Source organism: Balaenoptera physalus, assembly GCF_965194825.1.
Source record: "Balaenoptera physalus genome assembly, chromosome: 11".
Taxonomy (NCBI): domain Eukaryota; kingdom Metazoa; phylum Chordata; class Mammalia; order Artiodactyla; family Balaenopteridae; genus Balaenoptera; species Balaenoptera physalus.
This window is the reverse complement of record NC_138896.1, coordinates 8,710,794-8,854,972: the sequence shown is the minus strand read 5'-3', so window position 1 is coordinate 8,854,972 and position 144,179 is coordinate 8,710,794. Positions and strand designations below refer to the sequence as shown.

The 144,179-nt window shown below is 40.2% G+C and overlaps 1 protein-coding gene and 1 long non-coding RNA gene across 5 annotated transcripts; one reads left to right on the top strand and one right to left on the bottom strand.

Moving 5' to 3' along the window:
* Nucleotides 1-40,739: 40,739 nt before the first annotated feature.
* TMEM170B (transmembrane protein 170B) lies at nucleotides 40,740-99,902 on the bottom strand. Of its 4 annotated transcripts, none has more exons than XM_082413421.1 (4): nucleotides 99,234-99,902; nucleotides 80,507-80,677; nucleotides 69,782-69,913; nucleotides 40,740-42,904 (listed from the first exon to the last, which is right to left on the bottom strand). In XM_082413421.1, exons 1-3 carry the CDS (start codon nucleotides 99,547-99,549, stop codon nucleotides 69,783-69,785), a joined length of 618 nt encoding a protein of 205 aa, XP_082269547.1. In that variant the 5' UTR covers nucleotides 99,550-99,902; the 3' UTR covers nucleotides 40,740-42,904; nucleotide 69,782. The 4 variants fall into 4 exon arrangements, 3 of the variants coding, with proteins under 3 accessions (XP_082269547.1, XP_082269546.1, XP_082269545.1); XR_014250883.1 differs by lacking the exon at nucleotides 40,740-42,904 and adding an exon at nucleotides 62,079-62,838 and having other exon boundaries at nucleotides 69,516-69,913; nucleotides 99,234-99,897; XM_082413420.1 differs by lacking the exon at nucleotides 40,740-42,904 and adding an exon at nucleotides 62,079-62,838.
* Nucleotides 54,525-62,928, top strand: LOC309638015. The gene is made up of 2 exons (XR_014250954.1): nucleotides 54,525-56,147; nucleotides 56,470-62,928. It is a non-coding gene; the product is annotated as an uncharacterized lncRNA (long non-coding RNA).
* Nucleotides 99,903-144,179: the final 44,277 nt, after the last annotated feature.

Sequence of the window (144,179 nt, the reverse complement as noted above, 5' to 3'; positions counted from 1 at the left end):
AAATTAAAAAAAAAATCATTGTCCCTTATATCTAGCTGAAACTACCTCATATAGATCAATACACTGTATGTTCTTTAGCACATATTTAATTACCACATGTATAATAAAGTCTATATGTAAATGACCCAAAGACAGAGAAAATATAATCCACCATTTAAAAGCCTATGAAGTTATCAAATTTTGAAACTTATGTGCCTTAAAAGACACCATCAAGAGAGTGAAAAATCAACCCACAGAATGGGAGAAAAGTTTTGTACATCATATATCTGATAAGGGATTTGGATCTAGAATATACAGTACAGGGAGCTGTTAGGACTCAAGACAAATAACACAATTAAAAGTGGGAAAGAATCTGAATAGACATTTCTCCAAAGAAGATATACAAGTGGCCAAAAAGCACATAAAAGATGCTTAATATTGCTAGCCATCAGAGAAACACAAATCAAAACTACTGCACATCCTCTAAGATGCCTATAATAAAGAAGACAGATAACAAATGTTGGTGAGAATGTGGAGAACTTGGAAGCCTCAGACACTGCTAGTGGGAATGTAAAATGGTGCTGATACTTTGGAAAACAATCTGGCGGTTCCTTAAACAGTTAAATGTAGAGTTACCATATAATTCAGCAATTCTACTCCCAGGTATATACCAAAGAGAAATAAAAACATATATCCACACAAAAACTTGTACATTAATGTGTATAACAGCATTATTCATAGTAGCCCAAAAGTGGAAACAGCCCAGTGTCCAACAACTGATGAATGGATAAATAAATTGCAATAAAGTCATACTACGGATTATTATTCAGCAATAAAATGAAATGAAGCACGGGTACATGCAGCAACACAGGTGAACCTTGAAAACATACTAAGTGAAAGAAGCCATCTGCAAAAGACCACATATTTTATGACTTCATTTTATGAAATGTCCAGAACTGACCAGCAATAGAGATAGAAAGTAGATTAGTAGTTGTGCAGGGCTGAGGGGGCAACATATCTGAATAGAAATTTCTCCGAAGAAAATGCAGAAATGGCCAAATAAGGGTATTTGGGACTGACAGCTAAGAGGCGTGGGGTTTCTTTTTAGGGTAATGAAAACATTCTAAAATTGATTGTGGTGATGGATGCACAACCCAGTGAGTATATTAAAGGCAATCTGTACAGTTTAAATGAGTGTGTTAGGTGAATTGTATTTCAACACAATATTAAAAATAACAACTGTGAGCTTTCTAAATACTCATAATTTGCCGACAAATTTCATTGAAAGAGCATGAATCTTTGCTGTCTTGTCCTAACATTGACCCTACTCTAAACAGCTAAGTAACCAGGCATGTCCCTTTAGTCTCCGACCTGTGTCCTCACCTTTGAGGTGAGGTGAACAAATGCTTTCTGAGGACCATCTCACTTCTAATTCTTTCCAAAAACAGTGACATCCAAACAATTGTGCTGATAAAATGGTCTGACTGTTCTTTGAACTCTCTAAAGTTATAATATTCTTTTCCTTGGTTTTTAAAATTCCACCAAGAACTCCAGTGGGTAGTTAAAAATAGTAAGTTAATTGTGTTTGATTTCAATGAAAGCAAAGCGTTTTAAATTAGCATGATTTGTTTACATGCTGATAACAGCCTTTTTCTGTGTGCTGGGCTGGGGGTGAACTAGCAAAATCTGCTTACTTAGAACCAGGCTCTGGGGCACCCAGCTGAGGACCTGGGAGGCCCCTTCGTGCGCACTCTAAGTAGGACCCACGAGTCCTTCTTGTTTCTCCCATGCTCATTCTTATGTCTCAGGGCCTTTCCTATATGGTTTTGAGACTATTAGGTTGCTAGCCCAGCAACACATAGACCTGCAGATTAATCCTTGCCTGTGGGTGAATCATATCATGGTCTAACATTTTTTGGACATGAGTTTTGTTATAGTTTTGCCTTTTTTTTTTTTTACTTAACAGTGGTGGCACAGGGTGCTCTGTCTGCTAAGCTGCCACATAAATCACTGGCCAGATGCCTGCTTGACACAGTGTAATTCAGCCGAGACTGGCTGCATAGAGGAGGGGACGGGGCCCTTGTCTCCCAAGCCCTCGGGTTTACGGGTGACTCGGCTGCACTGATGTAGAGGACTGTTTGCTTTCCCTCTTCCCCATGCCCAGCCCCTTGGCTCTGTTCCAAAGATTCCATAGTCCCCATCAAAACAAATGTTTTTAAACTACAGCTTCATTTCAAATCCTATCTTCTTTTTAGAGCCTTCTTGTCTACCTACACTGATCTCCTTTCGCTAAATTCCATTGCAATAATGACCGTGAGCACAAAATGCACAGAATAGGTCGCTAGTTATTTAATGCCTGTGAAATGGGCATCTTCAACCAGCTCTTGAGGCCAGAACTGAGTCTAGTGTTTCACCACTGTCCCCCTCAGTGCCTACATAGTCATAATAGACATTAAATAAACATTTAATTCATTTTGCTAAACATGGAACTCGGAACACCTACAAAGATGTGGTCCATGCCAACATCGTGAGACAAGTAAAACGCTCACAGTTCACAGATTTCTGAAAACGGAAGTAGGAAGTTTTCAGTAATGCTATGATCGTGCCCTACTTATAATCCAGTTAGAACTTTTCTCGAGGTACATTTAAGCATTTTCTAGAAACAGCAAAGTCATCATTTTCCTTCTCTAACTTTTCTGTTGGGATCAGGGAGAGAGGCGGTGCTTCTGCTCATTGTTTCCATTCATTCCATCCAGAGATGAGGTCTCCATCCCTCCATGTCTCCACCTGTCTTCCCTGGTGCTTAGAGCAGATCTTCACCTATACTCTGAAGACCTCCCCTAAGCTGTCTTCTTATACTTGCCTTTTTACACCTTCTTCCTCATCTCACTAAATCCTCTTCAACAGTAGCCTTTTTTCCTCACACTATTTTTGGAGTAATAAAAATGTTCCAAATCTGTGTAGGTAAACTCTACATTACATATACAATTTGCAACCCTCTGAAAAATAGAATTATTGGAAATAACTTAATTCACTTGGCTCATGGACAACTTTTGGAGTTTGGTTTAGTTTGCTTTGGTTTGGTAGATCACAGTAGCCTTCAAAAATATTTGAATGGGCAATAATTAACTTTCCTCTGCAACCTCATTAACAAGTCATTATGAGAGCAAGTCTCAGGCCAGATCTCATACACAAACAGACACCTATTTGATAAACATTCATTAATAAAGCAGGCTCAGAACAGTTCATTAGCTGGTTCTCTAAATTTGACCAAATCCCAACTCTCTGTTCCTTTAGGTACTCTAAACATGTCCTGTAAAATGTTTGCTCATAGCAGATACAGCAATATTCCTAGGTAAGAGTCAAAACATTGTAATTGACACCATCTCATCTCTTAAACCAATGACTGGATGTAGCACCCAATAGGGCTCAAGCTAAGAAAGTATCCCCAAGGGGACTGGGTCCATTGTTGAGTCAATTCTTAGGTACTGTTCATTCACAGAGAACGAGCACCTCTGAGCTCTAATTTACACATTTTGAATCCCTTTAAATTCACCAATGAGAAGTAATTAACAAGACTCTAGTTTCATCAGTGAAAACCCATTGTTGATACCTAATATAAGAATTATCAAAGCAATGGTAATTGAACAAGGAGGCTTTGTAAAAGATGGGAATGGCCTTTCTGATTTAACCCTGGCTGGCCACCTCCTAACTAGGCCTTCTTGATTAGCACCTGAGATTGACCAAAAATAACACACACAGTTGCCAAGTATTTCTAAGAAACTTGTAGGTATCACAACAAGCCTATAAATTAACATTTTATAAATTGAACCTCTCTTACATGTGACAAAATGCTGGTACTATACCAGGATCACTGTACCTGTGAGCATTTGGAGGGTCTTCTGAATAAGTAATGAAGATGGAAGATGAATGCCCACCTAGTGACATTGCCTGCTGCCCAAGGAAAGGTCTTTTAAGCAATGTTGGAAGACCATCAGCACCATCAGCACCATCATCACCATCACCACCACCACAGTCACCACCATCACCACCATCACCATCACCATCATCACCACCATCATCATCACCATCACCATCACCACCACCACCACCACCACCATCATCACCACCATCATCACCATCATCATCACCACCACCACAGTCACCACCATCACCATGATCATCATTACCATCATCACCACCACCACCACCACCATCATCACCATCACCACCACCACAGTCTCCACCATCACCATCATCATCATCACCATCATCATCACCACAATCACCACCATCATCACCATCACCACCACCAACAACAACAACAACACCAGCTTCATCCTCCAATTTTCCAGGAATCCCACTAAGGTTTTCAATAGATCACCTCTGGTATTATGACATCAGGAAAACCAGTTAACCTCCCTGAGCCTCTGAGTTTCATCTTCTCCATAATCTTCTGTCACAGTGCTTCATCCTACTCCATCACAATACTCTGAGGAGGAAGTGAAGTATCAATTATGGAAGCACACTGGAACTGCAGATTACTGTGTAAATACATGGTGATTCTCTTAATGAAAGTACAACCCACAGTGAGGATAGGCTTTAGTCCTCTGTGCCTTTCCCTGGACATGTAGGATATTACCTGGCACCAAGTCTGCTCATGCTCTTCTGTGTTTTATCAGAAGCAGACAAGCAACACTGTTTTCCAGGACTGCCCTCTGCAGTAAGTAAACCTTACCTTGGGTTTCTTCTCCCCTCTCAAAACATTGCCCCATGCTTTTAACCTCTCAGTTTTCCTTCCTCACCCATCGTCACTCAGAGCTGACACAGGGCCCTGAACTGCTGAGTTAATTCACACTGATGTCATGTGCAGTGTTTACCCCAACAGTATTTCGCATTTTAAAGGCAAGCTGCACTGTTAGGGTTACAGTCAATGCTAAAGAATGACTCTCTAATATTGGAATTCCAATAGCTATTGCACTGGTCTGGGGTAACTAGTTTTTAAGTCAATCATGTAGGCTATCACATATTCCTCATAAGCTGAAAGACTAAGTTTGCCATTTGCTTGAAATTTTTAGGGAGATAAGATCCTCCTGTATCTAGGCAGGAGTATTTCAAAAGAGATAGTGAAGAGTTCGACTCATTTTTCTGTAAGAGCACAGCTTTTCCCTAAAAGGAAGGGGAGAATCAGGTCTATGTCAATATTTGTGGTATCAGAACCCAAGTTGGATGACATTGGTTATCGCAAGAGCTTCCATTTCCACTAGTCCTGGGGTAAGCTAGCACTCCTGGCCCCCCTGAGCTCATGGCATGTGTTCTGGGTAGGTGTAGGAGGATCACTAAGGGACTGCTCTGGGATGGAAGACCCACGCCCTCACCCCACCTCTTACCTCAAAAGCACTTGAAGATTCAAGGTCAAGAGCCCCATTTACCTGCTCCCACCTGGCCCTTTCCCACCAGGAGCAAATCTGGGCATAGACCCCTCTGTGACAGTTCTTGCCCTACTCAATTATTTTGTCTTACGTCAAACCAACATCCCGGCCCTTGCTGTTCTTCCTCCCATACTGCATTTTCCCCATCCATGACCTCTCCCTGCCCAGGATCCTGCTTGCCTAATCAAGTCCTGGCTTGAATCTATTTGAGAGCCTCTAGGTCCAACTCATGCCCCTTAACAATTCTAGGCCACCCCAGTCCTGCAGGGCAGAAACAAGGCTCTCCCTGGCTCGGGTTGCCCAATCCTCTAAGCATACAACCAGCTCTGCCAGTTTTTAACCAGAAACTTACATTCCAAAGGAGAAACTTGTAAGTTCATATGCTTTCCTAGAAACCAATGATGATGGTGCAGAGTCTTCTAATGCAATCATGTCATTTAAAGAAAACCTGAGTCTTCATTAACTTCATTTTTCATGTAATCCATACAAGAATCCTGGACCCTGTATTTCCTATCCACCTTCTATTTCCATCTTCTGTTGCTTCTCTGTCCAAGTTTTAATGGCTTAGCTGGAATTGAGGCCATATTTGCTCCTCATGTTTGTTTGAACACTTAGGTTCTGTAAAAATATTTGCCTCCCAAATTCCAAATGACAGACAGATGTCCTAGCTCATTGCTGTTGTTAAGTATCTTGGCAGGGAGAGAATTGGCTTCATATTTCAAAGAATCCCTTTTCTACTAGAAAGTTTTGGTAGCACCACACAAAAGCTCTTATAACATGCACTCACAAAGTGGAGCTATCAGGACCCTCTTAAAAAGAAAAGGCAATGCTTCATTTTCTCTCAAGCCCCACTAATTAGGTTAGTGACCTCACGCTTAACCTCTCCAGGCCTTGGTTTCCTCATTTGTAAATGGGGGATTTGTTTGATTTTCAAGGTTTCTTCCAGCCATGACCTTCTATGATTCTATCAAAATAGGTCATAGGCAAAGGAAACTATAATTTTATTCTGGGCACAGGGATTTTCAGGAGAATATTACGAATCTACAAATAGAGTTTAAGATGACATCAATCTCCGTTTGCTAACAACATGCATTTCCATTTGCTCCTGCTGTACTCTTTCACTGAGTAATTGGAAATGGCCTTGAAGGGTAAAGATGTGATGGGCCTCTAGGACAGCAGGGTTCATTCTCCTGCCTTTAGATTCCAAAGTTCAAAAACTATTGATACCAGTTCCTCTCACCAGGCAGATCCAGCAGCAGCTATCTCAGTTGGATCCATCTCAATGTCAAATGAAATGAATACGAACACATGTTTTCATAAATGGGACAAATGTGAGAAAGACCCTAGCTCGCCTTATTCATTCCTTGTTTGTTTCACTGACAAGGCAAGCTTCCCCCTTCTGGAATCAAAAGTAGAAGAGAAAATCCATGATCTGTTGCAGCTACCTTTGACATGTGTCCCCCCAATCATTTGTTCATTGAGTCAGGGCTGCACTGGGCCCCTTAAGTTCTTAATGTGAGGATGTAGGCGAGTGGGGGAGACACAGTCAGTCATCTGATGATTTCTCCTGAGCCAGGCTGTTAGTTGATTAACAGAGCTACAACTGCCACTTTGTTCCTACAGCCCCTGACTTCCCAGCACGTTTCTAAAATGTCTCTGCATAGGAAAGGGCAACTCAGCGAAAATGTCCCTGATCACTTTAACTGCATCATGAGTCTAATAAAGGCCGAGGGGTGAGCTATAAAGTAGTTAGCTACAGAAACTTGGCCTGTTTCCTGGAGGTTATTTGGCCTTTTCTCTCCCCTAATTCCCTGGATACTGTGTCTGTCACTCTGCTGTTCCTTTGGGCTCTTATTCAAACCCACAGGCTGTGTTTCTATGAACAAGTACTAAATGGAGATCTAAGGTGTCAGTTCCGTGCACCAATCAAAACAAATTGCCAATTTTAGCCCTGTCCTCTTACAGAGTTACAGTCACATAGGAATATTTTTGGCTCACAATTCAGTCTTCAACCTCCACTCCTCCACATACCTCTTTTCTAATGAAAAACAGTCTGGGGGGAAAAAATACACATACACAACTAGCTGCATCTTCATTTTGTTTATTGTTTTCTGTGAACAAAAATATAGCTTTTCATTTCTTTCCACTAAGCACATGGTTATGTGTAAGGGGAATGGCTTGGAAGAGGTATATTATGTTCAAGATTTCATATTTCTTTAAAAATATTTGCTGTTATGTTTTAGAATCCTTTCTACCAACTATGGGTTCAGAGAGGTCAGGGAAAATATTCACTGCCAATGATTCAGTTTATAAAGGTCTAGGGAAACATTCCATATGGAGAAAAATAAGACCAAGCAAAGAGGAAAAATGGAAGCTTCCTCTACCAGAATAGAGAAAGGGCCCTGCAAGAAACCAGGTGACAAGAACAGCTCAAAGGGAAAGCATTCCCAGGTAGCAAAGGCACACGTGCATACACAGACACACACGTATACACATATATATATGGGCACATAAACACACACTTATACACATAGATCTGGACCCAATGGGTGGGTGCAACTATGCTCATGTTTCATGGGCTTCTTTTGTGCTTTGTCCATGATAAACCAGTAAATTGTAAATTCTGCTACAGACACAGAGCTCTGTAAAGGTGAAACAATGACTCTGTAGTTGTTTTTTAAAAGCATAGTAACTCCTGACTGTATCTCTTTTGGCTTTCTACCAGAGATGACTATTCATTTACTCAACAAATATATTTTGTGGTGAACCTCTACCATACTGTAGGCACTATGCATCCTAGAACACTGGCCTTGACTTAGGGCACTTCTGTCTGGTGAGTGAGATGGTCGCAAAAAGAGATAATTAGAATAAAAATGTTTGGTGTGAAGGAGTGTATACACCACATGTGAAAACACAGATAAAGGATTGACTAACTCTGCGTAGAGAAACATTTGTGCTGAGTCTAGGAGAATGAGGAGGGTCTCACTAAGGAAGCAGGAAGGGCATGATGAGCAAAGGGGAGAGCATGGGTAACAAGAGGAGAGAAGGAGTGTGGAGTGTTCAGTAGACAGCAGGAGATCCCACGTGGTTGCACTTTACGAGGTGATTCAGATTTTGAAAGTCACTGACCACCACGCTAAGAGATTTTAGCTTTATAGCATAAGCAATGTGGCAGCATAAAGGGATCCCCTTTCCCTCTCTTTCTGTCTGTCTGTCTCGCTCCCTCTCTCTCTTCCACCCCTGACAAGCGTCACTGTTAATTTAGGGATTTGGTGAGATTTTTGCTGCTGTTGGATAACTTTGGCCATAGTGAGAAGAAAGCTCAGGAGGTAGGTAAGACAGGGAAGTTAGTTAGGAGGCTATTGCAGTACTCCTCGTAAGAGCTGATGAAAGAAGCCCTGAGTTGGAAAGTGGGAAGAGAGAGGAGGATTCATAGATGTAGGCCGGGAATGAGCCAGACCATCCTGTGTCCTTCGTCTCCTAGATTCATCTCCCCTGGGGGCATCTGTTCTTGCAGCCCCGTGACTGCAGCGTCCTCCGTGACGCTTCTAGGAACAGCTGCCAAGCCGCATTGCAGAGGGGCGGAAGCACCCAGCTCTTACTTTCACTCAGGCCCCTCATAGGATCAGAACTCCTGCCAGCTTCAGAGCGTGGGGAACGCGGGCGTCCTTCTCACAAACAACCTTCAATCTGGCTCATTATGAGGATAAAGCTGGCAGTTTGACTCACCTTTGAAATCAGTTTGAAAAATAAAGAATCCGTTTCCTGGGTTATCGGAAGCAGCTTAGTACTGAGGATGAGACGCGAACATACTTTTTTGTAGCTCTGTCATTACACACCAGGATCTCCCTCGCCTTGAACACTGTCAATTCACAGTTTCCAACAAGGTGACCCAGTTATGAACAGATGAGAAGATACCCAGACAGGTTGTCCCACAATTAGAAATGGGGCGGCAATGGGGACGAGGGAGGCTTCTGCGAGAATGAGCGTGAGGTAGGGTTGCGGTTCATCAAACTTCTGAAGGCAGATTCAGAAGAGGAAGGTGCATGGTGAAAGTCACACGCCCTCACTTCATCCACACAGAGCCCTCACCATCCGCAGCAGCCTTCAAACGGGGAAGCACAGTTAACGAGACATCAAGAAGGATGGCTGACTTCCCATATTTACTTTTTCTTTTAAGCCCCAATCATGGCATATTATTGGTGCTCAATAAATGCCTTTGAGTGAATAAGAAGGTTCGACTACACAAGTGGTTTTCAAACTGGTCTTTACCAAGGCCTCAGGTTTTCCCAGAGAAGTTATGGGACCTGCGATAGGGAAAGGTGTGCTGGGGCCCAGCAGAGCAGCTTCATCTGTGTTCCTGTGGCTGTCTGTATCTTCTCTGATTTCAAGAAAAGTCTCCGCAGTAAGACTAGGTGGTTGCTGAAATCCTCCCCTTCCTAAAATATCCTTCGGATCCTATGCAGCAGCCAGACCTCAATGAACTGATTGCCCGTGCTCAGTGTACTCTAGCAAGTCATGGTTAACATATTTTTGATTCAGTGATGACAAATAAAAACCAGCTCTCTTCCCTCACATTTGGGGGAAAAGGATTTCTAGAAATAGCCTGGTTTAGGAGGAATGAGGCTGCCATCATGGGGTTTGCCCAGCTTGCTTTATACATATTATTCTACCCTGTTCTCCAGTTCTTCAAACAGTTGGGGATACAACTGTGGCTTAAGATGACCAGCTCTTGCCTGCTCTCTGGCCCTCACTAGTTCCCCCCAAACATTTCTAGAGAAGCTGGACTTCCAACCCAGAATGACTTCATCACCACCAAGCAATGGGACCTGGATTTTTCTCTTCTTAGGATATCTTGCTAACTCGTTATTTCCATAATTAACTTTAATGACCCTCCTCTTCTCTTTCTTTCCAAACAACACACATTCTCATTCTTGGTGGGGGTGGCAGGCCTCCAAGCTTTTGGCAACTCTCTGTTTGACCGAGATCCCAGGGGATCAGCCGATCAGCTGAGGGCGCCTGGGACAGCTGTGAGAAGAATGAGGCTTGGATGAGGGGGAGGGGGTTAGGGAGGAGGCACAGAGGGAGAACGTAACATTACAGGGGAGAAAGGGCTCAGAGAACGTTTATTCCAATCCCCATTTCACAGATAGGAAAGCTGAGACCTAGCGAGGTGAAGCAGCTCACAAGGTTGCCATGGGGAGGTCTTGGCATACATCAACCTATCAAAGCTGGGGCAGGGTTGAAACTGAGACTGTCCTTTGTTGGCTTAGGTGGTGATCTGAACTTTTTGTACTTTTCCAAGTGAAATATGGGGCAGCAGGGTCCAGATTTTTCTGGAAGCTACAGTTCATGTCTCAACATATAAGGCCTTTAGCTGGTGAGGCCCCTTTCGTAGATACAGCCACATGTTCCTGCTGGCTCTTCCTCAGCTCTCTCTGCCAGGGTGCTCGGGGTCTCCATGGCACCAGGCCCAGGGCAGAAGGAGATGGGGAACCCCCTCATGTAGAGAAGGGGGTTCACCAGCAGAGCAGACGGCTCCCCGCTCTTCTCCCATGGTCTCCTCCCCTCCATGTGCTTAAGCCTACCGTGTTTCACACGTGTGATTTTGAACATCATCTCTCATACACTCATTTGTGAGTCTTAAATTACCGGGACATACAAGCACCGTTCCCTGTGCACTGCCCAGAGGTTCTGTTCCCTCACGGCCTCCGGCCTGGGACGCGTGCCCAGCCTAGGCCTGCTGAGGGAAGGCAGCAGGACATGTTCCCTCAGGCTACAGGGCCGGAACTGCTGCACCCGAAGCGCTCCAAGAGGAAAAGACTGAAGGAGGCAGAGCAGTGGGCAGAGAGGGTCCAGGGGAGGAGAAAGAAGGACTTTGTTACATGGGTTTAGTTGACACAGTAAGTTCATAACTGGGTAATAAAGAGACGGAAGCCAGTGAGAGCCTCTGCAATTTCCCCAGAGAATAGAAAGGTGACTTGAGGTCTGGAAATTTAGAAAGAAGAATTTAGAAAGCATGACTACATAAAACTAAAGATACGGGAAGGGAAGGAATGAAGTAATTTGTGTGCTGGGAGCAGACAGCCCTGACAAGGGACACTGGGGAGCATGTTGTCCAGGGAGCCAAGGAGTCCAGCGCCAAGATGAAGCCTGACGTGGGGTGACTGCCCAGGGCAACCAAGTCTCAGAGAGCAGCGCTCGCAAATTCCCCGTCAGCAAAGGCAGCCATGCTTTCCTCGGATAGCACACTGGACTGCATGCGACATAGAAGAAAGAACGACGTGGAAGGTTCACAGTACATTGGGCTCTGTATTTATTACAAAGTAATAATCAATACCATACAAATAATTTATTATAAAGTAATAAATACAGCATGAACCCATTTTGTTAAAAGTAAGCACACATATACACACTCACACACACACATGCACACATACACGCACACAAAACACCCACATTTCCCTAAACCACCTGGGCCTCTGGGAAGAAATGGAGTCACTTTAATGACAGTTACTGAAATTTCTGACCTTGTGCTCCCTTTGCTAATACGGAACTCCCAGCCCTCTGAAGGCACCTCCAAGTGGTTCTGGAGTCCCTTGCGGGTATCTTTCATCTGGCTCATCCCTATGTCTCGGCGCCGGTTCTGCCCTGCTTCAGTGAGGTCTAAGCAGCATGAGAACAGTGAGGGCAGAGGAAGAGGCAAACCGAGCACGGGTGGGTGGACACGAGGCCCGGCAGCACCCACCTCAGTATGAGTGAGTCAGATCACGTCTGGGCCGGTCCTCCCCCTGATGAGCACTCGGCCCACACCTGTTTTGTTCCTCATGCAAACAGGCATCTGGTAAACCCCTCTCACCTAGCTCAGCCAGTTCCTCTTAGACTCAACCTGAGGCCCCAGAAAAATAGACACAGACACAGGCCGGGCCACAGGCTCACACACATACAAAGACATCACAGAGAAAACTAGAGAACAGCAGGGAAGGATTGCTTTGTGTGTTTTTTTGGCTGCTGTAGTTTCTTCTCTTGGTTTATGTCTCTTCCTAAATTTTTCTCGAGTTCTTTTGAATTACTAATTCAATTTAAATACTTAATAACAAAAATAAATATAAGTTATTTATAAAACTCCTATGAAAAATGAGTTAAATAGGCACAGTCTCTCCTGCATTATGCTTCATTCATTCATTCAACAAACATTGGTTTTTACCTCGTTTGCACTTAATGCTAAGGATTAGAAGGGGATTCAGAGGTTATTTCTGTTCTCAGTCTATCACTTACCAAGGAAAGAAAGATACATTGAAGACATGGGTGAAATAAATTGTGTATACTCAACCCTGATATTAAAATATGATCACAAAAGATTTCTTAGCATCAGTGATCAGTGTGGAACATTATCTCCCAAAAGAAATTTCCAGCTCAACCAAAGAGTCCCTCAGGGCACAAAGATAATGGGGTTTGACTGTGTGACTGTTTAGGTAAGGAGGCTCAGCTTTTGTTTGCTCACCAGCGCACCAGAACTGCTGTCTCCAAATAAATGCTGTCCTTCAAAGTAATCACCATGGAAAGCTGTGCACTCATTCTAACCATGTTGTTGTTGCTCAGATTATTTTTGGAGCTATTCTTTTGCATCCTTGTTTATAACCAGTATATCAGCCAGAAAAGTGGTTACTTTTTCTGTGGTCTGCTTTAGAATTCATATTAAAAGAAAGCAGGGAGAAAAGGTGTCGGGAGTGTCACTGGGGGAATCAGGACACACAAGATGCCAAATGTAATGGAGGAAACAGCCCAGACCGTGAGCTCTCTGAGGGCAGCCGCAGGGCCTCCCCTGGTGCCTCGCACAGTGCCTGGCAGACAGTTGGAAATTAATAGATACAGCTCGAAAGAAAAAAAATAAAGGCAGGAAGAAATGAGGCAGCATGATGACAATATTATGGTCAAATTGGTAATCCCAATATGCCGTGCTCACCAGGTGTCTGGACCAGCCAGGACTCCTCCCTGTGGAGATGGGCCGCCACTGTTGAAATTCAAAGGAAAATTCTCCTCTTTTCATCTTCATTTCTAAAGAAGGCACAGCGTCAGGCTTTAACTAAAGATGTTCTCAGTCTCAACGTTCAGAACCACATGTTTGACACAGAGGGTAAGGAATGTCAGAATTGTCTTAATAGCCAAAGTCAGACAGGTTCAAAACCAGACATTTCACACTCAGGCCAAAATGCCCACAGGTCCAGACAGCCTCTTGTGGTGGCTGGAGGCCTTGCTGGCCATGCCTTTCATCCTGCCCCTCCCTCAGGTTTTGAGGTGGTGTCAGTGACAGCTAGGTCACGGTGCCCTGCCCTCCCGGCAAGGCAGCCACCGGTCTGCGGAGGGGCCCCATTTTGCTCCTGCCTGACCGTCCGTGAATTTAGCTCTCTAGGCTTGGGGCTACCAGCCAGGGCCAGCAGGAGCCAACAGCTCTTTCTGGCTTTTTCTCTAAAAGAAAAGGTGTTTCACAAGATACCCCTCCCTGGGATGGAGTCAGGAGTGCTGGGAATGGATAAGAGGCTGAGCTTTGTCCAGGCAATCGAGATCCACCACTATATTTCAGTTTCCCCAGAACATGAAAAAGGAATGCATTTTTCCCCCCTCCATTCAAACTGCAAACACCTTAAAATAAAACAATGACCTGTAAGTACGTCATCCAGTAGCCAGCTGACTTTTGTACCCCAGGAAATCCCTGGAATGAGCAAGCCCGTCCTATCTGGCTCCATCAAGGAAATCTTACATGGGCTCAGAAGTTCCCTGAGTGACCCTCTCCTCCACTGAGCCCTCCTTTGGGCATATTATAATTTTTATTAGTAATCAGACCAAATAACATTATTAATTACATTATTGCCTAATCCTATTAATGGTTTACAATATGACTAGCCCTGTGCTTAAAGTCAATTATCTCATCTAATCCTCACAGAAATGCTATGGAATGAGGTTTATTCCAATTTTATAGAAATAAAAATAAGGTGTGTAGGTGACACCCCAAATAGAGTAACAAATCCACAACATGATGGTGTTACCGATGTGACTGTTGCATATTGTTACAGGTTATTTTTCAGAGTTCCCTGGGAATCATTTTTTCTCTGTGTTGTGATAGTTGAAAGACAATAATGCCACCTGAGCAGAAACTAAGACCTGTGCAGGCACAGAGTATACAGTCGTGATCAGATAAACTTCAGAAACCAGGTTAATCTGACACGTGAAGCCAGTCATGGCCAGAGCTTGGCTGCAAGGTACTTGAGTGTGAACTGTATAGGAAGGGAGTAGCCACACGTAAACTTCCCCTACTTAAACGCTGGCCCCTTCTGGCCTCCAGCCTCTCACTTTCCAGCCCAGCTTCTCAATGTTGGCTTCTCTGAGTCTGGCCTGCCTCAGGCTGACTCTGAGGCATCCCGTGATCTAGAAAGTTGTAAGACCAAAAGAAAGTGATATTTACAGTCCAATTAACTAGGACCTAGCTTATGCCTCACACATAATAGATGCTCAACAAATACTTGCTGAATTACTGACTCTTTGCCAGAAAATTTTATTGGCCAAGTGAGAGCGGCCCCACTCCACCCCACTGTGGTCCTGAGTTGGGCTTCTTCAAAGAGACCCATGGTGCTGTGGATGTCAGATTATTGCCAAAGTGACATCTCCAGCTGGGTCCACCAGAAAAGCGAAGCATGGTGCATGTGGGTCCATGTGCTGACCTCTACTGGCTTTTCCCACCCCCAGGCCTGATCTCAGGCATGCAGGACTGAAGGGTTTTTTTGCCAGGGCTGGAGGCTTTCAGGGCCCCCGAAAGCTGAGAAGCCACTCAGGACTGGTCCTGGACATTCGTGGAGCAAGCCTTCGTCTTTGCTGCTGCCTGCTCTCCTCTCTGTTCCTAATCTTCTTGGTGTCCAGTCTCCCATTCCTCTAAATATCCCACTAAAGCATTAATTGATAACTAAGGTAGAATATTTACATTTTAAAAGCAGACTCATATTGGGAAACTCTCACACCCAAAGGAAGACAGTCCTGATGAGGTAATCAGTGAGGATGGGATAGGTGAGGGCAGGAATCCTTGCCTGATTCCCCTAAAAATCATACACCGGCAGTTATTACTGGGAACAGCTATTCAAAAGGCTGCTGCTGCTGCCCACACTCTGCAAAGGTCTGTGTACAAGGAGGTCCCCATTATAACAGCCTCACCTGAGAGATACCGGGCTGTGTCAGCATCATTTTTTATAAACCATCTGTTTGAGGAGAAGAGAGAGAGGGAGAAGGAGAAAGAGAGAGGTGTTCAGCAAATAGTTTCAAGACCTGCTGTTTACCAGCCACTCTGCTAGCCCTGGTCCTGGGCGCAGAGAAGATAAAAGATTAATGCCGTCAAGGAGCTCATGAAATATAAGCAGATACTGTCAACATCACGTACCAGGTCTTGTGAAACCAATAGGATCAGGGAACACATGGACAGATAACCCACCCCTAGCCTGGGATTTCAAAGAAGTTTCCCCAGAGAGACTTCACTCACATTAAAAGATACATGTTTGGCTTGGTTCCCGATCATTTAATGCTGGAGATTTCCCCCACCTGGCTCTCCTCCATCAGTACTCTTCATAGAGCAGCTGTCTGTGCGTCAAACACCTCTAGCTGGAAAGCACCCCAGTTCAGCCGTGGAGGACTGACTGCCTATCCTGCCTGGCCCGCAAGCTTCAGACCTGTGAAGGAGAGGGATGCCAAGTGTCGTGGGCCAAAGGTGTAAGGGGTAGAAAAAGCAAAAGTTTGCTGAATCTCAGGAAATGCTTGTCAACAATGTCATCAGACAGACCCAGGTTTTGTGGATCCTGAAGTTCAGACAGTTTAGGGGACCTCTTTAAGAAAAAGAATTTGAAAAGATTCCTTCCACAAATTGTCAAAAGCCTATTACTTATGAACACATTGCCTGGGTCCTTTGCAGAAAGGAGCACCTTTGCAAATGAGGGACCCCAGAGCTCAAGCTTCACGGACTTCATGGCAAACCCACCTTTGCTCAGAAGCCAAGACATGGTCTTTCTCCAGAGGAAAGAATTGGGATCCACCCCACCTCCAATAACTTAACCATCATTGAACTGCAAAGGCAGAGCGGCAGGTTGTCTAGGACAGTGAGAGGACTCCCTCTGCCTGTTCCCATGGGTCTCTAGAAAGATGCCATGCTATTTTTGGAGCCCAAACTTTCTTCAGCCTTTCAGTTTGGCCTCTTGAAATTTTCACAGCAAAGCAAATTAAAGGACTGGGTGGAAACAAAATAGCTTTCATATTGCTTTTTGTTGTTGTTATTCTAATGAGCCAAGGACAGAGATACTAATTTTTAAACAACATATCAAAAATATTTGCCCTTAATCCTTTTCTTTCTTTCTTTTTTTTTCTTGGAGATTAAAAAGGTCAGCGGTTCAAACACCTTGTATTAATGGCAGCACCATACTTGTTTGTTTTCCTCTAACGGACGGCATTGCTTAACGTTAAGAAAAAGGAGTCTCCTGAGCAGGTGGATATTGATAACTCTTATCTTCATCTTTATTATTGTTACCGTGCCTATTACTAATACTAGCTAATAATAGTAACTAGCTCTTTCCCTAGGAGTTCACAAGTGAAATGAATAATGAATGGAATCATCAAATACCCACCTAAGCAGAGTTTAGGAAACGAAGAGTACTGGAAATGCTGGCCCAGTTGAGTTTTTCACTTCAGATCCCCACCCATGAGGCCTCCCATGATATTCCAGGCCTTGAAGCACCCTTCCTCTTCTAAATTCAGCCCAACGCTTGGAATAGGGCCAAGGCAGCAGGCTAACTCTTTAGCAAAATTCATCCCTCCTTCCCCAACTTTCCTCCTTAAGGAAGCCATCTGCCATGTGACACAGTCCTGGCTGGTGACATGCAGGCAGAAGCCACTGGGGAGGAAGAGGCTGCTAAGAGGAAGCTCTTCATTCTGTGGGCCCCTTTACCTTCCTGTGCTCCCTCTTCGTCTCCCTGCGGTACAGCCTGGAGGTGCAGCTGCCATACTGGAAGACAAGGGATGGCAAGTATGACGAAGGGCCCTATGTGCTAAGCATAACACAGTGGAAAGACGAAGGTCCCAGCCCCTGGGGCATGGGGAGCCACCCATCAGCCCTGGCCTGGCCTCCTCAGACTATTATTATTATTTTGTAAGATGAACAAATCCTCATCTCTCGAAGCCACCACTAGTCAATATTTTTGATACTTGTTGCCAAATACATTTCTAATCGATGCAATAGAAAGAAGTGACCTGGTCCCCTCTGATTCCATCGTAAATGTATTAGCAAATAATAGAATAAATATAATAGTTCTGTGTTCTCTAGGCTTTAGTCTTCTCCGGGGTAAAATAGGTAACTATCCTTGGCCTCCATCCTCGCTGAGCTCCTCTGAGGGCAAAATAATATACAGGCAGACCTTGGAGATATTGCAGGTTCCATTCGAGACTACCACAATAAAGTGAGTCACAAATTTTTTGGTTTCCCAGTGTATATAAAACCAATATCACTGGCATTGGTTTACACTATAGTGTATTGGTTTACACTGTACTGTAGTCCATTAACTGTGCAATAGCATTATGTCTAAAAAAATATACATACCTTAATTTAAAAAGTACTTTATTGTTAAAAAATGCTGACCATCATCTGAGCCTTCAGCAAGTCGTAATTTTTTGCAATAGTAACATCAGAGATCACTGATCACAGATCACCATCACAAATACAACAATAATGAAAAGGTTTGCAATATTGCATGAATTACCAACATGTGGCACAGAGACACGAAGTGAGCAGGTGCTGTTGGAAAAACGACACTGAAGACTCGCTCAAAGCAGTGTTGCCACGTAAACCTTCAATTTATTAAAAAAAAAAAAAAAGCAGTATCCAAGAAGCACAGAGAAGCGAAGCAGAATAAAACCAGGTATGCTTGTATGTGAGAACACTATGAAAAGTGTTTATTGTACAGCATTAACTGTAGCAGGCACCATGCTAGGAGCCTCGTTTGGGAGCCTGCCTCCCATAGGGTTTTAGGGTCAGCGAACAAGAGACCTGTTTTGTAAGTCTTCCTATTGCTGCACTGGAGAGAGTAAAGGATCAGCTAATAAGACCTATAGAAAGCAGCAATAAAAATTAGAGTGGGAGTCATAGTGCCCCATTAGCAATGCCAGAAGCAGCGCAGACGCATGGATGACCAGGATTTTTCAGGTACAAGCGTGCATTAACTTGCTGGAGCTTCTGCAACAAATTACCGCAAATTGCGTAGCTTAAGCCAACAGAAATTTATTTCTCACATAGCTCTGGAGGCCAGATGTCTGCAACCAAAGTGTCTAGCAGAGTCGTTTGCTTCCGAAGCCTCCAAGGGAGAATCCGTTTCATGCCTCTCTCCCAGTTTCTGGTGGCTTCCAGCAATCCTTGATTTGTAAGTTGCATTATTGCAGTCTCTTGGTGTTCTCCTCTCTGTGTTTCTCTGTCTCCTTCTTTTCTAACTCTTGTAATAACACTCTGCATTGGATTTAGGGACCACCCTAAATCAATATGATCTCATTTTGAGTTCTTTACCTTAATTACATTACCTTAATTATCTTAATTACCGTAAGATACTTATTCCAAATGAGGTCACTTTGTAAAGTTCCACTGGGCATGTCTTTTGGGGACCACAATATAAACTGCAGTAGTGTCACCTAAATGCTCTTTGACCAGGGTCCTGGGTAACTGGCCCACATTCTTGCAGAAAGGGGAGTCCGAGATCCCGGCTTTGAAAGTGAAGACTTTAGTGCCCAGTGCTCTTGGTCCCCTTTGGGAATTAACTTTGCTAAGGGAGTCACCCACCAGAGGTCACTCCTCCTCCTGGAACAGCCACCTCCAGTAGGTGGCTGACTCCGTATAAATGCCGGGTCCCTCTCGCCAGCTCAGGACATCTCTGAGGGGCCGTCCCTGCTTCAGAGCCCCTCCCACCCTTGGGGTCAGCTGAGACCTTGTGATGAGGCTGCATTGTTGCCCAGCTTCTGCCTCTGCCCCCACAGGCCTCGATCCTGAGAGCACTCCCCGGTCAAATCCCTACAGGCACATCTCCATCTCAGAGCCTGCTTCCCTGCAAGCCAACGGGCAGAGTTGTCCTAATTACAAGATGTAAGAAGGAGAAATCTCAGCCTGCACTTAGCAGTCTAAAGTGCTCGCATTAAGGCATCCTCATTTTTACAAGAAAATAACTTTTTTCCCTTTTAAACAATCACGTTACAAAACAGTTTTGTAAAAAGAGCGTTAACACCAAGCCAGGTCTTATGTAGCATCCCATACTGGCTTAACAAGGGCCTGAAGTGACTTCTTAGCTTACCATGGGTTCTTTTAACTTTTTAACACTTGGCATAAATGTTAACAACCTATTGTCTGATTTTTATGGACTTTTAAACACTGCTGCCAACCCTCCTGGAAAAGATCTGGTTTTGTCAGCAATTCAGGCATGAATATTAGAATTTGAAAACAAATAAAAAAGATCTAGTAAGCTCATGGGACTTACACTTAAAATAGTTCCCATGTATAAAAACTCTCCTCCTGCAAAGCCATGTGTGCTCACCCTTCTGCAATCATAGGTGTATTCGTGACCAGATGCATTCTGTTTAGGACTGGAGTAATCACGTATAATTTAGATAACATGACTTTGTGCCAACATCTGTCTGAGTTATGGAGCCATGGATTTGAATTCCATGCCACCCAGGTGGGCTAGTCGTAGGAAAGAATTGTAAAGATACTTAAGAATTTTACAGAGAACTGTGGCTTGGAGAAAACTGTATAGTGAGTTCAGTACAAAGGACCTGAGCATTGGAAATGATCAGAGGAGGACTGAGTTTGGTTCAGGGAAATTTCATGAGCTAAGTCCTAAGAAGTCACTGAGTTTCAGTTTGGGCAACTGCAACACAGAGAAGGCAATCTACAAGAAAGTTCTTGGTCTCAGAACGGAGTGTAGAAAAGGTCTCAGAAAGATTTTGTTGTCATAATAAAGAGAACTGGAAACAGCTATGAAAGTTAGATTTCCTAGCCAGTCTTGAGATTTACCTCATGTTACGTTGAATAGCAGAGTGTCTTGGCTGAAGTGGACACAGTGGGCAAGTGGTATGGCAGTGGCAGACGGGAAAGAGCAAGGCCTCAGGCACCTGGGCAGAGGCAGAGAAGCCCTTAAGACCCCAGGTGGGGATCGCTCCTCCAAGTGTCCCTGGAGTTGGAGAGAGGGCCAGAGGGATAGATGTCCTGGCCTACCTGATGTCAGTGGTTCTTCCCTTTCACACACATCACCACATCACACAAATCACTCCATTGGTGTGAACAAAAAGCCCAGTTCTGTCCACAGAGTTCAAGAGACAGGGAGCACAGATCCCTGTGCAGAGGGATGGGCCTGTGCATGCCACAGATGCTTTTTCTTTTTGGTCAGAGCTAGCTCAGACATGCTGGCTTCCCCATGCCCATGAGGTGGCCTTCCCCAAAACTAGCAGGCAGGCTGGGGCTGTTGATTATACAGAATCTTACAGAATAATCCTTGGCAAGGCAGGCATTCCGGGAACAACCTGTTATAAGCTGAATTGTGTCCCCCTAAAATTCATATGGTGAAGTCCTAACCCCCAGCATCTCAGAATGTGACTGCATTTGGACATAGGGCCTTTAAAAAGGTGTGTAAGGTAAAATGAGGTCATATAGTGAGCCTTACGTGAGTATGACTGGTATCCTCATAAGAAGAGGAGATTAGGACACAGACACATGTAAGATGATGTGAGGACACAGGGAGAAGACAGCCTTCTACAAAACAAGGAGGGAGGCCTCAGGAGAAGCCAATACTGCCGACACCCTAATCTTGGACTTCCAGCCTCCAGAACCGTGAAGAAAATAAATTTCTGTTGTGTAAGCCACCCAGTCTGTGGTACTTTGTTATGGAGCACTAGCAGACTAATACACCATCTCAAGACCAAAGTTTTAAGACACACCTGAGTGTGCTCATGGTGGTGGGACCACATCTATCTGGCTTACCATGTCTTCCCAGGGCCAAGCCCAGTGCTTGTCCTACAGGATACTCACTCAGTGTTTGTGGAATAAATGAATGACTCAGGATAAACTTCTCTGGAATTGAAACTTTCCAGGTGGTCTCACTTGGCAAGCAAGTTATATCTGAGTGGCTGCCAGGAATCTTGCTCTGTCCCAAGAGGCTGTAAATGCATAGCAGTAGTGACCTGTCAAGGATAACAACCCTCTGGGGAGAGGAGAGGCTAACCCTTTGTAGTTTGCTCTCTTCAGCCCTCAGCACAACTGCCTTAGGCAGGTCAGTGCTTAATTAGTATTGCTTTTGATAGTATTGTCCCATGGGCTGGTACCACAAAATCCATGTTTACTAATACTAGTGCTATCTAAGAATTTTTCCCTTATGTACACATTGCTCCAGGACTGATCCCATTTGATTCCTCCTCCCATCTGTCAATGGTATCCCCATTCTCCCATGGCTCAGACTCAAGCCCTTGGAGTCAGAGTTGATTCTTCCTAATGCTTGAAGCTCTAAATCCCATCAGGAACAATATCTTTTCCATTTTTGCCTTTCACTTGCCTCTTCTGTCTCTCCCTGTCCAGGCTCATCACCATCATAGCCCGGCCCACGCCTTGTGGCAGGGGAATCCTCACTGATCCCCCTTGCACGCCATTGCATGATGTGTTCTGTGGCCAGACTCACCTTTGTCAAGCCTCAGAAACTCTTTCAAGGGGCCCTGGATAGACAGTAAAGAAGGTTAATCCTAGTCATTTTATGCCTGGCAGCAGTAGCTAAGAAGTTTGAAGAAGTGGGGAGTGGGAGGCTAGTAAAATTGCTGGAAATATCTGCTACACTAATCTACAGCCATTGCTGTGGGGTGTCCTGGAATCAGAAACCCCATTTCCAGAGGCTACTATATAAAATGCACATAACCAGATTCACCTTAGGTTGTTGGATACAAGAACTCAGCTTTTACAACCTACCAGAGTTCATATGCAAACTTAATTATACGATCTTTCCTGTTTGTTTATTTTTGCAAGAATTGTTATACGATGGGGCGGAGTTAGGGGTTGGGAGGTGGCATGTGGAGGCCAGAGGGACACAGGGAGAAAAGACTGCTCCCAGGAACACAGAGTAATCGCCAAGAACTATAATTCTAACCTTCGCCCTACATGGTTCAGTGGCTTGTGGGCTGGAAGAAGGAAAATGACATCTGTGATGGAGTCCATATGAGATGCTTGACCTCCCCAGCTTCACGCTTCAGCAGGCTCAGTGTGGGGCTGAGGCCAGCAAACAGAGCAGGAAGTACAGAGCAGGGGAATGTTGACAGAAGAAACATTCATATGTTCTCTGGATGCTAATTACCGAAAGCCTATCCTCCTACAGGCTGTTTCGTGGTAAATTTTCTACTTATGTAAATTTTTATAACAAATCAATCCATTTGGTTTGGTTAGCCATGGAAGGATGACTTCCTGAACACTGACACAATTAAAACACCTGCCTCTGTCCTGAATTTTTCCTGAGACCACGTTCCTGCATGTGTCACTGAAGTTTCTGTAGCTGAGAGTCCCATAATGGCCCATGGCTGACCCCAGCTCTGGGCCTAGGATCTCCATGCTTGACATGCAGAGGTGGTTTGGAATTAATAAAGGACTTGGGAAAAACAGGAATTGTTTTTCTTGTTAATTGTGACAAGTTTAGGCGGAGGCCAATCATCCCTGATATGTCCACCAAAATCCCTGAATCCTGGATTTACTGCCTCACTCTGCCTCCCCTGCCCTCCCCCCAACGAAGCTTTGACCACCCTGTCTCTGTGGATACCCTAAGAGCTGAAGCTTTGAGGGAAACACACAGAAAGGCATCTCCAGGAGGATCTGGCTTGGATCATCCAAGAAGAAGGATTCAGAGCTCTTCTTATTGGGTCAATTCTGCTTCCTCGTCTGGCAAATGGAAAAATATTCTGGCTGGTGTAGGACCTCTTCCAGCACACAGATCTATGATTTTAAAATATTGCTCTCTTAAGCATTATTAAACTAATGCTAACACATATTAACATTTATTCATATAATTAATTGATTACCTATTTTAACTGACTCTGGTAAACACACAAAATGTATGTGTTGGTGAGTGATGTGCTGGCAAACTGGGTCTTCAGCTGGCGGCAGCTCCATTTCCATCAAACTCTTACTGAGCTATGTGCCAGGAACCCAGCTCAACCCATGGCCCACGAAAGATATTCAATAAAAGTAAATCAAATATGAATGCATTCTATAACAGGGTCTTGAATTACAACCATTAGGACACTTTACAATTTCTGTTTTCATCAAAGTTAAGCAGATACAACAGGCTGTTGGCCAGTTAAGTGGGGAAAGAAAGTAATGAGTGATACACCAGAAAGCAAGATAAACACTGTTCTCTCCAATGATGCCTGGACTTATTCTGCTGATGCTCTAGGCTAGACCAAGTTTACCAACAGCAGAGAGTTTCTGGAAAATCTATAAATATACTTTCTTCAGGGAATGTAACTCTAGTTATTAAAAACCGCATGCAGAAATAGCATCTCTACTAACAAGTTCCTGAACACCGACCTAAAATGGAAGATGTGCAAATAGCCCATAATACTTGCACAGTCAGTTTTTTCCTCTTTAAAGCAGGCACCAATGCTTGCTTTTCTGACCAGTTGTGCAGATTAAATGAGATAATATGTGCAGAATGCCTAGAATATGCTAGAAGTTCAGTAAGTATGTTTGATGATTATTACATTCTTTTAAGCCTCCACAGCCCTTTTTTATGCTTTCTTAGTTTTTCATATTGACTTTATCCCAGTAAAAACACATCCCTAAGGTCTGTCAAAAGTATGGTTCTGCCTCCCCCTCTCTGAGGCATTGTTACGTGGTATGACTCCAAGCAGCTCGAGGTATAGGCAATAAGTAAAATTCCACCTTAGCTGGTGGAACACGCTGAAAGGTCACAATTTCAGTATTTTTGTCTTTTAGGCTGTGGTAGACAGAATAAAGGGCCCCTAAAGATGTCCACATCCTAATCCTCAGAACCATGACTATGTGATCTTACCCATGGCAAAAGGGACTTTGCAGATGTGATTAAGTTAAGGTTGTAATCACCAAGGTTCTTATGAGAGAGAGACAGGAGGTCAGAATCAGAGGAGATGTAATGATGGAAGCAGAGGTTAGAGTGATGCAGCTGTGAGCCAAGGAATGCTGGCAGCCCCTAGAAGCTGGAAGAAGCAAGGAATGGATTCTCCCCTAGGAAGTCCAGGAGGGACCAGCCCTGCTGACACTTGGACTTCAGCCCAGTGAGACATATTTGGACTTCTGATCTCCAGAACTATAAGATAACAAATTGTTGCTCTAAGTCTCTACATTTGTGTTAATTTGTTACAGCAGCAAGAGGAAACAAGTACATAGACAAACTAAGAAACATGGGTCATGAGTCCCAGAAGGGGAACAATCCCTTCTCTCCAAACCCCACATGTAAGAAGAAAAGATACAGTCTCCTTGACATATGACTGTGTCACTTTCTCAGATGAGATTTCTTCAGAGCAGGAAAGTACTGGTCACCAACAGGCCCTGAACCCTCCAAGAACATAAAAGAAATATAACTTAAGTCAGGGAATATAAAATGAAGAAGGCAAGCAGTTAGAGGTGTAGTGTGTAAAAAAGTTATAAGCCATCAGGATTGTTGAACTCAGGTGGTATGAGTATATATGTTTGGTGTTTTTTTTTAATTTTAGAAAGGTTCAGAGCAATGACATTGTAAGTGGATCAAGGAAACTAAGTGAAAGATTTTCCGAGTAAATATTTGAGGAGAATTGGAAAACGATGACCTCAACTGGATTATGGCCTAGTCTTCCACGAAGGAATAAAAGCTCCAGTTTAGAACAGATTAAGGATGTTGTAAAGCAATTGGAAACTATTTGTTAAGAAACAATCCCCTCCTTGCAGGAGTCCTGGAGCTCTTTCATGACCTCATGGGGAGTGTAGCCTGAGTCGCTAGTCTTTGCTGGCCCCATCCACTGACTGTGAGCCACAATTGTAAACTCCAGAAGGACACAGGTCATTGGCGAGTGTCCTACGTATTCTGTGGGCTTGGCAGAGAGACCTGAAGAAAACAGAAAGGAAGGCAGAGGTTGCTGGCCATCTGGCTGACACCCTGGACTACCATTTGGTTTGCATTGTCCTACTTTGCAGAAGGCCCCTGCTGTTTTCTCTTTCAGCAAAATGCTTTTCACACAGAGCTGCTACTTTAAATGGAAGGCTTTTCAGTGGGTTCCATCTAATATGTTTTCATTGTGCTAGCTCAGAAAGCATATGGAAAAGGAATCATTAAGAAAGATGTTCATTATATATATATTGTCAAACATAGAAGCACAGGAGTATCTTGGGTAGGATACAAGTGAAATTGGTTAACAGTATGTACTTTTGTGGGTGGGATTAGAAAAGCAGTAGGGGGACTTCCATTTATTTGTTCATGTTGTTAAATGGTGATATTAAGGGTGTTTTTCCTTTTTTTGGTTTCATTTCAGCTTTTTTTCCCCAAATACATTTCTTTTAACAGAAAATAAAATTTTCCTTTTGGCTGAAAGGTGGTAACACAACAGAGCAGAACACAGGTAAAGTTCTGATTGTGCCCACTGAGTTTCCTGAATTCAGTCCTTTCTTCTTAAAACAGGACTATCCTGGACTAGTGCAGTGAATGGCTGACCTGTCTCATGGACATATAGGACAGTGGACGTGTAGGACGTATAGACAATAACCTCTATTTCAGGAATTCTAGCACAGAGCTTCTCAACCTGAAATGTGCAAGTGAATCACCACAGGATCTTATTAAAGTGCAGGTCTGATGCGGTAATTCCAAGGTGGGGCTGAGATTCTGCATTTCTAACCCGCTCCCAGGGGATGCTGATGCCGCTGGTCCGTGAACCAACTGTGTGTTGCAAGGGCCCAGACCATTGTCAGACCAAGTGTCAAGTCATGTGTTCTGATTTAGGGATCAGAACACAGAGCAAACCAGCAAGTGAGAAGCTTCCCAAAGCTTGGACCAAGGAATGCCCAAGATCAGACAGTGGATTCCAAAGCCAGGTAGATAACTGGTGGCTGGAGGCAGTTGCTTGAGGCCCACTGATCTCAACACTGGACGCCTAGGAAGCGCTACCATAGCACAAACTGTCTAGGTTTAAACGTCAGCTCTCCATTTCTTTACTGACTTTTACCGTAAATGGAAAGGCTTTCCCTGGGAGCTCCCCAGGGATCTTAGGCTGCAGTGTGGGCACTATTGTTATCGCCAATGTTACAGTAAGGACTGTGATGGCGATACGCTGGAATGTTTGTTCCGAACGCCAGGATGTCGAGTTCTTTGTGATTACCCTGCAACGAGAACCTCTGGTACTTGGAAACTGACACACTTATGAAAAAAATTAAATACTAGGTGATCAGCCAGGATCTGAGGGAATTTCCCACCCTGAATTGCACATGCCAAAACTAACCAAAACACTTGGTGGTGTTTTCCTTTTTTATTGCTGGCACGCAAGCAATACAAGCATTGTAGTTTATGTGGGAGATACGGTATAACCGCTAACCAACAAAAGATCAAAACAGGCTTTGTTCTAGGACTCTCTGTTCTGTGGCTGAGGAGTTCATGAAGGATTTCTACTGGCAGGTCCTTGGAGTGCAAATTGGATTCCTTTAAGCCCCAGTAGGCTCTTTCCTATAACCAAGACATTAATAAGGACATGGCTGCCTGACATTGTCTGTGCCATTGCTTCTCTGCAGTTCCAGCCATAAAAAGGCATTGCCCACAGTGGGGGTTTCCCTTCTTGCTGAGAGGACAGGGGGCCAATCTTTGCCTCCACATGTCTCTGGCTTCCTTACCAGTCTCTTAGGGCCATTTGGATTCAGAATCATAGAATCCGATTTTTAACAAATTTCGGAAATCATCAAGCATAATCTCTTCAATTTAAAGATGAGAGACCCAGGGCCAAAAGGAGTGAAGTGCCCAAGGTCATCTAGCCAGTTCGTGGCAGAGCCAGATCCAGAACTCTGTCTTCTGACCCCAAATCCATGAGTCCACTGCCCTCCCACTGCCCTCAGATCATGGCTGACACCGAGGGGGTCTCCCACCCCACACATCCCAAAACCTCCTTCAAAGTCAAATCCACCCACAGTGCATGGACACCATCTCCAGAGTCACTAACTAAGAATCTGAATATCTAAACAGTATCTAATTATCAGATTAATAGTCTAAAAAAAAAACCCTCATGGGGTCCAAAAACTGAGTTTACTTCTAACATTGAGTACGTACATGGATGATTCAGTAGTTCCCAGGTCCTCTTCTGATTCCCAAGGTTATTAGAAAGGTCACTGGGAGGAGGCATTATTCTAACCATCATTGCATAGTTAGGTTTGATGTCCACATACCTGAGTTGGATTCTTGCTTACTGCCAGCAGGCTTTGAACAAGTTCTTTAACTACTCTAGCCATCAGTTTTCACATCTTTAAAAATGAGGTGAAGACTTTTATCTCATAACTTTGTGGAGGAATAAAATGAGATAGACATTACATCGAGTGCATTACACAGTGCCTGAAACATAGTAAGCATTCAAAGATGCAACCTACTACTTCTCCCTCATCATCGTCGTTGTGTATCTGGTTTTCCTTAATGAGACTTCGACTTCCCCACAGATTTGGTTCGTTGAAGTGAAAGGCTGACACATAGGAGACATTCCATAAATGCTTTCAGTTCACTTCAAAAGCAGAAGAGAACATGATGCTGGCCCTTGAGGAGCTTTTACTGTCTGCAGAAAAAACAGGAAGATGAGCTAACATGTCGAGCATGTAACGTGCTAAGTACTTTGCATGAGTTCTTTCATTTAATCCTGTCGTATCTCTATAACACACATGCTATCACGAAGCTCATTTTACACTTGCAGATACGTAGGCCCCAAGAGATTATTTTACCCAAGATCACAAATCTACTGAGTGACGGAGCTGACCTTGAGAACTCTTCCCACCTGGAGCCAGGTGCATAGACTTGCCACCTTTCATGCCCTCAGACTCTGATCCCACATCATTTCTTCCAGGGTCCACTCTAGCAAGGAACTGTGTTTCACAGTTTTCTTATGGAATTTTTTCTAACCATGTGTAGTTGTTTGCCCAAGCCGCCATAACAAAGTACCACAGACTTGGTGGCTTGAACAGCAGAAATTCACTCCCTCTTAGTCCTGGAGGCTGAAGTCCAAGATCAAAGTGCTGGCAGGTTTGGTTTCTCCTGAGGCCTCTCTCCTTGGCTTGTAGATGGCTGTCTTCTTGCTGTGTCCTCACAGCAATGGTCCTCCTTCAGTCTGAATTTTCTGTGTCCTAATCTCCTCTTCTTATAAGGACACTGGTCATATGGGATTAAGGCCCACCCTAGAGACCTCATTTTAATTTATTTACCTCTTTAAAGGCCCTCGCTCCAAATACGTTCTGTGATGCTGGGGGTTAGGACTTCAACATATGAAATTTGGGTGGACACAATTCAGCCTATAACACCATGATTAGCATCACACATGTGTCTCCTCTTAGCTCCTGAAATCCATGGTGTAGAAATGATGGACAAAGGTGAGGGGTGGGAGAAGCAGGGGGTCTAGTCTCTGCTTAGAAAGAACACAGATTTCTCTTGCAATACCTTTCTATAACCCCTTCTACCTCCTTGAATGATTTTACTACTTCATCACTCCCCGCACCATGCATACGCACTTTATACTATTTGTCTCTGCTCAGCACCACCATGTACCCACTCCATAGGTTGTGCTCTGCCCAAAGATGCTTGGGTCAAGGGTGAATGATGGCTGAATCCAGCCCTGAGTCCCCTTTCCAAGGCAGGGGACACAGGACTGCATCTTCCTAAGAGTGGGATCTTTTTCTTGACACAAAAAAACACATTTTTCATCTTTAACATTCATCATTTGTGGCTCAATGCTAGAATTTCTTCCCTGTCTGTGGGTACGGAGAGAGACAGATAAAGACAGAAAGGGAACAAGTGGGGTAAGAGGGAGGGGGAGTATTTGATCTCTTTAAGTGTATCTTTGAGGGCAGATTCCTCTTCCTTTACATCTTTGGGTGTTTAATAACTCCTAAAACAGTTACTCAAAGAGAGAGAGAAATTTGCATAAATTTATTTTTAGGAAGGTAAACCTGGGCCAGCCAGGAATGGCAGTGGAGGTTTCAACTTGAGGGTCTAGAATTTAGATTCCTATCTGTGCTTCCCCATACCTCTAAGATTCTTCCTTTTCTCCTGCTGACCCCTAATATGCCAAGTCAAATTTTTAAGTAAACTCTAAACTCTGTATGTTGTTAAATTCCTCCCATTCATTATCACTTTCTTCTGTTATTTAGAATCTCAATAAAGGAAGGAACTGTAAGAGTCTCTCAGAAGCAAGCACACAAAGGAGCTTTAATCCTCTGCCACTGGCCAAAAAGGAAGGGCTGCCTTCCTCTAGAGTCTCACTTCCTTAGCATCCTTGTCTCCAAATCCCACCACCATCACTAGTATCTTTCTTCTTCCTTTGGTCCTACAGCACAAATAAAATGTATTTCTTGCTCACATCATGGTGCTGAGGATCAAGTGCTTTCCTGGGCATTTTTTTTCTATGTGGAGACTGGAATCTGGAGAGGAGCTATTGGGAGGAACTGATGTCATGGGTGAGGGGACATTGCTGATGCTCTTCATTCCTTTGTGTAGACCCAGCTTTTTATCTGGTATCATTTTCCTTCTGCTTGCAGAATTTCCTTTAATATTTCTAATGGAGCAGGTCTTCCAGTGACAAATTTTTTCAACTCTCAGATGTCTGAAAGAGTCTCTATTTTACCTTTGTTTTTGAAAGTTAATTTTGCTGGGTATAGAATTTAGGTTGATAGTTGTTTGTTTTTTCTTTCAGCACTTTAAAATGTTGCTCCACTGTCTTTTAACTTGCATTGTTTCCAAAGAGAAGTCTTCTAAAATTCTTATCTTTGTTCCTTTGTATATAGTGTGTATTTTTTCCTCTGGTTATTTTTAAGATTTTTCTCCTTATAATGACTTTTTAAAATTTAAGTCTAATTTTTTTTTTTCATGGACTTTATCCCCACCACCATTTTTACCCCAGGTTGAATCTGATTATGATATGCCTTGGAGTCATTTTCTTTACATTTTGTCTGCTTGATTTTTGTTGAGTTTCTTGGATCTGTGAGTTTATAGTTTTCTACAATTTTAGGAAATTTTCAGCTATTACTTCTTCAAATATTTTTTTCTGTCCCCACCTTTTACAACTCCATTTACACGCAAATAGGGCCACTGACGGTTGTCCCACAGTTCACTGATACTCTGTTGAAGTCTGTTAGTCTTTTTTCCTCTGTGTGTTTCATTTTGAACAGTTTCTATTGCTAAAGTCCTCAAATTCACCAATATTTTCCTCCACAATGTCTAATCTGCTGTCAGTGCCATCCAGTGTAATTTTATCTCAGACATTGTATTTTCATATCGAAATAGTTGACTCAGGTCTTTTTATTTTAAACTAGATTCCATGTTTTCCCTCAATAAGTTTATGATTTCTTCTATCTTCTTAAATTTATAGATTGTACTTGAGAGGGCATGATAGGGTTCCTTGGTCATTTGTGTTTCTTAAAAAATCACTGCCTTCCTTCTGCATTCCAAGTGCATTCTGGTTCCAGTGGGAAGTGTGCTCTCCTGGGAAGGAAGTGCCCCTCCTCCTTCCCCACCCCCACCTTACTCAGTAATAGACATGCTTACCTTGTGTTTGCTTGGAGTCTTCCCTACACTCTGTTACATCATGGGTCCTGTGGAATTCTGTGCTCACGGGGCATCATGAATACTACACGTGAATGGGCAGCAAGGACCAGTGGACACCCGTATTTCTCCTGACTACTCAGGTCACATGCATGCCCTGCTGACCCAATGGACTTCGTTTACAAAACATGAGTTCAAAGATAACATTATTAAGGTTTTCTGAATGGCGACAGCAGACTGTTAAACCAAGTGTGGGTCCCTTCTGTCAACTGCACAGCTCACCGGCTAGCCCTCATCCCCAGGCGACAGAGAGAGGGGAATGCAGGCACACTGAGTACCGTGAGGTGGGAATCACAATTCTGCATCACAACCATGCTTTACCCAATGGGATGACCAGGGGCAAGGCTCTGAACTCTTTGGCCATCAGAGTCCTTATGAAACGAGTGTCTTGTATATGATATTTACAAAGGTTCATTTCTAAAATGGTATCATCCTACCAGAGTGAGAGGGCTCCTTAAAGTTCTTTGCCGCGTTTGAGCAGGTCTTACTGAAGACCTAGAAAGAATTTAAAGGACACGCCTGCCCCTTTCTTTGGGGTTCCCCTGCTCCCACTGGTGCCACTTAGAAAAGTGAAAAAAAACCCCACAGCTTTAGAACATATTTGGCAACAGCAGAATTCTTTCTAGACATTAAGATAAATTCCATGCCTATTTTTCTCTTAAATGCTAAAGGTTTTGCAGGCTTTCCATAGAGTGGGTTTTAAGCCTGAGTGTAGCCATGGACACACACGCCTTTGGCTTCATCTCAGCACCCACATCCGCATGGTGTGGTCACTAAGGCTGCTGTGCCCCTGGACCTGCGGCCTGTCGTGTTCCCTGGTTTCCAGCTGTGTTCCCTGGGCCTGCCTTCACCTCTGTTCTGCACGTTGCTGGTTTTTCCATATCAGGTCTGTGGAAGAACATAAACATTTCTCCTTTTCTGAACGAGACTTCCAGTGAGTGTGTGTATGTGCGTGTGTGTCTAACTTCCTAGAAACCAGGGCTGTTTTCTCTTGCCAGGCGCCACAGCGGGCCTTCCTGTGCAGGAGGTCATTTCAGTAAGGACTCGGAGCTTAGTAAACGGAGAAAAGAAGGTCATTCTCAGACAGGATGTTGGGAAGACGCCCTGAATGAGCCTTGCTGGGCAAGAGACGCCAACAGGACCAAGAATGTGGGCCAGTCCCCCAGGAAGTTATTCATGAGCCTGCACTGTATGATAAACAGGCAACCAAAGCCTTTTCTAAACAACAAAAATCACAATGCTCCAAATTCCAGAAAATCCTCAAACAATGACTGGACATTCCTTATCCCCCATTTGCTTATTTGTGCACCAGGTACTTTCAAATAAACCAGAAACTGGAGTCCTGACTTGGGTTTTGGAGCAGGAATGAAGTGTGCGAGAAAGGTGCTGGCAATGGCCGTGCTCCCCAGTGTCATTCCTCCTTTCAGGAGAGCGTGAGCCTCGCTCACTGTGCCAGCCCTGTTGTCCGGAATCCCTTCTGCTCCCAGTAGCCACCTTGGGCTGAAGGCCAGCATGAAGCAGCTTTAAGCCTGATCAGCAGGACAGGGTCAAAAGGCAGGGAGATGCTTTTGTGGTTCATGTTACCACGAGATGTAAATTGGTCAGCTTTGAAAGTTCTTCCTGAATAAACGAACAGGCTATTTGGAGAACTAGAAATTTCCTATATATATATCTACCTGACTTGAAAGAGTTATCAAAGCTCCTTGAAGGTACATATTTTTCAATTAAATTGTAATGTACATATGATTATATATATTAGATATAATTATAAAATAATATTCTGAATATTATTTCATAATTATTTTATATTCTGAATATTATTTTATAAATAAATGAAAATATTTGCAGAAAATAAAATGTGATTCCACAGATAGCGATATGTTTGTTTATTGGCAAGACCAATTCTTCACAAGAAGGAATGGTCATTTTTCTCACTCGTTCAGTAAAGTTGCACTTGAAAATTTTATTACAATCTTCCCTTCCCCACTCCACCTGCACACCAGATGTCCCTTTACCTGCTCTATTTTTTCTACAGTATTTATAACTTCTAATATACCACGCAATTTATTGTTTATTGTTTACCATCTGCTTCCACACTTCTTTCCCACCCTTATAACGTAAGCTTTCAAGACAACCATTTTTGTTGTTGTTTCCTTATGTATCCCAAGTACACAGAACAGTGATTGGCATACACGAGACACTCAAAATTAATTTTTGAATGAATGAATGAGTGAATGACTACATCTGCCTTACCTCCAAAAATCAAAAGCATCGGATATTTACGCAGAACCAACAAACACTTCTGCTCAGTGTGAATCTAAATGGAAGGCTGGGTAGGTATTGGGGTGGAGGGTACACTCTGGAGGATGGATGACTCAAACTCACAGGCACATAATTAAGATGTGACAAAAGATGTGTCCGGGTGGGTATAGAACAAACAGGATAGATTTTAAAGGACCAATGCAAGAACCTGAGACCACCGGGAACAAAACACAGAAATGAGCCCCCAGAAAGCCTGTGGGAGCCCCACTCTCAGATATCTTTGAAACCAGTTATCTGAAGGGGTCAGTTTCCAGAGTGCCTGCTTGTAGGACACAGGTTGCACAGAAAGAGTCTTTCTAAGCTTCCCATGCTCTCTTTTTCTGAGATTCTGTGAATTTCTCAGTCCATCCCAGTGGCAGGAATTCACACCACATCAAACCCCCTGACAATGCTGGCAACATTGGTGTGAAACATTGGTGATGGGTGTGAAAGGGACTCCAGGCTTGGATCAAGGAGAGATAGAAGAGGGTGAGGTTGAGGTCAGAAACCAAGCTGAACAGTCTGGGGAAAGAGCTGGGGGAGGGCTGGCTTTTGCTCTGCTCACTTGCTCTGGATTCTACCAGACGCACATTAATTCTGCCGGGCTTTCAGCAAGTCTTGCCCTGGCAGCACTCAGATTATCTCTGAAATCAACACAATGCATTTTACAGCTCCTTCCACAGACTGGGATATAGGGATGGAGGTCTTGGGGAGCCACAGGGCTCAGGAGCTGGAGCCAGGTCATGAGGTTGAGTCCCTGAGGAGTAAAACAGGGTGTCTTTCCGGTTGACACCTTAATTCCATCCATTTTACTAAAGCCCTCTCCCGCTCGTCCAGCTGCCCAGCCCATAACTGATGCAAACTGTGTTATCTAGTCTCTCTTCTCTGCATTCCTTAGGTGTCTATTTTAATAAGGCCAGTGAGATCCTGAAACTACCTTGGGGTTCTCTGAATAAGATGTACCTCTGTGGGGTTGTGGATGTGGATTCGTTTCGTGTCACAAAGACGCACGTGAGGGCCTCTTTTGGCGTGGCTGAGCGGAGCAGAGCATGCTATATATTTCACGTCTTTGAGACAGTAATCTTGTTAAGAATGAGGACCATTCTTAATTAAATCATAAATCACCATCCCACCAACAGCAACAAAACTCAATACAAATCGCCTTATAGGCAGAGATAGCTTGGAATTAAACTTGGAATTGAATTTGGGGAGGAGGCTCATTTCTGGCTTTCAAGGCAAACTCAGAATGAGGCAGTCCCACTTCCTGTTGGGGGCACTTTCCACCTCGAAAGTGAACATTAAGCAGGTAGATGACAGTTGTTTAAAATTTAAACCATTTTGATCTTAAACCGTTTTGATCCCCTCATTCAGCCCTGGCAACTGATGACGAGGCACTGAGCTTGGGTCAGTAGCTGAGGGGGACTTTTGTTTGAAAAAGTTAGCAGCAGCCCAAAGACCCTCCTACAGACCTAATGGCTTAATTCTTACTTTAATCAGAAGGCTGAGGTTTCTTAAAAGGCCTCTTCCTTTCCTTCATTTTTTGACCCAACTGGCTGCACTCATAGCTGAGGGTTCTCAGCGCAGTTCAGTGGCTGCCTCTGTCCTGACAGGGCAAGTGGCCAACTGGATCTTAAACCAGCCGGTAAACAAGATGTCCTGGAATTGACGGAGGGTTGGTGGAAGTGCCGGCCAGGGGGAGGAAGCCGACCACGGGTGCAGAGTCGTTAACTCCGAGGTTAACTACCCATTGAAATGCAGTCTAAACCGAGCCCTGCCCTTTCTTCAGCAGGTTTTCATTAGCTGCTTGATCTGCAAAGGAATAGAGATACTGCACAAGATAAGGGCTGGGGACAGCCTGCCTTGGTTCACTGGGTTCTAGCAAGCTTGCCAAAAAGCTGAAGGGGGTTGGGGAGAGCATCTGCTTTTTAAAAAGAGTCTTAAATATAAAATTAACGTACCATATCTTGTTTTAGAAACACACACGCCGCAGCAGCTCTGCTGCCATATTTCTATTTGAACTGTTAGTGTGGCTCATGTCAAAGGCCTACCCCACCCTTCCATTGGCCCGGCTACACTGCATTCAACCGGGGCAGCTTCCCAATAAGCCCATTGCCCGAGGCCGGGGTGCCTTGCTCAGAGCAAACACTCCAAAGCGGTGGCTTCACTCCACTCCATCCGATGGCGTTACTCAACGTGGATTTTCAAGTTTCACTTTCACACCGATTCTACCCACGGTTTGTTTTCCTGGGAGGCTCAGGATTTCTTTGCAGATGATTCCCCAGGAGGCCTCCACTGTTTCCCCAGTTCTGATTGCTTTATATTCTATTTTCAGCCTCTGCACACAGATAACTCTTTTGTTCTGTTCGGAGCTGTCATGCTGACACGGCGTCCTTTCTCCTTTATAATGTCTGTCTTTCTGTATATTTATCTCTGCAGGCATGTAGCTCCGAAGAAAGAAAAGTCAGCTACGCGTTGATTCCCTGAAGCCTACTTGGCTGTTTATGTCTCTACAAAGCACTCGCCCCAAAAAAGAACGTGTACAGCGCTAAACATCCCAGAAAACAAACCATCCCAACATCAGGTAACCGAGTCAGGCACACAGGGAACTCACAACAAATCTATTTTTTCCTTTGTATGAGAACAAATGGTGCCCAGGAGTGCCCACACTCAAGTGGGAAAAGGCGGGTGTTAGGAGAAACAAGACAAGTGGTGTTGCAATCAGGATTTCTTCCTTTCCCAGAGCTCCTTCACCCGCCCCCAGGGCAGCCAGGCCAAGAACAGGAGTGGATTCTCCAGTGGAAAGCTCCAAATGAGACTCCTGAAGGTTCTGCCCTGGAGTTCCTGGAGGTGGTGGTTTGTGTAGATCTGGAAGTCCTATCTGGCTTCCGATGAGTCCCTTGTAGTTATGCTACCCATTCCAAGTTCCTAAAATAAAGGTGATTAACAGATGATTCCAAAAGGAAACTTCTGGAAGCTGACAAAAATGGGCTGCTTTAGGCTCTGCGGAAGAATGGGGTTTTATGCTGTTGTATTCTTCCACAGGGCCTTTTACATAGACATGATGAAATTTTAAAAGGCAAGGCACAGTCTAGGTAGTGTAGTTGTGAAAGATGCTGGGGCCCTCGTGCCTTGAACCACTCTAACCACAACAGAAATCAAGTGAAGAACCAAAGCACTGATGCTCAGCCAGGTGTCCTCCCCTCCCGACACCTCCTTTCCCTCTCTTTCCCACTTTCCCAGCCAACTTAAATCATCCCGGTGTTATTGCTGTCTCCAGGGGTTAAGGTCTCTCTCTCAGGGCTACTGTTTTGGGTTGGTCTCAGCCTATCAGTAGAGATGCTATCAGCTAGGAATGCCTGGGAGTGCTCACCTGGGCCCCTGCTATGCTAGGAGCCCCCGCAGACATTTCCCCACTGAAGCAGCAGTTGAGACTGGACCAGCCCTTGTGGTTCTTGTTATGATTGCAGGGCACACCTCACTGACAACCATCAGGGAACTTTGAAAAGCCAAGGTACCTAACTCACGAGTCCTTGGGGCCAACAGCGAGGTCGTGGGGACAGAGAGAGAGAGAGAACACAACCTGGGGTTCTGCCTTTATCGGGGTCGAGGGTGGGGTGCCTAGGGTTTCGTGGGTTCACTCTTTATTGGTGAATTTAAAACATGAGTGGGAATTAAAGCACAGGAAGGGGGAAGCATGGTGACTCAAATGGCCAGCAGTGTAGGTCACCCAGGGCTTTCTACCAGGGGAACTTCACGGGGGGTGTGGCCTGGCTCTGATCTAGCTGTGTAGCTGGCAAAGTGTTTATTCCAGATGAATGTCTTTGAAATGGACGCCTCCGTAATCAAAAGGTTAATGTCATGCACTTACGAAACAATAAAAACACTGATCGTCTGGCACTCACACCACAGCTACCCTGTGAGAAAGCATCGCTTCAACCGAAGGCCAGTCCCTGCCGCCTGAGCACCGTCCTGAAGCTGAGCATCGCCTGTCTCGTGTAGGCAGTCTGCTCACCCCCAGACAGTGTCCTACACATTCAGTTCTACCAACATACGTGACAGGTCGTTCGTCCGGCCACTGTCTTCATCCAGGAGGGCAAATTCTTGATTATTCTGTTGCTTTTCTCTGTCACTTCATGCTCTGCAATCTTGATTAGCTGATAATGTGCTCTGGCCCAGCTCTCCCGGGTAGGATCCAGGGGTGACCCTTATCTCTATGTCTCTTAGACAACTCCCAGCTTGGATGGGGGCAGCCCAAGAGTTTGGGAAATTCACAGCCTGGCCCCAAACAACCCGAGTGTCACTGTGGGTGAGTGGTCCTGGGCTGGAACGTCCTCAGGACTTTGAATTTCAGCCAGGATTCTTGAGCCTCAGCCTGCGTGAGGCCTTTGGGATGGAGCTTGACGAGAATGGTCTCAGGAGGGAACCAATGTCATTTTCTCTCCTGGCATGAGAGCTTCTCCCCAACCCTGACTCCGTGGGCTCCCTCGCAGGAAGGGTCAGTCCCAGGTGGCAGAGAGACCCCAAGAATCAGCCCTTGGTGTCATTTCTAAGCCGCGGTCCAGACTCAGGGTCCCATCAGCCTCTCTGGCACTGGCAAAGACATCGTTAGCTGCCTGGCCGTTGCTAGTGGAACTCACACAGGAGTCCCCAGAGGAGCTCAGCACTGCGCGTGTGTTCAGATAAGTGCAGCAGTGATGTGGTCAAGGTCTCCCACAGCTACAGTCCTGACGCAGTTGCATGTGGCAGCATTTATCTGATGCCTGTTACAGGCAAGATGGTTTGGCCATCCCTAAAGGGAGTGAAAAACCAACTGTTCCAGTAATGAAGATTGATACCATACACAAATAACTATAATAAAAAGCAGAGTGTTTAGGAATAAGAATGTGTGATTACAGACCCCAATAAAGTGCTGTGGGAGCGCAAAGAAGGCAGCAGTGACTTCCACTGGGCGGGGGAAGTAAGGAGAGGGAGAGGAGCGAGGCTTCCTTCATCTGGGCATTGCAGGCAGCACCTTGAAAGGATTCTTACCAAGTGAGACCAATAAAAAGTCCTTCGGGGTAGCTGTTTCCCCTGGTTGAGTCAAATGGTAGAAGTTCATGACACCAGAGTTGCATATGTTATTTTATGGTGATTTGACAGTTTTTGAGGAAAGAGTGATATTCAGAATACTTCAGGAAAATATCTAAAAGTGGAAGTCTGTGGATTGATTGAATGAGGGTGAGACTGGAGGTCTCGGCTAAGAAAAAGAAGGGCTATAAGAACAAGGGATTTTTTTTTAAATTTATTTATTTTCATTTTATTTATTTTTGGCTGCATCAGGTCTTAGTTGCGACACGCGGGATCTTCGTTGTGGTGTGCAGGCTTCTCTGTAGTTGTGGTGCGGGTTCCAGGCGCGCACGGGCTCTGTAGTTTGAGGCACGTGGGGTCTCTCGTTGAGGCGCGCAAGCTCAGTAGTTGTGGAGCACGGGCTTAGTTGCCCCACAGCATTTGGGATCCTAGTTCCCTGACCAGGGATCAGATCTGCATTCCCTGCGTTGTAAGGCAGATTCTTTACCACTGGACCACCAGGGAAGTACACAAGAGCAAGGGATTTTTGAATGAGAATGACAGAAGGAGAAGAAGGGACAGATGGTGGAGCCGATGTGAGGGGGGAGCAAACTAGAGGAGTCAGGTGTGACATTATGGAAACTTAGGGAAACAATACTGGCGTGGCTTCTGCTGACACAGCAGCACTGAAAGAACAGGAAGAGATAATCCGTTCAGTTTGAAACCTGTCCAGTATGAAGTGTCTGTCACCAGGGGATGCCTAGTAAGGTGGGGATATGATTGCAAGAAGGAATGAGAGGGGAGAGGCGGCAGAAGTCACCAGACTTTCCCCCAAAACTCGCCCTGCCCTTCCTCACAAGGAAGGCTCTCCCTCCTCACATCTCCTCCTAAACACAACTTCCTTAGGGAAAGCCTTTCCTCACCCTCCCTACTCGCATTCTGATTTAGGTGTCTCTGCTGGGTGTTCCCATAATATCCTGTACCTCCCACCTCACAGCACTTACCACGTTTTATTGTGATCGCTGTTTTAATTTTATGGTACAGAACTTGGCCCACAGAAGATGCTTGGTAAATATCTACTGAATAGATGAGAGGAAAGAAGGGAGGGAGAGAGGAGGAAGGAAGGAAGGGTGGGAGGGAGGGAGGGAGGAGGGACGGAAGGAGGGAGGTATGGAGGGAGGGTGGGAGGGAGGGAGGAGGGAGGGATGGAGGGAGGGCGGGAGGGAGTGAGAGAGGGAGGGAGGAAGGGCAGGAGGAAGGAAGGAAGGGAGGGAGGGAGGATGGGAGGGAGGGAGGAAAATCTGAAGTTCAGAAAAGAGGTAACTCCCAAAAGTGCCAACTTACATGTTATTCACAGATGAAGTCAGAATAAAGGGGAAAAAAGACAAAAGAGTGTATGTGGAGAAGATGGACTCTAAGCCAGGACAGAACCTGTACATTTGGAAAGGAGGAGGATGGGGAGAGGGGACGAAAGGAGGAGAGACACACACAGTAAAGGAAACACGGTGATTTCAAGGGTTAGAGAAGAATCAGGACGGCGAAGGGCCACTGCGAGGGGGAAACAGGAGGCTTCAGGCCTCGGCCGGGGGGCGTTAAGTGGAGCATAGAGGTTGCGCATAGTGACCACAGGGAGAGAGGGTTTTGGACTCGACCTCCAGGAGGCCTGCGGTGGGAGTCGGGGAGACAGTGAGGATGGACCCATGCACAGCCGGGCTGAGAGTGAAGGTTCAAAGAGGAGGCACCGGCGGGGGGAGGAGGATGTGACGGCAGCTCAGAGGAGAACGGGGCACAGACCTCGTCTCCACTCGAGGAGACTGGGGACTGTTCATAACCTATGGGGAGAGAGCGCTGGACCAGAAAGAGAAGACACATGGTAGAAGAAAGCCAGTGGGTTTGTAGGAGGACTCCAAGTCAAGGTCAGAGACAAAGGGCATTGGCCTTGGAGAGGAAGAGGGGGCAGGAAGGAGGGAAGGACAGGCAGGTGAGAGAAGCAGAGGGCCCCCCTCGGCTGAGCCAAGGTCATTTGCTGACTGAGGGAGTCAGGTAGGAGGGGCAGCAGAGGTGGGACTGGGTCTTGGCAGGAGTGAAAAGGGTGTGGAAATCCCTCTCTGGCTAAATAGGAAAGAATGTTGATGCGCAGGAGGCCTGGACCCCACAGAGCCCTTAAAATAGCAGCACGCAGGCTCTGGAGGTGCGCTCCTCTCCAGCAGCCCTCAGGTGTCCAGGGGAGAGTGAGCTCAACAAGATTTTCCGGGAAAAGGAAAAGGCTTTGCATCCATTCCAGGAATGGTGCCGAGCAGTGACGTCAGACTAGTAGAGCAGCTGGGACGACCAAGTCGCTGCCCGCAGGGGTGGCCGGCCCGCTCCGCCACCTCCGCCTGGTGACCTGCCTAGTTTTCGCCCCTGCAGCTGCTCCCTCTGTCCAGCACTGAGCACCCTGGGAGTCATGACCCCGGTCGCATCTGGGGCCAGCCCAACCGCAAGAAAGAGCAGGGAGCTCCCTGCAGGAAGGCACGACTGGGTGTGCCCTGGAAATACCTTACTACTTTGGAATTGCTGCCTATTTCACTGTTGGAGATGAGCCTTTGAAATCACAGTGAGGAGACAAACACAGTAAAGAGAGAGGCCATTCATTGTGGTCACCTGTGGACTGGCTTAGACTCATGCTGACTCCTAAAAATTAGCCGCTATCAGCTATCCCAGGAAATGAGAGTGGCGCAAGGTCACTGGGACAGGCTATTTCGGAAGATAAGAAAGAGGGCAGAAGTGGACAGGTGCTGCAGTGAACTAGACAGCAAGACCCCTTGGGATTTTAGGGTGAAGAGAAGGAAATGGAGATGCAGAGCCTACAGAAAGAGGAGGTAGACTGGAACAAAAGGAAAACAAAACCCTGTATGCTCCGTAATTTTACTTGGAGTTGACTCTTTGGGGGGCAGTGGAGTATTTTGAGAAAAAAAAACCTATTATCAGAGAATTTTGCAGAACACAGAGTGGGATTAGCTCAGTTTCTTCTGTCAAAATAATCCATGCAGGTACAACGGAATAAAGTCAGGGAGTACTGGAGTGAAAACAGGAAATACAAAAATCAAAGGAGGTCTGGATTGGGCATCCAGACCTGCTGGCTTATCCTGCACTCACGTCCCCTTGGGCAGACAGTCAGCAGGTTTCTGCAAGCCCCTCCCTTTCTCCTGAGAACTCAGATTTATTGAGCACATTACATGTGCTCTCTCATTTAATTATCCCAACCACCCTGCAAAGCAGGTACTGTTGTTCCTCTCATCACAGAGATGCGGAAACTGAGGCCCAGAGAAATTTAGTAACTTGTCCAGGGTCACTCACAGAGTAAGTAGCAGAGTCCAGACTCAGATTCAGGCCAATATGACTGAAGTCTGCGCTCTTAAGTGGAAGCTTCATCACCTCCCAGGTGCTGCCTTTTCCTGGAGACAGTAAGGAAAATAAGAAGGAAGAAAGGATCAAGGAAGGAAGGAGGAAAGAGGGGGAAGGAGGGAGGCTGTATGGGAACATTTTGAGAATTGAGAAATGGTTCTGCAGACACATTCCAATAGGCAAGGGATGCAGTTACACCAGATGCAAGAGCAAAGCTCCAGTACCAACCGGTCCAGAAAGATGAGCTTCTGGGCACGCAGGCCCCCAAAGTGTACACCACAGACTTGGATATTTTTACCCCTGGCTTATCCCCCCCACCTTCTTGCCTCCCTTCCAAGTATTAGTAACATAACATTCTTTGATAATTTTTCCTTTTAAAGGAGATACTACTCTTACTAAAAGGTCAACCACCTAAAAATACTTTGCTCTGATTTTCCATGAGCTTTTCTGCATGACTTCTTTGCTTCAAGTCTTGCCTGGGGGAAACAACTGGAACATTTTCCACCCACAGAGAGCCATTTTCCAGGCACTGGTGCCACGGTTTCTCTTCTCCTTGTTCCTTCCCTGCTTTACCCCCTTTGGTCTTATCAGTAACTTTCAGAAGAACGGAAAGAAAGATTTTATTTTTAAAGAGAGAAACATTGCTTTGACATTTAAAGGCAAAGGCCCTGCATTCCTTTTTAGTAAATCCCTTTACAAAAGCAAAGGCAGGGTGCAGTTGCGCGTGAGTTATTGAAATGAGAGTTTTCCTTGGGGCAGGCCCTCCAGGTGCCACGGAGCACCTACCTGTGGACAGCTCAGCAGCTGTGCGCCAGATAGAGAGCTTTGAGAGGTGCAGGTTTCCCCTGCAATCCACAAGTAGAGCGTTCTTATGAAACCTTTCGTAAGCTGAAATGGCATAAAGCAAAGAAGAAATGACCTTAAGACACATCTTGCAAATAGATGCACAAAATAAATCGAGATAAAGCATCAATGTTATTTTTGCTTTTTGCCTTTATTCTTAAAATTAAAAATCGTCTTCAAATTTCTTTCAGTTTGCAAAAACAGGTACAGGCATATCTCAGAGATATTCTAGGTTCAGTTCCAGACCATCACAATAAAGCAAGTCACATGGTATTTTTGGTTTTCCAGTGCATGTAAAAGTAATGTTTACACTATACATAGTCTAGTCTATTAAGTGTGCAATAGCATTATGTCTAAAAAACAATGTGCATACCTTGATTTAATAATACTTTCTTGGGACTTCCTGGTGGCGCAGTGGTTAAGAATCTGCCTGCCAATGCAGGGGGCACGGGTGCTGCAACTACTGAAGCCCACGTGCCTAGAGCCCGTGCTCCACAACAAGAGAAGCCACCGCAATGAGAAGCCCGTGCACCGCAACAAAGAGTAGCCCCCACTCGCCACAACTAGAGCAAGCCCATGCGCAGCAGCGGAGACCCAATGCAACCAAAAAAAACCAAAAAAGTGTATTGCAGTGCTTGCTTCAGCAGCACATATACTAAAATTGGGACGATAGATAGAAAATCCGCACAGCTTCTGCACAAAGGATAACACACAAATTCATGAAGCAGTCCATTTTTTTGAAAAAAAAATTTAATCCTTTGAGCAGTAAAAAAATTTTTTAAATACTTTCTTGCTAAAAAATACTAACCATCATCTTTCAGTGAGTCGTAGCAGTAACATCAAAGATCACTGATCACAGATCACCATGGCAAATATAATAGTGAAAAAGTTTGAAATAGTGTGAGAATTAGCAAAATGTGACACAAAGACATGAAGCAAGCAGATGCTGTTGGAAAAATGCTGCCACTAGACTTCCTCCTCCAGTGTAGTCATCCCTACACCATGGTGCTGGTTCCCTCCTGAACAGAGTCAGCCTAACGTTTTTCACCAGTGTCATGAGTAATTTTTCATTAACACATTCTTTCACCAGACCCAGGGCACTGACAGGGGGCTGGGGGCGGGGACCTGGCTGGGGTGCTCTGGCCAGGCAACCCGAGGCCACGGGCCCTGAGGGGAGGTTGGGGTCCCTAAATACCATGTTCACCTCCATCCCAGGTGTGCCTGCAGCAAACTCTTGCCCTCAAGGTGTCAAATTCTCCTCATGTCCTATTAAACTTTCAACCTGTTACTACTTCCCAATCAAGGAGGGTTTTTGGTTTTGGTGGTATTTTTTTTTTTCTGCCATTAAAAAGTTTTCAGTTTAAGTATGAAAAGTAGTCTGCCTTTTTTTGGTTCAAGATTTTTGATGTTTTGAGGGTATCTTTCAGGCCAAAAACAGTCCTCATGGGAAATTCTTGTAAGACTTAGGAACTTAGGAGGCCAGGAGTGAACAGTAGAAAGTAGAGGTGCCCAGGGGAGGGTGAAAGTAAAAGATGAGTTCTATTAGTTTTTAGCCTTTTTCCCTCAGGATCATCTCCTCCCATAAGGAGCTTCCTTTTAGCACAATACTCTCCTGAGTTTTTAGAACTGGGTAAAGATCATCTGATCTATCCCGGACACACCAATGCTCTTTACAAGCAAGAAGAAAAAAGGCCACAGAGGCTGAGATAGAGGTGAAAGTACTTGCTGAAAGTCCCAACACTTTCCAGGAACAGGATCAGGATGGGAATCTCCAGGTCTTAACTCTCAGCTCCTGGCAGAGCTCAGCGGAGCAGAGCACAGAGCTCTGACTTAAAAGAAGCTGTTAACTTGTCCAAGGACATTTTCAAAGAGTTCTTTATTTTATTTATTTGTTTTTTTATAATTAAAAAAAAATTTTTATTCGAGTATAGTTGATTTACAATGTTGGGTTAGTTTCAGGTGTACAGCAAAGTGAATCAGTTATACATATACATATATCCACTCTTTTTTAGATTCTTTTCCCATATAGGCCGTTACAGAGTATTGAGAAGAGTTCCCTGTGCTATACAATAGGTCCTTATTAGTTATCTATTTTATATATAGTAGTGTGTATATGTCAATCCCAGTCTCCCAATTTATCCCTCCAATCCCCTTTCCCCCTGGTAACCATAGTTTATTTTCTATATCTGGGACTCTATTTCTGTTTTGTAAGTTTATTTGTATCATTTTATTAGATTCCACATATAAGCGATATCATATGGTATTTGTCTTTCTCTGTCTGACACTTCACTTAGTATGATAATCTCTAGGTCCATCTATGTTGCTGCAAATGGCATTATTTCATTCTTTTTTTTTTGGCTGAATAGTATTCCATTGTATACATATACTGCATCTACTTCATCCATTCCTCTGTCAGTGGACATTTACGTTGCTTCCATGTCTTGGCTATTGTAAATAGTGCTGCAACGAACATTGGGGTGCATGTATCTTTTCGACTTATGGTTTTCTCCAGATATATGCACAGGAGTGGGATTGCTGGATCATATGGTACTTCTATTTTTAGTTTTTTAAGGAACCTCCATACTGTTCTCCGTAGTGGTTGTACCAATTTACATTCCCACCAACAGTGTAGGAGGGTTCCCTTTTCTCCAGCATTTATTGTTTGTAGACTTTTTGATGATGGCCATTCTGACTGGTGTGAGGTAATACCTCATTGTAGTTTTGATTTGCATTTCTCTAATAATTAGTGATGTTGAGCATCTTTTCATGTGCTTTTTGGCTGTCTGGATGCCAAGGACTTTTTTTTTAAGCTGAAGTATAGTTGATTTACAATACTGTGTTAGTTTCAGATGTACAGCATAGTGATTCAGTTATTTTTTTTCAGATAATATTTCATTATAGGTTATTACAAGATATTGAATACAGTTCCCTGTGCTATACAGTAAATCCTTATTGCTTATCTATTTTATGTACAGTAGTTTTATCTGTTAATCCCTGGACTTTTTCATTAGTTCACCTCATTTGAGTCCTGACGTTCTGAAGATTTGCTTACACAGGAATTTTTGTGTAGAAATAACCTAGTAGTTGTATTTGGCAATTTGCAAATAAGCCACTTAACTGGCATTTTATAGCTGCTGGGAAAGGAGCTCCTGCTACTTCGCTCTCTGTGATAATCAGGGAACACAGTGAACCGGGGAAACCAAACGTCAGCTCACAACGGGAAACGCAGGGAACTCACTCTCAGGGCTCCTGCACTTTACTGGCATGCCTGGTGTGGAGGCAGCCACCGAATAGACACTGCAGTTTGCAAATACACCCTAAACCAGAATCACCTGACTCAGCTTATTTCATGAAAATATCAGCTGGAGCCATCTCAGTCTAAAGGTTCATTTCAAAATGTGGATATATTATATATGTGTAATATAAATATATACATATATATACAGTCGTCCCTCTGTGTCCTCAGGCTCTGCATCCTGGAATTCAACCAACAGTGGATGGGAAATATTCAGGAAAAAAATTCCAGAAAGTTCCAAAACGCAAAACTTGAATTTGCTGCACATTGACAACTATATACATACCACTTACATGGTATTTACAACTATTTACACAGCATTTACATTTTATTAGGTATTGCAAGTAATCTGGAGAGGATTTAAAGTATATGGGAGGAGCATCATCCACCAGAGGGCAGACAGAGGAAGCAAGAAGAACTACAATCCTGTAACCTGGATTGGAACGAAAACCACATTCACAGAAAGATAGACAAAATGAAAAGGCAGAGGACTATGTACCAGATGAAGGAACAAGATAAAACCCCAGAAAAACAACTAAATGAAGTGGAGATAGGCAACCTTCCAGAAAAAGAATTCAGAATAATGGTAGTGAAGATGATCCAGGACCTCAGAAAAAGAATAGAGGCAAAGATTGAGAAGATGCAAGAAATGTTTAACAAAGACCTAGAAGAATTAAAGAACAAACAAACAGAGATGAACAACACAATAACTGAAATGAAAACTACACTAGAAGGAATCAATAGCAGAATAACTGAGGCAGAAGAACAGATAAGTGACCTGGAAGACAGAATGGTGGAATTCACTGCCATGGAACAGAATAAAGAAAAAAGAATGAAAAGAAATGAAGACAGCCTAAGAGACCTCTGGGACAACATTAAACACAACAACATTCACGTTATAGGGGTCCCAGAAGGAGAAGAGAGAGAGAGAAAGGACCCAAGAAAATATTTGAAGAGATTATAGTCAAAAACTTCCCTAACATGGGAAAGGAAATAGCCACCCAAGTCCAGGAAGCTCAGAGAGTCCCAGGCAGGATAAACCCAAGGAGAAACATGCCAAGACACATAGTAATCAAACTGACAAAAATTAAAGACAAAGTATTAAAAGCAACAAGGGAAAAATGACAAGTAACATAAAAGGGAACTCCCATAAGGTTAACAGCTGATTTCTCAGCAGAAACTTTGCAAGCCAGAAGGGAGTGGCACGATATATTTAAAGTGATGAAAGGGAAGAACCTACAACCAAGATTACTCTACCCGGCAAGCATCTCATTCAGATTCGATGGAGAAATCAAAAGCTTTACAGACAAGCAAAAGCTAAGAGACTTCAGCACCACCAAACCAGCTCTACAACAAATGCTGAAGGAGCTTCTCTAAGTGGGAAACACAAGAGAAGAAAAGGACCTACAAGAACAAACCCAAAACAATTAAGAAAATGGTAATAGGAACATACATATCAATAATTACCTTAAATGTGAGTGGATAAATGCTCCAACCAAAAGACACAGACTGGCTGAATGGATGCAAAAACAAGACCCATATATATGCTGTCTACAAGAGACCTACTTCAGACCTAGGGACACATACAGACTGAGAGTGAGGGGTTGGAAAAAGACATTCTATGCAAATGGACATCAAAAGAAAGCTGGAATAGCAATACTCATATCAGATAAAATAGACTTTAAAATAAAGAATGTTACAAGAGACAAGGAAGGACACTACATAATGATCAAGGGATCAATCCAAGAAGAAGATATAACAATTATAAATATATATGCACCCAACATAGGAGCACCTCAATATATAAGGCAAATGCTAACAGCTATAAAAGAGGAAATTGACAGTAACACAATAATAGTGGGGGACTTTAACACCTCACTTATACGAATGGACAGATTATCCAGACAGAAAATTAATAAGGAAACACAAGCTTTAAATGACACAATAGACCAGATAGATTTAATTGATATTTATAGGACATTCCATCCAAAAACAGCAGATTACACTTTTCTCAAGTGCATACGGAACATTCTCCAGGATAGATCACATCTTGGGTCACAAATCAAGCCTCAGTAAATTTAAGAAAATTAAAATCATATCAAGCATCTTTTCCGACCACAACGCTATGAGATTAGAAATAAACTACATGGAAAAAAAATGTGAAAAGCACAAACACATGGAGCCTAAACAGTACGTTACTAAGTAACCAAGAGATCACTGAAGAAATCAAAGAGGAAATCAGAAAATACCTAGAGACAAATGACAATGAAAACACGATGATCCAAAACCTATGGGATGCAGCAAAAGCAGTTTTAAGAGGGAAGTTTATAGCAATACAATCCTACCTCAAGAAACAAGAAAAATCTCAAATAAACAATCTAACCTTACACCTAACTAGAGAAAGAAGAAGAAACAAAACCCAAAGTAAGAAGAAGGAAAGAAATCATAAAGATTAGAGCAGAAATAAATGAAATAGAAACAAAGAAAACAATAACAAAGATCAATAAAACTAAAAGCTGGTTCTTTGAGAAGATAAACAAAATTGATAAACCTTTAGCCAGACTCATCAAGAAAAAGAGAGAGGGACTCCCTTGGTGGCACAGTGGTTAAGAATCCGCCTGCCAATGCAGGGGACGTGGGTTCGAGCCCTGGTCTGGGAAGATCCCACATGCTGCAGAGCAGTTAAGCCCGTTTGCCGCAACTATGAGCCTGCGCTCTAGAGCCCAGAAGTGACAACTACTGAGCCTGCGTGCCACAACTACTGAAGCCTGCACACCTAGAGTCAGTGTCCTGCAATAAGAGAAGCCACCACAGTGAGAAGCCCGCGCGCCACAACGAAGAGTAGCCCCCGCTTGCTGCAACTGGAGAAATCATGTGTGCAGCACAAAGACCCAATGCAGCAAAAAAATAATTAATTAAAAAAGGAAAAGAGGGAGAGGACTCAAATCAATAAAATTAGAAATGAAAAAGGAGAAGTTACAACAGACACCACAAAAATACAAAGTATCATAAGAGACTACTACAAGCAACTCTATGCCAAAATAATGGACAACCTGGAAGAAATGGACAAATTCTTAAGAAGGTATAACCTTCCAAGACTGAACCAGGAAGAAACAAAAAATATAAACAGACCAATCACAAATAATGAAATTGAAACTGTGATTAAAATCTTCCAACAGGACTTCCCTGGTGGCGCAGTGGTTAAGAATATGCCTGCCGGGGCTTCCCTGGTGGCGCAGTGGTTGAGAATCTGCCTGCCAATGCAGGGGACACGGGTTCGAGCCCTGGTCTGGGAAGATCCCACATGCCACGGAGCAACTGACCCCGTGAGCCACAATTGCTGAGCCTGCGCGTCTGGAGCCTGTGCTCCGCAACAAGAGAGGCCGCGATGGTGAGAGGCCCGCGCACCGCGATGAGGGGTGGCACCCGCTTGCCACAGCTGGAGAGAGCCCTCGCACAGAAACGAAGACCCAACACAGCCATAAATAAAAATAAATAAATAAATAAAATTTAAAAAAAAAAAAAAAAAAAAGAATATGCCTGCCAATGCAGAGGACACGGGTTCGAGCCCTGGTCCGGGAAGATCCCACATGCCGCAGAGCAACTAAGCCCATACACCACAACTACTGAGCCTGTGCTCTAGAGCCCACGAGCCACAACTACTGAGCCCACGTGCCACAACTACTGAAGCCCGCGCTCCTAGAGCCTGTGCTCTGCAACAAGAGAAGCCACCGCAATGAGAAGCCCATGCACTGCAATGAAGAGTAGCCCGCACTTGCCGCAACTAGAGAAAACCTGCGTGCAGCAATGAAGACCCAACACTGCCAAAAATAAATAAATAAATAAATTTATTAAAAGAAAAAAAGAAAGAAATCTTCCAACAGACAAATTCCAGGACCAGATGGCTTCACAGGTGAATTCTATCAAACATTTACAGAAGAGCTAACACCCATCCTTCTCAAACTCTTCCAAAAAATTGCAGTGGAAGGAACACTCCCAAACTCATTCTAGGAGGCCACCATCACCCTGATACCAAAACCTGACAAAGATACTACAAAAAAAGAAAATTACAGGTCAATATCACTGGTGAATATAGATGCAAAAATCCTCAACAAAATACTAGCAAACAGAATCCAACACCACATTAAAAGGATCATACACTATGATCAAGTGGGATTTATCCCAGGGATGCAAGGATTCTTCAATATACGCAAATCAATCAATGTGATACACCATATTAACAAACTGAAGAATAAAAACCATATGATCATCTCAATAGATGCAGAAAAAACTTTTGACAAAATTCAACACCCATTTATGATAAAAACTCTCCAGAAAATGGGCATAGAGGGAAGCTACCTCAACATAATAAAGGCCATATTTGACAAACCCACAGTAAACATCATTCTCAATGGTGAAAAACTGAAAGCATTTCCTCTAAGATCAGGAACAAAACAAGGATGTCCACTCTCGCCACTATTATTCACCATAGTTTTGGAGGTCCTAGCCGTGGCAGTCAGAGAAGAAAAAGAAATAAAAGGAATCCAAATTGGAAAAGAAGAAGTAAAGCTGTCACTGTTTGCAGATGACATGATACTATGCATAGATAATCCTAAAGATGCCACCAGAATACTACTAGAGCTCATCAATGAATTTGGTAAAGTTGCAGGATACAAAATTAATGCACAGAAATCTCTTGCATTCCTATACACTAACAATGAAAAATCAGAAAGAGAAATTAAGGAAACAATCCCATTCACATTTGCAACAAAAAGAATAAAATACCTAGGAATAAACCTACCTAAGGAGGTAAAAGACCTGTACTCAGAAAACTATAAGACACTGATGAAAGAAATCAAAGATGACACAAACAGATGGAGAGATATACCATGTTCTTGGACTGGAGGAATCAACATTGTGAAAATGACTATACTACCCAAAGCAATCTACAGATTCATTGCAATCCCTGTCAAATTACCAATGGCATATTTTACAAAACTGGAACAAAAAATCTTAAAATTTGTATGGAGACACAAAAGACCCTGAATAGCCAAAGCAAACTTGAGGGAAAAAAACGGAGCTGGAGGAATCAGACTCCTTGACTTCAGACTATACTACAAAGCTACAGTAATGACAATATGGTACTGGCACAAAAACAGAAATACACCTATGGTCAACTAATCTATGACAAAGGAGGCAAGGATATACAATGGAGAAAGGACAGTCTCTTCAACAAGTGTGCTGGGAAAACTGGACAGCTACATGTACAAGAAAGACATTGGAACACTCCCTAACACCATACACAAAAAGAAACTCAAAATGGATTAAAGAACTAAATGTAAGACCGGACACTATAAAACTCTTAGAGGAAAACATAGGAAGAATACTCTTTGACATAAATCACAGCAAGATCTTTTCTGACCCACCTCCCAGAGTAATGGAAGTAAAAACAAAAATAAACGAATGGGACCTAATGAAACTTAAAAAGCTTTTGCACAGCAAAGGAAACTATAAACAAGGTGAAAAGACAACCCTCAGAATGGGAGAAAATATTTGCAAATGAATCAATGGACAAAGGATTAATCTCCAAAATATATAAACAGCTCATGCAGCTCAACATTAAAAAAACAAACAACCCAATCAAAAAATGGGCAGAAGACCTAAATAGACATTTCTCCAAAGAAGACATACAGATGGCCAAGAGGCACATGAAAAACTGCTCAACATCACTAATTAGTAGAGAAATGCAAATCAAAACTACAATGAGGGCTTCCCTGGTGGTGCAGTGGTTAAGAATCTGCCTGCCAATGCAGGGGACATGGGTTCGAGCCCTGGTCCAGGAAGATCCCACATGCCACTGAGCAGCAAAGCCCGTGTGCTACAACTACTGAGCCTGCGAGCCATAACTACTGAGCCCGTGTGCCACAGCTACTGAGGCCCATGCACCTAGAGCCCGTGCTCTGCAACAAGAGAAGCCACTGTGATGAGAAGCCCGTGCACCACAACGAAGAGTAGCCCCCACTCGCTGCAACTAGAGAAAGCCTGTGCGCAGCAACAAAGACCCAATGCAGCAAAAAAAAAAAAAAAAAACTACAATGAGCTATCACCTCACACCGATTAGAATGGGCATCATCAGAAAATCTACAAACAACAAATGCTGGAGAGGGTGTGGAGAAAAGGGAACCCTCTTGCACTCTTGGTGGGAATGTAAACTGATACAGCCACTTTGGAGAACAGTATGGAGGTTCCTTAAACTAAAAATAGAATTACCATATGACCCAGCAATCCCACTGGGCATATACCCAGAGAAAACCATAATTCAAAAAGACACATGCACCCGAATGTTCATTGCAGCACTATTTACAATAGCCAAGTCATGGAAGCAACCTAAATGCCCATCAACAGACGAATGGTTAAAGAAGATGCGGTGCATATATACAATGGAGTATCAACCATAAAAAGGAACAAAATTAGGTCATTTGTAGAGATGTGGATGGACCTAGAGACTGACATACAGAGTGAAGTAAGTCAGAGAGAGAAAAACAAATATTGTATACTAATGCATTTTTGTGGAATCTAGAAAAATAGTACAGCTGAACCAGTTTGTAGGGCAGAAATAGAGACACAGATGTAGAGAACAAACGTATGGACACCCAGGGGGGAAAGCGGGGGTTGAGGGGGTGGGTGGGTGGTGGTGGGATGAACTGGGAGACTGGGATTGACATACATACACTAATACATATAAAATAGACAACTAATAAGAACCTGCTGTATAAATATATTAAAAATTTAATTAATTAATTTAAATTAAAAAAATGAAGTATATGGGAGGATGTGCATAGGTTATATGCAAACACTATGCCATTTTACATAAGGGACTTGAGCATTCTCAGATTTTGGTATCCGTGGGAGTCCTGGAGCCAGACCCCAAGGATCCGAAGGACAACTGTACATAATATATGGCCATACTATAGATGTGTATTGTAAATATATATCTATATCTTAACTTTTCATTTAAAATAATTTCAGCGTTACAGAAAAGTTGCTAAAATAGTACGAAGAACTCTTACACTCTCTTTACCCGGATAAACCAGATTTTAACATTGATCCACATGTGCTTTATCATTCGTTCTCTCTTTATATGTAATTATTATTATAATTTATAAATATTAATATAATTTATATAACATTAATATTAATATAATGAGTCGGTTACATACATTATTCCTCTTTACCCCTGAATGTACCAGTGTTTACCTGAGAACAAAGATACCCTCTTATGTAACCACAGTATAGTTATCACATTCAAGAAATTTAACAGTGATGTGATACTGTTATCTAATCTACAGTTCATAAAATATGGCTATAGTGTATCCCAAAAGTCTTAGTGCAGCTTTAAGCTATTTAATGTTTTAATAAAAGGAAAAATGTTCTACTCACTGCAGATATCATTCATGAGAACCTTCCTACTGATTTATACTAAAAACAAATAATTTGCTCCATAAATTATTTATTGATCTAGCTATTTTTAGTTTGTTTATCACCTAGCACTGAAAGCTTCTAAATACCTGTTTATAAATCCAGGAAGATATTCTGACAATCCTGCTGGTATCAAGTTGATTTGAAAGATGTGATATTTTATTATAAATGCAATTAATCAATAGGAAGTTAAAAAGGTAAAATATAGGCTTTAAAGTTTTAGCAGGATTTGGGCTTCTGGGGTACACAAGAATGAAAATGTGGACTAGGAATGTTCTTTATGAAAATTACCCCAGTGCCCATAAGGCTAGGAAATGCACGGTTAACAGCCGCACCAGAACCCAACAGCAAGAGTCGCTAACCAGGGTACAGAACCATCTTGTTGCAATGTTGTTCCTTCTTAAAGGGAAGGGGAAAGTGATGTTTTCCACTGGGAGGGTGTGTGTGTGTGTGTGTGTTTGTAGTCATTTCATAATAACGTAACACAGAATTGTAGCAATACCACCTACTTACCCTCAGGCACACTGGATCTTACCTCCCTTTCTTTGGAGATGTCTTACCAAGTCAAGGCTTCCCCCCAACAATCAATCACTCTCTCTCTCTCTCCTCCTCCTCTTTCTCCCCCTCTCCCTCTGTCACCTTTCCCTCCCTCTCCATTGGCTTTTTTCCTTATGACCTGGAGCCTACTCAAGTCTTTCCCCGGGGGCCAAATCCAGGTACACCTCACCTGGAGTAGGCTGCAGCGGTGGGTGTCGTGCCTGGGGGGAGGTGGAACTGGAACGTGCAGGGTCAGAGACAAGGGACCGAATGGACACATGAGGAAGGAGCTACCGCGTGAGGAGAAAGTGAGGCCTTCAGTCCAGAAGGAGAGAGCCTGGGTTGATGGGAGGAAGTTAAAATTAACTTTATAAAATCCCCCACATAGAGACAGTGTACGGAGAGAAACAATACATCAAAGGACATAAATACATTTCTGGCTAGTAATAGCTATTTGCTAAATGTCTTATTGTCTAAAATAAACTCTTACGCATAAGAGTTTACTTTTACTTATTTGCAGTGCCTTGAGCCCGGGTAGTGTCCTGATAAGAGACATTACAGAGAATTCCCATCCGGCATTCCTTCCCCCAATTAACTAGCTTTAAAAAGAAGAAAGGGAGAAGCTACAAAGGGAATTTTAGTTTTCCAGCTCTAGGCAAAAACTGCCAGGTTGGGGTCAATTGGTTTCACCTCCCTCTGACCGTCTTCTTTGCTTGGGAGGTAACAGGGCAGATTGGGTTTCAAAAAGTCATACTCTCAGAGCCAGTCCAGGTGGCTGCCGCCGTCTGTTGATGACAGCAGACACTAATGCTGATGAGGAGAATGGAGAGAGAAGGGCCTCACCAGCGACCAAATAACGCAACAACTCAAGTTAAGAAGGAAAAATAGGGTAGCAGTATGGTTCTCTCCGTTGTGGGCAATCAGGGCGGTGTGGACTCAGGGGTCCTGCGAGGCACACGCAGCGTGCCGGTCACGTTGCTGGAGAACTACAGATCAGAATGATCCCCAAGTGCACGGCTTTATTGAGCACGTCTGCAGCTGTGTTTTATTCCAACAGCACCGTCACTTTACAAGTACTGCCCTGTGGAAGCCTCACAACAACCTGAAGTGGCTTTTGAAATCATGTCATACGTGAGGAGACTAAGGTTCCGAGAGATCATGTAACTTTCTCAGGCTCATAAGTGGCAATAATAGGTGGGAACAGATGGAGGATTCTGACTCAAAAGCCCTCGTTCTTTCCCACTTGTATCTAGGAAGCTGACACGATGATGTAAAAGCAGCCACACTACCCCACACGCGCCTTCCGTGAATTTCAGACGGAGGTGCACTTTCCCTTCTCAAAAAGTTTCAGTGGTTTTCCTCTGCCTGTAGGATAAAATTCAAATTTATGTGCTTGGTATCTGGTGTGTGTTTACGTTTCAGTCTTACCTTCCACTGTCTCCCACTTCAGCCTCACCTGTCTGTAACTCACTTCACATATCCTGATCCCCCCACCTGGGTTTCCGTTGTTCTCCCACCTGATCTATCCATGTCCACCCTTTTCCTCTTCATTATGGGCCACCACTTCTGCCTTTAAAAACATCCTTCAAGGCCTGTCCTGTTGCCAAATCATCTGTGGAGCTGCCCCTGAACTTCCCAGTCGCCAGGGGTCTCTTCCTTTGCTGAAATGCTGTGACATTTAGCCAGCACCTCTCATTGGACACTTGCCAGATGCAACCTTGGATTTTATATGAGGGTCCCATTTAATATGACTAACTTGAGCCTGGGCCATGCATAGCAAATGCCATCCAGGGAGCTTGGGCCCGGGAAGTCCCCAAAGGACGTGTGAATTAGGAAGCGCCTGGCACAGACCTGCCGAACATGACACCACAGGGCTGGGAAGGAACCGCTATGCAGAGTCCAAGCAAAGGATGAGGAACCAGAGGTCAGCAGACACTGGAGGCCAGAGAGGAGCAGCACTGGGAATAAAAAACTCAGGTTAGGGCTTCCCTGGTGGCGCAGTGGTTGAGAATCTGCCTGCTAATGCAGGGGACACGGGTTCGCGCCCTGGTCTGGGAAGATCCCACATGCCGCGGAGCAACTGGGCCCGTGAGCCACAACTACTGAGCCTGCGCGTCTGGAGCCTGTGCTCCGCAACAAGAGAGGCCGCGATAGTGAGAGGCCCGCGCACCGTGATGAAGAGTGGCCCCCGCTTGCCGCAACTAGAGAAAGCCCTCACACAGAAACGAAGACCCAACATAGCAATCAATCAGTCAATCAATCAATCAATAAATCTTTAAAAAAAAAAAAAACAACTCAGGTTAAAACTTAGATATTAAAACCCTGCATCAGATTTAGTGTGACTGAGCCGGAGATCTACCTGGGAATGCCAGGTAGAACTTTTAAAACATGCTTGGACATGCTTTCTAGGAGTCCACAGAATCAGCAAGCGAGAGATTTCTCTTATTGCGATAGACATTCTTCAGAGAATTCATGGCAATGAAACAAAGCCAAACAGGGTTCCTCACTCAAAGCTTTTCAAAGTCTTTAACATGCTTGTGTGAATTGTGAATCTCTAAGACAGGGATGTTGAAGACAAGTTTTATCGAACTCACTTGTCTAGCTAATTCTTTTTCTCAGGAGCCTCTCCCAGTGAAGGCTCTGCAGCACACACTTAACACGTGCTATTTACATTTAGTCTGACCCATGTTTCACTGTGGTTTAAAAAACAGATAAGCCTGGGAAGTTTTAAAGAGATTGGGCCTTATTTTACCAAACTTATCATTGTATAAAAAGCCATATTTATTGGTAGCTTTGGACAAAAGGATGACCCCAGACTGGATTAGTAACAGCTAAGATAACCGTCGAATTTTTTGAGGTATACGTCATAAAACTGGAACCTCACCAGATGATTTGATACATTTCTCAGGTTGATATTTGATATTTCCCAATATTAAAGGTATTAGCTTGATTGTCCTCATTTTAGCTTATGGAAAAAGCCCTGCTTTAGTGACAGAACCTATTTGAAGGGCTTATCTTGTTAACTTTGGGGACCGTTCTTTTGAAAAAAATCTTGTCTACCTGGACCCTCTTAATTCTCCATCTACTGTGCGTGTAAAGAAACCCTCTGACTCTTGACCACCTCTGCCCCCTTCTGGACATGGTGAGTGAATACAAGGTTTATATCCATTTGAGAAAGAAACGCTTTAAAATATAAAGAGATATTTGCAAAGTGGTACAAATTTCAATGTCAGGCAAAAATTCTTTTAGGGTTACTTGTCAGCTTATTATCTCTGCCTCTTGTCCTTCCATTGTAGATGGGCTGTCGTAACGTTGAGCTGGTCTTTGTTTATGGGCACTGTTGTAATCTAAATTTCTGTTCAAGCTTCTAATAGTTTCCCAATACAGTTTCAGATACCACAAACAGATTCCTGATGTCATGGGTGGATGTGTTTTTTCTTGATCCTGATTCTGAGGTTAATCAGCATGCTGTTCATTTTTTCCATCATAGCCAACAAACCTGCTGCTGACATACTGCAGGCCTCAGTCTACAGATGTAAAACACTGCCTCCCATTTCTGTGATACCAAAATTACACTTTTTTCTTTTGGTCTGTTTTGGATTCAAAATGTCCAGGAAGACTTAAATGTTTTGCTTTGACTTGGCAACTTTTCCTGTCCAGATAATTGGTGGTATGGATAAACCAGTTAAGGTGACACAAGGGTCTCTGAAAATCATGCTGTTTTATTTATGAAAGAAAATATCTGCTCAGCTAAGCGAAATCTTGGAAAACAATTAAATTTGGTGGCACCTCTACTGATAATGAGCATTCTGTCAACACTGTCATGTAACTCTTACGTCTGAAGATGTCCATCACAAGTAAGATATTTCTGATAGAAGAAAACAGGTTAATGCCCCAATAAGATCTTGTGTGAACACATTTGGGCCTTTCTGCATCCTTAAGAGTTAAAAACTCTTAAGCCAAAGCATTGTGGCAGGAGAATGAGCCAATCATGGGTTACCCAGGAAGTGATCAGTTTCCACGGGGATCTCTTCAGGCCTCTAGGCTGCTGCGGCCACTTCAGGTCTGCTCTTATTACTGGCATTTGTCCAAACAGCTGCCCAGTTCTCATGAAAGACCTGTGTTTAACCAGGTAAATTACTTCGATTTAAAAAAAAAAACAAAAACATTTTTTTCTTTTCCTCCAAGTAAGAAGAAATTGTGAGGGTAAAATGAGATCATAGATGTGAAAATGGTTTGAGAGTGAAAGTTGAATGCCAACATTATTACAAGGACTACCTTATCAATAATATAGAGCTTACATAGTTTATCCAGATACTTGTTAAAAAATACAACAGAAGTTATACTTTAGATTTGAAATGTTAATCCCTTCTAATTCACCTTGCAAAAAGTCTCCAAGTTAGACAATCTTCAAATACATCTAAAGATGGATTAAAGCTTAAAACTATAGTAGATATGGCAAATGTCAAGTTCAAGGTGTCAAACCTGTCCAGGTCTAAAAAAGTTCCAAGAACAACAGACCTATACTGATGTTGTCCCATTGAAAGTTTCAACCTGCATTTAAGAGAAGACAAAAGAAGCTAATCTATTTCCATGTTTATTGCAGAAGAAATTGTCATAGAGAGATTAAGTCTAACATGAGCTCTACCTGTGCACAAGGGGTCAGAACCAGGGAGAAGACCCAGGTCTGATACCCTCCCACTCAGTCAACATGCACAGGGACTTCAAAAGTCTGAAGTCTCTCAAAATTGTTGTTCCCTCAGCCCTACAATGCCTCCCACCCATCTCTGTACCTTCTCTTATTTTCCACATCAAAAACAACACAAGTGTCTTCTTGTAGCACATCCTGGAGTCACCCACCAGTACCAATTCCCACAAAAAAATAAGCAAAAGGGACAGGAGAGGTGTCATTTTATGAAAATCTGTTGGGTCCCTTCTCTGGTCTCTTAAGTGCCGTTCTGACTGCTTTAAGACCTGGAGTGCATGTTTGTCTCCGAGGCTGTTACAGACCACGCCGTGTACTGAGACTTGAGCTTTTAAGGTCAGACACTCTGGAGCTGAAGAGACCAACACTTCCCTGTGTTGGAACCATTGGCTGTCTCTGCAGAACAATAAACAAAGCCAAGAAGCCCACTTGCAACAGGATCTGAGGTGGAGGATGACCGTGTGCACAGCTGACAGGCGAGTCACGACCGTCTTTCGGGGGATTTACGTTGGCTGCTTTGGCTTCCTCATCTTGTACATATTTGGTTTAGAGAATGCAAGGAATGTGCTAGCTGAGCAAGTTTATCCACTCTGTTCTCTAACCAGGCTCTTTTTCACTGAGGTCTGTTTCTGAAAAATTCCCTCAGCCAACTTTGCTGGCAAAGCAGCCCCACGGTTCAGTGGAACAGTTTAAACCTGAAACAAATTGTCTCTAAAATCCCAGTGTGCACTGTATGGAAAGAGACTTTGACATAGAGGTACCTGAACGTATTATCAAAACGCATATGGCAAAGTCCAGAACAACATCATCTTTCTATGGGCACATGACACACGAGAGGAGGAAGCCCACGGGACAGAGTGTTTGCTGAGCCCCCAGGAGGTATTATCCTCATTTACTGATGAGAAAACTGAAGATCACAGAAGTAAAATAACTCGACCCAAGTTAATATCCTAAGTGGCAGACCAAGACTTCAAAACCAAGTCTCATGGTATAAGACTGATTGTGATACGTTGGTATATTCCTTTTATCCCAACAAGTTGACCAACTATGCAATTAAAAATCATTAAAGTATAGACTATTAAAGACCATTATGCATTGAGCTGGAACACAAATTTATGAAGAATACATAAATCAAGGTCCAGATTAATGATTTGCCAAAATCACAAAATTAATGTGGTTTTCTAATTTGTAAATAACCCCTAACACTGTATCTTAACCTTCTTTGGAAAATTAGTGATAACATGGAAACTCTTGGTTTTTCTTGTAATTTCCTCACATGTATTTTTACCCGAAAAAAATAAAATGAATGTATCTTACGGAAATGAGTCCAGAAGTACAGACTGATTTAATTCGGGTTGGTTCATAGATAAGAATGGCCAAGACAAAAGCAAGGGAAAAATAAAATAGAACTACTGCACCACCTAGTGATGAAACTCTTTCTTTGCCAGAAAACCACCTAATGCAATTCCATTTTGCAATTCAATCCCCAGAACTCTGAGCCTGAATACTCATAAAATTGGCCAAAAGAAAAATGATAACAATGAATAATGGAAAATTAAAAGCAGATAAACAGGAATAGTGAAATGGGACAGACTCTTCTGTTAAGATTCTATTGGAAGCTGGAGGTGAACCCCAATTCTGCTCCTCAAAGATCTGCCATAGATCCTGTTTACCGTTTTTTTTTTTTCATGTTATAAAATGCATTTTTTTTAAACATCTTTATTGAAGTATAATTGCTTTACAATGGTGTGTTAGCTTCTGCTTTATAACAGTGAATCAGTTATACACACACATATGTCCCCATATCTCTTCCCTCTTGCATCTTACCTTTTTCTTTGTACCCTAAAACTTTAGGTACCATTTTATGAATTAACAAGGGTTCAACTTCAAAACATAGATGACGTTAAGTATCCATTTGATAAGTCTGAGATATTCTTCCTCCACAAGAACTCATTCTCCATCAGAAAGCAAGCTCAATGTAAGAACTGAGCATCTTTCTTCTAGGTTACCTTTCCCTCTGGTCTTGTTCTAAACAGGTGGCAATAAATCTGAAATTCAATGCTTGCTTTCAATGCTCAGTGAATATCAAAATACCCAAAGATAGCTTTCCTATTACAAATATTATAAAAATATTACTTCAAGAGCCAAAAAGAATAAAATCAAAAGAAAAAATTTCTTTTTAATCTCAAGATTTATATTTTGTTCAAGAACTTTTTAAGACTCATGGTCAGGAAGGAAAAATATTTAATAACTTTGTAATTCTTACAGGTGAATGAAGAAGTTGCCTAGAAAAAAGAAAATACATTTCAATGTAGTAATTACATGAAATATGTCAGTATGTGTGAAAAAAATGTTTACTTCCACTTTCCTTGCACAATTTTTAAAGTTTAGCAAGTTTTTATTCCAGCAGGGTTTGTAACAATTTCAGTGACTGGCTCTGTTGGCCCCAATCTCTTCTCAGGCAGGAGAATTAGTGGAAGCTAGTTGGGTACCTAGTACCTTCCCTTAGGAATCCCTAACAAAAATTCAAAATATGCATAGCTTTGGCGATACAAATCCTGAGTTGATAATTTTGCAAGTCCCCATAATGCTGTCTGGTCTTTGTCAAAAATGAGATCTTATCTCATTATAAGAGCTCCCAGAATACTCTATAGAAACCAACATAGCACGGTGGGGAAAAAACATAGGTAATAGAGTAAGAAAACCCCAGTTGAGCATTATTAGCTGTGTGACCTTGAGAAGTTCATCATCTTCTCTGAACCTCAAACGTTTCATTAGTAAAGTGAAGGATCACCTTCATAATTCTTAGTAATCCCTTTAACCTAAAGGTTACCATAAGTGTTAAAGAATGCTTATGAGGTGTCTTAACAGATACTAAGCACTCAATAAAGGGTAGTCATTTATTAATAAACGTGACAGTAGGCTCTTTAAAACAGTTAATTCTTAGAAGTAGATGCTTATGTGGCCTAGCACTGGTCCTTGGTAAAACTATGAACTAGGCCAAGTTTGTCTTTTAAACTCCTTGCTCACCTTTTCAATGCTACCTTCCAAATCCAGTGTAAAACTGGCCCAGAAAACCTGACAAAAGGGTAAGAGGAAACACTTGAGTCTACAGTGAATGAGTTAAAAAGATATGTCGTAAAGACTCAAACACCCCATAAAGCTTTTGAAGACAGGTTTATTTATATATAAGCGCATGAAACTGAATACAGAAACTTTATTAAAATACTGTATATTACAAATTTTTAATCCAATAAATTCTGTGTAATGACATTTAAGTGCTGGATTCACTTTTAACAGTTGTTTTGTGTGTATCAGTAAAGAGTTCACCCTGTATATTACAAAGAGGAGAGACACATGTGGACCTCAGAAATGGTCCTGAGATTAGACAGTGGATGATGTTAATTGTGCATCTTTTCTTTAAAGCAATGAATTGGAATCTAGATCTTGTCTTTGCAGACCAACTTTCTATAATTAAAAATAACTTGCATATATTTATTGCTGCCCTTTGAAGAAAAGAGTGGTGAAAAATAATTTAAAATAAAGATCAACATTTCTATGCTTACCACAATTAAACCTGATGCTTACCACAATTAAAATAATTAAAATTCACTGCAAAATTTGTGTTCTCCAGGAAATTATGCTATATACACAATGAGATTTGTACATGAATTGGAAATAAAAAATTGCTTATATAAAATTAAAAATCAATAGTGTACAATATTTACAGCTTGTTAGGTATTATAAATAAACATACTTTTTAAATAACCCTTCAAAATTAAACTGTATTATGTAAACATGCAGTACACATACTCATACAGTGTGGCTTATAGTCTTAACAGAAGGGGGAAAACTGTGTTCACATAATGTAGGATACTTCATCACATACGCCTTTGTTTTTATGCGTTACCCCTCCAAGGTTTCTTCTTCCTGTCTTTAAGCTTCACAGTACGTTAAGTATTTCTATAGTAAAAAAAAAAAAAAAAAAATCCCTGATGGTAAACATATTCCTAAAAGTTACATGAAGTGTCTGCCCTTGTACTACAATATAAAGCTCACAGTTCACGCTGGACTCTCTGATTTACAACAAAACCAAATTTTAAAATTCCACATTTAATTGTCTTGACATTTTCTCTCATTTCAAACTTACTTGGAAAAAGAAAAAAACAGACAAATACCACATCATGAAAATGTAATGAAAGCAGTTGTCATCTGTCATAGTCAATGGTGAAATAACTGATTTTTACTAAACCACAAGGACCTAATTCAATTATACCGTTCCTCAGCTCTGAATCCCCAGCCATAGGTGTACCAATCCTGAATCTTGTTAAATTCACTTTGCGAAAGTATCTTAACTTCCAAGGCACTAAGGCATCATTTAGCTTTTAAAAACTGCACTGTGGTTTACTAAATGATTCATCAGTGGTCTGAGAGTTAACACAATTTGAAAGTGAGTTTTTAATACCTATCAGGTAAACTATATTTTTGCTATGTGAATAAAAACATTTTCGTTGATTAACTTTAAGATAAAGTTGATCCCCTCGTTCTAGAATGACTAGAGTTGGGAGTTAATACTTTACAGTAGGATCCTATGAATTTTACCTAGTTATATGACTGAAATGAAAAATACTGTGGAATTTTATATTGTTCATCTAAATGGCAGAGCTCGTGTGTGCGCGTGTGTGTTTGAGAGACATACAGAGCTTTGAAAATTCCTCCGTCGTAAATGCATCCGATATCACAAATACCAAGAAAGTGTCAACAATTAGACTATCAACTCATCCAGTATTAAAGTAAATCATTTCTGATTACTTTTCAAACAAGTGCCTCTATTTTGCCTTCTATGGAGAAAACTTTAAAATGTTCCCTCCCAAAGATACTCAGTGATGATGTATAAATACTTTAATTTAAAAACAAAGGAAACTTTTCACCACCAATAGTACTCTCAAGTTATCGTTCATTTATACAGGGCTATAAAAAATGATGCTTTTTAGAAATTATCAATATGTTATATGTTTAGGAGAAAAAGCGTTATAGTTGTGGTGATTATGCATTATAGCGCCTCTTCCTATCTATTTATGTAACACTGCTTTCCAGTTTCAGTTACATACGTAAATACAGTTCCCAAAGGGGGACAGTCATGTCACCACTGAGGGGAGGTATATACGGGCACAGGATATAATTTAAAAAAGCATGTAGGAGGTCCATGCTCTCTTGACTTGCTTATAGTACTTAATTTTCAGCAAGATTATAGCTGCGTAACCGTAAGGTGTTAAGAACATTCTCTTCTAAACCAGCACTTTTGAGTCTATCAACAAACTGTACATATGTTTAAACTTTACCATATGACATCTGTATGGAAGGGGGAGGAATATTTTTAAGAAACTGCTAAATTAGTTCTCAAAATCAAGAAAGGGTTATTACATAAGTTCCACATATGTGCGATGAATGTAAAGAATGTGAAAATGAGTCCCCTAAGCTCAGGGGAGATGGTCACAGTTGATAGCTTAGCGCTCTTGGAAATTTGGGTGTTTCCACTAATCTAATAATGTATTAACTGGTGTTATCTCCACATTTACTGAAAATACTTTATATATTAAGCATTACTTCCTCTAAACAAATTCATAGATACATTTTTAGATAACAATTTCAGCAACCTCCTCAAAAACACTGCATTGCCTACACTGAACAGAGATCCTTAAGTTAGTAGGCAAACCTACCACCACAAGCACAAAAATGTAGTATGATTTCAAAATGCTTTGTGGTAAGTTTAGTCTCACATATAAAGAAACACTGCATTATGCAAACATGCACTAAATGTACTCATACAGTGTAGTTTATAGTCTTAACAGAGGGGGAAACTGTGTTCACATAACGCAGGGTGCTTCATCAAGTGTGTCTGTGTGCGCTACCCCTCCAACATTTCTTCCTGTCTTTAAACTTCCCTCTGCTATAAATGCTACCACATGTTAGAAAAAGTTTATCATTTTTTAATCAAATAATGTCCTTTTTATGCCATAGAGGCTTCCTCCACGATGTTATAAAAAGGACAGGAAGATAAGGGAAATTACTAGTCAATTTTAACCACTGAGATTCTCACCCCTTATTATTAAAAGAAACAACCATTTACCCAGTTACCCAAGTGTTGCCAAACTTCTCTGCAGTCTAGGTCACTAGAATTTCTTCAGTAACTTTCCACATTCTTCCATCTTAAAAACAAATGGCAACTCTTTGAAGAGTTCTGATTAAGACTTTCTGAGAGAAACGTTTGTAATAGTGAGAGTGAAGTAGTTTGAGAACATTTCAGAAAGTCCTCTTAACACCTTGTTACTTCTTGAATTATAAAATGGACATAAATTAAAAATAAAAGTATTTCCTTTTAAGTTAAAAACAAACAAACAAGTAGGGCTTAAGCACCTTTGGTCCACGGAAAGAGGGACGTGGCAGACACTGCAGCCCAGTTCTGTTCTCGCCCCGCACAGTGAAGCCACAGGCTGGGGTGGCGGGAGGTACACAGAGGGAGGGGACACCTCTCCACCCCGAAAGCAAGGAGAGTAAGTTGCATGTAGTGGAGATTCAATGAATATTGGCTGAGTAAATCCAAAAGAAGCAAGCAGGATAAGGTAAGGGCTAAATCCCGGCTACTTCTCCCTTTTCCTGTTTAACTAGTAATAAACACAGCCTGATATTGAATCCTGCTTGCCCTGGCCATTTCCATCGCCACCAATTCCCAAAAGTGCTCTTAGAAAACTATCTGCTGATTTAAAAAATAAAGAGGTGGAGAGGAGAAGCAACATTATAAGAGAACTTTTTTAGTTTCTGTCTTAAAATATATGTAGGGAAAATGTGGAAATGGAAGAAAAACAATATATTCAATTGGTATTGCAAAGTGTATTTAAAAAAAATTGTAATGACTATTGATCATTTACTGTTAAATACTGAGTCGTCTCTTAGTATCCATAGCGGATTGATTCCAGGACCCGCATGGATACCAAAATTCGAGGATGCTTATAGAAAATGGCCATTATAGAAAATGGTGTAGTATTTGCATATATCCTATGCATATTCTCCCATATACTTTAAATCATCTATTGATTACTTATAATACCTTATACAACGTAAATGCTATGTAAATGGTGTAAAAAGAGTGTAAATGCTATGTGAATAGCTGCCTGTGTGGGGCAAATGTACGTTTTGCTTTTTGGAACTTTCTGGAAATTTTTTCTGAATATTTCAATCCAAGGTTGGTTGAATCCCTGAATGCGGAACCGCAGATATGGAGAGTTGACTGTACTGCTTCGCCATCATAAACAAAAAGTCAACAAGTGGGAGGGCCTGGATTCAAATCTATGTCACGGTATTCCATTTGGTCAATAAACTGAGAAAAATCAGAATTGGGGGAAAAAACAGGACTTAAGCTCTCAGCTAGAAGCAAGATGTTCTCCCAACTGTTTTAGGATTTAAATCATCTTGGTAGCTCTTGGGGACTCAAGGGCAGGAACCCTATCTTGGTCATCCTTGTACTTATTACAGAAAATACCAGGTTCAGCACTTTGTACATAGTAGATCCACCAAAAATGTTTACAAAATTGAATTCATTGGCATGTAAGTGCCAGCTTGGGCACACTGACGTGGCAGCCCCACTCTCCTCATCTTAGTTAGAGGTTCTCTAAAGACGTTTTCCAAGAACATTTTAAAAACTATTCCTGTTCCTTACATCACAAATATATGATACACAGGGCAGCTCATTTCTTTATTTCTCACTTAAAGTACAAACAAAACCTTCACATTTTTGGGGGGCAGTAGAAATGTATGCTGCAAATACTAAGAAAGTACATTGGGTTACAAACTATAACACTGTTTAGTAAACACTAAGATCTAAAGTAAGAATAATTAACCTGCAAACACTGAATATGGCCACCACTTAGGACTCTCCTTATGTTAACTCCCTGTGTTAACTAATTACTAATTAGTTTAGGTATATAGGAGTCTCTTCTCTGAGGAACTGATTTCACTGTCAGCAGTATTTTATTAAGCATTTTTTGAAAACAACGAAGTGTAAACTGCAGAGGATTTTCCCCTTCCCGCCTGCATTTTTCACAAAGAAAATTTACTGCTAAATCACATCTAAGTTTTAAGAAGATTTAACCCGAATACATCAATAAGGGCTTTTGTCACATCACAAACAAGGATCTCTAGCACTCTTAAACCAAGAAAACTTTCCCCAAATTCAGAAATCTCAAAGTTCCTTAAACCTATTTAAAAGATCATTCAACTGAGCAAATGTATCAAATTCTGCACAATAATGTCAGTGTTCACTGAACAAAAGCTTTCCAATTAGACTGTATTCATATATAGCAGCTTTATATATATGTGTATATAATGATATATATGTGTATGTAGATATATATCATTAAATGTTTCTTGTCTCTATAGGAAAACCAATAACATTTAAAAAATTTCATCACAGAAATCGCTATTAAGACATTTCATCAATTCACACTATCAACTGCATTTCAAAATATCGAAATAGTAACAGTTGCACAAAATCCCAATGGAAGCAACTAAAAACAACAAAGAAACCAAAAATTCCCCCCAAAGTTAACCGCACACACACACACACACACACACACACACACACACTCCTCATAACGTCAAGCAACTTGATGATGAGATAACTGCAGGACACTCGACAAACTGATGCACCTTCTCATACTGCCATTCTAGAGCAGAAACAGGAGTTTCATTCTCTTTGGTCCACGCAGCCATACACTTAATGTGTCCAAGTTATTTTCTGGCTAATTTCAGATTCTGAACCATGTGTTCCATGTTACCTTACCATGGTAACTTTCTGAAACATGAAATAACCGTGTGTTAAAATAAATATTCATTTCTATAGCTCTCAAACCATTTCAACATGTTACTGGTAATTCCTCCCAAAGAATACGAACACTTAAAATTATTGACCAAATAATTTAAAGAATTTAAAGAATAACCAAAGTAAAGGAAGAACACAATTCAAGTCTAACAGAAAAGGAAAAATCAAATTGACTTGGAAGATTTAGGCCTAAATTTAATTTAGGATAATGTCAGGAATATAAAGAACACATGAAAACAATTTCAGGCTTGAACATAATAAAAAGAATCAATTTTAAGATTTACTTTAAAGATCTCTAAGAATGCATAGTTGCTTCTTAGGTTTTTTAAAAACAAATTTCCAAGCCACAGTGTTACTAAACTCCCCCGCCGCCCCAAACTGGCTTCCATACTGGTAAAATACCCCCAACTCCTCATCGGTGAGTTGTTGACACTATTCTGCTTTTTGGTGGAGAAAAGGTGCCGTGGGTAAACAAAGGTCTTATATTTGAATGGGACCTAATAGAAACTTATGGTTTTCCAAATTAGATTATAAAACAGTGAGGCTAGAGTATGCAGATTATTTTTTGGATTGTCCTTAACTTCTTATTTTCTGCAGCTGGCTCTTCCTTTGAGTTAGCATATATATAATTGTATCTGGTATTAAAAAAAATCTCAGTAGGAGACAAATTCCACCAGGTTCTGTGTTGCCCTTACTTCTTGTACTCTTAAATACAATTACATATTGCCAAAACCTCTTAAGGATTTTTTCATTCTAATAAATGTCATCACAGATTCTAGTAAACTTAAATAATAGCATAAAACAAGAGCTGAACAACTGAAATGAATAACTCAAATATGCATTCAATACTGTATTGATATGCTGAGATTTGTTGCCAAATTTTGTAATTATTTACTATATTCCCCAATTTTTACTTAGAGAAATTATGATGCTACCACATACCCAAAGTAAGATAGTTTATTACTCTTCCTATATGTTTCTTATCTACAAATGAGGCTTCCTGCTTTCATAGCCTAATTTAGGCCACTCTTTAAATATAGTTAATACTCCAGAATGAAAGACTGCTTATGTTTTGTCAAAAATCAAGATATATGCAACAAGTAATATAATCCCACTGAGATACTAGTTGTAAAGATGTTTTCTCCATGAGATACATGGCAAAAACTTTCTTTAGAAGGGTCAAGAATGCAACGTGCATTTCAGATTTCTTACAAAATTTATAAGAAAATTTTCAAATTATACTTTTGTGACACACAAGCTACAATCAATGTGTATGACCCATAAAGTTTTTAATTTCATATCAATAGAATGCTTATGTATGAGGGAAACTATTAAAAGAGTGTTACTTAAGTGAGTGAAAAGGATGCACCCTATAGATCTACTCTGAGTCGTTAAAAGAGTTCAGCAGTTTTCCATTAAGTATTATTTTTCACGTAAAGTAAATAACAATAATGCCTAATTTATATGAAAGCCCTAAATCCCAGAAACGTTCAACATAAAAAAATCAAATAATTTGTCTCATATTAAATGATTCGGTATTCAGCACTCATACGGGATTTAGCATTACAAAACAAAAATCTCACTACACCACCTGAATTCATGTCAAATATGTTCACAGCACTCATCTACATCTACACTTGCAAATTTCACATGATCAATGTTAAAAAAAAGAAAAGAGTTTGGCACATATGTCAATTCTTCAAAACGTCCCTGTAACTTAACACAACACTGTTAAGAACGATGATTCAATGCCAGTGTTAACCTGATTGGCAGCTAAACAAGGTGCTTTTTCTTGTAGCTTCACGTAGTGTCATGCGCCTTGCCTGGGACGGAGGCACGTAAGGTGCAGTGCGGTAGTGCAATCACTTGAACACCAGAGGGCAATCTTCCCACACAGCTCAAGGCCTTATGTTTTGACCTGCTCCCTCCACATTCTTGTACAATTTCATTCCCACTTGTTAACAATGCCATTTTCAGAGAATCTGTACATCTGCTTCCTTATGTGAAGTAAGACGTGCCCACAGAAACCTCAGAGTGTGGCGAGGATCCTTGAAAAGGAGATGATTAACGTCAGTACGGTCTGTCCGACGCCCCACACCAGTGCTTCCAAGGGGGCCATGTTCTTCCCTGCCACTCTGTAAATGCCGGCGACTGCTGCACCTAGATGAGAAAGAGGGAGAGACAAATAACACCTTCATTCATTCTGAGACACGCTACCTGGCTGTAACTTAAGATCTCTTTTCATTTGAGCCAAACAGTAAGTCATCAATCATTCTCATTTTATAATTTTCTATGAAAGAGTTTCCATGTGATTGGTAAAAGTTACACTCTACCATATCACATTTACCCACAAAATTGAATAACAGGCTTTTCTATTCAACTGCAAAATACGTATTTATGGTATATGCTGCTTACTTGACACAAAATATGTTCATAGAAAATGAGTAATTCATTATTGTAATCTCTCAGCTGGGTGTTAAATCGGCCAGACCTCATCAGCACTCTTATAAACATATGACACAATATATTGGTAATTATAAATAATAATACAGAAAACCATACAATTTAATATAATTTCTAAATTATTCAAGAAAAAAGTTAATATTAAAGGAATTTAAATTTCTTTCAGTAAAATGAATTAATTCTTAAATGTCACATAAAATATCAGAATTTTGACTAATGTACTTACTTCACAATCTACCATATAAAATGGTTTAAGTATTTTAATAAAGCATACAACTGTAAAGTTATTTGGAGACGAGTATCTTGACATCTCATAAAAGTGGAATATGAACCTGACATCCATCTGTTCCAGGAAAATTTTTTAGATAACGTGCATTTCTGAGAATGAGAGAATCTCAGGAGCTTCAAAGCCCCGAGGCTCTGGTTCAACACTTCATCTTACTGCTATAGTATAATATATAGTATAGTATAATGTATAATGATGTGGTATCTAAGAGGCTGATTTTAAAAGTACATTCAGAAATCATAAAATGAGGAAACATTTAAACTATGGTTATGCCATCTCACAGGTTGAGATGGCCTTAAAACTCTTCTCTAGAAAAAACTGTCTATGTATCCTAGAATGATCAAACAAAAAGAACAGAAATAAATTATTGGAAGACACTGAATTATAATTATTTGAGATAGAAATTCTACTCATAAAAATTAGCTAAGAATTAACTCCATAGTTCACTTAAATTCAAAATATTATATTCCTCTATAGAAGATATAAATAGGAAAAGCAAATTATTAATTTAAGCCAAGGGCTTTCATATACATATTTTAAAGAAGGAAATTAAAATTTATAGTATATTTACAGCATACTATGTATCTTGACAGGAACTTTATCATCTTAAATATCATACCACTCCTGAGTATTATTACTTAATTTAAAGATGAAAAAAACAGAGGTTCAGAGAGTTTCAATTACTAGCCCAAGGAAATACAGTAAGTACAGAGCTGGAATTTCAATCCAGGTTAGTCTGGCTATAAATTTCCAAATCATTCTATCATTTCACATTTACACCAAGTGAAAAAGAGAATAAGGAATTCAGAAAATAATAAAGTAACTGATAATTATCTCAATACTAAATAAAACTCCTAGTAGCACCAACATTTACTTAATCAAGTAATAAACTTCACTAGTATAATTAGTCATATCCTCAAATTTTAGAATTGGATAACATTCTGAAAATATTTTAAAGATCTTAGCCTTGTTTGTTATCAGAAATTATGTTAAAATAAGCCTGAGAAATACTGTCTTTACTTTGGGTTCACCCTAGATTTCCATGACTATCTTCAATTTTAAAAACCACAATTTGGCCTCCATTTCTCCAGCACTAAATTTTCAAAAATGATCCAAAAGGTGAAAAACATAGCAATTACTAGCTCAGGCTGCCTGGGAAGTGCCAGTTTGTTCATTCAAACATCTCATGCTTATATAAAGTTAAGAGCATGGATTTTGGAGCTAGACTTGTGGGTTAAAATCCAAGCTCCACTAATGAGTAGCTGTGTTACACTGAGCAATCACTTAACCTCCCTGTGACTTATTTCTTCAACTGTAAAATGGGTGGGTTTGAAGATAATACTTGGAAAGGGCTTAAAATAGTGTCTGGTCCTAGTATGTACTCCAAATTTTGGTTAGTAGTTGTTGCAGTAGTAAATGATAAAGGAATTTCCAATCAGTGATTCATCATTCAATAAATGGTGTGGAACAACTGATAGCCACTTGGGAGAAATAAATTTAGGTCCCTACTTCACACCACTCCCCAGAGTAAATTCAGACGGGTTAAAAAACTAGATCTTAAAAGCAAATAAATAAAATGAATTTCACTTTGGAAGGCTTGCTGTTTGAGGAATAACTTACAAAACCACAAATAACCCACTTTTCTTTATACTCTTTCAAGAAACAGAGGATAAGATCTTCAACCCTATAATGTAAGGGGAGAAAAACCACTGTAAAACTCCAGAGTTTCCAAAATCAAGAGAGATATGTATAGCGTTATACAGAAAATAAAACGAACTACCGTTTTCCTCCCAGTAGATAATCAGGAACCAATTTGTAAGTTACAACTTCCCTTCAAAAGAAGCAGATTTACACTAGCTCCCATTGCACTATATCATTTCACAACCCAGAAGCACTAGTCAGAAAAGACTGTTCCAGTGGAACTCTTAATGGAAAAGATCTGAAAGAAAACAATTCTGTGTGCCTATTAAATGATTTTGGAAACACTGCTATTAAATATTGAGCAGATATGAAGGAGTATTTATAAAATACATGTAGACTGTTAAAAAAAAAACCACACAACAAATTCCCAAGTACCACCATCCAACTGAAGAAAAGAACATTACTATTTCATTTGAGGTTCCAGTGGACTCTCCTCAATCACATCCCATTCCCTCCCAAATTTGGTTTTTATCATTCCTTTGCTTTTCTTCAGCTTTACCGCCTGCCTATATCCTAAGATGTCTACCATTTAGTTTTTTAAATAAATGAATTCTATATAAATTGATACTGTAAGTATTTTGGAATTTTTGGCTCTATGTTGTATTCAGAAAATTATCCATCTTGTTGTATATAGCAGTAATTCATACATTTACACTGTTGTATAGAATTCCAAGTATGAATATACCACAACTTATTTATCCATTCTACTGTGGATGACATTGTTTCTAGTCCTTAACAATGACAAACCCTGCTTCTGTAAACATCCTTGTAACATGACCTCTGGCACACATACGCAATCGAGAGTTTCTCTACCACGTGGGTAAAAGTAGAATTGCTCAGTCCTCTGTTATGGGCATTTTCAACTTTACTAGGTAATGCCAACTTGTTTTCCAAAGTAATTGTACCAATTTATATCCCAGTTACTCCATATCCTCAGAAGCAGTTGATATCTTTAAAAAAATTTTTTGTCAGTCTGGCAGGTAAGAGATGTTATCTCTGCAATTAATTTGGGTTTCCCTGATTTTTAATGTCATTGAGCTTTTCCTCACATATTCTTCACATTTGGCCATTAGGGTTTCTACTTCTATGAAATGTTCGTCAAATCTTTTGTCCATTTTTCTATTGGATTGTCATTTTCTTATTTGATTCATAGGGTTTTGTAAAATACAGTTTGGATATTAATCTTTTTACATTTATATAAGCTAACAAATGTCTTCCCCCAATTTGTGCTTTAGTTTTCACTCCTGTTAAGATGTATTTTACTGAACAATAGCCAGTTGAAAGAGTACAAATATTGTGATCCTTATTTTCGTGGTGAAATGTATGCAAGAATGAAGAAGGCAGAAGTGTAATAGGGTGCCTGAAATAGATGAAACATGTTCGGAACTGCCACTGTGAACAACAGCAGAAGGTATCAATTAGAAATATGTAAAGATCCCAAAAGTACTAAGGGGCTAGAGAAGACTGGCATAGCAAAGATGAAGTGGAGAAAGCAATTCTGCTGAGCTGAGCTGAAGGTAAATAACAGATGTAAACCTGCAAGGACAAGGGTGACTAGGAGAAGAGTCACCAGTGGACAGAGATGTCAATATACAGCAACATAAAGTGTCTGCAGAGAGGTGGACCACTGAAAAGTGATCTGATCTGCCCTCCACATTCCTGAGAGAATGCAAGTATAAAGGTTAAGGCAGATTTGGTTCTAATGGTGTTGATTCTCAGTTTGTGTAATCAGATCAGGGGTCAGCAAACTATGATCCACAGGTCCAGTCTGACTCACCACCTGTTTTTGTACAGCATGTGAGCTAAGAATGGTTTTTACATTTTTAAATGGTTTAAAAAAAATCAAAAGAATAATAATATTTCATGATACATGAAAAGTGTATGAAATTCAAACTTTAGCGTCCATAAATAATGTTTTATTGGCATACAGCCATAGTCATTTCTGATACTGAACTATCTTTGCATTCCTAGGATAACATTCTTAAAGTAAATGAACCTATACTTTTCCATCCTGTAGTCTTCATCTTGTTTAGCAACAAGATTACTTTGCTCCAGCAAATATGCTGTGCACAGTTTTTAATCTTTCCATTTCCTGCAATAATTTGGAAAAAATAGGAACTGTTCCCTGAAAATTTGGTAGAACTCATCTGTAAACCTCATTTGAGTCTGGACTTCTTTTAGGAGGAGGGGTCTTCAACATTTCAATTGTTTAAAAATACTTATTGTAATATTCATATTTTCTATTTCTTCTTATGCCAATTTTCGCAACTTATATTTAGGAATATATAGCTGTTTACAAAACTGTCATTTTTATAGTTCTTTATTCTACCTTTATTATTGAGTCTGTAGTTATTTCTTCTATGCTGTTCCATATTTTACTTTTCTGTCTTAACTATTTGAGTTACGGCAGCAATCTATTCACCTTATTATCTTTCCAGAAAACCAGTTTTTTGCTTTGTTATTAATCTCTCATAAACTCAACTTAAAAAATTTAAATGCATTTCTCTATAAATAAAAAAAATATATATATATATAATAAAACTAAACAACATAATTAAAAAAGATACCATGCACAACAACCATAACATAATAAGAGTTTAGGGATTAACTTAATCAAAATATACAACCCTCCTATTGAAAAAAACACTTTTAAATTCTAACAAAAGACGCAGAAAATGATCTGAACAAATGGAGATACATTACATGTTCTTGGGTGGGATTTAATTTAATATGTCAATTCTTCCCAAATTAACCTCTACAATCAATTAAATCCCCACAAAAATCACAGTTATACTTTTTGAGGAACTCAGTAGACATATTCTAAAATTTATATGAAAGAATAAAGGTCCATGAATAGTTATGTTAACTTTGAGAAAGAAAAGAAATGAGAGGGACCAGCCCTACCAGATATTAAGAAATACTACAAAACAATAGAGACAAAAAAATGAGGCCTTGCTGCAAGAACAGATAAAAAGACTAACAAACCAGAACAGAATTTGAAGACAGGTCCATGTACCTTGAGAACACAGTACACAAAAAAAGATGAATCAATGGATAGATTTTTTTAGTGGTGTGGTAAAAATTGACTTACTACATGGGAGGAAAAAAAATATACCTGGAATCCTATCTAGTTCCAAACACAAAGATAGACTCTAGACCAGAAGGCAAATTATGACCTGAATGTCAGACATCTGTTTTTGTAAATAAAGTTTTATTGGAAAAAGCCATGCCTATTCATTTACCAATGTCTATGGCTGCTTTTATGCCCTAATGGCAGAGCAGAATAGTAGTGACACAGACCCTCTGGCCTGCAACGTTTAAAATAGTTACTATCTGGCCTTTTAAGAAAATGTTTGCTCAGTCCTGCTCTAGATAAATTAAAGACTTTAATACAAAGGTAAAACTATAAAATTAACAAAAGAAAATATATCAGAATATCTTTTGACCTTGGTGTGGAGGAGAACTTCTTAAATAAAATTCTAAATTATAAACCATAGGCAAAAAGACGCTTTTAGCTGATTATATACAATAAGGATTTCTGCTCAATAAACAACATCATGGATGAAGGTACTGATAAAAGACAGAGAAGTTATTTGCAAAGTTCAAAACCAATAAGACACCAATACATCTAAGAAACATCTATCATTTAATAAAAAACAAGAACCCCAAAAGAAAAGCACAGAATTTAAAGAAGCAATTTGTAGGAGAAGAAGTCTAAATATATGATAAGAATAAAAAGAGATGTTCAAATTCATTAGTAATCAGAGAAATGCAAATTAAATCAACAAAGAGGTGTCACTTTAGCCCTCAGACTTGCTAAAATTAGACAGCAATACAATGCCAAGCAATGGCATTACAGAGAAACCCATTTCCTCCCAATTCTGGTATTAACTATCAGTACTAACTAAAATGAAAAATCACTCTATTCTGGAAATAAAAATCTAAGAGGTAGTAAAATATAATAGATATGTATCTATATTCAGTCAGCCATCATTTGCTGAATACAGATATTTAGCCATCATTTGCTGAATTGAATATACAGCTATGATTGTGCTAGCACTCACAAAATACATTAAGAAAATAAATGCAGTTAAATATTCACATTGGCTAGTTTTCTTAATTCAAGTGTTTGCAGGTCAAAAAATTAGCCAGAAGAAATTTATATGTTTTATTGTTAACCTGGATACAAATTTTTACTTGAAATTGTGTCAGACATATTTGTAAGGATTTTTAAATATAACACTGCAGTTTCCAAATTCATTAGCTTATTTTATTCTTGACTGAATTGAAAGCAGGTAATATATACATACACATCACTAGGGAAGTAGAATCATGTTCTCTTTAAAATTTCACAATAATTTACACCAATAACCACACATATAATACACATACTACTTTCGACTTTGGAACAAGCTGTTCCTTCTTCCTTCCTCCTCTGTTTACGGTTCCACAATTATAGCAGTGGCCCACATCAAGAACGTCAGCAGTCCCTTTCATGTCTCTTTGTATGCCACCACAGTGAATAACAACCAATTTGGATTTTTCCCTTTGCCACAGTCCCGACACCAACTCCTTTTCCAACCCACTGCCACTAGTCTAGTTCAGATCTAGCCTCAAATTCAGATCACAGTTAATGCCTCAACTCTTCTTCTTTCCCCTTTTTCCTCCCTTCTTCCCTCCCCCCACTTTCTTCCTTCCTTTCCTCTGTGCTTCCTCCCTCACTACATCCATCTATCCAACCAGTATTTTCTGAGTATCTGTTCCATTCCAGGTACTGTTTTATTGTTGGAGATTCAGCAGTGATGAAGACAGACAAGGTCCCTGCTCTTTCAGAGTTTCTTCTTGGTCCTTTCTTCACATATATTCTACATTCAGCCATAAAATAAATTTTCCTATTGAATTGCTTTGCCCCTTTCCAACCCCATTCTAAAATACCTAATTGTTTTCCATGACCCACAGAATAAAGTCCAGACTCTGGCTGGCCGTCCAAGATCCTTGAGGATCTGGCTCTTTCCGACTGAATTTCCTACTACTCCACTCTGCACATTCGGTGCTTCAGCTAAATCCGATTGCTTGTTTTAAACTCTACCTATGGCAAAATGAATGAAGTACCATGTGAGAAATCTACAGGTTGAATGCAGCAACAACAAAAACCTAACGCAAGATAACACACAAAAACCAAATAGTAAATGAAGACAGGATGAGAAAATAGACTACCCCCTATTTCCCGCAACTGTTTTATGACTGTCTCATTTGTGCCACAGGACAAACCCAGAGACATGGGAACAGGGCTCTCCCCTCCAGGCAAGGTGTGCTGATCACTCTGGGAAAAGGTGACTGTGGGACACAGAAGGAGGGAGGCCTTGATGCCATGGAAGAAAAGGACTTTCTCTCATCTCTGGGGCTAAGAACGAACTTAGAAAGGAAGACACCCTCGTTGGCGAGTCTTGAAGCAGATCCAGCAGCGACAGCCAGCTGCCCTAGCCTCCCAGAAGCCGGACAGAGTGAACGGCAACAGAAGCTCTGCTGTTCACCTGCAGTGACGAGGCCACACAGCAGAGAGAAGCACCAGTGTCTGGCAGAACCACACGAAGCAAGCGGCTGAGGCCCCTCCAGGCTCAACAGGATGCATCTAAGTTCTGGCTCAACTAGCACAGCAGAACCCAAGTCTGGAGTTGGGGCCTAAGTACAGCGCTAAGAGGAGAAGGTCAGAGGGAGTGAACCTGAGGACTGTAGGACAGGCACATGAGACAGCACAGTAGAAAACTTGCAAACAGCTGGAGGACGTAAAGTGGCTAATTTCTAGTAGGCCAGGGGAGATTTATGTCATAATAATTTGTGTTTAAGAAGGAAGTGCACTATTATGGTCAATTAATCTGCATACGAAAGAGGAGGCAAGAATATAAAATGGAGAAATTCAAAAAGTGGTGCTGGGAAAACTGGACAGCTACATGTAAAACAATGAAATTAGAACCTTCTCTGGCACCATATACAAAAATAAACTCAAAATAGATTAAAGACCTAAATGTAACACTGGATACTATAAAACTCCTACAGGAAAACATAGGCAGAACACTCTTTGACATAAATCGCAGCAAGAGTTTTTTGGATCTATCTCCTGAAGTAATGGAAGCAAAAGCAAAAACAAACAAATGGGAACTAATTAAACTTAAAAGCTTTTGCAGAGCAAAAGAAACCATAAACAAAATGAAACAACAATCTATGGAATGGGAGAAAATATCTGCAAACGATGCGACTGACAAGGATTGATTTCCAAAATATACAAACAGCTCAACAACAAAAAAACAAACCACCCAATCAAAAAATGGGCAGAAGACCTAAATAGGTATTTTTCCAAAGAAGACATACAGATGGCCAATTAGGCATATGAAAAGATGCTCAACATTGCTAATTATTAGAGAAATGCAAATCAAAACTATAATGAGGTATCACCTCACACCAGTCAGAATGGCTATCACCAAAAAGTCTACAAATAATAAATGCTAGAGAGGGTGTGGAGAAAAGGAAACTCTCCTACAGTGTTGGTGGGAATGTGCATTGGTACAGCCATTATGGAGAACAGTATGGAGGTTCTTTAAAACGCTAAAAATAGAGTTACCATATGACTCAGCAATTCCATTCCTGAGCATATATCCAGAGGAAACTCTAATTTAAAATGATAGGGCTTCCCTGGTGGCACAGTGGTTGAGAATCTGCCTGCTAATGCAGGGGACACGGGTTCGAGCCCTGGTCTGGGAAGATCCCACATGCGGCGGAGCAACTAGGCCCGTGAGCCACAACTACTGAGCCTGCGCATCTGGAGCCTGTGCTCCACAACAAGAGACACCGCGACAGTGAGAGGCCCGCACACCGCAATGAAGAGTGGCCCCCACTTGCCACAACTAGAGAAAGCCCTCGCACAGAAACGAAGACCCAACACAGCCAAAAATAAATAAATAAATAATAAAAATAAGTAAATTTAAAAAAATAAAAATTAAAAATAAATAAATAAATAAATAAATAAAATAAAATGATACATGTACCCCAATGTTCATTACAGCACTATTTACAAGAGCCAACACATGGAAGCAACCTAAGTGTCCATGGACAGATGAATGGATAAAGATGTGGTATATATACACAATGGAATATTACTCAGAATAAAAAAGAATGAAATAATGCCACATGCAGCAACATGGATGAACCTAGCAATCATCATACTAAGTGAAGTCAGACAGAAAAAGACAAATATCATATGATATCACTTATATGTGGAATCTAAAAAAAAATGATACAAATAGACTTATTTACAAAACAGAAACGCACTCACAGATGTAGAAAGTAAAGTTATGCTTACCAAAGGGGAAAGGGGGGGAAGGGATAAATTTGGAATTTGGTATTAACAGATACACACTACTATATATAAAATAGTTAAACAACAAGGACCTACTGTATGGCACAGGGAACTATATTCAATATCTTGTAATAACCTACAATGGAAAAGAATTTGAAAAAGAATACATATATATGTATAACTGAATCACTTTGCTGTATACCTGAAACATTGTAAATCAACTATACATCAATAAAAAAATTAAAAACTTTAAAACCCAAGAATTTAAAAGGAAAGAAACATGTAATTGCTACTTCTAAACTTCCAACTGTTCTTAAAATATAAATAAACCAATTTGTCCTGAAATTTATTTAAATGATTAAAAATTAAGACTATGTGAAATAATAATAACTAAAGCTTAAAAAATATTTTAAGTATGTCAAAATTAGAATTTATTCCAATTTTAATTTCCTGGTTTTAAAGAAGGCAAATTATCTGTAATATATTTAGAATATACTTTTAAAAAAAGAAGGAAGTGCACTTTTATTTTGCAGTCACAGGCAGATGACATCAAGGACCTAAGAGCTATATCTTCACTTTTTTTAAATGACAATTATCACTGGCATATTTGTGTGCCTACCTCTCTCCCTTACCACATAGTGAGCTCCTTTAAAGCAGAAACTACATCCACTATAAGATAAATTTTCCCACGAACTGCTTTACCTCTTGACAATTTCTACAAGTTTTTCCACTTCCCTAAAACCTTCCATGATGAGTATTCATACAGCAGAAGTACCAAAACTATCTGTTCAGTAATGAAGTGAACTGATCTTTACCTTCTAGATGAGGTGTGCTTAGTGCTGAGAAATATTCTACATGAAAGATTACACTGTTGCATTTACAATAAGAATAAAGTTACCAAAACTGTAAGTGCATATAAAATTATGTGCTTAAAACTAAATCAACTTACTAGTAATCATTGCCCCAGTCACGGAAGCCAGAAATCCGATGCTGACTGCAATGACAGAGATTACTCTCCCCTGCCGATGCCTCTGTAGCATCACGAACATCAACACTCCTGCAGCACCGTGGACAAACAGAGAGGAGAAGAGAGCCCACAGGAAGATCCAGTACCACATCTCTGAAAGGAAAAGCAAAGTGTTACTAATTCTGTTGAAAAACATCTTAGAAGATCCAGTTTAACAAATACTGAGCACCCATGGTCTGGAAGAAGGTTAAATGAGATAACAGATTAGGACCATGCCTAGTACAGTGCTTGATACACAGCAGTGCTAAATAACTTTTAACCGTTATCATCGTCACTAATGCTTGATGGGGAAATCATTCCCTCCGTGACTTCAGAAGGTCAGCGCCTCTAATTTCCTCTAAATGTGCCCATCATATAGCTATAATCTACTAATTTCTCTAATAAACCCTCATGTCTGCAAATCTCTTACAATAAATTGTATAAGTTAATTAACTGCTGTTTGATATATAATTTTCTATCTTCTATACTAAGTGCCCAGACATTTTTAAAAACTACCACTTAATTCAAATAATAAGTACAATAAGTACAAAAACTATCTGTTCAATAAATAAATGGGGCTTCCCTGGTGGCGCAGTGGTTGAGAATCTGCCTGCCAATGCAGGGGACCTGGGTTCGAGCCCTGGTCTGGGAAGATCCCACATGCCGCAGAGCAACTGGGCCCGTGAGCCGCAATTACTGAGCCTGCGCGTCTGGAGCCTGTGCTCCGCAACAAGAGAGGCCGCGATAGTGAGAGGCCCGCGCACCGCGATGAAGAGTGGCCCCCGCTTGCCGCAACTAGAGAAAGCCCTCACACAGAAATGAAGACCCAACACAGCCATAAAAATAAATAAAAAAATAAATAAATTAAAAAAAAATTGCTTCCTTTTAATAAATAAATAAATAAATAAACGAACTGATCTTTACCTTCAGAATTCAGAAATAAGTCAGTGATTTTTATCTTTTATGATTTTAAGAATTTCAGGCCATCTCCCTCTTGGCTCTCACCTTTACATATTAAAGAATCAGAATTTTTTTAATTCTTTGTCTCAGGTCATATGCTAGTCCTTAGCAGGAACTCCTCAAGCTCTATCACTCTTTCTTCAATGTAGCCTCAGTTACTGTTCATTGAAGCCTGGTTTACAGACAATTGATGAGCATGCCTTTCATTCTCTCTCTTTCTGGCTGAATGGTGGTTGCCAAGGACTTGGGGGAGAGGGAAATGGGGGACTTCTTATTTTAAAATGGCTACAAACACAAGGGATCTTTGTGGCAATGGAACTGCTCTGTATTTTGACTGTGGTGGTGGATACATATACAAGTGATAAAACTGTACAGAACTAAATACACACACACACACACAAATGAGTACAGGTATACAAGCAACACTTGTGGAATCTGAAAAAGTTTGGTGGGTTGTATCAATGTCAATATCCTGGTTTTGATATTATGCAACAGTTTTCCAAGATGTTCCCATTGGGTAAATGGGGTAAAGGGCACGTGGGTTCTCTCTGTATTATTTCTTACAACTGCATGTGAATCTACAATTATCTCAAAATTAAAAGTTTAATTTTTAAGAAGAGAGGATATATAGAAAACAGATTTTTTTAAAAATCAGTTTCAGCCTGCTAAATTCTAAGGAATTGACACTTAGAATGGACTTATAATTTGAAATCATTTCAAGGAAGAGACATCTGATATATTTTTCAGTGTTAAAGTACCATGCATGCTTCTCTATGGCATAAGAGAGAGATGCTGGTGATTAAGGAAAAACAGACAAAGCTTGCCTTTTAGAGGTTTTTCTCTTCCAGCTTTCAGAGAAGTAATGCTTTCACACTGTCATTCCCAAACAAGTAGCTTCAATTTATAAAAAATAAAGACAAAAATGCTTAACTTGCCCTGAAGAATATTTATATTTTAAAAGATACAATTTTCCAGAGTGACCCTAACAAAGCGCGGCTGTAATACAGCAACAACAGGGTGGGGAGGAGTGCTCCTCAAGGCGGCTCTGAGATGAGACAGGCGCTGGAGCAGGCGCCTACTCTCAATAAGAGCAGCCATTTGCCTTGATCCCCAATCCTGCTTCTTACCAGGGCTACCCCCAAAAGCACTTCTATTTGTTGTCCTTATAAAACAGGTAGAGTGAAAATTTTCTTGACTATATGTAACACTATGAACAGGGATTATCTGACATTATAAGTAACGTTGTTTGCCTACTGACTATATAGCTATAGTCAGTTTACCTAATAATTAGGAAAATTAAGTCTAATGTCTTATAAATCCCCAAGATATCAAAGAATTATACAACTGAAACAGAATCTCAGATGGTCCTCTAATGACCAATCCAGGATTATCCCTCAAGCAGACTGAGCACAAACAAACTGCCCAAACTCAAATTTATTTTTATGTTTCTTTGTTTTTCTTAATCACACTATTTATCATGGAAAAAAAAAACCGAATGCTGCTGAGAATATCTACAATTAATTTAGATTTCATGTTGTTACTACTATTTTAAATTACCTGATAGATCAATACAACCATGTCAGTGAACAGGGCCTCTGAAGACCTGGATCTACTCCAGATAAACAAGTCTGTCTAAGGTCTGACTCACTATTGGCAAACGCAGGACACCTGGAGAACTGCAGGACCCTAAGAGTAGAGCGAGGACAGATGCCCCAGAGCCCTAGAGAAAGAACAGGTGCTAAGAACGGGAGAGGAGTACGACCACCTTTTCTTAACCTGTGCAGGCTTGTACGGCTAACGTGAACACCCAGAGGCCCAGCTTTCTCTTTCCACCCATATCCCACCTAATCCAAGCTTCTAGCAACCGAGCGACAATAAAAGGATGAAGCCAGAGGGAGATTTTGCTGGTGCCGAACAAAATACACTCTACAAAACAGAAACCTTGAAGCATGCCATCCATACAATTACCGTAATTCACTGAAAGGAGATATTCCGTCTTCATTAAAGCCCTCTCATTATTTTTCCCTATTCAAGGCTGTTCATAATCTTCATCTTAAACTGAATTGTTGCAGTGTGTTTGTTTACGTTTAGTGGGATAAGAGGCAGAGGAGTAGTGATTTGTTCCAGTCTCCAAACAATTCTGGAAATAGCCCTGATCCCAATTTGTATCTCTCTCAGCCCTGGTTGCCAAGTCACTAAAAATTATCTTCTGTGCTTTTGATTTTAATCTTTGGACAAAATTATTTATGAGAAATGAATTTCTCTAGATATCTAGAATATATTAACTAAGTAAAAACAAGTCAAAGAATGGTACATATTGTATGATCCTATTTGTTCAAAAATTATAGGTACAGAGAAACACAAACAGACAATGGCTAACAATGGCTATCTTTTAAAGATAAGAGAGGAGATGGGTTATATTATTTTATTCTTTACTGATTATTTTTTAGCAACCAGCCTGGTTTTGTTTGTTTGTTTTTTTACTTTACTGCAGATACACTATCTTTAAAAGATAGTTTTTCATTCTAGAATTCATCAAAGGAGAACATGCTCTATGAAGCCAATGCTTCTCAACCCAGACTGCTCACAAGAATTACCCACAGAGCAACTAAAACTATCACTTGAGGGGGGGACCTAAACAATTATATTTTCATCAACTCTACCAGATAATCATGACATGCAATAAAGACAGAAATCACCACTCTAGGCTAAGGTTACATAAGAGGTACTTACTAAAAAAATCCAAAAGTCATTAAAAACAACAAAACCTATCTCAATAGACAAACACTAAACTTAATTTTTAATCCTCTATAGCATATCTAACCCTTCTAATAAAATCATTAGCAAGTAGATACTGAACATTTATATGTATTCAACATACTCTAAGCCTCAAGGTGAACATAACATACCAGTAAGACTAAATTTGGGGGCTGTTCATAATTTCTATCTTCTTTATAGAAATGGTCCTCATTATATGTTTAAATAATCTGTGTTCAAATTTGGTTACCTCAAGTTTTTTTTTTCATTCCAGCAAATCTAAGGTGTGGCAATTGCCCCCCTTAGTTTCTGACACCAGTGACTTCTCACTTTGGGGTTGTGTCCCACATAGGCAGCTTATTAAACTCTCAGGGAGATGATGCATTTATAATTTGAAAAAATCCCCTAGATCAGGGGTTGGCAAAGTATGGACCATGAGTCCTATCTGACCACCAACTGTTTCTGTACAGTCTGCAAGCTAAGAATGGTTTTTACATTTTGAAATGGTTGAAGAAAAACCAGAAGAACAGTATTTCATGACACACAGAAAGTACACAGAATTCAAATTTCAGTGTCTATAAAGTTTTCCTGGAACACAGTCATACTCATTCATATTGTCGATGGCTACTTTCATGCTACGATGGCAGAACTGAGTAGTTATGACAGAGGCCACATGGCCCACAAAGCTGAAAGTATTTACTGCAGTTACTATATATATGCTGAGTATGTTAAATACTGGTCCTTTATAGAAAAAGCCTGCTGACTCCTGGTCTAGATGATTTTGACACATGCTCCGGGGGTTGGGTTGTCACCCCACACCCCACTGAAAATTACACTCACAGTACTTTCATATATATATATATTTTTTTTTTTAACATCTTTATTGAAGTATAATTGCCTTACAATGGTGTGTTAGCTTCTGCTTTATAACAAAGTGAATCAGTTATACATATACAATATGTTCCCATTTCTCTTCCCTCTTGCATCTCCCTCCCTCCCACCCTCCCCATCCCACCCCTCTAGGTGGTCACAAAGCACCGAGCTGATCTCCCTGTGCTATGCGGCTGCTTCCCACTAGTTATCTATTTTACATTTGGTAGTGTATATATGTCCATGACACTCTCTTACCCAGGTAAGTACTTTCATATATTATCGAGACCTGACACTTTGGGTGTTGAACTAATGGTATGTCAATGGCATATATTCTAATACCACAGATTCTTCAGGGCACAGTATGCAGCTGACGCTATGGGGTACATACACCCATAGTTACACAGAACAAGAGGGAGAAATGTCAAGAAAGATCCCAAGAGAATTTGTTGCCACCTGAATTTTTAAAATAAACAGGACTGAACCAAATGATAAACACACTGGAGATGGAATGAAGGTGAGGAATGGGGAGTGGGGCACTCGAAGCTAACGGTTCTCAGCCTTGGCTAGGGGTTGGAGTTACTTGGGAGAGCCTAAAAGAAATATCACCCTCAGAAATTCTGACTTAATTGGGCTTCAGAATTTTTTAAAGTTTTGATTCTTATGCACAGCCAAGAGTGAAAAACTGCGCTAAGACAAAATGATCTAAGCATGAAATTATGTACAACTGAGAATATGCAATTGCAAAACCTCCGGTTTGGCTAAAGCCGAGAAATATGGAGAGAATTGGCTGCAGATCATAGAGGTGTGCTGGAGCAGCTTTTGTGGGGAAGGGAGGGTGCTTACAGACCCTAAAGATGTGGACTTTATCCTGAAGCTTGAAGGTTATAAGGAGCCAATGAAAGACTTTAAATAAGGAAGTGATACAATCACAATTTACCTTTTAAAAAATTAATTATCCTGGCAAGTATGGGAAAGGGGGACTAGAAAGAGATGAGAGACTATCAGAATATTTCAAGAGTCCCAAGAGAAACTCAGGCCTGGACTTAGGCACTGGCCTTAGGATTGAAAAGAATTTGAAATATTTAGCATTTGCTGATGGCCTGGACGATGGAGGTGAGGAAGATGTGATGTCTGGCCTCCCAGATTTCTGCTATGGACAGCTGAATAGACGACAGTGCAGTCAGGTTTGGAAACGTGGGAAAATGTGTTTCATACATCAGCAATACTATTCAAATGTTGGTGAGAAGCAAGGAGTAGAGAAGCTAAAGGCAAGAATATGTCAAGTAGAAAAATGTGAAGACTACCTATACATGTATATTATGGGCCACGTTTTAAAAAGCAGTAAATCTCAAGTTTGTTGTGTCTGCAATCTTCCTAAGTTCATGATTTTTCAAATTTTAAATCTATGATTACTAACACAATTCTGTTATTAGATATAAATTTGAATCAAATTTAGGATATAGAAAGCTATAAAGAATGTCACTCTCACCCTAACAATGAGACAAAGATAAACTACAAAATCATAGCTCTTCTTTAGCCCATCAGTCAGGTGACGCTACAAGATAACGAAGTAACCTGAATTTCAAAGAGGGACAAGACCCTCCAAGGAGACAGCTGACATACTCACTATGTTTCCTGTGGCAAAGCACAGGAACAGGAAGTGGGTACCATACAAGTGGGTAAAAAGAAATCAGCTAAAATTTTAACCAACAGTTAAAGTCCAAGTGTGCGATTAACCTGTCAGCTTGGAGTAAGTGACACAAGGAAAGTACATAGTCACCTACAAGCTCTTTTCCACGGGTCTCTACTGAGCACTCCCTAGAAAGACGGAGACTGGAGAGAGCCACCCCAGTGATGTATGTTGGCCTACAGGAGGTGATCAGTGGCTGCTAAGGGAAACAGAGACAACCTGGCGTGCTTCTTGGGAAACCTTTTTCCTATTCAAAACAAGCCTTAGCCATTGCTGGAAGGCAGCAAATCCTGTCACCCTCAGGGGACAAGCAAAGACCCACTGCAGCTCCAGCTTGGGGAAGAGTAGAAGGAAAAATCCTTTACCCCTGGGGGAGGGGCAGAAAACCATCCAGGACCCAGGATCCTATTCTAAGCAGAGTCGGTTACTGCTGAGGGAAGGATAGAAGACTCCTGCCCAAGACCAATCACAGATACTAGGGAGAGTGTGGCTACCACGGTTCAGAAAGGCAGGACCGTGGACAGCCCCCCCCCAGATACCCCACTACACAGCGCTTGCCTGAGACTAAAACTGGACAGGACAAGAGAGAAATTTCCCCTGCCCCAAGTAATGAGCAACACAAGGCTGTGGCTGGGGGAAGGCAAGGGTGTGGAGAGACACCTCTTCCATGGTGCAGGCTTGCAGAGATGGCTAAAGGCTGACAATACAGCACTAACACTGATACCAACCCTGCAGCACCCAGCCCCCACCCTGAGTACAAGGCAACAACAGCACCTTCTCGGGAATTTGAAGCCTGGGGTCCGCTGAAGGTAACCATAACAAGAAAGCTCAAACTCGGCTCACTCCTGACTAAATTAAATCAACCTTCACCCTACTGGTCTAGCAGAAGAAGCCCATTTCCAGGCATAAATATTGATATTATATACCTCAGTCACTACTGTTATACATGCAAAGTCCTTAATTCAATAAAAAAATATTGAATTAAGACACCCTCAAAAACAGGAAAACCAATTCATTGTCAAGAAATAAAGTGATCAGACTTAGAGATGATCCAGATTTTAAAACAACCAGGCAGGGACTTTATAATTAACATGTTAGAGACTCTCATGGAAAAGGCAGACAACTCACATGAACAGATGGGGAATTTCAGCAGAGAGGTGGAAAGTCCAAGGAAAAGTCAAATGAAAATGCTTTAAAAAAAAAACAAGAAAAGGCAAAAACAAAAACAAAAAAACCATGATATCAGAGATGAAGACTTCCTTTAATGGGCTCACCAGTAGACTTGACATAGTTAAGCAAAGAATCAGTGAACTTATCATAGCAGCACTATTTACAAGAGCCAAGACGTGGAAGCTACCTAAGTGTCCATCCACAGATGAATGGATAAAGAAGATGTGGTATATAGACACAGTGGAATATTAGCCATAGAAAAGAATGAAATAATGCCATTTGCAGCAACATGGATGTACCGAGAGATCATCATATGAAGTGAAATTAAGTCAGAGAAAAACAAACAGCAAATGACAGCGGTCCCCAACCTTTTTTGGCACCAGGGACTGGTTTTGTGGTAGACAATTCTTCCATGGACCAGGGCGGGGGTGGATGGGTCAGGCAGTAATGCAAGCAATGGGGAGCGGCAGATGAAGCTTCGCTCACTCGCCCGCCGCTCACCTCCTGCTGTGCGGCCTGGTTCCTAACAGGCCGCGGACCGGTACCCGTCCATGGCCTGGGGGTTGGGGACCCCTGGCATATAATATTGCTTATATGTGGAATCTAAAAAATGATACAAGTGGGCTTATTTACAAAACAGAAATAGACTCAAAGACATAGAAAACAGACTTATGGTTACCAAAGGGGAAAGTTGGGGAGGGATAAATTAGGAGTTTGGGATTAAAATATACACACTACTATACATAAAATTGATAACCAACAAGGACCTACTGTATAGCACAGGGAACTATACTCAATATCTTGTAATAACTTATAATGGAAAAGAATCTAAAAAAGAATCTATTTACCTATCTATTTATATAACTGAATCACTTTGCTATACACCTGAAATTAACACATCATAAATCAACTACATTTCAATAAAAAATTTTAAAAAAAGAATCAGTGAATGTAAAAGTGGACAAATAGAAATTATTCAAATTGAAATATAAGAGAAAAAAGAGTGGGGGAAAAAAAAAGAAGTAGTAGGAGGGAAAAAAGGAACCATCCAAAAGCTATGGAACAATTTCAAATGGTTTAACATACATGTAATTGGAGTCCCAGATGGAGAAGAAAGAGATAATGGAGAAGAAAAATATTTAAAGAAATAGTGGCCGAAAATTTCTAAAAATAATAAAAGATATTGAACCACAAATCTAAGACTCCCAGAGAATCCTAAGCAAGATAAAGACCTCCCAAAATAACTAAAAAATAACAAAACAAAAATAAAGCACACACACATACCTAGATTCACCACAGTGAAATGACTAAAAAACCAAAGATAAAGGGGAAGTATTGAAGAAGAAATAAGGAAAAAAGAAAGAGAAAAAAAGACACATTACACACAGAGGGACAAAGATAAAAAGTACAGCAAACTTCTCATCAGAAGCAACCAAACCAGATGACAAAATACAATAACACTTTAAAAGACTAAAAGGGAAAAAAATGCAAAGCCAGAACCTATATTCAGGAGAAACATTTTTCAAATCTGGAGGTGAAATGAAGACTTTTTTCCAGAAAAAAAAAAAAAAGAAACTGGAGAAATTAACTGCCAGTAGACCTGTGCTACACGGCATATTAAAGGAAGCTCTTCAAACAGGAGTGTAATACTAGATGGAAACTTAACGCTCCACAAAGAAGTGAGCAACAAAGAAAATTAAAATGAAGGTAAACATAAAAGATATGTTTTCTGGGCTTCCCTGGTGGCACAGTGGTTAAAAATCCGCCTGCCAGTACAGGGGACACGGGTTCGAGCCCTGGTTGGGGAAGATCTCATGCTGTGCAGCAACTAAGCCTGTGCACCACAACTACTGAGCCTGAGCTCTAGAGCCCGCGAACCACAACTACTGAGCCCGTGTGCCACAACTACTGAAGCCCACACGCCTAGAGCCTGTGCTCCGCAACAAGAGAAGCCACCGCAACTAGAGAAAGCCCGCGCGCAGCAACGAAGACCCAACGCAGCCAAAAATTAATTAATTTTTAAAAAAAGATATGTTTTCTTATTTTTAATCATTCTAATATTTTAACCAGATTTAAAAATAAGTTGTTGCGTTTTTTCACTTGAAGCCTCATTTAACATCAAAGTTAAAGCTACTGTAGATATTTAATAGCTGTCTGCTTCCACTTCTTAAAAGAGAGCAAAAACATTAGTTTTTAAATTTAATTGTGACACCTTCAAGAGCTGCTTGAATATACTGCCTCTCTCAAAGCTTACGGCAATACTGTTTATTACCCACTTAAACTAAATTACCCTTTTACCAGCTAATTATATAATTTTAAACTGTAAATTACAGTACTCATCATTGAATAGAAAAAAAATTCTTAGAAAAATAAATTTTTAATTTAAAACAATCAGAATATCATTTGCTGTAAAAAAAAAATCAGGTTAAGGCTATTTAAAATAGTTCAAAATTTGCTTTACATTTAAGCCAGAGCACTACCTTCCTAAAAGATGCCATTCAATTTGTTCTTCCCATAATCGATTAGTTACTCAGTTATAAAAGTATAAGGATTAAATGGCAAAATCCGAATCTATTATGAAGTTATAACAGAGCAATATACAATAGTTTCAATTGTTATTACTTATATGCCCTTAAGCATCTTAAATTATACATGTCCTACCAAAAAAATGTCAGTAACAACATATTTGTTTGAATCAGTCACTGACCTAAAAAATAATCTTTTCAGTGACTGATAAAATGTTACAATCTCATAATACAGTATTTCCAAAGGATCTTTACACTGAACACTCGAAAATGAACTTTTCACATCAATGAGCATAACTTATAATGAAACTCCCAATGTAACAAATTCTTAAAATTAAATCTAAATAAGAGACCAAATGAATGACAGATCAGAAAATAAAAGCACAACTAGGAAAACAAGTAATGCACAAGCACGGTCAGAACAGTCACACCTTTGATATGATGACAGTAATCCTCAGGAAGCAGTTATGCCATACTGGGGTTAAAAAACAAAAACACAGATAATTTCAGAACTGGAAGGGATCATCAGATATTGAATCCAGAGTTTCCTAAACCAAGTCTTAAGAAGGCCTAATTCTAAGAACTATTAAATGTTATTCAGAGAACAAAGATTTTCTAGGTCTTAAACCTCACTCTACAAATTAGCATATTAAAGGTCTGAAGCCCCACTTAAAAAAGAAAGCTTCTTAATTTTAAAGACTAAAAAAACAAATTTATATGCAAACGGGTAAATGTTTTTCTTAACTCACAGTAAAATCTCTCAACTTTTTTCTTAACTCATTAAAATTTTTAGATCATCTTTCCTTTAACATCAATGTGAAAATTGTTGTCATCGGATTGTCTTATAGATGAGGAAACCAAGGTCTGGTTAAATATGTGGCTTTTCCCAGGACATGGAAGCAACCTAAGTGTCCATCGACAGATGAATGGATAAAGAAGATGTGGCACATATATAAAATGGAATATTACTCAGCCATAAAAAGAAACAAAATTGAGTTATTTATAGTGAGGTGGATGGAGCTAGAGTCTGTCATACAGACTGACGTCAGAAAGAGAAAAACAAATACCGTATGCTAACACATATATATGGAATTTAAGAAAAAAATGGTCATGAAGAACATAGGGGCAGGACAGGAATAAAGACGCAGATATAGAGAATGGACTTGAGGACATGGGGAGTGGGGAAGGGTAAGCTGGGACGAAGTGAGAGAGTGGCATGGACATATATACACTACCAAATGTAAAATAGATAGCTAGTGGGAAGCAGCCGCATAGCACAGGAAGATCAGCTCGGTGCTTTGTGACCACCTAGAGGGGTGGGATAGGGAGGGTGGGAGGGAGACGCAAGAGGGAGGAGATATGGGGATATATGTATATGTATAGCTGATTCACTTTGTTATAAAGCAGAAACTAACACACCATTGTAAAGCAATTATACTCCAATAAAGATATTAAAAAAAAATATGTGGCTTTTCTAAAGTACGAGAGACAATTAATAGCATTCAAGGATAAAACTGTTTACTGACTCATGAATTCAAGGATCCTATTGCTTCTTTAGACTCTTTATTTGCATACAAAAATATAGCAGAACCCAATTTATCCTAGTGGGGGAAGTTCCAATAACTGCACATTATGTAAGTATTTACATAAACATTGTTAATGTTTAGTTCTCCCATATACTTCAGTTAAATATAACTGAACTGTTTAGAATTTTTAAAGTACTACCATTTAATAAGAATTTTTCTCTATAGCTAATAGCTCATATAAGTAAAGAAAACATTTTTAAAAGATAAATTCTAATATTAACCTCTAATGTTAAAAGACAGTCACCTAAAAAAACTGGGTTATAGCATCCTCTTGGAAATGAGTCATTGATCTTGAAATTTTAATAAGTCTTTAGCTATACTAAACACTCCACATTCACTTGCATTATATATCACAACACAGTTACAAATTGATCACAAAAAAGCTTCATTTTTTAAAAATCCAGTGTTCCCAATCCTTGAGCTCTCAGTAATAAAATCACCTTAAGAGCTAGTTTAAAATGTACCTTCCTAGGCCCTGGTCTCAAAGATTCTAATTCCATAGCTGTGGACTGGGTCTATGGACTGTACCCTCAACCAGCCCCAGGTAATTCTGATATGTAGCAAGATTTAGTAACCATATTGGATTAAAGTAATTCATGGTAGGGACTGGAGAGAGAATTTTATAATGAAAACATATTAGCGGGACTTCCCTGGTGGTGCAGTGGTTAAGGATCTGCCTGCCAATGCAGGGGACACGGGTTCGAGCCCTGGTCTAGGAAGATCCCACATGCCGCAGAGCAACTAAGCCCGTGTGCCACAACTACTAAGCCCACGCGCCACAACTAATGAAGCCCGTGTGCCTAGAGCCCATGCACCGCAACGAAGAGTAGCCCCCGCTCGCCGCAACTAGAGAAACCCTGTGTGCAGCAACTAAGACCCAATGCAGCCCCAAAATTAATTAATTAATTATTAATTAATAAAAGAAAACATATTGGCTACACATAGTTATCCAAGAGCAATAAAATACTTTTAAATTTAATCAAGTCCTGGTGGTATTCCTGAACCATCCTCAAAACAGATCACCTCTCCTCTCTCTCCATCATCCCTTAAACAGGTTCTTTCTCTGCTCTCTACCTCTTTTGTTGTCTTCAAAGTCCCATTACCTGGCTCTCCCTGAACTCAGCAAGCCGCCGAAGTACGACTTAACCTGAAGGTTAGTTCGCCTCTCTACACCATGAACCCCTTATGGACAATGATTGACATTTTCATTTTTGTTTATCAGTGTTTACCACAGAGACTGGCAAATGCTCATGATCAAGAAATATCCAACAAGATTGATCCTTGAAAATGCTAGATGCTGCTTTTTAGTATAATTCTTCTATATACATTTAATAAAACAATACATTCTATGGCCACTTCAATTATAGTAAGTAAAATGCATGCAAAATGCTTTGTACAGTACCTGACATATAGTAGGGGTTCAATAAATATAGCCATTATTAGAATTATTCATCTGATTCTAAGGTAAGTTCAATGCGCTGAATTCTCTGGGCTCTCCTCTTACATCTGACCATTCTTAATTCCAGTTTCCTTCCCTGGTTCCAATTCCTCCTCCCCACCTCTGCCTCATCCTTCCTCTTCTGTTTAGAATTCCTTTCTACAGGAAAAATATCCCTAGTTATTCTAACTTCTCTTCCTGAATTATCTTACTTTTCTGGTCCTTTATTCCAATCACTAAACAAAGCAAAGATAAATATATTTATATTCTGATAGTTAACCATTTAAGAATCAAAATCATAGCTTACACAGTCCCAAGACTTATCTGGAAATTGCTTTAGGTTTAAGAAATATCATCTGGACCTTGGATGTGGTACCGCCAGAGGATACTGACATATGATTCAAAGATAATGAGATGGGTATTAGGAAAGTAAAAACCTGAAGATGGCAATTCTAATTTTTGAAAAATTACAGTGGCTTCATTCTCGATAACACAGGTAATTCTTCCAAATGGCAAAGTCCTATAAAGTACAGATCATACCAGCACTTATTAATTGGCTCAGTACCACAAAAGAGTAAGGGATTTTTCACATGTATTTCAGAAAAAGTAAATTTTGGGGTCTGGCACAAATATTGAAGAGTAGCACATTGTCTTTAGGGCTACATTTACAAAACATAAATTTCTATAATTGGACATCTGAAATAATTTTATCTGCATAAACTCACCTCCTATAATAGAACATTTAGGAGGAGGAACTTAACCTAATGGGACACTAGAATATGTGCAGGTACTGAGAGAAGCATACCTGTTTGGGAGCACCACCAAAGAAAGTTGCTGGCTATACTAGTATGAAGTGTGAACAATTACAAGTATGTATACTAGGTACCCAAGTTTTTCCCCCTTTCTCTCTTTTTTTTTCTGATAATCACTATTAACACTAAAGTGGCTTAGCAACTAAAAAATCTAAAAGGGAAACGTAACTGTGTATGTATATAGTAAAAATAAATAAGCACATATATATTTTGTAAACACACACACACACACACACACGCACACACTTGACCTTCATTCCAGTTTGAATTCCCAGCTTCCCGATGTTTATACCAATAAAGAGAGAGGAGCACCTGCGCCCACACTTGCTGCTGACACTGAGAGAGGGGATGAGCCTGAGGCCAGACTTTGCCTTTTTTCCGAGGAACCAATTATTCCTTTCCCAATCCGAGCCCGGCTCTGTGTTTATCCAGGGGGTTAGGGATCCTGCCTCCTTCTAAGTAAAAAATTCTTCTCTAAACTCTTAGCAACCAAATTTGGGTGGGAACACAAAGTTGGGAGCCAAAATAGTTGAAGAAAATAAAAGTAAAGCAAAAGGATACATTTCACTGTAGATCGTTTTTTTGAAGTTAGGTTACCCATAAAACTGAAAGAGTATATACATTCTGACTCTAATTTTAGGTTGTGGTGGGGAAGAGGAATTTAGGACATATTCAGAGAAAGAAAAACTATATGAGAAGGAAGGAAGCCACTTATCTGTCTACTTGAGTGAGCTGAATAAGCATATAACCTATACACAGTTAACAAACAATTTAGGAATCCTGAGAATCACACACTGTGGGAAGTGACATACAGAAGAGAACTCTGGCAATAGTTATGAAGTGACAAAGATGGGGGTCTCCAGGTGCTATCTCTATATGAAATCCCCATAGTACTACTGTCTTCCAGGAAGGAGAAAAAAGAGATTGAACTTGGTAGGATTTCTAAAACTAGATATATAGTAAATATGGATCACTAACATTTACATAGGCTATGGCAACTTAAACTTTTAGAAAGATTATTACTATTATTATCACTATTCAATAATATCTTACATTGTACAGTATCTTTTATTTCTGGACAAAAATTAGTTCCATTCACCCATTCTTGGGCTCATTTGGGGCAAATACTTACAAAGCTGTTCTTAAGTGCCTTAAGATTTATCATCTATCAGACCTGCCTGAGTTAAAATCAGATGTGAAATAAAAGCAAAAGGCACAGAACTGAGAGTCAGTGAACAGCAGTTCTAGTCCTGGCTCTGTCATTAAATGACTGTTTGATCCCAGCCATGTATATCCCAATATTTCTAAAAGGAAGTAATCAAACTACATAACTTCTAGCTCTAAAATGTTAGGCTAATTCTAATTTCTAGTTGTTATCACTTTTAAAAAATCTATTTCTATCAAAGTAATACATACACAAGACTACTTTCAAAAGATTGGTCTCTGAGATAAAAAGGTCAATAATTCTGCTTCACCTATGGGATAAGATACAGACAGAGGAATAAATCATACCTGTTAACCGAAAAAAATAAAAGATGAGAGTACATTACCCTTTTATTTACTTTTTAATTAACCAGAACTCCTATTAACGAGATTTCTGCAAATCCTTCACAGTCATTTCTTAAATCTAAATCAGTCTGGTTCTACACTATGCTCCTTTCTATTACCTGTTTCATTTCCAAGTTTATGATGATGACAAAAATGCCTTCTGACTTAATATGTGTTATCATAATCTGAAAAAAGGTAATAATTTTTCACTTATTAGCTACCAGATCTAATCAAGTTACTCTTTGCTTCAATGTCTGAACCTGTAAAATAAGGATAAACACTAATCTCTCTCAAGATGGTTGAAAAGATTAAATAAAATCCATGAAAGAACGGTAACTAGCACAAAAAAAGCATTTGTGTGTTTTAAAAGTATGACAATTATCTATATGAATTGCTTAAACACCTTATGTCCTAGTTAAAAGCATATTCACTCAAACAGATGTAGCTGAAAAATAAGGCAACTAGAATGTTTTAATCATGCAACTGTTAAGTATTGTTTTAAAAGCTCAATTCAATAAACATGCATTGAGCATATACTACGTGCCAGATACAATACACTAGGATTCCAGAATTCCATGATTACAACAATGACCCCACCCTCAAAAAGCTCACAGTCTAGAAGAGACAAATAAAGATTATAATGTAATTGACAAATATAACAACAAAAGCATGTATAAGGAGCTGAAGGAACAAGATGAAGCACTTAATTCATTCTGTTTATAGAGAACAGAGAAGAAGTAGCTAAAGCAGCTTGGAAAGGGGGAGAGAGTAGTTCTGTAGGCAGAGACGGGTTTCAAGCCTAGCTCAGCCATTTCAAGCTATCTGATGTGGGCCAACTTTACCTCTCTGGGCTTCTTTGTAAATCTGCTTTGGAGAGTTACTCTGAAGATTAGAAATAATATATGTAAATTGCCTGATACATAGCAGGCATTCAATAAATAGGAGTCATCTTGTTTTAGAAGTTGTGTGTTTGTTTCTAATAGACTAAGTTCTAAATGGCACTGTAGATGCAAGAGGGAGGGGATATGAGGATATATGTATACATAAAGCTGATTCACTGTGTTATACAGCAGAAACTAACACATCATTGTAAAGCAATTATACTGCAATAAAAATGTTAAAAAAAATAAAAAACAAACAATTTTAACTTACATCTTAATTATGAAGCTGAAAAAAAAAATGGCACTGTAGGAGGCATCACTTAACTAATGATCAAGCTGCATATGGGATCGCGAAGGTCACAAGCATGGAGAAGGCCATAATGAACCACATCAGAATGTTACCACTTACGGAGTCTACTTTTTAGCAGTGACGTGGTTCCTAACGGGGTACATTCACCTGCTGGTGAAGCCTATTCCTAATCTATTTTCTCCATTTTGACAGAATTTTGCGTACTCAGACTCTATTTAAATTTCCTAGGAGAGGTTCCCATGCTCCTCAGTCCCACCTCAGTCCTGGTTTTGGATGCTCAGCATATCCCATATCCCTTATAAAATGGCAAAGTCCAATGAGCAACAGCTGATTATTACGATTATATTAGGAGATAATCAGAGCTAACCCTGGGCTGAAACTACTATTGTTAGCCTAACGGTTGACCTATGGGAACTGGAAGCCACTATAATGATTCAGAATGTTAAAGTAAATATTTTAAAATATTGTTAAATCTGTCCAAGAGGTAAGTTACATTTACATTTACACTGTGGTTCCCAAAGCTAATTTTCTCTAAATACCCACCGATGAGCTAAGCCAGTCATTAACATATACAAATACATATTCTTAAATCCTTATTTTTCATTTTACTCCAATGAACATAATTCATACAACATCTGAAATATTAACAGTGGATAAACACAAGGAAAGCCGTAAGTAAGATAAAGTGGTCTATCTCAAAATTCAATTGAATTATGAAATGGTTCTTATGTCAGTGTAGGTTTTCAGAACTAAAAACATGTTCCTGACCTGCAACCATCATGTAAGGTCAGTGTGCTCCAAGTTAAATAACCACAGATTAAAAGTGAGGGCACCATAAATCAATCCAGAATCCATGTTAATTTTATATAGCAGTTTCCACATTCAAGGCACCCAGCGTCTTTAAACTCAGCCTGGTGGTAAATAATCCCAACTTTTCTCTATGAATATCTTAACTCCATGTAATGCTAGATTTTATAATATCTTGTATCCTATCAAGATAGGTTATATTTGTAAAATACTCTCCATACTCTTAACCAGTTTAACATAATGCATTTTGAAACACTAATGCTCTATCAAAATTAGCTGTCTTATACATTTTCAAAAATTAAATCCTGAGTATGTTTTTAAGATTTTTCCCTGAGAAGCACGCACTGAGGAGTCATCAAACTGCAACTGAAATCACTTTCTCGTAAACACTAATCTTTAGCGAGTATTTTTTAAAGTCAGGGTATAATACAAGCATTTCTGCATTAACCAAGCCAGAAGTTTCTCCACAAACCAGACCTACAAATTTGATTTTAAAAGTTTATGAGTATTATTGCTCACTTTTACAACTAGAAATTGATGTTAATTACTATAATATATTAAGTCCAATTCCCTCCTGATAGCCTTGACGTATGAAGGGAAATACACAAAATTATCAAATGTCACAGAAGCAGCAGCTTGACGCCAGAGGGAGACAGACAGACAAAAGGAAATAGGAGAGAGAGGAGATATACGGTTAAAGCAAAAAGTGCTTAGAATTCACTAGACCTTGACCCAGCCCGTGACCTAATATAATCTACTTAATGAGTCATTTATATCGCAAAAACAAATTAACAGTTGAAGCAAACTGATCATTGTGAGAGGGAATTTAAGTCCTGCATTCGATTTGAGATTTGCAAGAAAGAAAAAGAGCTAAACTAGAAAAAGACCTAAAGAGCAAGAAGCAAGCGCGCGCGTGTGCGTGTGTGTGTGTGTGCGTGTGTGCGTGTATGGAGGTGGGGAGATAAATAAAGGCTAACTGTACTCAAGTCTCAGCGCTAAAGCAATTCCGCGCGTACTACAGAGGCAGGGCGGTCGCCGGCCCTCCCGATGCAGGAAGGGAGGGGAGGCGGGGGTCGTGGATTCTCCCCCAGCGCTTCTGGAGACGGGGTCTCGGGGGACTGGCGTCGGCGCCCCCACAACAGGAGCGGAGCGGATCCAATTAACACCTTCCTCGCCAGGACTTGGGACCGCGAGCTCCCGAGCGGGGCGCGCACGGGGGTGGGGCGGCGAGGAGCGCTTCCCCTCCGAGGGAGGGAGAAGGGAGGCGAGGGGCGGCACCGCATCCCGGTCCCCACCCCGGGCGCATCAATTACCCGTAAGGTTTCTCAGCACCGTCCCATGGGCCCAGAGGCTCAGGACCTGCTGCACCGACAGGTTGATCATGGAGTGGTCGCCCCCCTCCGCCTTCATCTTCCCTGGGGGACGCCCGCCGCCCTCTCCTCGGGCGCCGGGCGGCGGCGGCGGCTGCGAGGCTCCGGGGGCGGCGGCGGGTGCGCGGCTCCTCCAGGCCGCCGCCGCCGGGGGAGGCTTCGGGTCGCCGGGCTGGTCGCTGCTGCTGCCGCCGACGGGCCTCCGGGGGGGGCCGCTCAGCGCGTCTCCCAGGCAGCCCCCTCCCCGCCGGGGAGACATCGAGGACGGCGGACTGGGGAGGGGAGGGGGCCGGGCGCTCTCCCCGCGCGGCCCCCCGAGCGAGGACTCGGGTCGGAGGAGGCCGCTGCCGCTCCCTCTCAGGGGCAGCTCGGCGCCCGCCGCGGGGGCCGGGCACGCGAGGAGGCCGAGGTCACGCCGGGAGGTCCGGGGTGATGGGCAGCCGGCAGGTGCAGCCCCCGACGGGGCTCAGCTCATCACCGCGAGAGGACGAGCAGACCCGGGACTCGGAGAAGGCGGAGGCGGCGGCGGCGGCAGCGGCGGCGGCCGCGGCAGCACCTGCCGTCAGCCTGCCAACCCTCCTGCCGCCGACACTCGAGGAACCGCCCCCTCCACCCGCGGCCGCCCCGGGCCGATCGTGCGCGCGCGCACGGGTCCCCACCTCCCCCGCTCTCCACGGAGCTGCTGCGCATGCTCACTCTCCCCCCTTCCCGCGACCCGTCGCCCTCCGACAGCCGGCCGGCCCCAAAGCCCTCCTCCTCCTCCTGCTTCTCGCGCGCGCGAGCTCGCGAGGCTGACGGGGCTGAGCCTCGGCCCGCAGTGGGGCGGAGGGAAGCGCGGCCTACGTCACTAGCGCCACCGCCGGGCCTCGCTGCTGACTGGGCGCTCCAGGGGAACCAGCTCCACGCCCTCCCTGCCCCCGGCCCCCCAGCCCCCCGGCCCCCCGGCCCCGGGCGCGCGCCCTGGGAGAATCCGGGCGGCGCTGGAGCTCCAGGCTGAGCTGCAGCCCCGACCCTACGTGGCGGGGAGCGAGGTGTCAAACTCCGTCAGGTGGATGCTGTGACACTTCACATCTTTGGCTTCGAATGAAATACATTGGATAAAAAGGTTTGAGTACAACTTTTTCTAACAAGTGTAAATATCTCAATATTTTAGATTTGTCAGTTTGTGGGTTTGGGGTTTTGGGGGTTTTTTTTTGGGGGGGGGTGAGGCAGATGACCTGGGTAGGTCACTACTTGCAGAATATATCCGAAAGCCATTAAAGCAGAAACAGACCCACTTTACGATTCATCCAGTCCTACCCACAGCAAGAACCTGGGCCTCCCGTGGTTCCGGCATCTGAAATCACCTGCAGTGCCGGGGCTGGGCAGGTGTCCTACACCTCAAGGCCACCCTCGGGGCTAGCTCTTTTTTCGTTGCAGTACTCTCTTTACCTAAATTGTAAAAGTCTCCGTTATCTCCCCCCCCGCCCCCGCCCAGCTCAGGACTTAAACTAGACCTCTCTTCCCGTGGTTTGTTGCCTTTCTCCCATATCCACCGTTAGCCCGAGAAACTGTCTAAAATTCAACCACAACAAAGTGAACTCCTCCTTGAAGTCTGAAACCTTTTATCTTGAAAAATAAGAACTAAGTTTTGGCAATAACAACATATGCACCAGTCAGCCCGCCTCTCCCCATCCTTTTTCAACCTCTTTACTGTCTGAAAAGAAAATCTGCAAAGGACGCCGAAGTTCATGCTCTAGCTAAATCATCAAGTACTTTGGGCAAAACGCAGGAGGGTTGGATCACCTGTACAGGGTGTTCTTGGTGACCACCTTAAAATATACGTATGTATATTTATATACGTATGTATGTGTCAACTGAAAAAATGTACAGCGCGAGAGGTGTGAGTTAAGTTTTATTTGGGGCAGAACGAGAACTGTAGCCGGGGATACAGCCTTTCAGGTAGCTCTGAGCAGCTGCTCTGACGAGGTGCGGAGGAGGTCAGTATATACGTGACTTTGGTGAAGGGGGCATATGTGCCCTTAAGCACACATTTTGGCAGAAAGTTGCTGCTGGTCACAAGAAGGTTGGTGCTAGTCACGAGGAGCACGTATCTCTGTTAATGATTTTAGGGCTTTTCTAGATATGAGAAGATGCAAGAAATTGGGCTCATAAAATCTTCTCCTGAAAATACCTAACTGAAGACCTGTTCTGCCAGTTTTTCCTGGAGCACAGAGGGCCTCATTCCTGATCTCCGCCCTGAACTCCTTTCAGGGTGTGGGGAAGGTTAGCGACTGCAGTGGCTACTGGCTTCATTCTTACAGAACCAGAAGGCAGAAAACCATTTTTAGTTGGCATATGTATTGTCTGTTTGATGTCACAACACAGGAGGAAAGGGAACAGTCTGCATCACTAATAAGAACTGAGCCAAAACTCATCATGTGGAGTTATCGTCTTCTAAGGATTTAGAATTAATGAGATCTTAATTTAAGATTATAAAATAGTCAGACTTAAAAGGGGCTTTGCCACTTTGCCAATTCACTTTAATTTACAGATAGGTGAAACTGATTCTGCAGAATTAAGTGCCTTACAGATGTGACACCACTTCACAGCCCAGTTTCTGAATTCCTAGTCTGTTCATTCTTTCCAGTAGCCACACCATCTTCCTTACCTCACTATCAACTCCATACCTTTAAGGTTCTGGATGGGGAGATGCAGGTTACCTAATGATTACCAATAAGAGATTTGATATTATATGATTAGAGGTATTAGAGAATATGACTACGTTCAATGAAGGGTTCATATCAAACTCTCTAAGCAGCAGCTCATTAAACTCTCACATCAGGAACTTTTAGTTAGTTTATACGGAATCAGTGGGGTTCTTATTATTACACACTACTGTTTAAAACATGGTAGCATGCATTTAAAATATTCAGAACCTGGGACAGTGCCTAGCACATGGTGTTCATCAAATATTTGTTGAATTAATAATTGAATAAACTTCATAGAAAAGTCAGCATTTTTCTTGTTACACATAATTTTTTTAATGGAACCTAAGTGTTCATTTCTGGAAATGAGAAAGTAAGACACAGCAAGGAAGGCTCAAATCGATAATGCACTTTGATAACCAGACAACGTTTCCCTTGCTATTCAGCTCAATTCAGTAAGCATTTATTTGGCATCTGTTATCTATAATAATGTTCTGTGCTAGGCATTACCTATAGGATTTGAAGATTCATAAGGTCTCAGCTCTCTAGGCTAATACCTTGCATTCAACTTGTGTTTGCCTTGATAAAGCTAATGATAAACATAATAATATGTTGGAAGCGTATACTCTTAAGTGAATTGAACATTTCCCAATGGCCAAGGTTATGAAACCCAAAACTGAATTAATGCAGGTGGAAGTTGTGTAGTTTCTTTCCTTGCAGATTTTCAGTATTGAGTTAATACACCGGTCAAGGAATGGTTTAGTCACATTCCTGCCAGAAATCAGGGAACACCCCAAATAAATCCTAGAGGTCTCTTTTAGCCCCATGCCCTTGCATGTGAAATAAATAACAATTCACAAAGAGTTCCTGGTTTATTTCTTACACACAAGTAAGGGAACACCCATAAGTCTTAGGAATCCTATTAATTGTCCAGAGAGGGCCCAGAAGAAAGCTTTTAAAGTCAATTAGAATATAAAATGATATTGATTCTTTGGGAAAAACATTAACTATGAGGACATCTTTCTCCTTTATTATCTTCCTTTCTCGCTGTACAGTACTACATCACAGAGTCACATTACATAGGCAACCTAATTTCATCTCGCGACACATTTCAGCAGCTCCAAACTCTGAGTGATGGTGCAGGTTTAAAAGATTCATTATCTGGAAAATATGGTTTGAACACTGGCTGCATCACTTACTAGCCTTAAAATGGAAATAATAATGGTACCTCTTCAGATTTTTGGCGTCATTTAACTAATAGTAATAATCAACACATAGCTCCTTCCTCCTGCCAGGCCTTGTGCCAAGTACAACATATTAGCTCACTTAATTTTCACAAGGATGGGTTGAAATTTCATAACACTAATTTAATAGTGTTAAATTTTATAACACTATTAGACTACTTTTTTTTTCAAAATCTATACACAAAACCTCACTTCTGCCCAAATCTTGTATCTTGTTCTTATACGGACACACACACACACACACACACAAAACGAAAACACTGTTGGTTTTTGGAAGAATATAAAATTCTGTTGGAAGAAATGACAGAAATAAGAGGAAGAAATGGTCGTGCATATTATTTTAAAATAGGTACTGCACTGAAATTTACTTGTTGAAATGTTTCTCAGAACACCTGTTAAGAGTCAAGAGACATTTCCATCACAGTAAATCAGAAAAACAAGGTATGTCCTATTTTGTCTCTGCAGTAAGATATGGCATACCTAGGGTGCCAGGTCACCATTGTGGGGCTGCTGAGGGGTCCAGCCCTGTTCAGAAAAGAGCAGAGAGATGCCCCGTATTGGCAGTGGGAAATGACGTCCACCCACAGTCATGGAGGGTTAGGAGCATGTTTGAGATGGAAGGACAGGCAGGTACCTGCCCGTGCCTCTAGCTCCATTTTCCACCTCATCCTGGTTGTTTTCCCTCCACCTGTGCATACAAACCACCTACCTTCCAATTTCTGCCAGATGCTGCCCAGCCCACTCCCCACCGCCGTGTAGTTCCTTGTTTATTATCCTAAGTCTTTAAAAGAGATAATACACGACATTTGAACTCTAAGAATTCATTCTTTGAGGCCTGAATGTGAGTGTAAAGAAAGACTCTGCTAAAATCACACACATACAAAATCCTGCATTTGGCAACACAGGAGACTCAGTTTCCCCCCTAAAAACCAGTGTCTGAAATTACCCTGCATCCAGTCTGGTCATATTATGGATGGAAGGCCAAATATAAAACACATAAAATAATGTGTTGATTAAATGCCACTTGTAGATTCATGATGCATAATCCACACTAAACCCAATTCTTAAAGTACTTAATTGTTGAGCTAAACATCATAAAACATTGTATGCCAAGAACAAAATGGTGAAAATGGTATTTCACTGTATTTTATTAGCGATTTTCTGATTTTAAGTGAGGTGACACATTTTATGTGTGTGTGAAGGAACATATGGATTGCCTTTTCTAGACACTTCTGCCCATTTTTCTTTTGGGTAATTTATCTTTTAAAAACTTACATGTAGGAGCTTTTAAATATTTAACAAATTAACCATTTGTGATATGTACTGTATACATCTTTTTCAGTTTGTCAGTAGCCTTTTAGCTTTAACAAAACTCTTTGGTCATGTAGAAATTTCTGATACTTATGTTGTCAGCCTTTTCTTTTATGGTATCTAAGTCTTCCGCCATGCTTTAAAATGTCTTCCCTTCTCAGATTTGGTTTTTTTAAGTCTCATATCTTTTCTAAAAATTTTATGGGTGTCTTTGTTTACACCTTTAGTCCACTTGGAATTTTTTTAATGTAAAACGTTTAGTAGAGATCTAATTTTGTTTTTCCAGATGGCAACTGAGTTGTCCCAAAACATTTATTGAAAAATCCGTCATTTTCCCACTGACCTAAAACACCAGCTATATCATGTTCAAAATTTCTATGTATACTTGGATTTATTTCTGGACTTTCATTTTTGTCCTATCTATCTATTCATGTGTCAGCACCACACTATTTTTATTTTCTTTAACTGTACAATATGCTTCAGGTTCTTCTAAGATAGGTCCTCCTTTTCTATTCATTTTTCAATTTTTTTCCTGATTAATCTTGAATGTGTATTATTCTGGAAGAACTTTAAAATCAGCTTCCTAATTCTAAAAATATTACTGGTTATATTTTCACTGAAATCGTGTTACATTTATAAATAAATTTAGGGGATGTTGAGATATTTTAATGTTTTATTTTATTAAGAAATTTGATTTTGAAAAGTTGTTGAATATGTCTCTTTTTAGCATCTATGGATATGACAATGTGATTCTTCCTTTGGTCCTAAATATATGAGGATTATGTTAAAATTTTCCTAATACATTTTCTTTGAGTTTCTGGAGTTAATGCCACTTAGTCATGATCTCTCATTCTTTCAATATGCTACTTAATTCCATGTCTTAATCTTTTATTAGAATTATGTCATCAGTATTGTGAGTGAGATTGATCTGTACGTTTCTCTTTAGAATTGTGTTTAATTTAGTTTGTGGTTTTTATTTTTATTTTTTATTTTTGCTAATTAACGTTGTGTTGGCTTTATACAAAATATTTAGAAGCTGTCGTTTGGATTTTTCTTTTCCTTCGTTGTTTGGTGAAATTCAACTGTAAAACTGCTGTCGATGCTTTAGAGAAGCAGCTCTTTGTCAATTTTTTTCTAGGTAGTGTTGTTTTCCTATGGCAATTTATCCATTTCAATATTTTTTCTCTTCCTGATTTCTTTCTGTAATTTTTTCATTTGACCTATTTTTATCTGATACAATTTTTAAAAGTAATTTGTAGTGTTAATCAATACCTCTTGTAAATCTTTTAACTTCTCCAACACGTTGCTTATTTTGCGAACTTACACATTCTCTAATTTTATCTTAATTATATTTGCTAATCATTTTATATTTTTTCCAATTAATCAGCTCTTAGATGTATTTATCAGTTCTCTGTGTTTCTGTATATTATTTCACTTTTTTTCTTTTATCATTATCAGTTAGTTTCTTCTGCTTTTCTTTGGATTGTTTTGTTATTTTCTGTAAATTTTATGTTAGTTGCTTGATTCATTTCTTTATATTTTTTCTTGTTTCTTAATATAAGTATTTAACTTTGAATTTGCCCAGAGCATTGCTTAGGTTGTATCCTGTAGCTTTTGATACATGATGTTCTATTAACATTTTCTGTTGTTATCTTCTAGAAATTCTGCCATCTTACTTTTGATTTCTACTTTGAAGTTATTTAAAAGAGAGATTCTTTTTTAACTTTCAACTTTCAAAGGGAGGCAGTTCTATATTTGTTAGCAGTTCATAGTTTAATTACTGTGTAGCCAAAGAACGTTATTTATACCATTTCCACTTTGAGGGATTTACTGATGTTTTCTTTGTAGCCCAGTATATGGTTAATTTGGGGAAGTGAGTACACAATTAAAGAAGGTGTATTCTCTGTTTTTAGGGAATAGTGTGGTCTATATGAATAAGATCTACCATATTTATTACGTTACTAAAGGTCTTCTATAATCTTACTTATTTTTGTCCACTAGATCTGCTTTAGGCTATACCTTAGGTTTCACTAGACCATGCTACATAACAAAGAAACTTAAAATCTCATTGGTTTAAACAACAAATCTTATTTCTTGCTGGTGTTGCATGAGAGCTGCAGCCCTGTTGCAGTTCCCCTGGGATCTACTTGGATAGTAACTATCTGGGGTAACTGGGAATAAAATGAGAACATCTGGCCCACTGTAAAAGTATGTTTGAACTGAAGTTAATAATTTTCATCACTTTTCTTTCATTATACTAATCATATGTGTTAAAAGATAAGAAAAACACTGTTCCTTCCCTTAAAGACCTTAGCATTGGTTTAAGAGAATAAAACATGCATTAGAAACAATAGAACACAGTTAACAACAACCTGTGACTGAGTATACACTAACATTGTATAATTATATATATGTAAATGTATGTTTATTATGTATACATGTAGAATGTAATGCATAATATGTGTTATTATACTTGTATATAGTATACAATAATATTATTTTAATATGTATTATATGTAACATATAGTAATATGTATAATAATATACATATATGTATTGTATATTGCAGGAATAATATATATTATATATTTTATATATGTTACATAATATATGTATGTAGTCAGTAAATATATTACATATATGTATATATTTATATATGTAATACAATGTGTGTACTCAGTTACAGACATATATATTCACCATATATATATATATATATATATATTCCATAAGTGCTGAGGGTATTATAAGAATAAGATAGGCTGAATTAGAGCCTTCTTCATAGCCAAGGTCATGTGACCCAGTTCTAAGTTGGGGAAAAGGTTGTATCAGGTAGGGCACTCGGCTTCTTCTCTTAGTTTCTCCATCACTCTTGATGACCAAAGGAATGGAAGACTGTGTCTTAAAATCAAATTAACACGGGCTTCCCTGGTGGCGCAGTGGTTAAGAGTCCGCCTGCCAATGCAGGGGACACGGGTTCGAGCCCTGGTCCAGGAAGATCCTATATGCTGTGGAGCAACTAAGCCCGAGTGCCACAACTACTGAGCCCGCAAGCCTAGAGCCCGTGCTCCACAACAAGAGAAGCCACTGCAATGAGAAGCCCGCGCACCGCAACGAAGAGCGGCCCCCACTCACTGCAACTAGAGAAAGCCCGCACGCAGCAACGAAGACCCAACGCAGCCAAAAATAAATTAAAAAATAAATAAATCAAATCAAATTAACAGATGTTGATTGACTGAGGAGTAAGTTGTGCAATTGTTGAACAGATGTCATCTCTCATGATTAGGCCAAGAGTTCTGCGTAACCAACAAGTTGTACAACAAAATGCAACTTCCTCTCTGCAACCAGGGTGCATTTCTTGCTTCTCAGAGTCTGGCCTCCAAGGGAGCCTCCTCTTTTATTTCAACCTCCCTATATTTGTGGTGGATTTCCAAGCTCAAATAAAGTGCAGGTTAGTATTTCACTGTGAAATATGACACAGAATGCAATAGAAGGATGAATAAATAATTTACTCCAGGGTGAAGATGAGACAGTGAAAAATTTGTGTTTCATGTGAACTAAGAGTCCTATTTAAAAAGATCTCATTTTAAGCAAAGTGACTTTTTTTCATGGAAAGGCATTTTATCTTTAATATAGCAGTGCGTACATGTCAATCCCAAACTCCCAATCTATCCCTCCCCCAACCTTTCCCCACAGTAAACGTAAATTCGTTCTCTAGGTCTATGAGTCTGTTTCTGTTTTAAGCAAAGTGACGTTTTGTTAATGATCTTTTTTTCTTTCTGTCTGTAATTTCTGGGAAAGTTAAAGTGGGGGCAAGTTAAAGATGACCCTTTTTCCCTTTGCTTGTCCTTCTTCATTTCTGAAACTCTGAACATGATGTGAATAGATTATTAGGCATTTTGAAATCATAGTTTATTCCTTTCTGTTCTTTGTAAGCCTTTGAAAAACAAGGCCATTTCCTTCTCATGCATATTGAGGTATAAGAAATAAGGAGGAAAAAATTAAGCCGTGTATTTAAATGTACTTAGAAATTGCTGAGTGGACCTCAGTTGGAAATTCACCAATAAAGATACCATCATTGCTTCAGTGAGTAGCCAGTTAGGGCTTAACTGTTGAAGTATCTGGGAAAAAATTGATCTATAATATGTACTTAAGAAAACTTTTGTCAAAAGCCTTGCCTGGTTTGAAGTCATCAAGCATATATGCCAACAAGATTGATACTCTATTTGAAATCAGAATGTTTTCTTTCACATTTGGGTATTTAAGACTACTTTGATAAATATTTGGCACACTTCTAAAAAATGCCCTCAATGGTGCTAATGTTTATAATTTACGGGTGGACTTGGCATTTGGAAATAGTCAGAAGTTGCTTGGTGTAATGTCAGTTGAGTGGCCAGCCTGGCAAGAAACGTCTTTTGAGTAAAAGTGAGGTGTGTCATGAGTGGTGAAACCTTTGTCTGTGTAGTTTGGAACTACCTGGTTTGGAAGAAAATTAAAATGTATTTGAAGTAATGGCAACGCCATTAGAATAACAATCTACCTTCCAGAGTGTCTTCTCTGAAGAATAATATCATTTTGGAACTATAAATGGTAGTAAGTCATTAAAACATGCAGTCTATTACTTTATAGTCACATCTCATGAAATCTTTCATTTGCCCTGGATTTGGTCTTTGATGAAGATATATATTATCTCCAAATTCTTTAGTCTATGCCTCTCTCTGGAGATTTTATTTATTTTCTGCGTTTAAATATGCACACATAACTATTATTTAAAAAGAAACAATTGGCCCTGAACCAAGATGGCGGAGTAAAAGGACATGCTGTCACTCCCTCTTGTGAGAACACCAGAATCACAACTAGCTGCTGGACAGTCATCGACAGGAAGACACTGGAACTCACCAAAAAAGATACCCCACATCCAAAGACAAAGGAGAAGCCACAATGAGACGATAGGAGTGGCGCAATCACAGTAAAATCAAATCCAATAACTGCTGGGTGGATGACTCACAGACTGGAGAACACTTATACCACAGAAGTCCACCCACTGGAGTGAAGGCTCCGAGCCCCACCTCAGGCTTCCCAACCTGGGGGTCCGGCAATGGGAGGAGGAATTCCTAGAGAAACAGACTTTGAAGGCTAGTGGGATTTGATTGCAGGACTTAGACAGGACTGGGGGAAACAGAGACTCCACTCTTGGAGGGCACACACAAAGTAGTGTGCACATTGGGACCCAGGGGAAGGAGCACTAACCCCAGGGGAGACTGAACCAGACCTACCTGCTAGTGTTGGAGGGTCTCCTGCAGAGGTGGGGGGTGGCTGTGTCTCACCAAGGGGACAAGGACACTGGCAGCAGAAGTTCTGGGAAGTACTTCTTGGTGTGAGCCCTGCCAGAGTCGGCCATTAGCCCTACCAAAGAGCCCAGGTAGGCTCCAGTGTTGGGTTGCCTCAGGCCAAACAACAAACAGGGAGGGAACCCAGCCCCACCCATCAGCAGTCAAGCAGATTAAAGTTTTACTGAGCTCTGCCCACGAGAGCTCTACCTACCACCAGTCCCTCCCATCGGGAAAGTTGCACAAGCCTCTTAGCTTCATCCACCAGAGGGCAGACAACAGAATCAAGAAGAACTACAGTCCTGCAGCCTGTGGAACAAAAACCACATTCACAGAAAGATAGACAAGATAAAAAGGCAGAAGGCTATGTACCAGATGAAGGAACAAGATAAAACCCCAGAAAAACAACTAAATGAAGTGGAGATAGGCAACCTTCCAGAAAAAGAATTCAGAATAATGATAGTGAAGATGATCCAGGACCTCGGAAAAAGAATGGAGGTAAAGATTGAGAAGATGCAAGAAATGTTTAACAAAGACCTAGAAGAATTAAAGAACAAACAAACAGAGATGAACAATACAATAACTGAAATAAAAACTACACTAGAAGGAATCAATAGCAGAATAACTGAGGCAGAAGAACAGATAAGTGACCTGGAAGACAGAATGGTGGAATTCACTGCCATGGAACAGAATAAAGAAAAAAGAATGAAAAGAAATGAAGACAGCCTAAGAGACCTCTGGGACAACATTTGCATTATAGGGGTCCCAGAAGGAGAAGAGAGAGAGAAAGGACCAGAGAAAATATTTAAAGAGATTATAGTCAAAAACTTCCCTAACATGGGAAAGGATATAGCCACCCAAATCCAGGAAGCACAGAGAGTCCCATACAGGATAAACCCGAGGAGAAACACACTGAGACACATAGTAATCAAATTGGTAAAAATTAAAGACAAATAAAAATTATTGAAAGCAGTAAGGGAAAAATGACAAATAATATACAAGGGAACTCCCATAAGGTTAAAAGCTGATTTCTCAGCAGAAACTCTACAAGCCAGAAGAGAGTGGCATGATATACTTAAAGTGATGAAAGGGAGGAACCTACAACCAAGATTACTCTACCCAGCAAGGATCTCATTCAGATTCGATGGAGAAATCAAAAGCTTTACAGACAAGCAAAAGCTAAGAGAATTCAGCACCACCAAACCAGCTCTACAACAAATGCTAAAGGAACTTCTCTAAGTGGGAAACATGAGAGAAGAAAAGGACCTACAAAAACAAACCCAAAACAATTAAGAAAATGGTAATAGGAACATACATATCAATAATTACCTTAAATGTGAATGGATTAAATGCTCCAACCAAAAGACACAGGCTTGCTGAATGGATGCAAAAACAAGACCCATATATATGCTGTCTACAAGAGACCTACTTCAGACCTAGGGACACATACAGACTGAATATGTGGGGATGGAAAAAGATATTCCATGCAAATGGAAATCAAAAGAAAGCTGGAGTAGCAATACTCATATCAGATAAAATAGACTTTAAAATAAAGAATGTTACAAGAGACAAGGAAGGACACTACATAATGATCAAGGGGTCAATCCAAGAAGAAGATATAACAATTATAAATATATATGCACCCACCATAGGAACACCTCAATACATAAGGCAACTGCTAACAGCTATAAAAGAGGAAATTGACAGTAACACAATAATAGTGGGGGACATTAACACCTCACTTACACCAATGGACAGATCATTCAGACAGAAAATTAATAAGGAAACAGAAACTTTAAATGACACAGTAGACCAGATAGATTTAATTGATATTTATAGGACATTCCATCCAAAAACAGCAGATTACACTTTCTTCTCAAGTGCACACGGAACATTCTCCAGGATAGATCACATCTTGGGTCAGAAATCAAGCCTCAGTAAATTTAAGAAAATTGAAATTATATCAGGCATCTTCTCTGACCACAATGCTATGAGATAAGAAATGAATTACAGGGGAAAAAAAGTAAAAAACACAAACACTTGGAGGCTAAACAGTACGTTACTAAATAACCAAAAGATCACTGAAGAAATCAAAGAGGAAATCAAAAAATACCTAGAGACAAATGACAATGAAAACACAATGATCCAAAACCTATGGGATGCAGCAAAAGCAGTTTTAAGAGGGAAGTTTATAGCTATACAAGCCTACCTCAAGAAACAAGAAAAATCTCAAATAAATAATCTAACCTTACACCTAAAGGAACTAGAGAAAGAAAAACAAATCAAACCCAAAGTTAGCAGAAGGAAAGAAATCATAAAGATCAGAGCAGAAGTAAATGAAATAGAAACAAAGAAAACAATAGCAAAGATCAATAAAACTAAAAGCTGGTTCTTTGAGAAGATAAACAAAATTGATAAACCATTAGCCAGACTCATCAAGAAAAAGAGGGAGAGGACTCAAATCAATAAAATTAGAAATGAAAAAGGAGAAGTTACAGCAGACACCACAGAAATACAAAGCATCCCAAGACACTACTACAAGCAACTCTATGCCAATAAAATGGACAACCTGGAAGAAATGGACAAATTCTTAGAAAGGTATAACCTTCCAAGACTGAACCAGGAAGAAATAGAAAATATTAACAGACCAATCACAAGTAATGAAATTGAAACTGGGATTAAAAATCTTCCAACAAACAAAAGTCCAGGACCAGATGGCTTCACAGGTGAATTCTATCAAACATTTAGAGAAGAGCTAACACCCATCCTTCTCCAGCTCTTCCAAAAAATTGTGGAGGAAGGAACACTCCCAAACTCATTCTATGAGGCCACCATCACCCTGATACCAAAACCAGACAAAGATACTACAGAAAAAGAAAATTACAGACCAATATCACTCATGAATATAGATGCAAAAATCCTCAACAAAATACTAGCAAACAGAATCCAACACCACATTAAAAGGATCATACACCATGATCAAGTGGGATTTAGCCCAGGGATGCAAGGATTCTTCAATATATGCAAATCAAACAATGTGATACACTATATTAACAAACTGAAGAATAAAAACCATATGATCATCTCAATAGATGCAGAAAAAGCTTTTGACAAAATTCAACACCCATTTATGATAAAAACTCTCCAGAAAGTGGGCACAGAGGGAACCTACCTCAACATAATAAAGGCCATATATGACAAACCCACAGCAAACATCGTTCTCAATGGAGAAAAACTGAAAGCATTTCCTCTAAGATCAGGAACAAGACAAGGATGTCCACTCTCACCACTATTATTCAACATAGTTTTGGAAGTCCTAGCCACAGCAATCAGAGAAGAAAAAGAAATAAAAGGAATACAGATTGGAAAAGAAGAAGTAAAACTGTCACTGTTTGCAGATGACATGATACTATACATAGAGAATCCTAAAGATGCCACCAGAAAACTACTAGAGCTAATCAATGAATTTGGTAAAGTAGCAGGATACAATATTAATGCACAGAAATCTCTTGCATTCCTATACACTAATGATGAAAAATCTGAAAGAGAAATTAAGGAAACACTCCCATTTACCATTGCAACAAAAAGAATAAAATACCTAGGAATAAACCTACCTAGGGAGACAAAAGACCTGTATGCAGAAAACTATAAGACACTGATGAAAGAAATTAAAGAAGATACCAACAGATGGAGAGATATACCATGTTCTTGGATTGGAAGAATCAATATTGTGAAAATGACTATACTACCCAAAGCAATCTACAGATTCAATGCAATCCCTATCAAATTACCAACGGCATTTTTTATGGAACTAGAACAAAAAAATCTTAAAATTTGTATGGAGACACAAAAGACCCAGAATAGCCAAAGCAGTCTTGAGGGACAAAAACGGAGCTGGAAGAATCAGACTCCTTGACTTCAGACTATACTACAAAGCTACAGTAATCAAGACAATATGGTACTGGCACAAAAACAGAAACATAGATCAATGGAACAAGATAGAAAGCCCAGAGATAAACCCACACACCTATGATCAACTAATCTATGACAAAAGAGACAAGGATATACAATGGAGAAAAGACAGTCTCTTCAATAAGTGGTGCTGGGAAAACTGGACAGCTACATGTAAAAGAATAAAATTAGAACACTCCCTAACACCAACGCAAAAATAAACTCAAAATGGATGAGAGACCTGAACGTAAGACCGGACACTATAAAACTCTTAGAGGAAAACATAGGAAGAACACTGTTTGACATAAATCACAAGATCTTTTTTGATCCACCTCCTAGAGGAATGGAAATAAAAAGAAAAATAAACAAATGGGACCTAATGAAACTTAAAAGCTTTTGCACAGCAAAGGAAACCATAAACAAGACGAAAAGACAACCCTGAGAATGGGAGAAAATATTTGCAAACAAATCAATGGACAAAGGATTAATCTCCAAAATATATGAACAGCTCATGCAGCTCAATATTAAAGAAACAAACAACCCAATCCAAAAATGATGGCCAGAAACACATGAAAAGCTGCTCAACCTCACTAATTATTAGTGAAATGCAAATCAAAACTACAATGAGGTATCACCTCACACCAGTTAGAATGGGCATCATCAGAAAATCTACAAACAGCAAATGCTGGAGAGGGTGTGGAGAAAAGGGAACCCTCTTACACTGTTGGTGAGAATGTAAATTGATAGAGCCACTATGGAGAACAGTATGGAGGTTCCTTAAAAGACTAAAAATAGAATTACCATATGACCCAGCAATCCCACTACTGGGCATGTACCCAGAGAAAACCATAATTCAAAAAGACACATGCACCCCAATGTTCATTGCAGCACTATTTACAATAGCCGGGTCATGGAAGCAACCTAAATGCCCATAGACAGATGAATTGATAAAGAAGTTGTGGTACATATACACAATGGAATATTACTCAGCCATAAAAAGCAACGAAATTGGGTCATTTGTTGAGACGTGGATGAATCTAGAGACTGTCATACAGAGGGAAGTAAGTCAGAAAGAGAAAAACAAATATCGTATATTAACGCATATATGTGGAACCTAGAAAAATAGTACAGATGGACCGGTTTGCAGGGCAGAAATTGGGGCACAGATGTAGAGAACAAACGTATGGACACCAAAGGGGGAAAGCTGCGGGGGCGTGGGGATGGTGGTGTGATGAATTGGGCGATTGGGATTGACATGATGTGTATAAAATGGATGACTAATAAGAACCTGCTGTATAAAAAAAAGAGGTACCTTCTTGATAAAATGTTTAAAATAAAAATGTAAAAAGAAACAATAACAACATTTACCTCAGTATATGTATGGTTTTTCTAGGACCACTTTTTCCTTTCTTCCACACCAAATTGTTCAAAGAAAAAAATAATATATGACAACATATAACTGAGCTCTTCCAATGGGGCAGACACTGTGCTAAGCATTTTTCATATTATACTGCTAACCCTTCCTATAAGGAGAGTGTTAGTATCCTCACATTAAAGATGAGATTACCAAGAATATTAGTTTACTGGAGCTGCCATAACAAAGTACCACAAAATGGGTGGCTTAAAGCAACAGAAATGTATTTTCTCACAGTTCTGGGGTCTCGAAGTCCAAAATCAGCCCTGTTAGCAGGGCTGTACTCTCTCAAGTTTCTAGGAGAGAATCTGTTCTGTGCCTTTCTCCTAACTTCTGGTGTTGCCAGGCATCCTGAGTTTTCCTTGGCTTGCAGTTGCATATTAACTCCAGTGTCTGCCTCCATCCTCACGTGGTCATCTTCCCTGTGTGTGTCTCTTTCTGTGTCCTTTCCTCTTATAAGGACATCAGTCATATTGTACTAAGGGCCCACCCTACTGTAGTATAACCTCATCTTTACTAGTTATATCTGCAACAACCCTATTTTTAAATAAGGTCACATTCTGAGGTTCTGGGAAGGACATGAATTTGGGGGGATGCTATTCAATCCAGTGCATGGAGACTTAGGTCAACTTCTGTGTGTTAAGTTGCCCAGTCTGGATGGAGCCAGGATTCAGGTAGAGTTGCCATCAGAGCCTGTCCTCCTAACTGCTTCATTATTCTGCCCATGTCCACTCGCTCATCACCTCATAGCTCCTTCCCTCCCTTGTCTATGTGATCTGGTTTCCAGTCCCAGATCACTATTAACTCTTCTCCTGAAGTCCTCATCTTCTCGCTCCTTCACCTTCTTCCAGCACTGGTGACAGCGTCCTCCTCCTTAACCACTCTGCTGCCTTAATTCTCTGGCAACACTCTCTGAGTCTCACTTACATCCCAGGCCACATGTTCCCTCTTGCGTTGGCTCATTTTATTTGTCCTATGCCCTAAATGTGGGTGGTTCCCAACTTTCATTTCTCTGTTCTCTCCTCCACATTCCTTCTTTGATGAATCCTCCCTCATTCTCTTGGGTTCAGCTGTCGCTTTTATATCACTGACTACTAAATCTATGTCAATCTACTTCTCCATGCTGTCCTCTTCCCTAAGTTCCAGCCTCATACCTCCCAACTCCTTTAGACAAGAAGTTCTACCATCATCTCTGACTCAGATTGCTCAAGATCAGATAGTTTTCTTTTTTGGAAAGCTCTTATTGGTCCTTCCTGTTTGCGATGACACTGCCCTCATTGCCTCATGGAAGGATCAGTACAGCAACGCCCTGGTTACCTTGCCAGATGCCAGTGTGCACCCTTCCCAAGCACCTTTCATAACCTTGCCCAACTAATCCTCCCAAACCAATTTTCATCCTGTTACCCCTCTGCTCAGTAATTACCTATGTTCTTCATGTTTAAAATCCTTTGACTTCTCTTTTTCACCATGCTCACCCAATATTATTTCCTATGGCTTCCAACGCTAGTAAGGTTAATTGCTCCTCTGCAAACCTGAATGTATTCTCATCTCCATACTTTGGCTTATGTTGTCTACTTAGCCATTTATCCTTTCAAATCCTGTCTCTTCCTTCAGGTCCCAAATCAAATCAACTCTCTAGGAAGTTCTCTCTGACCATTTCAACTTCAGTTCATTTCAGTGGAGCCCCAAGGAGGGAATGACAGAAAAGTTGTCATAAATGCAAGATATACTCTCTCTCTGTATCCTCTGTTCTTAGCTTCTTTGTTTACTTTTTTTTTCCATTTCTCTCTCCCCCATCTCAGAACTTCTAAAAATCAGCATACGCATCACTCTACACTGTCTTGTTTTATTACTCTTGCTCTGTATCTCTTCCCAACTACTTTACCAGGTAAAGGAGGGCAAAGGCCACATGCCTTTTTTTTTTTTTTTTTTTTGTCTATAATACCCATATCACCTAGCAAATGTTAAATATTTATTGAATAATTTTTGTTTGATTCACTTAATTTAATAAAGTTTCACAATAGTTTGAGAATGTGAAGAAACCAAGTTTCTAAAACTTAATGTGTCCTACAGACTGGTTTTCTAAGCTAAAAGTATTTCACCCAAGGTAGAGTCTGCAATATGAATATGAATAGTAAAGATAATTTTCTAAATCATGTGGTGAAAAACTAATATCAGGACATTTTAGGGTTGTGTTAATTCTCTGCTATCTTTGGTTTTCTAGACATATCCTTAGAGCTACACTAACCAATACAAATTATATTGGTAATACTGGAACTTTTTTATTAGCAATGTGAGTGAATTTTCCCTCAGTCACTAAAAATATGTCATGTAAATTTATGCTTCACCTAAGGCAAATTTCTGAAAACAGAACTCATTGACATTCAGAAGCCAAAAAAACTCAAGTGCTTTATTCTCACAGTATTAAAATTATTGACTACCTTGGAAATAATAGTAAGACAAATAAAACTTGATTTCCTTTCTAAGAACAACACGAAGGGATTAGAATTAAAAACATCTGCAGGAGTCACTGAATATCAAATCCTATGCATTTTCTGACAATGTGCTCTCTCAAATCAGGAAACTATACATAAAAGTTTGACATTGATGTTTCAAAAGAGCAAAGATGATCTAGGTAACTCTACAGTCAGCGTCTTGGTGAGTGAGCAGGGAACACTACAAGTTTACAGCTAACATGGACCCTCAGATGGAAGGAGTAGATCAGAGAAAGGCCATCATCCATGGGCAAAGCCAAAGGATATACTGATCATGAATATGTTAGTTGTTTAAGGGATAAAACTTCCCATAGTCCATACTCATTTCTGTATTATTTGGGCCTCTTTAACAAAAACTTGATTCAACAAAAAAAAAGTTAGAAGTTGGGTATTACAATGATTGAGGGGTTTCACAGAACCCAAAGGCAGGAATGCAACTGGAGTTCTGGAAGGAAGTGATACCAGCAGTTAACAGCTGGCAGAATCCAGGAAATGCTCTTGGTCCATATCTGCTTCTCCTTTTTGCATTTTCTCCTGTCTTCTTTCTCTTTGAAGACTCCGCTTCTCTGGCCTTCAGTCCACAGTGTGCGCTACAATTGCAGGCAAACTTTACTCTGGACTTAATTTCGGAATTCCTGTGTGAGAGCGTAATTGGCCCATTTAGTTCAGGTTGCCAGAACTTTAACAATCACTTGTGGCCTTAGAACAGATTATCTACTGTAAATTTGGCTGCCTAGAGATTGCTTCTGTGGTTTTTCTTGTAACAGGATACTTAAAAATAATTTTGAAATGCTCAGTTTTGTGACCTGCCCTAAATTTCATCAGGGGCAAGAGAACAACTAAACCTTTGAAATAAATTTAAAGTAACAGTTTAAATTTAAAATAAAATTTGTTCCATGATTGCTTCCCTGAGTCATGCTTGTTCAATAGTACAGTTACATTTTGGATAGGGGATTGTGAAATGGACAATTGCCATGGAAGAAGAGTTATTTATGAGTTTGGCAGATACTCCAGAAATAGATGTCTGTTGGAAGTGCAATTTGGGTGTAGCTTACAGTTAAAATTTATGTCTTCAGGAAATGCAATTACAAGTGTCATAAAAAGATGTTAAAATGAAAGCTAATATCATCATATTACATGCAAACAAAAAATCTCAGAGTCTTGGAAAAAGAAAATTACATGCAAAATAATATTAGGTTAAAAATGCAATATACAATTTTATGACACTATATACAGAAGATTAGAAAGACCAACCCAAAAGGTCAACTTGGGTGATTTCTGGTTTTCTTGTATAATCATAGGTAATTTTGTTTACTTTATACTTTAACATATGAGTTGTCATAAGTGAAAAACTATTGCTTTTAAAACTTAAAAAGGTTATTTTTATAAAAAGAAAAATAACATTTTTGCAGTAGGAATATTATTATAATAGTGGAAAAAGTGCTTTGATAGGCTAATGTGTAAATAGAAAAGAACAACACATCAGATTAGTGTATTGAACAAGAGTAATGCTGAAGAACATCCAGGTTCCTTTTGAATGAACATTTCCCAGTTGAATATCTAATTATTCCAGTACCTTTCGTTGGAAAGATTTTCCTTGCCCCCCAATGTACTGCTTTGGTACCTTTGTTGGAAATTAATTGATTTTACAAGTGTGAGTCTATTTCTGGGCTCTCTATCCTGTTCCATTGATGTTTCTCAGTCCTTATGCCAGTATCACACTGTCCTGATTAATGTAGCCTTAGTAAATTTTGAATTCAGATAGTGTAAATCCTCCAACTTTGTTCTTCTTTTTCAGATTTACTTGCGTCTTCTAATCCATTAACATGGTACATATGTCCATTTATTTGGGTTTTCCTTAATTTCTCTTAGCAATGTTTTGTAATTTTTAGTGAAGAGGTCTTGCATGTTTTGTTTAATTTACCTCTAAATTTTTATGTTTTAGTTGCTATTGTAAATGAAAAATTTTAATTTTATTACCATTAAGTCAGTAAGTTATAAAAGAACAATTGATTTTAGAATATTGACAATGTATCCTGCAACATTTTAAAATTTGCTTATTAGTTCTAGTAGTTGCTTATAGGTTCCCTAGAATTTTCATACAAACACATTACGCTCTTTACTTCATTTTCTTGCCCTAGTCCACTGGCTGGGGCCTCCATTACAACATTAAGTGGAGACATCTTTGCCCTGTGTCCAGTCTGAGAGGAAAAACTCTTATTCTCTCACCACTGAGCATTATATTAACTGTAAGGTTTTCATATATATCCTTTTTTTTTTTTTCTGGCTATACCACACAGCATGCGGGATCTTAGTTCCCCACCAGGGATCGAACCCATGCCCCCTGCAGTGGAAGCGTGGAGTCTTAACCACGGGACCGCCAGGGAAGTCCCCCATAAATATCCTTTATCAGGTGAAGGAATTTCCCTTCTATTTCTGGTTTACTTAGAATTTTTTTGTTAATATCATGAGAGTTTTTTTAATTTGTCAAGTACTTTTTACACATCTATTGAGAAGATACTATGATTTTGTTCCTTTTGTCTGTCAATACAATGAGTAATATTGATTGACTTTTAAATGTGAAACCAACCTTGCATTCCTGGGATAAACTCTACTTTGTCATGGTATATCATTCTTTTAATATATTGCTGGATTCCATTTGTGAATATTTCGTTAAGGAGTTTTGCATCTATGGTTATAAAGGATTTTTTTGTAATTTTCTTTAAAAAAATAAAATTTACGTTTTATTTAGATTAAAACACATTGTACAAAATTTTTCTCACCAAAATAACAGCAATAATTTCTGTATTACTTTTATATAGGCAAAAAAAATTCCTATTTTTCCCAGGTAATTTTTATAAATCAAAACAAGGCAGTAGGTATAGTCATGGAGAGAAAAAACAGTCAAATAGATGGTCAGTAGCCTTGGCTTCTGATTCTCTCTTGACCATGAAACAAAAGTGTTCAATGTACACCTGCTAGAAAGACTATACTCAGCTAAGGCATAAATTTGACAAATGATTGTAAATAACATCCAGAAGAAGAACCACAGTGGATTGCTTTCTATTCGAACTTCAATTTTCTACTTAATGGAGACAAAATCTACACTGCAGTCTCTGTTTGGTGATCTCAAAGTTTATTCTACTTGTTGGTAATTTCCTTAACTGCCCATTACAGATTTTTAACCACATACTAAAACACCTACTAGTCAATGGTCAGTCCTGAGCTTTATTGCAGTATTTTATGAAATATATTCCTTCTCCCCACACCTCTCTGACATTTATTTCCTCAAAGACCTGGAAACTAATACCTAATAATTTGATTCATGGCAATAATAATGTTCTCTTTCAAGTGACTCAACTAAAATTTCCCTGGAGTACCACCAAGAGAAATCACAGAGAAATGAAATGTTCTTTCAATGCTGTCTTCTGAAATGAGAGGTCTTCAGAGAATAAAATTTCAAACAGCCGCCATTTAACTGGCAGTTTATCAATGTTTAATGCATTCAATGGAAGGCTCAGAAGCAAATAGTCAGTGATTAAATGGCCTACATACACCTTAGAGCTTTTCCTCCAAATATCAACTGTAAGGATAAAACCAATTTTTAAAACTTCTCTTAGGTATTTTCAGTGTTCTTTTTAAAGTACTTGTAGGAAACTCTGGCTTAAATTCATAGTTTGATATATGTGTCTACCATTAAATTAAGATCTTATTTTATATCAAGATTTATGTTAAACAAAGTAAAGTTATTTGACCTCTGGTCTGTTGAAATATTTCTTAATTATGCTTAAGATGCTTTCATCTAATTTCATTGCTCTCATTCTCAAACTTCATCAAGGAAGAATACACAGGACCTTCAGCCATGCATAGACAGTAAGAAAAAAATTGAAGTGAGACATGTAGGGGGCTTTGTACATGGTTAATGGAAGCTCTGTGTCCTTTTCTCTGTGTTTTGTTTGATCCTCCAACAATGAAGGTTGGCAGAGAGTGTGTTGGGAATGGATAAGTCACTTTGGTACATGTTGGCATGGTGTTGAGTGTGAGCTGTTCCATGACTGGTGCTATAAGAGATAAGCATTTAAGAACTGTGAGGTGCCCATACATTTGTTCTCTACATCTGTCTCTATTTCTGCTTTGCAACTAAGATCATCTGTACCATTTTTCTAGATTCCACATATATGCATTATTATATGATATTTGCTTTTCTCCTTCTGACTTACTTCACTCTGTATGACACTCTCTAGGTCCATCCACGTCTCTACAAATGACGCAGTTTCATTCCTTTATATGGCTGAGTAATATTCCATTGTATATATGTACCACATCTTCTTTATACAGTCCTCTGTCATGGGCATTTAGGTTGCTTCCATGTCCTGGCTGTTGTAAATAGTGCTGCTATGAACATTGGGGTGCATGTGTTTTTTTGATTTATGGTTTTCTCTGGGTATATGCCCAGTAGTGGGATTGCTGTATGTATGGATACCAAGGGGGAAAAGGGTGGGGGGCGGAATTCGGAGACTGGGATTGACAAATATATATTATTGATACTATGTATAAAATGGACAACTGATGGGAACATGCTGTATAACACAGGGGCACTCACCTAGTGCACTGTGGTAACCTAAGTGGGAGGGAAGTCCAGAAGGGAGGAGAGGGGATATCTGTATGCGTATGGCTGATTCATTCTCTTGTGCAGTCGAGGCTAACACAACATGGTAAAGCAACCACACTCCAATAAAAATTAATTAAAAAAAAAAAACTAAGAAAATTTAAAAAAAAAAGAACTTGTGAGGTGCTATTGTAAGAAAATATCTTTAACGTCCTGAATAATGTGTTTCATTGTTGGGATACTAAGTATTTGTTTATACTAATTCTCAATGGTTAGTTGAGATTATCTTGCTGAGCCCAGAGGAAGTTCCAGGAAATTCCATTTAAATATCAAGTTTGGTGCTGAATCATGGCTTTCTCATATCAAAATTTATGATAAACATAAATATTTTCCATCTCTTCATAGAGTGCAACTCTGCTGCAAAGAAATATTGGAAATGCGGCCCTGGAAATTTTTCCAAAGGCTATTTTAAAAAATAGGATACTTTTATGAACAACAATAATAATTAAAACAAAATCTATTAATGCACTACAGAGAACAAAAGCTCAACCAGCTATAAAGTTATTCTATCTAACATTCGTTTCATTATTTATACCATCGAAACACAAAACAAGTATTTACAGGAGTTCTACAAAACTTTCAAAAGCATCATACCTGCCTATTCATTGAGACTGGTAAATTTCCTTCAGTTCATGTGACTTTTATCCTTCACTGTTCTGAAAGAGGACAGATATTACATTGTTAAGTTCTAAAGTAGTTGTGATCAACAGAAAAAAGAGCAAACATCTTTAATTTCTCCCAAAGCAACAGATACTCCCACAACAGACACTGCTTTTGACAACTACGTACTTAAGGCAGAGGAAGAATAGACTGTGGAGATATTTTGGGGTTGTTTCTCTAAAAGTCTAGTTACCATGAGTTGCGTTTGGGAGAAAGTCCACTAGACATAATCTAAGCCAGACCACATCAGTGCTCCATGTTTGTCCCCCACTCTTCCATTATCATAGTGTGAAAGTTCATAGCCAGAATTTCTGCATCAACTTCAGAAGGTAGAAAGCCTATATTCCTCTGTCTGGATTGAGATTCATTGATGAACATCACCAGTACTGGTGATTGCTCCTCCCCTACTATGTCCATCTTATAATCAGTGATAATGGAAGAGGTGAGTCTCTCACTTTCCTGTTTCTCTCCAATGGCACTCTTGCAGTGTCCAGCACCTATTTCTGCTGTGTTTTCAAAAGGATGGATGTGTAACTGCTATTGTCTCGAAGCACTTTCTCAGAACTGCCTCACCAGAATATCGTCTGCACTCCAGCAGGAGAAAAGATATCTTTAGAGATTTTGTCAGCTTCATGTTAATCCAGACTTGTGCTTTATAAAAATCAAACTTCAGATGAAGATTTTAGCTGCTTCTTGTTTTCATTCTCTGCAAAGTTTAAGGATAAAAATGCCTTCATCTTGTTATTTACCTTCTTTCTCTGCATTGGAGTGGTGAGGATTGCTATGGTTTCTTTATTTCTGAGTTCGTTGCTGTTCAGAAGTTTTACCATTTCTTTTTCTGTTTGTGTTCTTATTTCATGATCTCTCAGTTATTTTATTGATTTTCAATGTCTCCATGTGGATTGTTCAGATGACTGGTGAAATCAACCACTGCTGGCATAGCATAATCTCAAAGAACTCCTTTTTAAGTACTCATTCTACAAACCATAGGTCTCTTAAAGCATTTGGCAGTAATGTTTGCTTAGCAGATCAGGTGTTTTATCTTCTAAGTCACATATCTTACATTTCTTCACCCACTTCTGGCTTCTGTCCAGATCTTTCAGGAACCTAAAGAAAGTCAGATTGGACTGCATTATCTTCCATGTTCAGTTGGGGGCTGTGCAAAAGTTTGATATTGTCGCCCACCAGCCAGCCAGCCTGCTCTTCCCTCCCCTCCCCCCAATTCAGGGAAGCTTGTCTGCCTGTTGGTAGTGGAGGAAGGAAACTAAATTAGGTGGGCAGTTTGACATGACTGGTGTTTTAATTTTCTTTTTTTAAAATGCCTGTGTCAGATTTAGTTTCAGGGTCATGCTAGCCTCATAAAACACATTGCAAAGTGTTTCCTCCTCTTCTGTTTTGGAAAGCATTTGTGTAAGATTGATCTCTTACCTAAATGTTTAGCAGAGTTCACCAGTGAAACTGTCTGACCCCGATGTTGTATTTGAGAAAAGATTTCGATAACATATTCAACTTACTTAATAGATATAGGGCCAGTAAAATGTCCTATTTCTTCTGTGTCTGTTTTGGTAAGTTGTTTTATTCAGAAATTTCATCTACTTCTTGAATTTATTAACATAAAGTTGTTTACAATATCTGTAGCATCTGTAGTATATTCACACATTTATTCCTGATATTGGTGATTTTTCTTATTTTTTTCTTTATCAACCTATGTAGGGCTTATCAACTTTGTTATTCTCTCAAAAAGAAAAAAATTTTATGTGTTAATTTTCTCTTTCATTTATCTATTTTCTATTTCATTGATTTCTCCTCTTTACTATTTCCTTCATTCTACTTACTCTGGATTTACAGATCTTCCTCAACTTACAATGGGGTTATGTCCCAATAAACCCATTGTGAGTTGAAAATATCCTAAGTCAAAAATGCATTTAATATATCTAATCTACCGAACATCATAGGCTAGCCTGGCCTACCTTAAACATGCTCAAAACACTTAACAGTAACCTACAGTTGAGCAAAATCATGTAACACAAAGCCTATTTTATAATAAAGTGTTGAATATCTCATGTAATTTATTGAATACTATACTGAAAGTGAAAAACAGAATGGTTGTAAGTGTATCAGTTGTGTACCCTGTGATTGTGGCACTGACTGGAAGCTGCAGCTTGCTGCCGCGGTCCAGCATCCCAAGAGAGTATCATACTACATATCGCTAGCCTGGGAAAAGACCAAAATTGAAAATTCAAATCCTACTGAATGCACATTGCTTTTGCACCATTGTAAAGTTCAAAATTCATAAGTTGACCCATTGTAAGTTGGGGACCGTCTGTACTTTGCTCTACTTTCTCTAGGTCTTACTGTAGACTCTTAGGGCATTGATTTTATACCTTTATCCTTTCCTTATCTAGGCATTTAAAAGCTATAAATTTTCCTTTAGCTGTAGCTCACAAATTTTGATATGCTATATTTTCATTATAATTCAGTTTGAAATATTTTCTAATGTACCTTGTCATTTTTCCTTTACCCATAAATTACTGACAAATATTTAATTTCCAAATATTTGGGTTTTATCCCTCCTACATCTTATTGTTGTTGATATCTGACTAATTGCCTTGTGATTGGAAAACATAGTCTATATTATTTCAATCCTTTAAAATACATTAGAACATGTTTTATGGTCCAGCAAATGGTTTATCTTGGTTAATATGCCATGTGCACTTGAAAAGAATGTTTATCCTGCAATTGTTAGGTGTAGTGTTCTATAAATGTCAATTAGGTGAAGGAAGTTATAGTGTTACTGAGATCTTTTGTCTATTTGTTCTGTCAGTTGCTGAGAGAAGATTTCACTGTAATTGTGGATTTGTCTCTTCCTTTAATTATGTTACTTTTTCATCTAATGTATTTGAACCTCTTTTATTAGGCATATACATGTATGATTCTTATGTCTTAATAAATTTATCCTTTTTATTGTTCTAGTGTGTCTCTCTTTATCTCTGGTAATACTCTTTGCCTTGGCATCTGTTATATCTCATGCTAATCTACCTATTCCAACCTTCTTAGGTTTTCTGTTTGCATGATTTATCTTTTAATATCATTTACTTTCAACCTGTTTATTTTTATATTTAAAGTTCATCTCTTATGGAGAGATTATGTTGGGTCTTATTTTTTTTATCTATTCTGAGAATTTCTGACTACTATTTGGAATGTCTAGTCCATTTACATTTAATCCGATTATTGATATGGTTGAGTTTGGACCAACCATTTTACTAGTTGTTTTCCTTTAGTCCCATCATTTTTGTATTTGTTTTTTGATTCTCTGTTCCTACTTTCTTAATTTCTTTTGATTTAATTGAATCTTTTTGAGAATCCCCTTTCAAGGGATTGTGGCTTTTCAGTTATATCATTTTGCATTATTTCAACTGGTTGCTCTAGGAACCACAATATATACAGCATCCTTAATTTTTCACATTTTTCTTACATTTAATATTGGACCATTTCATACAAAGTGTAATGATCTTTCAAAAAATATAGATTTTTAAGCTCCTTCCTTTATTTTTTAGTTGTCTATATTTCATCTACAAATATTATAAATCAAACAATAAAATGTTACAATTTTTGCTTTAAACAGTCATACATATTTCTAAAAAACTACAGAAAAAATCTTTTATATTTAGCCACCCATCTATCATTTTTGGTACTTCACTTTCCTCTGAACATTTGAATGTCCCTTTGGCATCAGTTTTTCTCACCTGATGAACTTCTGTGGTTTTTTGTACTGCAAGTCTGCTGATAAAAAGTTCTCTTAGTTTTCATCTATCTTTATTTTGCTTTCATTCTTTTTTTTTTTTTTTAATTAATTTTATTTATTTATTTATTTATTTATGGCTGTGTTGGGTCTTCGTTTCTGTGTGAGGGCTTTCTCTAGTTGCGGCGAGTGGGGGCCACTCTTCATCGCGGTGCGCGGGCCTCTCACTATCGCGGCCTCTCTTGTTGCGGAGCACAGGCTCCAGACGTGCAGGCTCAGTAGTTGTGGCTCACGGGCCTAGTTGCTCTGCGGCATGTGGGATCTTCCCAGACCAGGACTCGAACCCATGTCCCCTGCATTGGCAGGCAGATTCTCAACCACTGCGCCACCAGGGAAGCCCCTTGCTTTCATTCTTGAAGGTTATTCTCACTGCACTGAATTGACTTTTTTCTTCTTTCAGCGTTTTAGAGATGTCATTCCATTATCTTCTTGTGTCCAGTGTTTCTGACAAGAAATCATTGTTAAATCATATCATTCCACTGCATGTAATAAATTAATCTGTAGCTAGTCTGCAGTTGCTTTCAAGAGTTTCTTTTAAACTATAGCTTTTAGAAGTTTGACTCTGATGTGCCTAGATATGCTTTTCCTTGTATTTTTCCTGATTGGGGTTTACCGGACTTGTTAGATGTGTAAATGTAGGCCTTTCACCGAATTTGGGGAAATTATCACTATCATTTCCTTATATATTTTTTTCTCTCTTATTCTAAGACAACAAGTACACAAATGTTAGACCTTTCTACAGTGCCTGCATAGCTCACTGACACTCTTTATTTTCTCCAACCTTTTCTTTCAATTTTTCAACTTAGACACTTTCTATTGATCTATTTTCAAATTTACTTACTCTCTTCTCATTTCGGTCTGTGTCAAGCCACTTTGTAAATTTTTAATTGTAAATATTATATTTTCCATTTCTAGAATTTTCAATTGGTTCTTTTTTGTGGTTTCAGTTTCTCTGCTAAGATTTTCTATTTGTTAATCATAAGTGTGTTTTCCTCTAAATCCTTGAGATGGTTACAATAGTTGCTTTAAAATCCTTATCTGCTAATTCCAACATCTGGGTCATCTCAAGGTCAGTTTCCACTTATTGCCTTTCTTTTAGATTTAATTGGACTATTTGAAGTTTACCCCATGTGTATGTAGTTCAGGGATCAACCAGAGATTTTGGCCAAGTTTATATACAGAATCCCCCTCTCCCCACCATGTCTATCGCTTTCACCTTTCCAGGATTCCAACCCCCCTCAGGTTCCAGCTGTGTGGTGTCTCCAAACTCTGACCTATGGCTTTCCAAGCCAGTAAGACTATGGATTTCTATTAGAACTTTAGCCACTCAGCAAGCTGAAACTAGGGCTTAGCCTCAAACAAAAATCTGTATCAAAACAGGAAAATTACCCTGTGCCATTTACTTCTTTCAAATATAGATTTACTTCATTTCTTTTAGTTCCTCTGACTGCCTTCAAATTATTATATTTTATATTTTAGTTAGAGTTTATAGTTGTTCTCTGAGAGATTTGACTGATAGAAGGTACTTTTCCACTACTGGAAACCTATTTGCATTACTTTTTAATTCACTGAGAAATCGGAGATTACTAATTAGTTTTCCCATTACCTCATGTAGCAGTTGCCTGGTGTTGGTTGTAAGTAGATTTTCTTCTACTCTACCACTGTAAAATGTTTAATTTATTCTTTTTTTTTTAAGAGATTCTCTCTCTTTTTTAAATTTATTTATTTTATTTATTTTATTTTTGCCTGCATTGGGTCTTCGTTGCTGCACATGGGCTTTCTCTAGTTGTGGTGAGCGGGGGTTACTCTTTGTTGCGGTGCGCGGGCTTCTCATTGCGGTGGCTTCTCTTGTGGAGCACAGGCTCTAGGCACGCCGACTTCAGTAGTTGCAGCACGTGGGCTCAGTAGTTGTGGCTCACGGGCTTAGTTGCTCCGTGGCATGTGGTATCTTACTGGACCAGGGATTGAACCCATGTCCCCTGCATTGGCAGGCGGATTCTTAACCACTGCGCCACCAGGGAAGTCCCTTGATTTATTCTTTGATTGATTTGTTTTGTTTATCCCCACATATTTATCAAGGATCCGCTATGTCCTAGGTACTGGATACATAAAAGTGAATAAGGTACAGTCTCTGCCCTCACAGAGCTCAGAGTCTAGTGCTATACTGTTTATTACAGTAGTGACTAGAACACATATAGAACATTTCCATCATCCAAAAAGTTCTAATGGACTGTCTTGGTGTAGTGGAAGAGAATGATGTGAAAATGCATCACTAAAATATAGCATGAGAAAGTATAAGAATCGAGTTGTATATAAGGTATGACAGTTGAGCAGAGGTGATACTACTTACTTGTTATTACAAAGATCCAAAGGGGAAATGATTCTTAAGCTGAATTTTTATTGATTAGAAAGATTTGATCAGTCATCCTAGGGAATATAAATAGCGTATCAATAAGCTCTGAAGACTTGAAACAGATAAGGGAACTACAAGAAAACTCCTGACTCTATGTATCTATTTTAGGGTTAGTTTTACTACATAAAACTATTCTGTAGTACTTTCTCACAGGGATTAAAAACATTTACTTAGTTAATTATATTCAAAAGAGTATATATTTTGTTTTTTTTAATAAGAAAAGGAAGAGCAACTACAAACATGACTCTGAAGCAACTGCATAATCAAATTTCAATTCATGTAGCCTATCCCTTTGCCAAGATAGTTAGTGATATTGAGGAAGTAGCTGTCTGTCAACAGATTTGATTACCACTGCTTTTAGACAACTAAAAATAGTAAATCTCAGGTGTTAGAATATCAACCAGGAACTACATAAAAGTTCTTCTCCATTAGGTTTTGGACAGGTAACATATATTTGCTTTTTAAATATCTTGTTAAAACTGAAGGTTTTACTGTATAAAAAAAGTGGTAGTAATTTGTACCACCCACCAATTGCAAATGCTGCATGAATGATTAAAAGAGTTTCATGTCTTTGTAAAGAGTTGTAAGAACATAATGATTTATTAGTGTTCCAACTGCTGTCTTTTTTTTCCTTTCATGTCTTGACAATTTTTATCATACATTCCTTACTGGTGATTTAGTAGAAGTAGTAAGCAGATCTTAACTTGAAAATTACACAACTTCCTTACTTAAAGCTGCAGGCTATTTGTTCCAATTGCCATTTTACTTATTTAGCAAACGTTTATTGAGACCTCATTATATGCCAGATATTGTTTGAAACTGGGGGCCCCAAAATGAAGAAGCATAGTCTCTTTCTTTAATGAGTTCATAGTCTAGTGAACACATAGAGAAATATTTGCAGTAAATTTTGTAGTAGAGGGATGTTCAAGTTGCATGTGGAGGCTAGCCTAGGCAGTCTTCATAAAGAGGTTAAATTTCAGTGTGATACTAGGAGTATGTCAATTTTTAAACCTCATTAAATTGAACACTTATAATTTATGCATTTCAATCTATTTAAATTTGACCTGAAAAGACTGTAGAGAGATATTGAGCTCTAGTTAATAGGATTGCTTTTTACAGGGGTATGGGTTGGCAATTCTGAGAAGTCCTTCTGTGTATTGTAGGCTTAATTTTTATATATATGAATGTATAGATATAGAAATATGTTCTTAATGTTAAGCATGTTGATTTTGATAAATATACTATTGTTTATAAGGAAAAGTCCTCACAAAAATAATCATTAAAGTATTTAGGGTAAAAGATACAGTGACTCCAGCCAGTTCTCAAATAATTCATAAGATATATAAATACAGATATAGGTAGATAAATATATATAAAGAGAGAGAAAGGCAGAGAGACAGAGAATGATAAAGCAAATGAGGCACATGTAGATAACTGATGAATCTGGATAAAGTTTATTTAGGAGTTTCTCTTACTATTTTTGCATCATTTATCTAAATTTTAAATTATAACAAAATTAAAAATTATGGTAAGTTTCACTTATCCTTAAGATATAGAAAACTAGGGACTTCCCTGGCGGTCCAGTGGTTAAGACTCTGCGCTGCCAATGCAGGGGGCACAGGTTCCATCCTTGGTCTGAGAGCTAAGATCCCACATGCCGTGCAGCACGGCCAAAAGATTAAAAAAAATATATATATATAGAAAGCTATATTTTAGAAAGAAAACATCACTTCCACAATAATAACAAGAAAATGCAAGATAAACTATAAAATTATAACTCTTTTTGAACCCATCAGAGAGCTAAGTTTGCAGGATAGCCAAGAAGTCTGAAATTTAAAGAAGACAGGCCCTTCTAAGGATATAAGCACTGTCACACCTGGGTCAAAGCATGAGAGGAAGAGAAGTTGATGCCATATAAGGAAAATAAAAGAGGAAGAATAGGACAGACAATATTTGAAGCGCTAACAAAAATAACATAAGGAGAAAGACTTCAAAATGCATATCCAGGAAGTACAGGAAACCCCAAGCAGCATAAATGTGAGAAAAAGACATCCACCTAGACAAATAACAGTTAAACTGCTGGAAACCAAAGACACAGAGAAAATCTTGAAGGCAGTCCAAATAAAATTACAGCAGATTTCTCATTAGAATATATACAACCCAGAAGATAATGGAGTGGCATCTTTAAAATACTGAAAGAAAAAAGAAAAACCTACCAACTCAGAATTCCACATAGATTCAGAGAACTGCCACTTCAGGGAAGCTTTCAGAAGTGCAGTTGTCAGGTGCACACTGGATATCCCCTCCAAAGCCGAAGACGAATTGCTGCATCTTGAAGCCCCACCTCAGAGAAGGATGCACGGTACCTCGTAGGCCTCTTTGAGTTCTGGAAGCAATTCTTTCCACAGCTAAGAACACATTGGGTGGCATGATGGCTACCAGCTTTGAGTGGTGCCTGAAGCAGGAAAGGACTCTGCAGTAGATGCAGACCAGGACGCAGGCTTGTTATCTGTGAAAGGTTAGTCAGGAGGCAGAAGAATATGTTAGGAAGGGTCTCAAATTGCAGTGTTGCCGTGCAAAAGTCTCAGCCAGCCCAATGGGAGCTCGAGAGCAAAGATTGCCTGGTGGAGGGTTTCCACATTGATCAGAAATGGACAGGCCTTGGTACCTCTACTGGGCTCATAAACTGGCTCAAGACTGCCTCGTAAAAGCACAGCCTCAGCTCAACTGCTGTGGTGGATCCCAGAGGCACTTCAGTCAAGGCTATGAGCTAATTGTACCTCTCACAGCTCATCTGCTAGTTCTTTGTTGAAGGGAGACCCGAGTAACACCTCTGCGTGATGGCCATACCTGCCCTTTGGAAAGAATTCTCTCTCTGCTTTCTACCAAGATGCTGGTGTGTGTGTCTGTGTGTGTGTGTGTGTGTGTCTGCGCGCTCGTGCAACTGGCAAAGATTTATTTAACACGTTAAAGAAGGAACTAGCATGATGACAATGATAGTTTAAAGAAGGAGAGGAAGAACTATTATATCTAGTCAGTGAATGAAAAGAATGCTGAAATAAAATTACAAATTAGATGGAAACTGATCAATGTCCTATAAAACAATAAAACCACACTCTGTAGGATTTACTTTTTCTACTGGACAGGAATAAACTGCAATATATAGATCTTCTATAAGTGAACGTTAACTTTACAGAGCCTGGCCTAATCAATAGTAAATAATCAAATAAACTTACCTTCCCCTAAAACAGTGGTTCTTAATGGGGCCTAAGTTGCACTCCCCCACCGAGATATTTGACAATGTCTGGAGACATTTTTAGTTGTTACAACCGAGGGGAGGGAGGGAGGGGATGCTATTGGCATCAGGTGGGTAGAGGCCAGGGACGCTGCTAAACAGCCTACAATACCCAGGACAGCTCTTACAACAAACGATTACCTGGCCCAAAATGTCAGTAGTGCCCAGACTGGAAACCATGTACAGATAACACTTCACATGGCTTATTAGACCATGCTCCAGTATGACATAGAAAGGACATACGAAGCACAGTTTTCATGTCTCTTGACCTCATTCCCTTAACTGTAAAATTGGGATAATGATAGTAGCAACCTCATGTAGTTTGGGGGAGAATTGAGTAAAACAATTGTTGATTGTATTTTTACACAAATGGCCACCAAATGTATATCCCATCCCGGGTGGGGTTTACGTTCCCTCTCCTTGAGCCTGGGTGGCCCTCTGTAACTGCCTCTCTCAGTGGGGCGCAGCAGAGGTGATACTGCATGACTTCCGAGGCTGGGTCATAGAAAGCAGTGCAGCTTCCTCCTGGCCCTCTTCGTTGGGATCCAACCTGAAAGAAGTCTGGCTATTCTGGGGAATCAGAGGAGGGTCTACAGAGAGACAGGGCTCTGTAAAGTTAATGTTCACTTATAGAAGATCTATATATTGCAATTTATTCCTGTCCAGTAGAAAAAAATAAATCCTACAGATTGTGCTTATATTGTTTTACAGGACATTGATCGGTTTCCATCTAATCTGTAATCTTATTTCAGCATTCTTTTCATCCACTGACTAGATATAATAGTTCTTCCTCTCGTTCTTTGAACTATCGTTGTCACCGCGCCAGTTCCCTCTTTAATGCACTAAGTAAATCTGTGCGAGTTGCACAGACACACACACACAGACACACACACCAGAATCTTGGTAGAAAGCAGAGAGAGAATTCTTTCCAAAGGGCAGGTACGGCCGTCATGGAGAGCCAGGGAGAGGTGCTGGATGCAGCCCCAGCTCTTGCAGTCTCACCAGCTCAGTCACCAGACATGTGAACCAACGAGTCTTGGAGATGCCCCAGTCACCATCTGACTGCAGTCTCGTGAGGAACCTCCAGCCAGAGCCATCCAACGGAGCTGCTGTGGAATTCCTGGCTTACAGAAACCGTGGGAGATAATAAACGATCATTATTTTAAGCCGCCGTGTGAGGGGACGATGTGTCCCGCTGCAGTGGACAGCCAAAGCACCAATGCTCATCCGGCCCTTAGCGCAGTGCTTGGCTTGTAGTTCGGACATAATTGGTCACTTTTTTCCTGTAGTGTTAGTATTTTGTAGTTTTAATTTTATCATGAATATTTAATTAGTAATTAGCATTTAATTTGTAGCTTTACTCTGCCTCTATGCACTAGAGGGCACTCTTATCCATTGGCAGATGGTCTCAGACATGCAGCTGAGGTTCTCCAACCAAGGCACCAGGGGGAGCCAGCCCCTAATTTTTCACTATCCCTTTCGGAAGGTGAGCTTGACGGAATGGAAAAAGGCTTCAGAACCAACGAATTAGCATACATAAGGAAGACGTTTTGGAAAACCGTCGTAAACACAATCTAAAAAACAAGAAAGCTTATTTCTGATGAATAACGCTGCCCCCGGACTGTATGTGCAGACAAAGGAGAAGAAAATCCCCACCCACACTTCTTTTTTTTCCATTTTAAATGTGGTAGAGCAGGTTGCCTTTTCCTTAATCCCTGAAGAGGAGAAGGGATCTGCAAGCCTATGATTTCTAAACAACGTTGTACCTAATCTTTACCACATCTAGAAACGTGGTAAAAGCAGTCTCTCTGCCGCAGTTAGCTTCTGATGGCGAGAGGGTAATTCTGAATACTGTTTCACAGTGTCCCAAATAATATTTGTACCACTACTTTAACTTACAGATTTTAAAGTTCCCATTTTTTTTTCTAGGTCTTTATTTTATATACACAGGATTTGATAGTCTAGTAACTGTGAAAATGGGCCATGATTATGATTGCAGGAAATTGGGGAACCCAAACCCTTAAAATGAATTTCCTGAACCAAATACATCGTAAGTCTCCCCCTTTTCCAACAAATTCAAAGCAGACTTTACCCATAATCATTCACAGTAACCTGAGAAGGTTGGCAGCCTGCACCGATGATGACGGTCTGCCTGTCTCGAAGTACCTCTTGAAGGCTGGCCCTCCCCTGAGGTGGCTCAAGTATAGCTGGGCCTTGAATGGAGCAGGGGTTTTGAGAATAAAGAAAGGTTTATGGTGAGCTTATCTGATTAGAGCCTTACGCTGTGAGGTCAGGACTCTGCAGGCTGGTAGAGTATAAATCAAAGGGGACTAGAGTGGGAGAGAACTGAACTCTGAAAAGCTGATTTCTTTGAGGGTGTCCTGTAACTGACTCAACCCCAGCTCTAGCTGACCTACCATCTTGATGATCAACCACAAGAGATCTGATCAACTCAGATCCTGTTGTTTTGTTTTGATCCCCACCATAGGGATTAAAACAAAACAAAAACAAACACAAATGTATGGTAAAGGTAGTAGAATGATGTTTCTACCTAACATGTGTCTGTAAATGATGGGATTGCTTTTCGGGTATAACTTATGGCAATGTCTCATCACTTGGTGTTCAGAGGATGTATATGTAACATACTTATCTATAACACACTAATAATAGCAAACGCTGCCCTCTTTGGCTTAACCACAAATTGTGGACTATGAGAACCTCAGAGTACCTCCAGTCTCTCAGCTAGTAATGGAAATTTCTAGAGTGTTTCATACATGCACTCCTAAGAAGCCCTAAAGCTCCCCAAAACCCCCTTGTAGACCCGAAGTAGCAGATGTGACACACCCAGTGTACTCTCTAGAGGCTGTGTGGCTGGGTCCCCAGGTCACTGATTCTGACCCTGAAGAAATGGTGGTAGATGACATTAGGGTGCATCATTTAAAATCCTACGAGAATTCGCAGGACAAGGGAATAACTTTGAGTTGGGAAACTTTAAAAGACTTCATGGAGGACAGCCCCCCAATGAGGAGTAGGGTTGGGCATACAGTGATGGAGTGAAGGGTACTCTGGGCAGGGCTGGGTAAGCTGAGGCATGAAGGCAGAAGTGAGTAGGTATATTTGGGAACAGTTCAGTCTAACTGGAGCATTATATGAAGGAAAGCAGCAGCAGAAGGGCCTAGAAAGGATAGATTTAAGTCCTAAATCAAAGTCAGAAATTTTTATCTAGTGAGCTAGGCCAGCTCTATCCAATAGAAACTTGTGCAATGATGAAAATGTTCCAAATACGAGCTGTGCAGTATGGTGGCCCCTAGATGCATGTGGCTATCAAACACTTGAAATAGGCTAGTCAACTAATGAACTGAATTTTTAATTTAGTTTAAATTAATTTATTTTTTTAATTTTTATTTTTTTACATTAGGGTTCATTCTTTTTTAAAATGTTAATGGAGTATAGTTGATTTTCAATGTTGTGTTTCTGCTATACAGCAAAGTGAATCAGTTTTACATACACATATATCCACTCTTTTATAGATTCTTAATAGTCATATATGGCTAATGGCTACCGTATCTAGTAGTGCATTTCCAGACAGTGGAGAAAGGACATGATCAGAAAGGTGCTTCACTTTAAATGACCTGAAAGCCAACTATAAAGTGGATTGTAAGGGAGGTACTCTGAAGATAGAGTCTTATGATGCGACAGAATCAATGCGTGGGCCAGTGGGGTTTTTTTAAAAAGTAAAATAAAAAAGGTTTTTTCCAAGAACAAACAAAACAAAACACATAATTGATCCTGTTTAAATGAGGAGGCAGGAATGGTCCCTGTGAGGGGCCACACCACTTTCTTGCCTTCTGTCGGACACCTACAGAAGTCCTTGAGGAATCTCTCTGGGATTTCCAGGAGCTGCTCAGAACTCAGTTTATTAACCACTAAGCCAGGTCAAAGGTAGTGGGGAATTCTACCAGGGTAATAGGGATAAAGAAGAGGAATAAATGTGAGCAATATTACGGAGGTGGAATCAATAGATCTTAGTGTCTACTTGGGTATAAGAAGTAAGGCTTAAGTATCTGCACATCTATTTTTTTGTTCATCTAAGTCCAAACATTGGTGTTATCTGGAATTCCTCCCCATTACTCAATCATCGCAAATATAATAGGTATACAAATAGAAATGTATTGAATGGAATAGAATTAACACACACAATGCTGCATAGATGTTGAGTGGGGAGAATCAGCATGCATATCCAGGGCCATTGACTCCAAGGCTTTCCCTACAGCTTGCGGTCCACTTTCCGTCCCCTGAATAGTGCAGTCACAGAAGCCAAGGCAAGAGGCTTTGCAAGTAGGGGTGGTCAATCAACAGTTTTAAGTGCGGCAGCAAGTTTGAGGAGAAAATGACAAATTGATGTTAAAATTGGAAGGTAATTTCAGTTAGAGTTAAGGAAGGTGGGCTCAGAAGTCAGCATGCAAGAATTTCAAGGATTAGGATAGTAGTGGATGAAGGTGAGAGAGTAAAGGCAATGAATACAAACTACTCTTTAGCTTCTTGGTAAATGGAAGGAAAATGGTGAGATATACTGCGAATAGTTAGCGAGTTGACTGCTGGCTCTACTTTCTACTTTTTTGAAATCTTAGAGTACCTAGAACACCTAATGTCTTCTCAAAGGAAGTCCTCGGCCATTAGTCACCTTACTTAGAGCCATGGGATCTCATCATGAGGTTGATAGGACCAGACATAGACAGCTGACAGGAGCCAGCCATTGCTAAGCTAACCAATATCCAATGGGGTGGTTTGGTAGAAGAGCTCCATCCAACAGAGGCAGTGCATGTGTACTGACTGCTGACTGGCCAAGCCACTCATCCTCTGTGTCGAGGTAGAACTCAAAGACATCAGGGAGACTCAGAGAGCAGTAGAGGTAGAGATAGAATGATCACTTTGTCACCCGAAGTCACTCTGAGTAAAGAACAACGGATATCTTCCCTGAAGAAACGAGCTGTCTAGAACCTTGGAATTTCACAGTATTTTTAAGTGTTTCATTCTCCACACAGCCTTGCTGAGATTCTGTCTTCCTTACTTGCCCTGTATCCTTATGGAAAAATAAAACAACTCAACAAATGATTTTAAAAAACCCAAGCACAATTCTGTTTCTTGCAATCTGAAAGAACATAAACAACACATAAGTCTGGAAGGCAGAGTAAGGTGGAAGTGTTGGCGTCCTTGCAAAAAATAATTCTAGAAAACTCTCACAGTGCCAGGTCCTTAACGAAGAGTCTCCAATGGCCATAGGCTCAATGGTCCTGTCTTTAGAAAAAGTGCAGAAAATTCATGTTGACCCTCCTACCGTCTGGAATGGTGCCCCCTACCCTACTGAGTAGCTTTAACTTAAACGGACCAAGACTGCAGACAGGCTAAAAGTGCAACCTCAGTCCCTTGCAGTCTATAAAGATAGCAGGCTGATGTCTCCATGTTAGAAAAGGGAAGATAAGCTAATGAAAAGTCAGTATTTGAGAGAGAAAAGAAATCAGAGAACTCTGGAATTGAAAGGTACCCTGGAGACTCTTATGAGCTGAATTGTGTTCCCCCAAAATTCATATGTTCCAACTGCCAGTACCTCAGAACGTAACCGTATTTGGAGACAGGACCTTTAAAGAGGTGATTATGAACTCATATGGGTTGGCCCTAATCCACTCTGACTGGTGTCCTTATAAGAAGAGAAGATTAGGACACAGACATGACGTGAGGACACGGGGAGAAGACAGCCACCTGCAAGCCAAGGAGAGAGATTTCAGAAGAAACCAAACCTGCCAGCGCCTAGATCTTGGACTTCAGGCTCTAGAACTGTGAGAGCATACACTCTGTTGTTTAAGCCAGGGGTCCCCAACCCCCGGGCCACGGACCGGTACCTGTGCGCAGCCTGTTAGGACCCGGGCCGCACAGCAGGAGGTGAGCGGCGGGCGAGCGAGCGGAGCTTCATCTGCCTCTCCCCATCGCTCGCATTACTGCCTGAACCAGCCCCCCTGGTCCGTGGAAAAACTGTCTTCCACGAAACTGGTCCCTGGTGCCAAAAAGGTTGGGGACCACTGGTTTAAGCCACTCCATCTGTGGTACTTTGTTATGACAGCCCTATCAAACCGTCTGGTCTAACTTTTTCTCTTGACTTCTGAAGAATCTGAGGTCCAGCGTCACACAGCTCGTATCAGTGGTAGGTCCAGGCTCCGGGGGTCCTCATTCTCAGCCCAGAGGACTTGCACCAGCCACACGCCTGAATCTGACTTGTGCGCGTTTCCAGAAAGGAGGGAGAAGGATGATGGAAAGAGCAATGGCCAGAGCTGACGTCTAGTCCATTATATGAAAGGAATGGGTGGGAAAATGATTCGCTGGTTTAATAGCGTCTTATAAAATCCTATGACTCTTGGGCTACCTTACTGATGACTTTTTGTTGTTTTCTATTCTTATTCCCATTCTTAGCTTTGTTCCTAACTGGGAAAAATGATTGGTTGTAGACATTCCAAAGTGACTTCAGCATGATTTTTAGATACATGAAACCATGTTGGACTAATGGGCCTACACGTAACCAAGGAGATCTTATTTTCTTCGATGTTTACATCTCTGATTTGTTGATTGTATTACAGAACCTCCTTTGATGAGAAAAATCTGGGACAGCTGGGGGATTTGTGGTGGGAGAGTTGAAGTAATTTGTAATTCAATTTTATTTTAGTTTTAGTATCTGTTGTTGTTTTTCTTAAGCACGTGGGCTTTTCAGTTTTTTTTAAGGCAAGGGCCTCAGAATGCCGACTAATTTTCTCTCTCAACCCCGTGTTGGTTTCAGATGACAAGCTTTTAAAAGCACAGCTCTTGTTAGTTTTAGGGAAGCTTAAGACTCATTGTCTTGTCGCCTTCCTGTCCCCTGCTACACTCTTGTTGTGGCCACATCCCAAGGTGTTCTAAATCTGTGATTTCCCTCTTTGAGTGCTTGTCTCCCATTTATTTTATTTACAGATGAGGCAAGCCTTTTGAATCTGAATAAAGCATGGCTAACTGAGCTTAGTTTGTTGGTATCTGTGGATAATCCTGATGTTAAAAAAGGGGAAATGCCTACAGGCTATTTCTCAGGAAACCCATCGTTTTCTCCACACTTCTATAGGTGAAATACAAGCTTCCCCACCTGTTTCCACTGATTGGTGTGATTGACGCAGTGCCAGGCATTGTACTGTGAGCCTGGTGGCTGGTGGCCCGGGCTGCCTGTCACAAACACCAACATACGAAGCTGAGACTACTGATCAAGTCTGCACAGACTGTCTGCGATTATTCTGCTCATGGATACTCCAGATCAGAAGCCAGGGGGCCATGGAAACTGTGCTTCACGTTCATTTTCAGCAAATGGACAGGAAGTAAAAACAGGCCTGATTCATAAGGACTAGTCAGGGATACAAAAGGTAGTGCTTACTTAAAAATAGGATTCAAAACAAACATTCTAATCAAGGATTTGACTTTGGCACCATAAAGTAGTTGAACTGCCAAAAAAGATGTATTAGGAAACAAAATTCTAGTTTTAATTGGTGTTTTGTTTTGTTTTGTTTGTTTATTTTAAACAAAACTTTAGAGCACCTTTTAAGTTCTGGTCCCTGAAAATTTTTCTTAGTTATGTGGTTACCAGCAAATCATATGTGAACTAATTAATATTAAGCCTTTCAAATTAGCTTTTTAACAATGATAAACAAATGCATTTTATTCTAATTAAAAATAGAAACTCTTCATACTGAATTTCTTTTATAGTAACTAGGTCCAGATGCAAAACCAATTGCTTCCACTTAATTCCTTATTAATCTACTGCTTTCCCCCCAATAAAGTGAAGTTATAAATTAAAGAAAGAAACTGTCTTCCTTGGATTTTATTAATCACAGGTTTTTGGGGGAAGACAAGCAAAGTTCTTATTGCTTCTATTTGCAATCACTTAAACCTCCTTGGAGAAGTTTCTTCAGTGCATGGCTCAACTATTTGGAACTCTGGAGAACTTTCAAGGAAAGAGAGCACAAGTGATAAATAGTTTGGAAATGAAGATCAAAAAGAAAGCATTGGGAGAACTGGGAATGTTTAGTCTAGAGAAAAGAAGAAGGAGTAGAGTCGTACTTTTCCTAACTGGCATAAACAGGACGAGGGTCGTTCTTTTTCACCAAAGAGTTAGCAAGAACAAGTGAATATAGGCAGGAGCAAAGGATTTAACTAACATAATTTATTTTAATTTTTTTAAAAATAATAATGGGGTGCTTAGGGACTCAGGAAATTATCCTAGAATCATTTCAGAATACTATTCCACAGATCAATCTGGAGATTAAGAACATAGCAATACCCACCAAGAGGAGTGGAGAATTAATGTTATTCACATAACAGAGTCAGAAGTACTTTCCACTGATAATTGAAATAATAGTGATGTTTACTTCCAACAGGAATTTAACATTCATCACACATTAATTAAAGGCCTATTCGGCCTCCGGCACTGAAAAATTCATCATAGCTAACACTTGCAGAAGGCTTGGTCTATGGGCACTGTTTAAAGTGCTTTGCACACAGGAATTAATTTAATTTTCACAACAGCCGTATGAAGTTGGTGCTATTCTTTTCCTATTTTTGCAAGTGAGGAAACAGAGGCAAAAATAAAAATTAATTATTTGCCCGAAGTCACATCTTGAGGTTATAAAATAAAAGAGCCAAGATTTGAACTTGTATCCTTCTAGGTTCTCTGAGAACAAATACCAGGGTGAGAGTAGACACAGATGAGGTTTACTGGGACAAACATCTATGGATAAAGAGGCAGGAGGAGTGGGCAGGGACCCGCTTCAGACTGAGATGCAGGTGTGATATTTGTGAAAGGCAAGAAGGAAGGAAGGACTGGGTAGCGAGAGCCTCAGACTCCTGTGCAGATCTGGGAAAGCCTCAGACGGACTGATGGATGGGGAGTCCCTGGGTCAAAGTGGGAGATTCCCTCATATAGCATGAATGGTCGAGTTTCATAGCCTCATGTTGCTCAGTCACAGCTGGGCGGAGTCTAAGAGAAGTGTGGTCTGCCACCAATGCTGCAGGGGATCCAAAGCAGCCGCTGGGGGCTCTGCCCCTCTCTCTTGAAGGGAGGTCTGAGTGGGAGACTATGGAACACAAGCTGTCTGGCACCAGAGTCCATGCTTTTACTCATTCTGTTATGCTGCCCTCCTCATACCTTGCGGGTGTGCAGTGAAGGATGTAACCCTGTAGCAATGAAAGGCCTCAGTAGGAAAAGGGGACACTTTGTTACAAAGATCTGGGGCCTCCACTCACACAGAGCTCAGTGCCAGCAGTGCCCCGAGGTCGTGCAGAGCGATGGCTCTGGTAGTAAAGAGCTGAACGGCAATCTTCCAATCCAAACACACCGTAGTTTTACCCTGAATCAGACACCTTCATCTCATAAAAATCTCGTAAAACTTTTCAGCCAATATTTAAATATTTATCCAATACTTACTGAATACGAGGCATTGTGTTAAGTGCAATAGGAAATATTAAGATCTAAAAGCCTGAACCCTTCCATCCAGGGTTTACCCAATAGGGTAAACTAAAAAAAACTAAAAATAACCATATGTACATGAGAACATGTAAAAAGTGGCACAGATATGGTGCTATGGAAGTTTAGGGAAGAGAGAGATTACTTCCTGCTGGAAAGATTGGGAAAGATATCATGAAGGAAAAAGCAATGGTATTGCTTCCTCAAATGAAAATATGAAATTAGAAATTTGAAGCTGTCTTTAAAATTTGTATCTCTCTAGCCCACCACCCTCACCCCAAGCACTGGTCTTTAGGAACTGGTGGGAACATATATCGTAGGTTAGAAAATGGGGTTCAGATCATAAGATTGAGAACAGGGATGTTCTGGTGGTGGTGGAAGGTTGGAGAGAGATCAGAGATGGAAATGGAAACTTAGTGTGACTGTTTATCCATTTATTTTTTGGTAGCAGTGTCTAATCTTTGAATCCATTCCAATCTCCTAATTACACTTAAAGAAAGTGCCAAGTTTCATATTCACTGTATCCAAGCTGCACCATAAACGTACAATTTTCTGTGTACCCTTTAGTCCCCAAACAACACATTTCCTTTTGTATATTGTCCTGATGGCTCAATGGGATTTTTCCAGATTCAGGTCTCACTCTCATTTATATGGTGGAATCATGATTTAAAAGTACACTATTAATTTGTCAGAAGTTTTTCAATAATTTTTCTAAAACTGTACTCCTTCTGCCTTGCATTTTATTCACTTTTTCTTTTTTGTTTGTTTCCTCAGCTAAGTTCATATTTAATTGCTCTCTAAACTTAGAGCCATTTCATTTGAGAAAATAAAGTCCTTTTATTTTCTGACATTTCCCAAGGTGGCAGGGGGTCTGGGGTCTGGGGAATGTGTTTCCACCTTTAAGCTGGAGGAAGCTTTGAAAACACTTCAGCAAGTTTTGGATTCTTGTCTGATTAAAAGCTGCTACGAATAATAAGTGGAAGAAACAAAAACAGAAGGTAGATAGGTATGAATACGAGTGTTAAAGATGCTTCTTTATATCCCTGCTCTGTGATTTTAGGAATTATAGAAAACAAATTGCAACCCTTTTACCCAGACTTTATATTTTTATTACAGAAGGCAAAAGATTTGTCTTAGAATACACGTTTGAGACCTGAACATTTCCTAGGTGTGGTAGTGTCTGCTTTCACTTGGGCAGTATAATTAGCTCCACCACTGAGGGCTGGCTTCACTCCTGTAAGTACCCTCCTTCCTGCATCAGCAGGCTTGCAGCCCTTCTAGATCATTCCCTCTGGAATACTAATCACTTGTCTGTCTCTCATCTTAAAACAAAACAAAGCAAAACATACAAACAAACAAAAATGTCCTTTAACCCCACATCCCCTTCCAGCTTCTGCCTTTTTTCTCTTCTCCCTTTTGTAGCAAAATTCTCAACAGAGTTATCTATGGTTTCTGTATCCACTTCGTCACCCCTGCGGATTTTCCTAAGATATTCTTGTCCACATCCCGGAAAACGTCCATGTTGCCAAATCCCAGACTCTTTTCAAGGTCCTTCTCTGACCCAGTCCCTCAGTATCTTTTACCACAGCTGACCACTTCCTCTACTGCAACCTCTCATGTCTCTTAGTCTGTATTTACCTGGTTTTCCTCATACCTCTCTGGCAGTTCTTTGCATCTTCTCTGATGAAGCCTCCTTTTCAGCTTAGTCTCTAATATGTTGGAGGGCCCCCAGGGCAGAGTTCCAGGCCCTCTTCTCTACCTACATTGTCTTTCTAGGGAAATAATCCTTCCTATCCTAAGGCTTGAGATGTCATTGATATGCCATGACTCCCAGGTTCTCATTCATTCCTGAACTCTCCTCTGAGCTCCAGACTTGGATATCCAATTTTGTATTCATTACCTCCATTTGGCTCACTAAGAGGAATGGCAAATATAGTTAACTTTCTCCTACCCTCTGTCCTCTTCCTTCCCAGTCCTCCCAGTCTTCGATAATGGCCTCACTACCCACTCGGGAGTTCAAGCCCTGATTTTTCTTTTTTTTTTCCTAATCCCTCAGTGAGTCTGGTAGCTTCATCTTCAAAATAGATCT

Coding starts and splice junctions, on each gene's coding strand:
- TMEM170B (XM_082413421.1), bottom strand. CDS start 99,549: ATGTCTCCCCGGCGGGGAGGGGGCTGCCTGGGAGACGCGCTGAGCGGC. Junction 80,678..99,233: donor GGTGCTGAGAAACCTTACGG/GTAATTGATGCG, acceptor TTTTCCTTTCAG/AGATGTGGTACTGGATCTTC. Junction 69,914..80,506: donor GACTGGGGCAATGATTACTA/GTAAGTTGATTT, acceptor TTTCTCATCTAG/GTGCAGCAGTCGCCGGCATT.